The sequence below is a fragment of the Corythoichthys intestinalis genome, chromosome 19 (genome assembly GCF_030265065.1).
Source record: "Corythoichthys intestinalis isolate RoL2023-P3 chromosome 19, ASM3026506v1, whole genome shotgun sequence".
NCBI lineage: Eukaryota > Metazoa > Chordata > Actinopteri > Syngnathiformes > Syngnathidae > Corythoichthys > Corythoichthys intestinalis.
Genome location: NC_080413.1, coordinates 21,225,181 through 21,335,397, shown reverse-complemented (window position 1 = coordinate 21,335,397; position 110,217 = coordinate 21,225,181). Strand labels below are relative to the sequence as shown.

The window sequence follows — 110,217 nt, the reverse complement described above, 5'->3', positions numbered from 1 at the left end:
ATTTGTGGGATTAACAGCACCTGTTACATAGCTGTGGCACATAACAGGTAGTGGCAATAACTAAATCACATTTGCAGCGAGTTAAAATGGATTAAAGTTGACTCAACCTCTGTCCTTTGTCCTTGTGTGTACCACAATGAGCATGGAGAAAAGAAAGACGACCAAACAACTGTCTGAGGACTTGAGAAGCAAAGTTTTGAGGAAGCATGGGCAATCTCAAGGCTACAAGTCCATCTCCAAAGACCTGAATGTTCCTGTGTCTACCGTGCGCAGTGTCATCAATAAGTTTAAAGCCCATAGCACTGTGGCTAACCTCCCTAGATGTGGACGGAAAAGAAAAATTGACAAGAGATTTCAACGAATGATTGTGCGGATGGTGGATAAAGAACCTCGACTAACATCCAAACAAGTACAAGCTGTCCTACAGTCCAATGGTACAACAGTGTCAACCCTTACTATCCGTCGGCGTCTGAATGAAAAGGGACTCAATGGTAAGATACCCAGGAAGGCCTCACTTCTGACCCAGAGACTTTAAAAAAGCCAGGCTGGAGTTTGCCAATGGTAAGATACCCAGGAAGGCCTCACTTCTGACCCAGAGACTTAAAAAAAGCCAGGCTGGAGTTTGCCAAAACTTACCTGAGACACCCAAAAACATTTTGGAAGAATGTTCTCTTTTTGGTAAAACGCATCAACATAGTGTTTACTTTAAAAAATAATAATAATAATTAAAAAAAAAAAAAGAACGAGGCCTTCAAAGAAAATAACACGGTCCCCACAGTCAAACATGGTGGATGTTCCCTTATGTTTTGGGGTTGCTTTGCTACCTCTGGCACTGGACTGCTTGACTGTGTGCATGGCATCATGAAACCTGAAGACTACCAACAAATTTTGCAGCACAGTGTAAGGCCCAGTGTGAGAAAGCTGGGTCTCCCTCAGAGGTTATGGGTCTTCCAGCAGGACAATGACCCAAAACACACTTCATAGAAAGCACTGGAGACTTCTAAAGTGCCCAGCAATGAGTCCTGAACTGAATCCCATAGAACACCTGTGGAGAGATCTGAAAATGGCAGTTTTGAGAAGGCACCCTTCAAATCTCAGAGACCTGTAGCAGTTAGCCAAAGAAGAATGGTCTAAAATTCCAGCAGAGCATTGTAAGAATCTCATTGATGGACACCGGAAGCAGTTATTCACACTTATTTTGTCTAAAGGTTGTGCTACCAAGTATTCGGCTGAGGGTGCCAATACTTTTGTGCAGCCCATTTTTTGAGTTTTGTGTAAAATGATAACGATTTAATTTTTTTTTAATTCTCTTTTGCGTTTTTTTTTTTTTTATTTATTTATTTTTTTATTGCAAGCAAAATAAATGAAGATATTACTACCAAAGCATTTGTAATTGCAATCATGTTCAGGGAGAAATTGAGCCTTATCTGACAGGGGTGCCAATAATTTTGGCCAGCAGTGTAACTGCAAGTTCATTGATGACTGCAGTTTCTTGACGGCAATTAACGGCTTTTGGGGTTTGTCCAACAGTAAGATGCTGGGGTCCAAATAGTTGTAGTCACAAATCATTTATTTTCCAAAGGAGAGGACAAAATTCATTACCATCTTCCTGCAAAAAAACTGAGGCACAACTGGCAAAAATGTTCTATTTCCATTTTCTAATTGGCTAAATATGATGAATTATGACTCAATCTGCCTCGACTTCTTTTATTGTGTCATTAGTATGACTAATGTCCTGCAATGTGTGGGTCACTTGTTTTTATTGGTGTCCCACTGATTCACTTTCAATGAAGTTTTATTTAATCATATTGCAATCAAGGATTCTATTGCACATTTATGAATGACGCATCTTTGGGTACTCAAGCTTCCTCCCTTAATATTATGAAAACTGCCTTTGTAGAAAAGCAGGTGGTGCAGCGATAAGACTGGCAACTTGATTGTAAGAGAGCCAAGCAGTTCCCAATGGGCTTCGCGGAGACTGAAAGCGAAGAAAAATAGACTTATTGTATTGAAACACAGCTCTATGTGTGTGCCCATTTTATCTTCTTTGATTATGTTGGTGTACATGCCAGCTATAGTGTTTCACAGACTTGGAAGCTGCACAAACTAATAAACTAATTGCACCTCTGAGGGAAACTAAGTCTTTAGTCTGTCATGTGTTAAGATGCACTCTCAATTTAAATTACAGTAAGTACATACATAAGCAAGTTTGGAGAGTATGCATGTAATAAAATAATTTACTAATTACATTGGGAACTTTGCAAAATAAGTGAAGACGCATGATATGCTGTGTACAAGGTTGTCTAACATGGATTATACTGTCACACTAATAGGCAACAGAAGTGTCATTCTGACAGTAAACCATGTTTTTTTTTCCCCAACAGTGTGCAAAATTACCCGGGTAATGGCCAACATACGGCTTTGCAAACACATCATTATCCGACTACATGTAACACCTATTTTGAACCGCCGAGTGACTTCAACTGAAAGTACTGTATGTTTTTCAAGACAATTGGGTTGGAAAAACAGTGTAGTAGACCAAACATCAAACGAAAAGAGTCTACACCTCTCGGCAGTAGATATCAATCAAGGTGAGGAAATACATGTAATAGAACGAGGGGCCCATTAAGACTAAACACACGCTAGGGCAATGCAAAGCAACCTTCCTTTGTGGAGGTGGTGTGAACCAAAGTGATTGAGTTCAAAGGGGCCGCTTCTAAAACCAGAAACATTTGTGACTTGAATGAAATTGTTGAGCTAAAGTAAGCCAGCAGGAGAGTAGACTGTGACCCGGAGCTTGATTGGAATCTAAATGTGATGCTGCTCTATCACAGAATGAGCATGTAAGCTTGTGAGCATGTATGAAGAATTCCAATTCAGACGAGACTTGTATATTTTGGATTGTTTTATGTACAGTGGGGCAAATAAGTATTTAGTCAACCACTAATTGTGCAAGTTCTCCCACTTGATAATATTAGAGAGGCCTGTAATTGTCAACATGGGTAAACCTCAACCATGAGAGACAATGTGGGATAAAAAAAAAAAAAAAGAAAAAAGAAAATCACATTGTTTGATTTTTAAAGAATTTATTTGCAAATCATGGTGGAAAATAAGTATTCGGTCAATACCAAAAGTTCATCTCAATACTTTGTTATGTACCTTTTGTTGGGAATAACAGAGCCCAAACGTTTTCTGTAACTCTTCACAAGCTTTTCACACACTGTTGCTGGTATTTTGGCCCATTCCTCCATGCAGACCTCCTCTAGAGCAGTGATGTTTTGGGGCTGTCGTTGGGCAACACGGATTTTCAACTCCCTCCACAGATTTTCTATGGGGTTGAGATCTGGAGACTGGCTAGGCCACTCCAGGACCTTGAAATGCTTCTTACTAAGCCACTCGTTTATTGCCCTGACTGTGTGTTTGGGATCATTGTCATGCTGAAAGACCCAGTCACGTCTCATCTTGAATGCCCTTGCTGATGGAAGGAGATTTTCACTCAAAATCTCTTGATACATGGCCCCATTCATTCTTTCCTTTACACAGATCAGTCGTCCTGGTCCCTTTGCAGAAAAACAGCCCCAAAGCATGATGTTTCCACCCCCATGCTTCACAGTGGGTATGGTGTTCTTCGGACGCAATTCAGTATTCTTTCTCCTCCAACCACGAGAACCTGTGTTTCTACCAAAAAGTTCTATTTTAGTTTCATCTGATCATAAAACATTCTCCCAGTCCTGTTCTGGATCATCCAAATGCTCTCTAGCGAACCGTAGACGGGCCTGAACGTGTACTTGCTTCAGCAGGGGGACACGTCTGGCAGTGCAGACAAAACAAAAGATCCAATTTTGTCCCTGGTGTCCTTCGATAGCTCTTTGGTTTTGGCCATAGTGGAGTTTGGAGTGTGACTGACTGAGATGGTGGACAGGTGTCTTTTGTACCGACAGGTATAGACAGGTGCCATTAATACAGGTAACGAGTGGAGCCTCGTTAGACCTCGTTAGAAGTTAGAACTCTTTGATAGCCAGAAATCTTGCTTGTAGGTGACCAAATACTTATTTTCCACTCTATTTTGGAAATAAATTCTTTAAAAAAAAAAAATCAAACAATGTGATTTTCTGTTTTTTTTTTTCCACATTCTGTCTCTCATGGTTGAGGTTTACCCATGTTGACAATTACAGGCCTCTCTAATATTTTCAAGTTGGAGAACAATTGCACAATTGGTGGTTGACTAAATTCTTATTTGCCCCACTGTATCTCTCAAAGTACATCTCAAACAGAAAAAAAAAAAAAAAATCTAACAAGATACCACAGTATGGTGTCAAGTCAAAGTAATACTTTTCTAACTATTCACTATTCAAACTAAGAACTATTTCCTCCACTACAGGGCACTCATGCTCTCTGGACGAATAATGCTTCATTTCAGTTTTTCCTATGACTTTTTTTTTTTGTATTTCTTTAGCTTAATGCAGTTATGCAATGGGTTATTTTACCGTATAATCATAACAACAGTTCATATAGAGTTTGTGCTGAGAGAAAAAATATTTTAAATTATTTTATTATTTAAAAAAAAAAAAAAAAAAAAAGCAGTTACAATGTTACTCATTAGCTGTATTCTTTTCACTGGTACATTTTTTGGATGACCACTTTTACTTGAGTAATATTTTGAAATAACATTACCTGAGTAAAATTTTTGGCTACTATACCCACCTTTCTGCATGAGCACAAACAAAATTTGTCAGATGTTGGCAAATAATAATAAAGATAATTAAAAAATAATAATAATCAGTGCCCGACTAGGTGAATGAATTCTGAGATTTAATGCATATTTGATGGTAGCTTTGCATGTAATGCAAAAGCAACCATCTATGTTTTTTTAAATGGAGTTTCTTCGGCGCGACGCACAACCCAAACATTTTCCCCATCGACACTGTTCAAATATCGAAATGATCGGAATCCTCGTGCGACGCAGGGAATCTTTCAAATGACTGACCCCTCCCCCCAAATTACCGTTCGTGCCAAAACGCAGGTTTTTTTAAAAATACATTTCAAAATGTATCTAGTCCTACAAATTTTATCCAGTTCACAAAAAAATATACATCAAAAATCTGAGGAAGGGGCAAAAAAGTTGTATACAGAATTTGCCAAAAACCTATGGTTCCCCCAAAACTTGCTAGAAAAAAAAAAAAAACTTTCCAATTTGTTTCTAATGGGATACCATTGCCATGTACATTTCATTCATTTATAATGGCCAAAAATTCCCCTTCATTTTCAATGGGAGAAAATTTTTGGTCAAAAATCACAACCACCCATCGTTATAGGCTGTTGACATTCAACTGGTGCCCAAATTAGTCAAAGCCATTAAAGGTCCATGTACGTCCATGCCATTGACAGACATGTACGTCAATTCCATTGGTGCCAATTTACTTGGATTCCATTGACGCATATGCAAGTCGATGCCATTGACGGTCATGTACGTCAAAATATCGGCAGGAAGTGACCATATAATGTCCCCATATCAAAAGAAAGTGACCCTGAAATGACCTCAAATCAACAGGAGGTGACCTGAAATCAGGACGTGACCCCAAGGAGTTAAAAGCAAAGCTACCATCACAATTTTTTAATAATGGTATTCAAAATGTACGCGCAAGTACTTTTTCCATTCTGAAATGTGGACCTCTTTAACGGTCTTCAATTTCATCGTTTGTACAGGGTGGTGGACAGGATAATTGCACTTCCCAATATCTCATGAAAAAAAACATTTGAATTCGGCCTGTCACTGAACATGGTACTGATTACCAACAAACATGGTAAAACATTACCTGAGCAATTTAGTCAGACTGGCTATTTTCCGCCCATCAAACTTGATATGATAGCTGCAGCAATGTGCTTGGGAATCACTGCTCTTAATGACAGACCTAGACATACAAAATGGATACAACAGTATAAATTGGACAAGAACAAACTCATTTAGTTTGGTCATAAACATCCTTAATAGCTACGATAAAACACTAAAAATGCAGCAACATTAACAGTGATGATCACTTTGTCTGCGTAGTAGAGGATTACTTACACCTAATTTGTACTAAATAAACGTATATAGAAGCTATTTGGCTAATTGCACAATTTACTCAATTGCTTTAATGCAATGTCAGGATAAATAATTAAGCAAAAGGAGATGAACCATTGGTCGTCCCAAGATACTCAGATGTAGAAAATGGACAGCTACTTGTTCCTAAATACATTACACGTTAGCGGTCAACTGCCGACTTACTTCACTGGGGAAAGTTTTGTGCTCACTCGTAATTGTGAAACAGCCCAAGTTCCAAACTAATTGTAATTGAAGCGGGGCAGTTTCTTCCCCGCCCTTGCAGCCTCTCATGTGTCAGCATTATTGCTTCAAGCCGCCTTGGTGTACAGTACACAGCGTACAAGTTAATCAGCCATTGCGAGACAATGCATCGTTCTGCCAAAAACAGTAAGCACTGATTAAATCTTGGTGCACATCATTTCATGTTGAAATTAAGCATCTTAGAGATAACATAATACGATATTAAAAAAAAATTAATGGCTTGTATATAAATTCTGTAGTAAAGTCTGGTGTGTCTGCCCATCTATAAACCTTAAATTACATGCATTTTTAAAACTATAAGTGAGCTGTTCTAAATTAGCAAATTGTTACACACAATACTACCAAATATGATTTGGAGCACATTGGGGCTCACACAAAAAAAAAAAAAAAAATCCCTGTGACTTGTGACCAATCAAGCAATATTTATTGAGCGCTTAATATATTTGCAAATAAAGTACTGTAAAGGCATCTTAAAAACCCTTAAAGTTGGAAAATTAACTATGCTGATCTTTTTAATGAGTGTGAGCAATTAAAATAGCTGCAAGCTAATTTGCCAAAATAAGGTTAAGAGAGAAGTACTAATACTTTGCTGTTGTCAAGTTTTGGACATTTACAAGATTAGTGGTTAACCCTTAACTTACCATCTTCACGAATTTGGTCCCACCTCACCCAATCACATAGCCACTCTTAATAAATCACGTGATTTCAGTCGCAATTGGACTTTTTTTTGTTTTTGTTTTTTTTAAGCAGTGTTTTTGCATTTTTTTACTGTTGCAAACAGAAAAGGTTTTCGGTAAACCCAGTGATGTCACTAGGGGTGTTTTAGGGGGGCATTAGCCTCCCTAAAATATTAAGCCCGCTTATATAATTTTTAGGGCTGTCAAAATTATCGCGTTAACGGGTGTTAAGTTTTTTTAATGAATCACGTTAAAATATTTGACGCAATTAACGCAGATGTCCCGCTCAGACAGATTTAAATGACAGTACACTGAAACGCTCAATTGTTGTTATGGAGTTTTGCCGCCCTCTGCTGGTGCTTGGGTGAATGACCATCTCGCATATTGCCTCAGATTACAATGAGGCCGTTTATGGACATTAAGAGTGAAGAGAATGCCACCGGCCGCTTGGGGGCAGCGCCTTTCCATACTCATGTTATTTCTTCTAAACGTGGGAGAATTAGTAGTTGTGAGACGTTTATGCTGTATTCACAATGCAATGCAAATTGCTATTTGTGCTCCGCACATATTTCGGTAAGTTTTCTTTTAGTGGCAATCAGGTGTCTCTTGTTGTATTTTGGGTAAGATATGTACAGATACTGTAAGTATCGTTTAGTGAAAGCACAACAAAAATAATATTCCTATCTCTCCCAAAAAAAATCATGTTCACAAAAAGAAAAGCACTTCAGTCTATAGTAACGAGGCCCTATTCGACACACAGTTAAACAACAATGCAAAATGAACTGGCATTCCATATCAAAATAGCTATGCAAAATACACGTAAAACTTAAGACTTTGGTCACTATTTTTATTATTATTTTTATTCTTATTATTTAGCCCTACTTTTGATTGAAAATTTTACAAATTTTATTAAAACGAAAACATGAAGAGGGGTTTTAATATAAAATTACTATAACTTGTAACTATAACATTTATCGTTTAAGAACTACAAGTCTTTCTGTCCGTGGATAACTTTAACAGAAAGAATGTTAATGCCATTTGTGGATTTATTGTTACAATAAACAACTACAGTACATTGTATGTATATATCCGTCGTGTCTTATCTTTCCATTCCAACAATAATTTACAGAAAAATATGGCATATTTTAGAGATGGTTTGAATTGCGATTAATTGTGATTAATTACGATTAATTTTTAAGCTGTAATTAACTCGATTAAAAATTTTAATCGTTTGACAGCCCTAATAATTTTATATTAAAAAAAAAAAAATGCTGACATATTCACAATGAAGTTGCCAGAATATTAGTTTAAATCAATAATCATTTCTTTATTACCTTAAATTATAAAGAGAGCCCCTTCAGTGAGTCGCTATCTAATCCATTCCCACATCTCTGAAAATCCAGTCCGCATTTTCCCTGTGAGCTAGCTAGCAGTCAGTCCTACCTTTTTATTTTTCCACAGTCAATCTCTGAGCATTTTTCACCTTTGTCGTTACGCGGTCAAAACTTGCATCCCATCTCTAAAATAACACTGCTTTTTAGCTGCCACTCGCTAGTTTGTCTGAAATGCATTGTGAAGGTCCTATTAGAGTTAAGTGTGCTCTCTTGTTACCACTATCTTTGGGGTGACTTCCTTCTGGAGCATCAGCTGTTTCTCACTTTACGCAGATGAGTACAGGAGCAGAGCTTATTCATGTATGATCATCATCTGTGGATAGTCATAATACACTAATAATAATAATCACTCCATCCTCTTTATTGACCTGCAGCAGTCAGAGCAGAGGAGCAAAGAGGGGGACAGGGGAGAGACCTTTACTTAAAATGTGAGTAGGAGAGTAACGATTAGAGTGGAGAAAGCCAAGATAATGATTATATATTGCATACATACACCACCCCACACACACATATTATACAGTACAGGCCAAACGTTTGGACACACCTTCTCATTTGTGAGTTTTCTTTATTCTCACGGTTATTTACCTTGTAAATTCTCATTGAAGGTAATAAAACTATGAATGAACACGTGTGGGATTATGTACTTACCAAAAAAAAAAGGTAAAATGAATAAAAACAGTATGAGTATATTCAAAGTAGTCAACTTTTGCTTACGGATTACTTTTTTGCACACTCTTGCCATTCTCTTGAGCTTCAAGAAGGAGTCACCTAAAATGGTTTTAACTTCACAGGTTTTCCTTTTTAGGGTTAATTATTGGAATTTATTGCTTTATCTTTGGGGTTGGGACCTTCATTTGTGTTGCACTGAATGAGGTGTGTCCAAATGTTTGGCCTGTAGCTTAGTGTATGTATGTATGTGTTATCAGTAATTTTTTAATATGTATGTGTGCATGTGTAAGGCAAATTAACATGACCCAGATATTACTTAAAGTAATTAGCAGTGTTTTCCAGGGTTTGAAATTACAGCCATTTTTGTTACATATGTGCCCAAAATGTGTGTGATTTACAAATATTTGGGAAGAAACAATTACTGTGATGTGAAAGTCATAGCATTAGCCTCCATGATTAAATGTGTGTATATACAGTACTAGTATACTGTATATAGTATATATTAGTGCTGTCAAATTTATTGTGTTAACGGGCTGTAATTTTTTAAAATTACGTTAAAATTAGGGCTGTCAAAATTATCGCGTTAACGGGCGGTAATTAATTTAATTAATCACATTAAAATATTTGACGCAATTAACGCACATGCCCCACTCAGACAGATTTAAATGACAGTAGCGTGAAATGCCCACATGTTGTGTTTTATGGAGTTTTGCCGCCTTCTGCTGGCGCTTGGGTGCGACTGATTTTATAGGCTTCAGCACCCATGAGCGGGCTACAACAATGGCGGGCTACTAGTTTATTTTTTGATAGAAATTTTTACAAATTTTATTAAAACGAAAACATTAAGAGGGGTTTTAATATAACATTTCTATAACTTGTACTAACATTTATCTTTTAAGAACTACAAGTCTTTCTATTCATGGATCGCTTTAACAGAATGTTAATAATGTTAATGCCATCTTGTTGATTTATTGTCATAATAAACAAATACAGTCCCTATGTACCATATGTTGAATGTATATATCCATCTTGTGTCTTTTCTTTCCATTCCAACAATAATTTACAGAAAAATATGGCATATTTTATTGATGGTTTGAATTGTGATGAATTGCGATTAATTACAATTTATTTTTAAGCTGTAATTAACTCGATTGAAATTTTTAATCGTTTGACAGCCCTAGTTAAAATATTTGACGCAATTAATGCATGCACGGAATGACCGCGTTCATGCGTTGCCTCAAACAGTTTACAATGACGCCGTTTTAGCACATTTAGAGCGAAAAGGAAAAAAGGAGAAATGCGAGCGGACACAGGCGTTCTTTGGACCGCACCTTTTATTGGCTTAAGCTTTGGCAACTCTTTCACAACAATTATAAGTATTGTGGCGAACGATGTGGTGAAGATTGACAGGGGACAATCTTTTTCTTATCACGCTTAATTGAACACAATGCAGAACATACCGTGTACCATTTGCGGCCACTACTGAAAGTCATGGTTACCCAACTTCCCATCATGCATTTGGGCAGAACAGTTAAGTTGCTACAGTATCATTTAGTGAGAGCACAACAAAAATAATATTCCTATCTCTCAAAAAAATGTTCACAAAAAGAAAAGCACTCAATGCAAAGAGAACTGGCATTCCCAATCAAAATAGCGATGCAAAATACACTTAAAACTTAAACTTTGCCTTGGCTAGAGCTCTAATTAATTTAAAACTCGCCATTGACACCTTGTGGTGTATTTCAATCACTACTTTACGTAGTTAAAGACACTGTGGAAGACAAGTAGAAGAGCCCATGTGAAGTCCCGCTCGGCGACGTCAACAATGGCGAGCTATTAGTTTATTTTTTGATTGAAAATTTTACTAATTTTACTTTTACTATTTTATTAAAACGAAAACATTAAGAGGGGTTTTAATATAAAATTACTCTCACTTGTACTCAAATGTATCTTTTAAGAACTACAAGTCTTTCTATCCTTGGATCCCTTTAACAGAAAGAATGTTAATAATGTTAATGCCATCTTGTGGATTTATTGTTATAACAAATACAGTACTTATGTATAGTATGTTGAATGTTTATGTCCATCTTGTGTCATCTTTCCATTCCAATAATAATTTAGAGAAAATTGTCATATTTTAGAGATGGTTTAAATTGCGATTAATAATTTTTAAGCTGTGATTAACTTGATTAAAAATTTTAGTCCTTTGACAGCCCTAATACATACATACATACATACATACACATATATATATATTAGGGCTGTCTAAATTATTGCGTTAACGCGCGGTAATTCATTTTTTTAATTAATCACGTTAAAATATTTGACGCAATTAACGCACATGTCCCGCTCAGACAGTATTCTGCCTTTTGGTAAGTTTTACAGCAAGGTTTTTTGTGCTGTATAACAGCGAACTCTTGTGGTCGCTTTGCGACATGGTTTATTGCTTTCTTGCCAGTTCAATATGGCTGCACGTCATCTCGGGCTGACGCCTAAGTTGTAATGTGCTTATATGATCCTTGGACAAGATTTGTCCGTATGTATGGTTGTTGTAAAGAATGTACATATTATGTTAGTAAGCAAAATGTTATATTTTTTGTATGAGACGCTTTTTGTTTATGTTTAGTGAACCTGTATAGCGTGCTAAGCTAACGTTGTTGCTAATGCAATGCTTGGGTACTTTTTTTTTGTAGTTTCACCACGGTCTAAAGAGGACAGTGGTTTGAAGCCATTTTATTAGTAAATCAGATGAAAAAGGAAGAAGTCTGATTATTAAGGCGTCAGTCACTAGCTGTCTAGCTTTGGAAAAAGTAGACGCTTCGAATTGAGGACAGCATAGACTGATTTAAATGACAGTAGAGTGAAATGCCCACCACAGTCCTTATGTACCGTATGTTGAATGTATATATCCATCTTGTGTCTTATCTTTCCATTCCAACAAATTATTTTACAGTATATATATATAATTTACAGAAAAATATGGCATATTTTATAGATGGTTTGAATTGTGATTAACTGCGATTAATTTTTAAGCTGTAATTAACTCGATTAAAAAATGTTATCGTTTGACAGCCCTAATATATATACATACACACACATATATATGATATTGTGAAGTTCAGAGACACCAGACCCAACCAACACTGTGGATGAGCTTAAGGCCGCTATCGAAGCATACTGGGCCTCCATAACACCTCAGCAGTGCCACAGGCTGATTGCCTCCATGCCACGCCACATTGAAGCAGTCATTTCTGCAAAAGGATTCCCGACCAAGTATTGAGTGCATAGCTGATATAATTGAAGGTTGACTTTTTTTGTATTTAAAAAAAACGTCTTTTGTATTGGTCGGATGAAATATGCTAATTTTTTGAGATGGGGATTTTTGTTTTTTCATTACTTTTTTGCCAAAATCATCAATATTAAAATAAAAGGCTTTAACTACTTCAGTTGTGTGTAATGAATCTAAAATATATGAAAGTAAGGTTTATCGGTACATTACAGAAAATAATGAACTTTATCACAATATGCTATTTTTTATTTTTTTTAGAAGGACCAGTATATAAAAGATCAGTGTTAGCTGTTTGTGAAGTTTTGTGTTTGTACGCTACGTCCACTTACATCCTGTGTAACTCCTGGGGGCTAAGCTCCCCCCATTCTTAAACCTAGTGACGTCCCTAAGTAAACCCATAAAAATTGTCCCGGTTCAATCACAATAATTTGTCAATCTTATATGAAATGTGTGAAAATCTAGTTCTATTTTTCATTGCTGCACAGGAGATTTGTTGTCGATTCCAGCTCTGTGGGTGGGGGTAATTGGTCAAGTAAAAAAAAAATAAAAGTACTGACTTGAGCATTTTTCTGAGATATAACACAGGAAATGCTGCGAAGCGGAACCACCAACCCAGTTTGCTCAACATCCATCACTGTTCAGCTCAGCAAAAAGTACCAACAAGCACAGTCTCCCAAAACGAGAATAAAATGTCAAGGGGGAGATTAACAAGTTTTCCAAGTGGAATGACAGTGCTGTGTACATGAAGGGTCAGTGTGTGTACGTTTTCACAGGAGAGGTGCTGGCTGCTCGTTAGAGTGCTGTTCAGTGCCCTAGCCTCCTAACTGGAAGCTCATTAGGAGGCTGCACCTTGTATGGCATCCGTGGTAGCCCGCCGGAGAGCTGTCTCTTGCTTAAAGCATACACACATTCTCATTAATAAAAAATGTTTTTAACCTCACATTAAAAAAATAAACATCCAAATCACGGTTTAGCTCCCCCCCTTACTGTGTGACTTTCTAAACTCACTATAATGCAGTGTCAGTTTTAGTCATTGGGGTAAGGAAAGCTAAATATGCATCAACATTGCCACCTGGTGGTTATGGCGAAACCTACACGATGGCAGGAAATGGATTAGGGTTTAGGTTTTTATAACATTGTCATAGACTTGCATCAATGACGGTATTAGTATATCAACAATATCGTCAATGAAAACGAGAAATTAGAATTGATACATTTTTTAATAACAAATAAAAACTATTATGCCTTCAAAAACAACCTTTAAAGATACTAACCCCGTCGTTTTCATGTTATCCCCGGACGCATTCGCACATCTCAAATTGACAAGTCAATCACAATATATTCTTTAAGATTTTGAGTTGTATTTTATAATTTTTAAATATTGCATTTGACAAATACTAGATGAAATGAAGTATAAAAAATACTAAAACTAATCAAATTAAAATCCACTCACCTGACGCTTGGAATAAATTACCATCCGAATTTATTCTTCAAGCGCTTGTTACATTGAATAAGTTCTGGTTAAATCCTTAGTTTAAGTGGTCTGTGTGCAAGTGTTCTACATCAACAAGTTATTGTTGTTAATGTCATCTTTTGTTTTGCTGTTTTTATTATGACTGCTGCTAAAGTGCAGGCCAGGTCTCCCTTGTAAAAGGAGATATTTGATCACTAACATGGATAAATACATTAAAAAATGAATGCTTTTTGAGTGGTAAGGGAGCATTCTCCTCACCCAACAAGTAAAATTGGTAAGGTTTGGTCATCCTCTAGCATTTGCAATAGAAGAAAACACAAATGCATTGGATGAAAAAAAAAAATGCAGTTGGAATTTTTATCAATCCAAAGAAAGCTTTTGACACAATTGATCACCCAATTTTACTCAACAAACCACATCTGTATGGTAACTGGGGGGGCCGCTTTGGAGTGACTGAGAAGTTACCTAACAGGAAGGGTACAATATGTAAAAATGGGGAAATGGTCATCAGAATATCCTAGTCTCATGGAGTCCCTCAGGGGTCTGTTTTGGGACCAAAATTATTCAATATTTATATACTAGTATAATATGTATCTCAGTTTTTTAAACGTATACTTTTTGCTGATGACACAAGCATTCTATAGTAGTGAAAACTACTATACAGTATACTGTATCACCGAAATAAAAAACTGGCCCAGCAAAAATTTCCTCAAACTCAACAGCAGTAAAACCGAGGTGCTCCTCATCGGCTCCAAATCCACCATATCCAAATACCATAGCCGTCCCCTCACCATCGACAACTCCAGTTTCACCCTCCCCACAAGTTAAGAGCCTGGGTGTCATCCTGGACAGTGCACTCTTTTCATTCACACATCGATATTATTACCCGGATTGGCCACTTCCACCTACGTACCATCAACCGCCTCCGCCCCTCCCTCACCCCCCATTCTGCTGCCATCCTGGTTCATAGTCTCGTCACTTCCCGCCTGGATTACTGCAACTCCCTCCTCTTTGGCCTCCCTAAAAAACTCTCCACAAACTGCAAGTGTTCCAGAATTCAGCTGCTCATATTGTGACCCGTAATTCATTCATCCACCACATTACTCTAGTTCTCCGCCAGCCCCATTGGCTCCTGGTCCACTTCCGTATCCAGTTCAAAGTTCTCTTCACATTCAAGGCCATCCACAACCTTGCCCCTCCCTACCTGTCCAACCTCCTCCATACTACAACTGCCCTTAGGTTCTCAACCTCCATACGCTTGTCTGTCCCCCCCATTCGCCTCAGCACCACTTTGGAATTCACTACCACCCGACCTCAGGAACACAGACTCACTCCCCCTTTTTCATTCCAAACTCAAAACTCACCTGTTCAGACTCTCATATCCATAATAATCCCCAATTTCTTTGCGTTTTATTGTTCTGCTAATTATTTTCATGCATTAATATTTTTATTGTCTTGAACTTTCTATACTTATTTTTAGTCTTTATCTGTTTTTTTTAAATGATTGTACCGTGACCTCAAGTGCCAGAAAGGCACCTTCAAATAAATATTAAAACCAAAATGACCTGATAACTACTGTAAACAAGGAATTAAAGTGGATGGATATTAATACATTTTCACTTAAATAGGACAAAAGTAATTATGTTTAGTAACCTTAATTTCATTCATTCATTTTCCGCGCCGCTTATCCTCACGAGGGTAACCTTAAATATAACTCTGAATTACAGATAAAGATAGATGCGGTCCCAATCAGTATTGTGAATGCTTTTTTTTTTTTTTTTTTAAGGAGTTATTACATAGTAAATGATCATGGAAAGCCCACATCAGACGCATCAAAACCAAATTCTCCAAAAGACTAATAAAGCGAAATCATACCTTGATGGTAGTGCACGCTGCACTTTTTCTGTTCCCTGGTGCGCCAACATTTCACATATTGTATTAAAGTGTGGGGAAAACGGTGATAAATCTACCATCAATTCATTAGTCATATAGGAGAAACGAGCGGTAGGGATTAGGTGGAATTTCTTGATCACACCCATGACTCAAAACTCACTCAAAACTACTAAAAATCAAAGATCTTGTTAACTATCATACATCTCTAATGTTATTTAGAGCATATCAAATTACTACAATGTAATATACAAAACCTATTTAGGGTTTGTGAGCAGGGGCGTTACCGGGGGGGCGGGGCGGGCAGTGTCTACCCATGGACACGCTCTGCCCACCCAAAGAAAACTGGATGTAGTACTAACGGCAGTCTAGGCATCGCGAATAGTATCCTATTCATATAGTACTGATGTGTTCTAAGTTTTAACCCTTGCGCTGTTACCTCCTCTTTCACCGTAAAAAAAAAAAAGGAAATGTTGGTTTTGTTTCTAGAGGGCGCTACACACATTTATGCATATTTTATTTATGTATTTATTTATTTATTTATTTATTTTATCAAAGTTTTCACCAGTGTTCACCTGGCTGTTGAGTTTGGTGAGTTTTAAAGCATTCTGAGGGGGTCAAAGTAGGGCTCAAAGTGTTGGCGGGACAAAGAATGACTGCTAAGGGGCGCTACATAGTGTATTTGGAATTTGTCTTTACACGGTATCAAAGATTGCACCTGTCTTGACCTGTCTGCCAATTTTGGTGCATTTTGAAGCATTCTAAGAGGGTCAAATTGAGCTCAAAGGGGCTGCGGAACAAAGAATAACTATAATAATAATAAAACCGAGGAACCACAATAGGTTACCTAAAAAAAAAAAAACTTGTCACCTGCATGTCCATACTGTTCATTTATGGATGTGTTCTAATAAAATCAAATCAACTTTTGTTTGGACCAAATACAAACAACAGTTATCTCAGGGAGAAAACAAAACATGTTTTAAGGTTCAGTAGCCCTACGCTGGATTTCGACCTACTTGAGCATTGTAGGGCTGTTTTTTTGTTTTTTGCCCCCCCCAGGTAAGACTAATGCCCACCCACACCTGGCATCCTGGTAACACCACTGTTTGTGAGTATGCATAGTCTGTGAGGCTCTGGAAATTTTATGTTACGCAGATTTCGAACAACTCTCAAACCTTTATGTGTGTATGTGGAGTGAAACTCGAACAATTTAGACAATCACTTAAAGCTTTGTCAAAATATCCAAAAATTGTTGTATAAAAAATATGGTTTGGTCACAGTATAATGACATTTGCCGACAATGTGTGTTGCTGTTCTTGTAAATTGGTGCATGTAATAAAAATGTTAATGTTAATGTTAATGAGCCAACTAGTTGGTTGTCTATTAGATTAGTTGCTTTTGTTTTCTTTTTCTTTTCTTTCATTGTGTGGACAGGAGTATCCCACGAAATAAGGATGCTGGACAATGTGATCTGGGTGGGATTTAAAAAATAAATAAATCTTACCACTCCTTTTCGGGTGCAAATAATTATTTTTGAATTATACTGTATTTGTTTCTTTGTGCATGCTTGAAATTAAAACGCATCATCATCCTTGAATCAGGAAGGGACCTGATGACAAGCCTCTTTGGTGGAAAGTTCAATGTTAGCATAGTTGAGTATCATTATTCTGCAGTAACAACTCTCCCTGAAATAAGGACAGACTGAATAGTATAGTCCAAGTTGTTTTTCAGTTAAGATAGGGACAGATTCTTAATATAGAACTGACAAATGGTTTGGATTTCACTAGTGAAGCAAAAACTTGGGAAACAACTGTACAGGAACAATGTTGCCATTTTATTTATTTTTTTTTCTTCACATTATTGCTTTACAGTAAAATGCATTGGTTGGATATGTCCAGTATAGCAAGACAATACATTCATATAAGTTATACAGTATTTTTTTTTTTTTTACTTATTTTGTTGGTAACTAACTTTACATTAAATATTTTTTGTTAATCATTAGTTATTGGTGACAACAACTCCCACATCACATTGAGCTCACAGTGCATTAGGTCGCATTCAATTAAAGAAATACACAAGTCTGGCTGTGTTTTAACCAACTTTGCACGGCACGTGCTATAGTTTGGAACACAGGACTGCATCAAAAACGTTGTTACTTTTCCCTCTTCTTCCTCCAGAAAAATGAAAGACTTGCTAACAAATGCAAGCTTAACAAGGAGGACAAAACTCCAACCTGGCAACCAAGATAGGACTGCACAGAGCAGCCTTTAAGAACGAAAGAAAATGACACAAAAATGCACCTTTGGACTCAAAACGAGTACAGTGCTGCTTCCAGACAATAAGGTGTATCTACAGATGGGCCCTTTGTGGTCACCTCCATCCAGCATACAAATGGAGGAGCATCTAGGGGGGGTCCAACTTTGTTTGTCCCTAAGTGCTCTCATCCAGGTCCTCTTAAAGTGACATAGTCCAAACAAAAACAAAAAGATTCCTCACGTTGCGTCTGCCCCTTTGTTATAAAGGGGACCGTATTGTCCATCCTTTGGCTCAGTTCAACAGCAATCAGAACGAAAGAAACAAAAAACGCACACCTGTGAGCTCACACATTTAGTACTAGACAGACAACATCATAGCGACCTGGCAGGGGCCTCATGTCACGCACGCACGCACAAGTCATGACATTGAGATTGCATATACACGTGCCTGCCGCCATGTGTGGCACAGAAATATTACCCACCTCACCATTTGTCATAATTCTCTGTAGCTCGGCTCATAGCTCGCAATTTTGCAACAAATTGCTGTGTAGCTGCCGATTTGACTTTGTTCTCTTTTTTTTTGTGTAAAACTGGACCAGGCAGTTGCCATAGAGATGCCTGTACACGGGGGGAACTGCATTTAACATCCCAGCATGCACTGCAGACAAGAGGTGGGTGTGCTCATTGTATTCCATCGGCTCCAGTTTGTGGACCCAGAGTGAGGGCACACATGCACACCCGCATCACACATACGCCCCAAAGGAAGCACTAGTTGATTCAGAAAGAGACGATGGTTGTTAAAGTGCAGTATCTACATACAACTCACACATCAACGCGATAGCCCCCTCCAAAAGAGCTGTCCCTGATCACTGGTGGCTGTAATTGGCACCCCCTTATTGGCCAGGGGGGCGGTCAAGCAGATAGACGACAAGGAGCAATCCATCTGGTTCCTTTGTTCCAAATATTGACGGCAAAAAAAATAAAAATCCATCAGACAGATCCGGAGATGGTTCTTCTGAAGTTGTGCATCGAGGAGAGCAACGAGTTGTGGCTGATTGAACACGACGCCCTGCGGCGGCTGTTCAACATCTCCATCCTGCACAAGCAGCAGTCTCACATACAAAGTTGCTTAGGGTGAAAGATAGTTGCAACAAAGTCTTCCTCCATAATTCACAAAAGATTTTTGAAAACAAATAAATGCAAAAAGAAAATTGTGTATACAACAGTTCAACGTTGTGCAGTGCTGCATATGCATAACACCTCAAAAGTTTGCCAGTTTGGACTGACGCTTTCCAAACAGACCTGAAAAAAATGTTTTAAGTCGACTTAGGTGCGAAAAGTTTGCAGACGGTTTTTGAAGGACAGAGTTTTGAGTTCCTGGTGGAGGTTGGAGAAGGGGAGCTGCCAAGGACAAGGCCCTCCTCTAAGGAACGGCATTTGAAAAATTAAAAAAAAAAGTGTGCTTGTCTCTTTGGGTCCTGGAGTTCTTGGTAAACCTTGCATGGATTCTGTCAATAAAGTGACAACATGGCAATAATGGAGAAGGGACATTGGTACATTTTTTTTTATCCCCAGCCTAGGCATGCTAAAGGATGGACACAGTAAAAAGGTGGACAGCAGTGCTCCAAAAACGCATCAAGGACTGGCACTGAGTGAGCAGGGACAAGAGGCAGAACGACTCAAGTGTGCCATCTCGTGGACAGACTTGGGACTAAATAAAAGAAGGAGGTCCAACTCCAGTATTATGGAAGGAAGAGAAGTGGGGGATACTTTTGGGCTTGTTTTTTGGTGTCCTGCTGCTGCATGGCAAGTGTTAGTCCTCAAAGCACATGGGCAGGTTTACAAAGGTGAAGACATTGTATTCGATCATGACCGAAAAGCAGAGGAAAACTGCATACAGGACGAGAACATATATGCCCAGCTTCAGGTCCAGACGCCATTTGTTCAGGTGAATGCCCAGGACCTGTTTAGGATGCAAAACAGACATGACAGCAACAGCTCTATAGATCACATCTTAAAAAAATAAAAATAAATAAATAAAGAGCTCATGGAAAGATTTATACTATGCAATTATCGTTTGTTGTCTGAAGTGTCAAATATATTTCAATTACACTTTGTTAAAGTGACCGCGATGTAATAACGTGACTTTAAAATTATTTTGATGGCAAACTGGCTTTTGATGAGAATCATGCCTCTGTCATTGCCATGGTAACACCACTGCTTCATATGTACACCAGCCAGAACATCTATTGTACAGGGTGTCCATAAAGTCTCTTTACCATTTCAATTTTTTTTTTTTTTTTTTTTTTTTTTAAATGCAGTTGATTAGGGCGGAAAACACTCAGGTGACTTGAAGTTCCGCTCTGAGACCCTAAATTTGGCCAACTTTCAAAATTGTCCGAAATGCATGTGTGATACATCATTGGAAAGCTTAAAATCTCAATTTTCTGGGGGAGCAAAAATTTTGAACAGGAAGGCAATTTAAAAAAAAAAATTTTTTTTTAACCGCAAAACCCTAATTGGAGGTGAGAGCACGCGAGAGCAGAATTAAAGACACCATGATTTTAACAAGATATTATCGCGTACTTACCTTGTTTCGATCCAAAAACTCCATGTAGCATGTATCACCGAGTGTCAAGACACAGCTGTGAATGGCCACAGCCGGATTTTTTTTTTTTTCCATTTTATGGGTGAAACATGGTGAAATAACAAGGGTCGCGATGCAGAAATCGCAGACAACAAGGAGTGGTTGAGATTTTCTTTTTCATATAGTTACCATTTTAAATGTTGTTTTTCAATTTTTTTTTTGTTTGGATCGATTATTTATCATCTAACATATCGTGGAAAATGCGACAGTAACAAAAAAAATACAATTAAGCGATAGTTATGAGGTAGATATCCGTGACTTTTTTACAGACGCCACTTTTTTTCATTGTGACGTAATTCGTTTACAAGTTTAAAATATGCGAGTGAATAATTTTTCAAAGTGGCTTTTTTTAACTAAAATTTAGACATCAATGAATGATTCTAAGCTAAAAATGACAGACGTTTTTAATAATATAATTACTTTTTATGGCTGGGTTGAAACAAAAGCGGTTGCGCGACGTCTGTAAACGGGGGTTTTCAGGGTAAAACTGACAAATTAAAAATAGTTCGGAAGCTTAGTGCGCCATGAATCTGCTATGGCAGCATATAGACATATTCTATCAACAGTTTTTTTGGCTTAAAATACAGCAGTTTATTTTAAAGAGGGGTGCAAGAGCAGAAACTGCTTTTTCAGTCTTGACTGTGTTTTCCGCCTTAGATATTTTATTCAAATTTGTTCTATTGTATTCAGTGTTTATTAAAGTTTTTTATTACACTGCATTTCTGTGTTTTTCTTCATCGAGACATCCATTTCTGCAAATGTTTACCTTGACCTTTAACTGAATATGTGGACCACAACTGAATGACCTTCAACCAACCGTCATTTTACAGCACGATGGTGCACCACCACATTGGGGGCTGCATATTCGTGGGTTCCTCAATCAAACATTTCCAGACCGATGGATTGGAAGGGATGGGCCAATACCTTGGCTGCCACTTTCACCAGATACAGTATCACTCCCGTGGACTTCTTTCTATGGGGCTATGTTAAAGATACCGTGTATCCAACAAAGATAAGGGAGATTACTGACCTTAAGCGAAGGATTACTGATGCCATTGCCACAAATGATGAGGCTATGCTACAGCGAACATGGCAAGAACTCGTGTACCGTCTTGATGTGCTTCATGCAACTAATTGTGCCCAGGTAGAAGTGTATTAAAAGAGGTAGAAAATTAAAAAAAAAAAAAAAAAAAAACTTCAATAAACGCTGAATACAATAGAAAAAATCTGAATAAAATATCTAATCAATTGCATTTTTAACAAATTTTTGAAATGGTAAAGAGACTTTATGGACACCCTGTATATTTAATTAGCACTGAAACATATCAATGTAACCATTCAAGGTAGTATGCGATGTTTATGTTCTAATACTGGTACTATTCAAGAAATATTTACTAAACCAATAAAGTGTACTAAACGCACCAAAACACCAAAAGGTGAAGTTCAAGAGAAAATACTACTGGAGTGGGCATAATTTTTAAAAAGCCATTCTGTCAGTTGTATTTGAACGATGATTACCGTATTTTTCGGACTATAAGTCGCAGTTTGTTTGTTTTGTTCTTTTTTTTCTCCCCATAGTTTGGCCGGGGGTGCGACTTATACTCAGTAGCGACTTATGTGTGAAATTATTAACACATTATTACATCATTTCACGTGTTATTTTGATGTTTTGGAGTGACACTGATGTTTTGGTAAACTTGTTAGCATGGTTTTTATTTTATAGTTATCTGAAAACCTCTTAATAGCTATGTTACGTTAACATAGCTATTAAGACCGGCACGTTCGCATTTGTTGTTCATGCATCATGTAAAATTATCATACTGTACACTTATTCAGCATGTTGTTCTCTATTGTATTTTTATTTTAAATTACCTTTCAAGATGACATATCTTCTATGTATTGGATTTTATCAAATAAATTTACCCCAAAAATGCGACTTATACTCCGGTGTGACTTATGTTTTTTTTTCCACTTCATTGCACATTTTTGGACTGGTGCGACTCATACTCAAGTGCGATAAATACGGTAATTGTTCACCAATGAAGAGTCAGAATGATGTGCATTCTCTCATCCTTTTAAAAATAATTGTTTTCCAATATTTTCCATTGTTAATTCAATTTAGTTCTATGTTATTTGTATTTCACAGAGTGGAAAACAAAGGCAAAAAAACTGTTCCATACAGCAAAGACCACTTGATGAACTTTTAAAATAAATCAGCTACATTCCATGCATCCTTATTAGTCACCCCTGTGAACACATTCAACGTGCTATGGTGTTGGTTTAGAGTGAATTAAACTAAACTCACAGTAAGGGCCACAGATCCCAGCAAAAGTACCACTGAATACACAAGTCCTCGACTGTTAATCATCACCTGTAACATACATAACGATCAGGTCACTTGAGTGAAATCGTGTAAATGAATAATAACAGAAGTCACCTATGGGGTACTGAACAGAATAAATAAAAGTAAAAAGCAAGCATCACCTCTGATCCGTAGTCCACACACATGGTTTGGAGCGCCCAGGGGACGCCAAGTCCCACTAGAATGTCAAACACATTACTTCCAATAGTGTTGGACACAGCCATGTCTCCCAAACCTGAAATAAACACAGTGTGGACCAGAAGAGGTTAGCCATGCGATCAGAACCATCACAACAACTGGAAGTCAAAAAGCCTGTCTCAAACATATTCCCATCCACAGTATGTGTATGTATGCACAGTAAATACAGGGGTTGGACAAAATAATGGAAACATTTTGGCCACCCACCAAATTTGACACGAAAACGGCAATATTTCATCGATAAGTCGCACTTCAGTATAAGCCGGAGCTTTCCTCACTGTATAATGAGATATTTTCACTAAAACATTATCCGGTAACATTTTATTTGACAGCTGCATCGTAAGACTGTCATAAGACCAAATGAAACAGCATGAAACTTGGAACCAATTGGCTACAACTCTTCATTGGCTAAGAAGCTTCATTTGGCCATCACTGCACATGCCTCCCAGCATGCATTGCAGCGCTACAGATGTAAATAACAATCAAAAGTCATGTTCTGTCCCAATTATTTCTTCAGTTACTGTCCCAGTTGTTTCATTAATTGCTAGTTATGGTATTTGGAAACACTTTATTTGACATATGGTAATCATAATTATGACATGACACTGCCATAAGCCTTAATGAATGATTATGACAGATGTTATTTTGTGTCATCTGGCAAATTATCTCACTTTTGAATAGATACGAAAGATCCGAGCTTGACATAAATGGATTTAGTGACAACATTTTTCAAGTGACACTTTATTAACATTCATTAATGTCCATGACAGTGTCATGTCATAATTGTGGCGGTCGTAGGATGCCGCTGTCAAATAAAGACTTACTTATTAACCCAAATAAATTAACTAATAAGCCGCACTAGACTATACGACGGAGGATTCAAAATGAGGGGAAAAAGTAGCGGCTTATAGTACGAAAATTACGGTAATTGTTAAAGAATGGCATAACGAACATTCTAATGAAGCTGAGCATCTCGTATGGCCGGCAAATCCCCAGACCTCAACATTATTGCGCATTTATGGTCTAGTCAGTTTTAGAGATTCAATTAAGACGTTGATTCCCACCGCGATCGTCTGTAAAAGAGTGAAAGGGTATTCTGAGTGAAGAATACCAGCCTACCATGTATGTTTTTGGGATGTGGGAAAAACCAGAGTACCCGTGCCAGTATATATAGCTATGTGTGTATATATACACACATACAGTATATATATACATATATATATATATATCTTCAGGACCGTATTGCACTATTCCTTTGTTGCACATACAGTATTTCAGTCCAAGCAAGTTATAATTACTCACTTATAGCCCTAGAGTAGATTTTCCTATTTATTTTATATTAACTTAATACATATTTTTATACTGGAGTGCCAAATCAAATTTTGTTGTTGGCAATGTTCTTGCTGAAAATGACAAAGTTCTATTCTATTGTATTCTATTCCAATACAATTTTTTCATTGCAATGTTTGACTAATATTGTCCAAACAAGTAGAGGGACGGGATGACCTTGGCGAGCCACAATGAGACTAGCGATGCAGTCGGGGACGCTGGTGCCTGCTGCCAGGAAGGTGATACCCATGATGACGTCCGGGATTCCCAAAGTGTAGCCAATTATAGTCACCTGCAAGAGGTCAAGACTTTCAGAAGCTATTCTAGGAAGAAAATACACCAGTTACGTTAAAAAAAATTTTTTTTCAGGCTATGAAACATGCTTAATTATAGAAATCAATCAAGCATATACAAGAGCTGTAATTAAACAAAAAAAAAAACTTCTGGTGAGAGTTCTCAGAATAGTGCACTCTTAGAAATTTTTTTAATGATACTGCTAGCATTAAGTGAAATAAGGAAATATAGCGTGTACTTTTTTTGCATTAACATACAATTGACATAAAAAATTTAATGGCATAGACCATAGACTTAATAATGGAATTGACGGGTCAGATCGGTCAGGCACTGAGCCTCGCATTCATGTAGGGGGCCACTCACATCAAGAGGAGCCATTCACATACACGCACGCAGCGATCTAACGCCGGATTTCTGTTGAAAAATTACAAAAGCTGTACCGCATACAAACAGGAAGGATCGTCTCAGGAGTGATTTGTTTGAGGATTCAAGGCAACAATTACATTTTTCGTGCCATGCATACATTTTGAAATGTTTAAAAAAAAATATATATATATATCAATGGGAGAAATTAGCCGCTACTGCACTGACATCATTAGTTGTCAATATTTCCATAAAATAAATGCTACCTTCAAGGTTTTTTTGCTTTTAACCAAGAATCAAAACTTTATGTCCATACCTATAAAGAATTTGAGCATATATCCACAAGAATTTTCACCTTTTTTATGTCCATACCTATAAAGAATTTGAGCATATATCCACAAGAATTTTCACCGGAAAATCTCTGTTTACATAAGGCGGCCGCTGGCTACATTCACTAACAGACTAGCATTGTACTTCGACATATTTTCGTAAAATAAATGCTAACTGCACGTTTTCTTTGCTTTTAACCAAGAATCGAGACTGTTTTACGTCCATATCTTTAGAGAATTCAGGGATTTAAGCATTTATTCACACGAACTTTTACCGACTAGCATTGTACTTCGACATATGTAAAATAAAGGCTAACTACACTTTTTTTTGTTGTTGCTTTTAATCAATAATCAAGACTTTTACGTCAATATCTATAAAGAATTCAGGGATTTAAGCATTTATTCACAAAAAAATTCAACGAACAAAGCTCTTTGTGATCCCACTCTTTCAACTTTGACGGCCTCGCCCCATATTTATTGGTCCCGCGCCCCGTCAATATATTATGAATTCTATGCGTAGACGTAACGCAATTATAACCTTTGGCAAAGTAAAATAATATTCACTACAGTACAACAGCAGCCTCAAATATTTGACATTTACAAAGATAATGCTCAATGTATTATTGTTATTTCAAGTCATCAACTAATTGAGGTAAATAAAATACTAGAAACACCCAACTTCAGTTCCATACTGCTACAAACTACATCAGACATGTAAATTAATACCTCACTGACAGCACGCATCCAAACAGAAAATTAGCCTTGCAAAGCATTGGATTTAGTTGTTCAACTGTGACTCACATTGTGAAAGTAGTTGAATTTTTGTGGCTGGTGAGTAAAAATGTACAGTTTAAGCCACTACTTACCATCCAGACCATCAAGTAGGAGAAGACTGCAATCCAGACAGTTGAGAGGATAAAGGAGACCATGAAGCATCTCTCCCAGCGTGGTTTGCCACAATTTGGGACGGTGAGGAAAAGCAAGAGGAGTAGAGGCCATGAGATCAGCCACTTGATCTTGTTGCCACATCCCTCTATACAAAACAAATGTTTTTGTTGCATTAAGCTCTACACTCAAGAGAAAGATTATGCCTCGGTCATTGCAATCTCTAGTATACACATACTAGGAACACCAAACGGGGAGATGCCGCTTTCCTCGTCCTCCTCCCTGGCGGGTTTGTCCTCTGGCAAGTTCCCATTCTCAATGTCCGTCTTGCCATCAATCACTTGTGTCTCCACGCCATTTGCTGCCTGGACCAACTTCTGGCGCTTTCACAAAACAGACACTAAATCCCGTGCACACGCACGTACACAATCTGCCTCCTACATACACTAAAACTCCCATGTGTACCTCTGTGATGATGAGGCGGCTTGCCATGCGCAGGCGTGTCTTTGGTCCAAAGTGGCTGGTGACCATGACCCGCAGACCCGCTTCGGGAAAGCGAAACTTGGAAGGGCTGGCGTTCATGATCTCGTCCACCATCACCACGGAGCCACGGCTGTAAGCCTTGGTGGGCTTCACTGGAAATGTTTAGTGAAGATGGTAAAAAGAACTTGACTGAAGTGGTTATGTAGCGTATGCTGGACTCCCTACCATGCTTATGGCTAAACAAACATTTAGCGATAGAAAGACACTATAGTAATATACTACAAAAATACACTAGAGTAATATATATGGCGGAAAACTCAGGTGACTGGAAGGTCCGCTCTGAGACCCCCAATTTGGCCATATTTCAAAATTGTCCTATATGCATGTGTGACACATCAGTGGAAAGCTTAAAATCTCAATTTTCTGGGGGAAGAAAAAATTTGAACAGGAGGGTATTTAAAAAAAAAATAAAATTAAAAACAGCAGAACCCAACTGGAGGTGAGAGCAAACGAGTGCAGAATTAAAGACGATATCGATTTTAAAGAGATTATCGCGTACTTACCTCTTTTTGATCCAAAAACTCCATGTAGCATGTATCAACGAGTATCAAGACACAGCTGTGAATGGCCACAGCCAGATTTTATGGGTGAAACATGGTCGTATAACAAGGGTCGCGATGCAGAAATCGCAGACATCAAGGAGTGGTTGAGATGTTCTTTTTCATATATTTATCCTTTAAAATTTTTTTCCTTTGTTTGGATCGATTATCTAAAATATTGGGGAAAATGCGACCAACGCAAAAAATACAACTAAGCGATTGTTATGAGGTAGATAACCATGACTTTACAGACGCCAGTTTTTCATTGTGACAATTTGTTTAAAATATGCGAGTGAATAATTTTTTTCCAGTTTTTTTTATTTTTTATTTTAGACATCGATGAATGATTCAAAGCTAAAAAATGACAGACATTTCGAATAATAAACACGATTACTTACCTTTTTTTATGGCTAGGTTGAAAAATAAGCGGTTGTGCGACGTCTAAACGGGGGTTTCCAGGGTAAAACGGACAAATTAGAAATAAATTGGGGCTTAATGCGCCATGAATCTGCTAAGGCAGCATATACAGATTTTTCTATTAAACAACTGTTCTTTTGGCCTAAAACACAGCACAGCAGGGGTGCAAGAGCAGAAACTGCTTTTTCAGCCTTGTCTGTGTTTTCCGCCGTATATTAGAAAATCCCACCTTAAATATTTAGTTCTCTAATAGGTACGTATATAAGAGTAATAGCCTTGTCTATTCACAGTACATGTGATTTAAAATGTAATTAAATGAATCAATTGATGGCTGCCCTTAATTATATTATATAGTCTGTGTGGTATTGCATGCCATACTGAGCACATGACTTCAGAGAATTGAACTCTATAATAAATCCTGAATTTCCTCATGCAGCCTTGAGGTTTGCTTGCAGAAGGGAATCTTGACTACAATTGATTTGAAGGTTGATATTTGACATTAAGGTGTTACTGGCAAAGTGTCTCAAGACAACACTATGAATCTTCTGACAAGCATTTTTTGTTTTTTTTTAGGTTTGCCCTTCTTAAGCCCGAGTTATGCTTCTGCGATTGCGGTGACGGGGTAGCGACTACGGCATCAATAAGCATTCGATAGTTCTGCGGCAAGGGAACGCGTTGCTCTGTCTCAACTCACCGCCAAGCCACTATAGGGGTGTGGCATTGTGTTTGTACAGTTTTGGGGGACTCTTGTCGACTTTAGTTTTCTTCTGCTTACACAACAATGCCAACGGAGATGGAACTCCAATGTGGATTTTCAGCTCATCAATATTGAACAACAAATTTCGATCATATAAATGTTAAGGCAAAGGCGCAAGCGACACAGAAGACTGCTGCGGAGGTAGTCTGTCCGACTGTTGATGCCGCATAGAGACTGGCAGTCACATTACGAATTCTACCATCGGGGGGTGGAAGCCAGCAAGCTGCGTTGTCCAGCGTTTTGTCCGATTTCTTTGCAGTGTCCTACAACTAGCCAGTGGGAAGCCATAGCAGATTTCTGGCGGCTATGGAACTTCCCAAACTGCGTTGGAAGCCTTGATGGTAAACACGTTATAAAAGCACCGAGGCACTCTCAATCAGTGATGTTGTATATATAGTGTGTGAACTGTCTTGTTGAAAATTAGACATCAAAACACCAAACCTGTGCTTTATTCTTCATATACTTGAACTGTAAAATGTAAGTCAGACTCACAGCAGACATATGTACACAATAAATGATAAAGTGCACCAACCAAAAATACGACAAAGTGATAAAAAGCTGGCAGTGTCACCACTTCGTGTGGTCATTTGCCTCCGAACACACACATACTTGTCTTGGTGGTTCTTCCATTTTTTTATGCAATCGCTGACCTCCAGCCCCGTATTTTCAGTAATCTCCTTCCACGAATTTCTTGGCATTTGGCAATCTTTATAATGTCTTGACGAGACATTGTAGAGGTTGTCGTACTTGCGGACCTCTTCGATGATACCCTCTTCGGCTTGGTACATTTTATGCATGTAGCACAGCAATATTTAAAATTGGTGGTGATTTCATGCTGAACCGGAAACAACAGTGAGCGGACCAATCACAGTCCATTTGCATCCCGTCATCACGCGTTAAGGTGACGCCCTGCCAGGATTCTGTGGAGGTGCACGTCAGGCTACGGCGGAAGGTTGTAAATCGGGTCTGCCTTGACGGCATAGGTCTGCCGCAGAAGCATAACTTGGCCTCTAGACTAACTTTGTTGTATACATCCACAGTGGCGCACATATTATGCAAACATCTTATAGTCATTACCACTTCAGTAAGGAGCATACCAAGAGAGGAGCAGCAGAAAAGTAGAATGCAACACATACAGCAGCACAACACTGTTGACAACAAGCAAGAGCAAGTTTAGTAAGGCTAAACAGACAGGCTGTGGGTTAGATCAGTCAGTCAGCAATATCACATATTAGTGAAAAGGTAAGTGGCTAAAAAGAATGCCAAATGCTTTAGAGAACAGTTTTATTGTAGAAGATTGCTGGCAAAAACATAGCAGTCCTGTGACTCTGAACTATATTCCACCAAAGCTCGCATACAAATCAGAATCAAACCTGAACTCCAAACAATTAGCTTTTAAATTTTTAGATAAAAAATGTCCCATAGAAAATAGTGATTTTGAAAAAAATTGTTCGAGGGCTAAACTTGGAAAAACATATTGTATGACTCATAATTCACAGACATATTGAAAAGTTGTCATGAACTTTTAGTGGAGTTACAGAGACAAAGGTTTTTTTTGTTGTTTTTTTTTTTAACTTAAGGTGCATCCACTTCAAGTATTTTCATCTTTAACCGTTCTGCAAGTTTAATAAGTTTACCTGTGAATGCCAAAGTGCACTCACCATTAACCCATTCACTGACAAGGACATTTTGTCAACTGGAATCCGGCACAGAGGAATATATATTCTTCAAGTACGTACGGATGGGTGTGGAAGATGGTTGACATTGTGGCAATTGTGTGTACCTGGGATTCGAGTCACCCAACAAATACACACATGTCCAGAATGTCCAGTGCTCAGCACAATCTTGTAGTAAGCGGTCAGAATACCTCGTGAATTACATTTCTGCTTTAGATGTTAACTTCAAACTTTTCCCATTTTAGCTGGGCAATGAGCTTAATTCTTAGAATGTATACTAATGTGAGACTATGGCATAAGGTCATAGACTCCAGCATCAGTTGACAACTCCCACAGACTTTGCGCCACGTCTTCCCGTAGGGGGCTGACCCATAGAGCGTTGAGGTGGCTTTCAGTTCACTGTGAAAAAACACATACTGCAATCTAATGACAGATTTAGGTGGAAATAGTACGAAAGTTTTACTGCATAAAAGCAGACAGGAGTTTCTCAAGAGTGATTTGGTCGAGGATTCAAGGTATTATATTTTTGCACAATGAATGCACTTTGAAACGTTGTGAATACAATGAATAGATAAAATTAGCCTAACTTTAGCTTGAAATATTTATGTTAAATGAACGATAATTGCCCGTTGTTTGCTTTTAACCAAGAGTCTAGACTGTTTTACGTTCACATCTATTGAAATTCCGCGACAAGCATTCATTTGCAAGAATTTTCAAATTAAACTGTTCTTTATTTCATGATGGCTGCCATGTTGGATTAAACAATTCAGTAACTTTGGCTTGAAATATTTACGTAAAATGAACGATAACTGCCCGTTTTTTGCTTTTAACCAAGAATCTAGAGTGTTTTACGTTCATATCTATAGAAATTTCGCGATTTAGGCATTTATTTGCAAGAATTTTCAACTTAAAAAGCTCTTTGCTTTGTGACGGCCTCCATGTTGGATTTTGTAACGACATAATAGCAGAATTCAACCTAAATAAGTTGTAGTTGTAATTCTATTTATATCTAATTTGTATTTGTATTTTTAAAAAAATGCAAATTTTGCTTTTGTTGAGTAAAATTATGATGATTCTGCATGCTTTCCTCAAGCTGTTGAAAACTTACCAAAATAAATAAATAAATAAATGAAGTTGCTATGTTGAGCAAAAACTTATATGTTAAACATTGCTATGATTTTTGTGCATCTAGCTTATAATTTGAGATTTTTATAGCAATTTTAAGTTTTGTTATACTTGTATAAAAAAAAAAATTTAAATGGGGATTTTATTAGGGAAGACTCATATGCCTAAGAGAGGTGTCTGTCTTAGTTTTAGGTTACTAGAGGGTTTGGTTTTGAAAATATTTGAATTTTAAGTTTTTGAAAATAGGCCCCCAACAGATCGGCCCCGTGCCCAGTGTCCTGTCAACTGATAGTCAAGTCCATGATGTTTTCTCTTTATAGGGCCACAGGCAGGGTCATCCCTATTACTCGCAGCTCCTTACACAAGCCTTAACCTGTAATTGAATAAAAGCATAAGTTCTGAGAAAAATATGGATCAAGGGTCATCCATACACTGGATATTAAAAATGGTGAATGTAATACAGTTCAGTGAGATCACAGGACTGGAAGTTTGCCAATCTTTGGAAAGAATTAGGCTTTATTAAAATGAATCAAATGAAGCAAGTGTTAAGCAATTTGAGCAGAACAGAAGGAGAGCTTAAAAGGCATATGACCTCAAGTAAGGTTTTCCAAAAAAAAGTCACATTTTCTCAATGATTTAAAAGTCTTAGGGAAGACACGCCAATTCCGGTTTCCCCGGCCTGTCTGATTAACCTTACCTTTTCCGAGCAAGGGCACTGACGGGTCATCATCCCAATAATGAGATGCATTACCATCCTCCATTTCACTGCTGGTTGCCGCGTTACCATTGGCCACGTTCTTTTTGGAATTGCCCATGAAGAAAGCCTGCATGCTGGAATTGAATCTGGAGAGGAAACATCCAAGAATAGGTCAACGGACACTTTGCAGAGAACTCACACTCATTTGCATGGATGATTTAAACAGAGATGAAAGACTTCTTTGAAATACATTAATGAGCTAAAATGGCTTGTTTACTCTAACATCCATAGCATGCAGTGTCCTACTTTCCACAAAGCATGCATTACAATGCACACAAAGCATGAAATTGGTTTCTTTATTTGGTCGAAAGATGGACCTTTATCCCAATGTGACAATTACAAGGCAATGTGAGTGCCATTAGATGAGAAGTGTCTAAGAACATGAGAATACAAAAGCTACTTTGTTGTTAGTCCCTTTTGACTAAAAAGAGCACAACGGCCTGCAAATGGTCCATAATGCGATGTGGAACTACTTTGCTTTGGTTTCAGAACATTATGTCCTTTCGATTTCCCATCCTTTAAGGCTCATTCGAATTAGTTACTGGTGTTTTTAGATGTGGGGGGCTCTTAGCATTTTTTAGCTTCTTGGAATTAGTTAAAAAGAACGGCAACTTTGCCATTTTTTAAAGATGCTTGAATGTGTAGTGAGCATAATGTTGTAGGATTTTTTCCTCTCCAAGCAGAACTTTGAAGAAAACATGACTTTACCCAAAAAATTGTCCTTGTTTTTTCCTGTGGGATCCATTGTTAGTAAACTAGCTTAACAGCGCATTTTTGCGACCCATTGATATTGCTTTTAAACAGAAAAAAAAAGCAATATGAAGTGATGGTGCCCGCATTGTTTAGAAGTTTGTTACAACTAGGGTCACTAATCATCCCTTGAAAAACGGAATAGTCCGGTATTCAGTGACAAAAGTACTCATCCCGTATTAAACTTACAAGGGACGCGCTTTGTCCCGTATTATCATGAAAATAGTCTTTTATTTGTAGAACGAAAGAATACTGGTATGGTGCTTTTAAACAATACGTAGGGGAGCTGACAGAACAATGACAATCCCGCTCATCTAAATGGTCGAGAAGGTTCTGTCAAAAACACAAAAATAGGCTCTGGACCAGAGGTGGGTAGTATTACTTACATTTACTCTGTTACATTTGCTCAAGTAACTTTTTGAGAAAAATGTACTTCTTAAAGCAGTTTTCCCACGCAATATTTTTTACTTGAGTAAATTAGTTAAGAAGAAACACTAATGTTACTCCGCTACTTTGGGCTACACTAGAGTTGTTACATTTTTGCTCTTTATTCTCCATATTGAACTATTTTTGGCCAAAGATGCAGACAGTTGCGCTCTCAGTTGCACCAACAACAACATGACTCCATTATACAAATCAATGTTTTTACTCCACTAGAGGGCACTCATGTTCTTTGGACAGGTAATGGGTCATAGTGTTCTGGTCTGAATTTGATGATTTTTGTGTGTGTCCTTTTGGCCCAATATGGGCATGTAATAGGTTATAGTACAGTATAATAATAACAGTTCATATTGATGAAGTTGTGCTCAGAAAAAAAATGTACCGTTATCATTTTTTTTAAAATCCCACATTGTAAGCAGTTACTCACAATGTTACTCGATGCTTGGGTATTTGTTTTTTTTTTTTTTTTTTTTTTACGAATACTTTTTTACTGGTACTTGAGTGTTTTTTGTATCAATACTTTTACTTAAGTAATATTATTTAGAAGTAACGCTACTCTTACTTGAGTAAAGGTTTTGGCTAATCTACCTACCTCTTAGGACCTTAAGAGTTAAATATCACAATTTTAAATTTGGTATGACAGATGTGAATTTGATTCTAGTATTTTTTTGGATTAAAAATATATTGCTGATAATTATTGTTTTTCATGTGCTTATGTAACTCAAATATGTACCTAATTTCGCTCAAAACAATCAATTGTTATCGTCCAAAAAACATTTTCACATAGAACAAAATTATTAAAGGGTGACTTATCAGGCCAGCCGGCTCTCCCAATAGGGTGTCCCTCATTTTTTTCCCAGGGCGTTAGCAACCCTACTAGGGGGACAACGTCTTAATCAATGGCTTCACATTTCAAGGTACAACTGTACATCCTTTGTAACACCAGTACTGGATTTTTTTTTAAACACAAGTAGAAATCTAGTGTGAATTGGTCTGGTGGCAATGCACAAAGAATGGGTTCATGCAAGTAGGGGAAAAAATGACTACAAAGCCTATGAGAAATTTCACCATTAACAAATTAAAGTGCAAATGGTGTGCATTATTCATGTAATAAGTACACCCTTAGCACCATTGCGATATCTTAGATTTAAATTGATGAATAGCATTATAAATCAGCTTGTTTTTGTTTGTGTAAACAAATTAAAACAAAGCATTCCGTGTTTATTTAGAAAAGTGTGCCCCAAAACAGATTGGGGGAGGAGGACAAACCAACTTTCAAATGGAAAGTAAGTATCTCGAGGCAGAATACATTTTGACAGGAACAACCTAAAAATGGCCAATGGATATTTTAAAAGGGGTTGGGGGCACCATATGACAGCAGCAGCATCCCCTCAGTAAGTTACGTCTTGCCTGCAGAATGAGGAAGGAGAGAGGAGTGATCCGGTTAAGCCGGTGCTCTTTAGGACTGCACTGGGAGAAAGATTAAGCCTCGGGTGGCAGCGAGAGAGCAGGCTGCTGCTTCTGCTGCTGTTGCTGAGAGTGCAACACAGATTACCAGCTGCACCCAGACAGACGCACACACCATGACATCCTGCTTGACGGTCATGTGCGAGGACCACACATGTCACCCATGCAGTTTGGGGTTCATGGATAGTTTGTATTTTATCATGACGCTTACAGATGCACCAAAAAAAAGAGGAAAAAACATCAACCAAGTCAAAAAAAACAAAACAAAACATTTTTGATATAGTATAGTCTGATTAAATGGTGCCTTGAGGATCAAGAAAAACATTGCACTCATTATCAAAGGTTGTCTGCACTTCATTTTATTCCTGTTTATGATGACGACTTTTGTTCCTTTACAGAGAGCTCTGAGTAGCAGAGCAATCAATCATTTAAATGCTCTTTTTATTGGTCATTTAGAGAAGCATCGTTGGCACCATATGGAGACCAAATCAAAACGCACATGCGAAAATTTATAGTTGATGTTCAGCATATTGTTAGCAAAATGGATAAGGTTGTATCGCAATACATTTCAAATATGAGCTGTGGCATCAAATGTTTGAAACTCATTTCAGGGAAAAAAATAAACAATTCAACTCACTTCATGACCAAAATGTATCCTGCATACATGACCACCAGCACAAGACTCTCCCACCTAGAGGAAAAACAAAAATTAAGATAATTTAGGAATGGATTAAAGTATTATGTGTATGAGCTTTGATCCAAGTTTAAAATAATCAAGGCATTTGATAAACTAGCAGCAACCACTATGATAACCTCCAGTAAACTGCAGTGGTATGAAAAAGTATCAGAACCTTTTGGAATTTCTCACATATCTACTTAAAACCACCATCAAATGTGTTCTGATCTTTGTCAAAATCACACAGATGAAAAAACTGCTTTAACTAAAACCACCCAAACATTTATAGGTTTTCATATTTTAATGAGGATAGTATGCAAACAGTGACAGAATGGGGAAAAATAAGTGAGTGAACCATTACGTTTAATATTTTGTTGCCCCCCCCTTTGGCATCTATAACTGAAACCAGACGCTTCCTGTAGCTGCAGATCAGTCTGGCATATTGATCAGGACTAATCTTGGACCATTCTTCCCTCCAAAACTGCTGTAGTCCAGATTCCTCGGATGTCTGGTATGAATCGCTGTCTTTAGGTTATGCCACAGGATCTCAATGGGGTTCAAGCCTGGACTTTGACTTGGCCAATCCAGAATGTGTGTTTTGTTCTTCTGAAACCATTCTGAAGTTGATTTACTTCTGTGTTTTGGATTGCTGTCTTGTTGCACCATCCATCCTCTTTTTAGCTTCAACTGTCTGACAGACGGCCTCGGGGTTTCCTGCAAAACGTCCTGATAAACTTTTGAATTCATTCTTCCATTAACGATGGCAAGTTGTCCAGGCCTTGAGGCAGCAAAACAGCCCCAAATCATGATGCTCCCTCCACCATGCTTCATGGTGGGGATGAGGTGTTGATGTTGGTAGGCTGTTCAATTTTTCCACCACAAATGACGTTGCATGTTAATACCAAACTTTGGTTTCATCAGTCCACAAAATATTTTGGCGAGCCGTGATGCACATCAGACAATGCTCCTCATCAAGACAATTCTTACTTGGTTTGTGTTTAATAGTGGGCAGGGCAGCTTTAAACAACCCATAAAAATAAAATGTTTGGTAAAAAAAAAAATTGTTTCAATTGCTCTTTAAGTCCCCTTAGGCCGAGGGTTCACTTATTTTACCCCCTTCTGTCAATGTTTGCATGTTATCATTAAAATATGAAAAACCTATAAATGTTTGGGTGGTTTTAGTTGAAGCAGTTTTTTCATCAGTGTGATTTTGACAAAGATCAGATCACATTTTAAGGTGATTTTATGCAGAAATGTGAGAAATTACAAAAGGTTCAGATACTTTTTCATACCACTGTACTTTCAGGACCAAATATAAAACAGTCCAGAGTCAGGATAGAAATTTGGGAAAGGGAAAAATAATTTAAAATCAATGCATGTATTAAGGTAGCCTTTAAATATATTGACTGATCGTTTTGCACTATAATTACAGCAGTTGTGTTAGTCTGAAATCCCAGCAAGGGGATCCCGAAAAGAGGCAATTATTTGATTTTTATTTACTTATTTTTAAGAGTCTAAAGCCACTATTGTAATTAATTAAATGATTGTTGTCTTTATATATATATATATCAAATAGCGCTCTGATTTGGTGATAAGATATGCATAAAAAGACAAACTTAAAAATTGAAGGCTATGTAATGAATATTTAAAAGCATTTTTCCAACACTATTTGAGGCAGCGCAAGCTTTAAAAACTGCTGAGACTGTCTCTCAAAGAATCAGGCTGAAATAAGCAATTAAGAGATAATCAATCTGTAGACACTGTGCTAACCTTTAACCAATTATTCATCCTCAAATAACGCAACACCATTCCCCACTGGGATATGGGTTAGGTTGAAATGAGCAATTACTGGATAAAACCATCTTAAAATACAAAAATAAATAGAGAAATTGCTGGATGATTTGCATTTTGAATATGCTAAGTTCTAAAAAGTTACTTCACTCCATCAAAAAAACAGATGTAACATTAGACTCACCATACAATCTTCTCGTCATAGATGAACTAGAATGTGTAAAGAAGGGGGGGAATGTTAGAAGTTGTCATGTGAGTAATGATGCCATTACGATGCGAGCAACTTACTGCTATAAGAGCTATAACAGACAGGATGTAGTAGAAGGAATCTCGAAAAACTGCCCACCAAGTCAGCATTACCACCTACAGAATACAATAAAATAATTGCTCTACATATCATGTTTTTCAGCATATTAGTACAGGTCTTGTTCTGCTTAAATCTCAAGATGTTTTAATTCATAGAAAAAACATCAATAAGAAAATGATGTTAACAGTGAATGAACAGCTGCAGCAGAAGTCCCTAATGAACACTGGCGCAACCCTTCAAAGATACACACACACACACACACACCTGTCCAGCAAAGATACCGCACACTCCAATGATGCAAAGAATGTTGAAGACAGCTGAGCCAACAATGGTTCCCACCCCCACATCTCCATGGGTGATGAAGACACCTGCACACAAGGAGGCAGTCAATCAGATTCGGTCGTGACACAGACCATCTGCGTTTGTGTGTGTGCATGTACCAATGACTGAAGCAAAAAGCTCAGGCGCAGAGCTGCCAGCAGCCATAAAGGTGGCGCCGGCGACATCTTCACTAAGATGTAGTTTCTACACAAAAAGCGCATATGCTCACATGACAAACAAATTGCCACCATTAAAAAATAATAAGAAAATGCCCCCAAGTACCTCACATATTTTCTCCAGTGACGTCACAAAATACTCGTCGCACGTGATGGCGAGGGCCAGGAACATGTAGAGGGCCTGCGGTCACAGGAAGTAAAATTAAAAATGAAGGGCACTTTACAAATAAAAAAATTAAAATAATGCTTTCACTTATGCTACATTTAACTCATTCACTCCCAGCCATTTTCATCGGAGCAAGGCCCTTCGCTCCCGGCCGTTTTACTGGATTTTGACTGATTTTGCAAGGCCCACAGAAAATTCTGTTCTATTGCTATATAAACATGGAATCCACCAAAAGAAAGATTAGACTCTCTTCTTTCAGCAGAAAGTTCTCTCTTCTTTCAGCAGAAAGTTTATATCTTTTTCCATTCTTTAGAAATCAGCATTAGAAAATAACTTAGTTTGAGCAATTTTCCAATTTGATGAAAAAAACAGAAATTGAGCTTTTTGTGAAAGCATACATTTCAAACATAACTGACTTATACACAGCTATTTTTTGCTTTAGTTACATCCCAAATATCTGAATAATGTTTTCCTTTTACAAAATAAGATAAACAACGAGACAAATACAGCTTTTGATAGCAAAGTAACGATTTATTTACACATAACTGAAAGATGCCGCTGTTCTGGCCGTGACAGCCAGTTAAACTTTTCCTTCATCGCCGTCTGTCTCAAAGATGAATTTTTTTTTGTCTCTACGGGCTCTGCTCGCGAGCAGCACGGACTCAAAGGCATCGTCCGCTGCACTAGTGGTCCCGGTCGTTTTGCTCGGTCGTCCAACGCCTGGCATCCAGGGTGTCCTACTCGGTTGTTCGCCGCCTGGCAACCATTCAGTCGTCTTCTGCCAGCGCCCGGCCGTGCAGCTTGGCTGTTCATTGCTGTTGAATCGGGTTGCGGGTCTTACCAAATGCACGACTGCCCTCCAGTGGCCAGTTTTATTGCTTTAAAATGGATTTTCAGCTTTGTGCTTTGGAGCTAAATTGAATCAGAACCCAGAGATGTCTTTTTTGAAAAAAATGTTATAGACTTATAAATAGGTCTTTGGGACACTGAAACAATTAAAAATAGAACGTATTTATACGTTTTGGGGAGCAAATGAGTTACTGTCGTGCCAGGCGATATGGGCTAAAAGTCATATCCCAATATATTAGGACTGAATATACCGCTGTTCTAGTGATTGAGTCTGGCGACCGTCCCGCGGGTGAAATTCCCAGGGCGGAGCAAGACAGCGGAATGGACCAATTAGCGAAGGGCGGACGTGACGTTGGTAAAGTGACAAGAAACTCTCACAAGAGCGGAGAAGTTTATTCAACATGGCTAGTGCGACTGTTGTCAATGACTTGTGTCGATGTGTTTTTGGTCACTCAAAACTGATTTTACAGCGGATTGGCATATATTTCTCGGCTCTCCCTTTCGCCATCTGTGTTTTGGAGATGACTTCTGAAGCGCAAGAGTGACGTTGCTCGTTAATAACACGTCACGCAAATAATCGAATGTAATTGCACGGATGATTTCGTTCGGCTCGAGAGGCCATTAACTCATTCACTCCCAGCCATTTTCACCGGAGCAAGGCCCTTCGCTCCCGGCCATTTTACTGGATTTTGACTGATTTTGCACGGCCCACAAAAAATTCTGTTCTATTGCTATATAAACATGGAACCCACCAAAAGAAAGATTAGACTCTCTTCTTTCAGCAGAAAAAAAAAGTAAGTTCATACGTTATTTCATTCTTTAGAAATCAGCATTAGAAAATAGCTTAGTTTGAGCATTTTTCCAATTTCTGATGAAAAAAACGGAGAAAATGAGCTTTTTGTAAACGCAAAAATTTCAAACATAATTTTGACTTTAACACGGCTATTTTTTGCTTCAGTGTCATCCCAAACATCTGAATAATGTTTTCCTTTTACAAAATAACATGAACAACCAGCCAAATAGAGCTTTTCATAGCAAAGTAACAATTTATTCACACTTACCTAACTGAGAGATGACGTTTGGTGGCTGCGACAGCGGTTAAACTTTTCCCTCATTGCCGACTGTCTCGTAAAGATGGATTTTTTTTTAAGTCTTTTTTTGTGGTGACCACTGTCTCGTTCACCAGGGGAACTTATGTTCCTGGGGGGGAACTGGTTTGGCCGTGCGCGTTTCCGTGCAGGACCCTCGAGCGTGCGGTGGACATGAGCAGCAAGCTGCGGAGGGGCTCTGCTAGCTTCCCTAATAAAGTTGTACTGTTTGAATTGAGTTGTGGGCTCTTAACAAATGCGCTACTGCCCTCCAGTGGCCAGTTTTATTGCTTTAAAATGGGTTTTGAGGGTTGTTTTTTGTTTTGGCGATAGATCGAAAGCTCTAGATGCTTCTTGTACAAAAAAACGCAAAAGACGTATAAATACGTAATCGGGACACTGAAGCATTTGGAAATAGAACGTATTTATACGGTTCCGGGAGCAAATGAGTTAAGGAGCTGAGTCCCAGACTATTCTTACAGAGTTTGAAAACTACAGGGGGAACAGTCTGGCTGTACCAGGCAAGCGGAAAACACTCAGGTAACTTTAAGATCCGCTCTGAGACCCCCGATTTGGCCAAATTTCAAAACTGTCCTATATGCATGTTTGCTACATCATTGGGAAACTTAAAATCTCAATTTTCTGGGGGAAGAAAAAATTTGAACAGGAGGGCATTTAAAAAAATATATATATATATATGTTAAACCCCTAAACATAAACCCCTTAACCTTAAGTTGAGGTGAGAGCATGAGAGATCGTAATTAAGGACATTATTTTAACGAAAAATTATCACTTACTTACCTTATTTAGATCCAAAAACTCTGTGTAGCATGTATCACCGAGTGTCAAGACACTGCTGTGAAAGGCCACAGCTGGATTTTGTGGGGGATTTTATGGGTGAAACACGGTAATATAACAAAGCTTGCGATGCAGAATTGGCAGACATCAAGGAGTGGTCGAGATTTTCTTTTTCAAAAATATACCCTTTTAAACTTTTTTTCTTTGTTTGGATTGATTATCATCTGAAATGTCTGAGGAAAATGTGACTAACAAAAAAAAAAAAAAATACAATTAAGCAATAGTTATTAGGTAGATATTTTACCGATTTACAGACAATATTTTTTTCCCATTATGATGTAATTTGTTTAAAAGTTTAAAATATGCAAGTGAATACATTTTTTAAGTTTTTTTTTTTCAACTAAATATTAGACATCAATGATTCTAAGCTAAAAATAAAAGACTTCGAATAATATAATTACTTCCCTTTTAATGGCTGGGTTGAAACAAAAGCGGTTGCGCGGTGTCTGTAAACAGGGGTCTCCAGGGTAAAACTGACAAATTAAAAATAGTTCGGGGGCTTAATACGCCATGAAACTGCTATCACAGCATATAGACATATACTATCAAACACAACAGTTCTTATGGCTTAAAATACAGCAGTTTATTTTAAAGAGGGGTGCAAGAGCAGAAGCTGCTTTTTCAGCCTTGTCCGTGTTTTCCCCCATATATGTCATGATTCTAATATTTTCATTGGTATGAGAACAATTGTTCAGTCCAAGTCAAAACCAAATATAACTTTTATTGTATGTATTTCAGCGGAATCAAATGGTTTCCTCAACCGGCTCATGGGGGGGAAAAAAATGTTAAAATCAAATACTGTACAAAAACAAGCGTACCTTCTATGAAATTATACCCTGTAAGGGCCATATTTGAACTATATAGATGTAAACAATATCGTCAAATTCAATGTATGTATATAGCCCAGACCTAATTTAGTGACCACACTGTGAAGACGAGATACCGAACCATGACAGACCGTGAATGACATGGATGCCAAGGCAGATTTTCAAACCTTTTCGGCCAATTTTTCAATTTTTAGAAACATTAAAACCGACATACTGTAAAGGTACTGTTGTATGTATGTACAATGATGGACTTTTCCACCAGTGTCAATTTTCCAGTAAGGATTCACGATTTGCATCCAATTCAGAAAAGAGTATCGGCCCCCAAGGAGAAGTTTGCATGCTCACGCTCTCAAGGGAGTTGAAGGGGGTGCGCAGCAGCCTATTTTGGTGGCTGAGGTATAATTTATAAATTATAGATCAGGTGCAAGGACTCCAGCTTCTGCTGCTGTGCTCTATGCTATCCACAGGGGGCAGCGCAGGCACAGAAGAGTAAAGCTGAGCTGACAGTATGTCAAGGTAAAGTTATTTTAGTGTTGGCAAGTGGAAGTGTAACACACAGCTGCCTTAAATTCAGCTTGAACAGACCTGAGGAGCATAGTACAATGCTCGGAAATAAGAGGTTTTAGTTTTGCTCAAGATTTTGCCTTTTAATGAGAAAAATTTGCACCAAAGTTTAGTCATTACCCATTGAATGAACCGTGGCTACATTCAAATTTTGCTCACAGTTTTGCACGGCTATGTTTTCTTTTCTTTTAACTTCAGAGCCCATCTGTGTTTTCACTGTGTTAAGGGGACATTACTCCTCCGCTTCTCTGGTTAAGTGCTCAAGCATGCAGTAAGAGCGAGGTAGCACACATTACACCTCCACTGCCGTTTAAAATGTGCTCTTATTGCTGTCAAGGCCGAGCACATAATAGGTCAAATGACAGGATTGCCTACACAGTCATGCCATGTCCTATAGTACAGTAGTTCCAGTTTACTTTGCACACCAATTTAGAATTATACACAGTGTGCTTTGCGAGAACAGAACTAAATAGGAGCAAAAAAAAAAATTAAAAAATTGTCATTTATGATAATAATTCATCTTTGTTCAGAAATGTCAGCAATGTGTAGTGAAAAGCTGAACAAATCAATGCTCTTCTACTAGAAAGCACAAGGTAACCAGTGTATGGTTTCCTTACAGGCTTACACTACAATGGTCATCCACCTGTCACAATTTACTTTGATCCGATCTAAAGAAGCCCACATTATAGGTTAGGGGTGTGACAAAATATCGAAATGGTGATTTATCGTGATACTTTGTATCCCAAAAGGTTATCGATATCCTCCTGTCAAGAATCGAGATATCGTTTTTAAAAAGTTGTCAATGTTTTAAAAAAAATGAATAAATAAATAAAAAGAACCATCCAATTGCTACCAAAATCTTCCACCATAATAGTGTCTTAGTTAACTCTAAGGCTGCCATTGACGGTGCTCGACGCCCAATCCATTTAGACTGGGCCAGAGCATTCACAGTCATTCGGTCCGATTTTCGGGGCATTTACAGGTCACTTGCTGTTCATTTTAGGGCATTTACAGGTCGTTTCCTATTGAGTTTGAGTCACTGCCTATTTATTTGGGTGATTCCCAGGTCTCTCCCTGTTCTCCAACTCAAAATAAACAGGAAATGACCCATAAAATACCCCAAAATCAACAGGAAGTAACTGGAAATCAAGAGGTAAATGACCTTAAATGGCCTAAAATTACCTCATTGCTTGGCATTGGCTGCCACCGACGGCCATAGACGTTCAAATCCATTTGAAGTGGGAGGGATGGCAGCGAATGAACGAATGTGGGAGGGATTCGTTCATTCGCTGCCACCCTCCCAGTTCAAATGGATTGGACGTCTACTAGTGATAAACACACAGCCGAAGAATGAAAATGTTTTTCCTGTTTATAAGTTGCTTGTAGAATATCCTAGAATGATTTCCTGACCTATGTATTGATAATCGTTGTATCGCCAAATCATCAGATCATCGTTATCCTGAGCTTTGTATCGCAAATCGTATCGTGAGGTACCAAGAGGTTCCCACTCCTATTATAGGCTGTTCAAATAGACAAGATAATTATTTTAGTATACATAGATTTTGGACCATTATTTAAAATGCAGCTCTGCCAGATTTTTTACATAAAAGATTAGCTTAAAACTTAGTTTAAAATGTTGGTAAATTCAACAACTGCTAAAGATATTTCATAATTTGTCAAAATAATAAATAATACTGTCTAGGCAGTTCTAATTTACAGAAGACACCACATACCGCAATTTTCGGACTATAAGGCGCAACTGACTATAAGCCTGCACCCATAAAATTTGACACGAAAATGGCAGTTGTTCATAGATAAGCCGCACTGGACTATAAGCCGCAGCTTTCCTCACAGTAAGACGGGATATTTACACCAAAAGATATTAACCGGTAACAATTTGACAGTGGCATCATAAGACTGTCTTTGACCAAATGAACCACCATGAACATGAGCAGTGTGGCCAAATGAAGCTTATTGAAGCAATGAAGCTTTGCAGCTAATTAGCTAATTTGCAGCTAAGCATAATTTGCAGCTAAGCAAATTAGCTAATTTGCAGCTAAGCATAATTTGCAGCTAAGCAAATTAGCTAATTTGCAGCTAATTAGCTTCATTGCTTCAAGAAGCTTCATTTGGCCTCACTGCTCCCTTGGGGGAGACAGTCAACCTCTGCTGTCACCTGCTGTCAACAGTGTTGTCATCCAACATGCCTCCTAGGATGCATTGCAATGCTAAAGATGGAAATGACAATAAAAACTCATGTTCTGTACTAATTATTTCTTCAGTTACTGTTCCGATTGTTTCATTAATTGCTATCTATGGTATTTGGTAACACTTTGACAGTGACGCCATAAAGCGTCATAAGAACATCATACTTATGACATGAGTGTTATGAGAATTAATGAGTGCTTATAACATTATGTAATTTAGTGTTATCTGGAAAATTATCTCACTTTTGAATGGGTGCAAAATATCCAAGTTGGACATAGAGTTAGTGACATAATTTGCCGGATGATACTTAATGATATCGGTCATAAGCATTCATTAATGCTCATGGTAGTGTCATGTCATAATTATGACGGTCTTATGGCAGTCTTATGACACCACCATCAAATAAAGTGTTACCTATTAACCTAAATAAAACAAATAAGACGCCGGATTCAGAATGAGGGGAAAAAAAGTAGATCATATTTTGAAAATTATGGAAAATGACGAATGATCTAATTATTCTTATTGAATTTTGTTTTTTTATATAAAGAATATACACATGACTTAAAGCTATTGTGCATTTCTTACAAACTACAAAAATGTGTAAACTAACATGCATTTCATTCTTAAATCCACTAAAATAGAAAACTTAACAGTGCATGACGGTTTAGTGAACAAATTCCAACCATATTGTATTAAAATTGTAACTGTTCAAACTGTTCATAAAAAAATAAATAAATAAATTAAAAAAATTGGGTCCCGTTGTTCAAAATCCATATATAGAACATGACAGCAGTAATAACCCAAAACTGTCTCATCTTTATTTTCAAGTGTCTGAGCAAGATTATGATTCACACCAACGTTAAAAACACAACCACCATTTGAGAATTACTTTAAATACTTAATGAATATTTGGGATGACTTCATTTCCAACACTCCAGAATGCTGAATTAATATTTGATAGCTCTTGCTTGCACGCTGTACATTAGCAGTATATGCAATTTATGACCTGCATCATTGGATTTGAGTGAGTGCTTCAAAATGATTACAACACATTTTCAACCAACTGCTTGAACATATGCTGCCAAAAACATTGATCACTGTTTTCTACAAGCTTCATTTGTCAAACCTGCAATAACTGAAACTGGTTTTTCCTCAAGAACCCAAAAGGTTGATTTCGCTTCGAGTGATGCACGAAAAAAAAAACTACAAAGAGTTGGTCTCTTACCGCCGCAATGTGCAGCAGGATGGCACCGCTCTTTCGTTCGTTGTTGGTGAAAAGGTCATCGGGGAACTCGTGTATTGCTGGAGAGAGAGGAAATGTCACGGTCAACAAACGACATCGGCGGCGTGACAGCGGGGCACGTGTCCGCTGCCACCATCATCACCCTGCTACTTTATCCCTTCCACTACTGCACTTAAAACTTGCCACCTTCTTGATTTTTTCTTCAAGTTGGTAGCACTTGCAGAAAATATTTTGACACAAATGTAGATGTTAGTCAAACACATAAGTAAATAAAAAATGCAAGGTTTCTACAGTATGTGTGTTTATAAAGTAGGAAAAAATGTTTCCAAAAATCTAGGTCGTATTAGTGTCCATGCACACAGTATTATCTTTGCAAATACCTTCCATAAATCTTCAATAAGTGAAAAAGCAAGCCTGTTTGATTACTTCTTGGTTTACCAGAGGGTCAGGATTGATGCGTTGTGATTACAGAGTAAAAATAAAGGCACGTTTTGGGCCGTAGTCACATATGGACTCATGAAGTGGAACAGCACTCACCTGAGACTTCACATTGCATCTGTCCTAATCTCACTGTTGTGTGTTTACATAAACAGTATATTTCATACTCTGTGCACACATGAAGAGGCACAGTATTTGTAACACTGCATCAAACGTAACATGTCCTCATATCAGACTTGGTCATCTGTATGCTTCTTGAATGCCCCATTGCTTTTTATTTGACAACACTGCCACATTGCAACTTTCTGTATGGCACCAAATGGAAGAAAGCCCGGAAGGTAAATGAGTGATTATAATAATGTACTACAAATAAATCTGTCTGTTAATATTAAGTTGATTCTGCTCTTAAATGTCCATGGCGGAAAACACTCAGGTGACTTGAAGTTCCACTCTGAGACCCCCAATTTGGCCAAATTTCAAAATTGTCCGATATGCACGTGTGATACATCATTGGAAAGCTTCAAATCTCAATTTTCTGGGGGAACAAAAATTTTGAACTGGAGGGCATTTAAAAAAAAAACAATTTTGTAAACAGCAAAACCCTAACTGGAGGTGAGAGCAGAATTACAGACGCCATGACTTTAACGAGATATTATCGCGTACTTACCTGGTTTCGGTCCAAAAACTCCGTGTAGCAAGTATCACTGAGTGTCAAGACACAGCTGTGAATGGCCACAGCCGGATTTTTGGGGGGATTTTATGGGTGAAACATGGTAATATAACAAGGGTCGCGATGCAGAAATCGCAGACATCAAGGAGTGGTCCAGCTTTTCATTTTCATATTCTTACCCTTTCAAATATGGGGGGGGGGGGGGCCTGGGGGGGGGGGGGGGGGGACGTAACGAAAAAATACAATTAAGCGATAGTTATGAGTAGGGCTGCAGTTATCGAATATTTTAGTAATCGAGTAATCAACTGAAAATTCTATCGATTAATCGAGTAATCGGATAAAACTTTTTTTTTTTAGGTAAAGAGCAATTATAAATATACATGAGAAAGACATTTAATCCAATATCTAACCATTTTCAGTCAATCAATGTCTTTATTTTCGCTGTACATTGTTGAAAACAGCCAACAATTGCGTCTAAGATGGGACTAGAAAAAAAAAAAAATCACTGCTTTCACTCAAAAAACTTCTAGATCTTATAAAAAAAACAAAAACAAACATTTCTTACCTAAAAATGTAATTACGCTTGATAACACACATCACTTGAAAGCTACGTGTTTTTCCCCACGTGTTTCAATTTAATTTCCATTTGTGTCAAGCTATTTTTAGGTTCTAGTTAAGTTATAAATTAGTCTAAACTGTAAGTACTGATAGGATTTTAAGTTTTTGCAGTGTTCAAAATAAATGCATGATACCTGCTGTGTTGGAGCACATTAGGGACCAGTGCTACTTGGTGTTTTATTCAGCAATGACTACTGAGCTAAAAGTGACAGTTAGCTTTATTATGTTTTAATTTTACACCCTCACTACTCTACAGCGCTGTGTTTTTACCGATTAAATAAAGCCTGTATGTAAGACACGTTAGCCACGCATCGACAGTGGTCATAATCAATAGAAACCTAGCCCTCCGAAGGACTAACGTTACGTGAGTGAGTGACAGTAACGTTATATTTATTAGCGATGAGAAGTCTACTGCTTAAAGATGGCGGCTGTTTACTAACGCTGCCCAGACGCGGCTGAGTCTGTCATTTCGCATCTAGTCCTAAATGCATGTGATATCTATGAGACGCATCGGACACTACCCGCTACTAGCATCGTGCGGGCGTAGTTTTTAGCAACGTCGGCGTAGTTTGTAGCGGCTGTCGGCTGCGGTAAGTTTTTTTTGTTTTGTTTTTTTATTGCTTCTTCCTCTACGCACGTGACATCAGCGCGTTGTCCCACATTAAAAGTAGTGCACTTTGAGATTTGTTTTTCAAATGTAAAGTGCGTTATAAATCAAATGTATTATTATTATTATTAAAAATGATAGACATTTTAAATAATAAATATAATTACTTCCCTTCTTTTCATGGCTGGGTTGAAACAAAAGCGGTTGCGCGACGTCTGTAAATGGGGGTTTCGAGGGTAAAATGGACAAATTAAAAATAGTTTGGGGGCGTAATGCGCCATGAATCTGCTATGGAAGCATATAGACATATTGTTCTATCAAACACAAGTTTTTTTGGCTTAAAATACAGCAGTTTATTTTGAAGAGGGGTGCAGGAGCAGGAACTGCTTTTTCAGTCTTGTCTGTTTTCCGCCCCATGCTATATCGAGTCCAGTAGAACATTTCTTACACTCACTCGGCTCCAAGAGATACTGCTTGTGTTTTTGCATCATGGTAAACTGTGGCTTTGAACATTGAACACCTAAGTGCCTTTTAACAATCCTATCCTAGCAGAAGCATGCTTTTCGTCACGCCAAAGTTGAGTGTTTTAGTTTTCACAGGATTTAGAGAGTGTATTTCAGCCTTTAAAGAGAAGACGTAGTATAAATGACCTTCATGAGAAAGATGGTTGCTCAAAGAATTAGAACTATGAGAAAATAATGTTCACAGAAAATGATAGCACATTTCTGATACAAATGCGATGTCAGTCACGCTTCATGCATCCAGCCCATAAACACTGACACACTAAATAAGACTATTAGGCACACGGTTTTCATAGTTTCTGTCCAATATGTCGCCATCTTCCTCCTCTCTACATCTGAAACTCAAACTGCACTATAAGAACAAAGATTTCGGATGCCTATCCGCAAAAAAATAAAAATATTTTTCTTCCTCCAAGAGTTCAATTCTTACTATCTAATGTAGGTGCTGAATTAACGGAAATACCAACACAGTGATTACCGATACTTCAATAAAAGCTTAAACAAACTTACTCACGACACTATATACTGGAGTTATGCAGTAAAACACATTTTCCCACAAGCAAATACTCTGAATAGAGTCATCGGATCAATAATTCAAGCGAGAATTAAGTTCTATAGTTGCACGTCACACCGCCTCTCACAACAAATAGTTTAGTGAGTGGCTATTTACAGTGTGTGACTGCATAGGTGTTTTCAGGTCAGCTTTGGTCATCTCCAAGTCCACACTGACACCAAACCAGACAGCGTGCACCGGACAAACACGCAGCAGCTTTCCCCACTCAAGGACAGATGAGCACGAGAGGACGGGGATGACTTCAGCGACAAATCTCAAATGACGCCTTTAAATAGGCCCACACCGACAGTGTTTGGACAGTTAAAGTCACTTTGCCATGGAAAATAAGTGGTTGGCAGGATAAAAAAAAAAAATCACATTTCAAAGGGCAGATATCTTAATTGGAATATGTTAATTACACCCACACTTTTAAGTCAAAAACATGCATTCCTATGCCTGGATGTCAAAACAATTACAGAAAATATTCATAAAGCAACATTGTTAGGATAAAATATATGTACACCGATATGTATACATATATCAGTGTAATTTGAGGAAAAACTACATTTACACGAAGCTGAAACAACCACATAAATAAGCCACAAAATCGGAAATGAAAGTGATGACCAGCATAAGGCGAGAAGGCCAGAAAAAAATATATATAAAAGTCTTCTTGAGAAGCTAAGCTACAAATCTAAAAATAACCCTCAGATTCTCTGTTTGGACGTCTTTCTGGGCTGCTTATGCAAGAAATAACTTTTCTGTCTGCGCAATCCACTCCATCCCCCCATCGGCTCCCTTTATCAGCTCATTAGAAGACCACACAGACTGCTCACAAGAAGTTTGAGGATTTTATGAAACAGCTCTGCAGTACAACTATATTGGGAAGGGTATTGTACCTCCTATTGTCTTCTAAGTTCCTTGAAATACTTTGTCCCAGGCTAAAAGGGGTTTAAAAAGAGGTTTAAATCATATTTATCTAATAGGTACCAGTTTGTCAATATAAACCAGCAATCATCACCGTACTCTGGAGTCAGTTATGTTGTGCCACAAGGGTCAGTCCTCGGGCCCATCTTGTTTACGCTGAATATGCTTCCTTTATGTAATATCATCAGAAAACATAGCATTAACTTTCATTTTTACGCCGACGACACACAACTGTATTTATCAATTAAACCTGAGCAGATCAGGCAAGTGGATAAACTGAGCGCCTGCGTCCGAGATACAGTATAAATACCTAATTATCTTCTACTTAACACTGAAAAGACAGAAGTCCTTATAATAGGCCCAAAAAGTGTGAGAGACCCTTTAACTGCCCAGATAGTCACTCTGGACAATGTAAGTGTAGCCTCCAGCACCACAGTTAAAAACCTAGGAGTTCTATTTGACCCACACTTCTCATTTAAAGCTCATATTAAACAAACCTGCAGAACGGCCTTTTTTCACCTGCGCAACATAGCCAAAATTAGAAATATTTTGTTTAAAAACGATGCAGAAAAATTCTCGCATTCGTTACATCTAGATTGGATTACTGTAACTCCCTACTTGCAGCTTCTCCTATAAGTTCTCTAATAGGTCTTCAGCTAGTCCAGAACACAGCAGCAAGACCTTTAACTGGAACTAATAGAAGAGAGCATATCACCCCTGTGCTCCAGGCCCTTCACTGGCTTCCAGTCAAGTTTACAATTAAATTTAAAATCCTCCTTCTTATATTTAAGACCATTAACGGGTTGGGGCCATCTTATCTCACCGATGTTCTGGTTCCATACCGCCCCAACGTAACACTCCGTTCTCAGAATGCAGGTCTACTGGTAGTTCCCAGGGTTTCTAAAAGTAAGCTAGACCCTTTAGCCACCAAGCTCCTTTTTTATGGAATCAGCTTCCAGCTAGTATTAAAGAAGCCGAGACAGTCTGCACATTTAAGATTAGACTAAAAACGTTCCTGTTCGACAAAGCTTATGGTCAGGCTAGTTGAAATCGGACTAGACTCACAGTTCAGTCTAAGCTGGACTAGAAGCTATAATGCTGGGGGAGGTACAGCCACTGAGTCCTATCTCCTTTTTCTTTTTCTATTTTCTAATTTTAATATCTGGTCGACTGGTCTCTTCATCACTAGTCACCTGGTGTCTCCTTTCCCCCCTCCCCGGAGGGGAGTGGCTATTTTTCAGCTGCAGCCTCCTGACTATCCGGACCACTGGCTGGATGGACGTCCTCAACCCCCCCCCCCCCCCCTCATCTGGCTAGATGGACCTCTCCTTATTCCCTTACTCTATTGCATCTTTACAAACTTTAACTCCGTCTGCCAATTCCCATTAGCAGTCCTGGTGCATCCTGTCTATCCGTCCTGGGAGTGGTACTCCCCAAGGTTTCTCATTTCTCCCAAATAGTTTTGGTGTTTTTCCTTGCCGACATGGAGGGTCAAAGGATGGGGAATGCCCAGGACTTGACCTTTATTTATTTCATCTCTATTTCATCTGCTGTTTCTGACTGTGTATCATATTGCCTCTGCAAAGCCCTTTGAGACAACCTTGTTGTGATATAGGGCTATACAAATAAAACTGAATTGAATTAAAAGTAACAGTGTTGAAGGAGAATGTTGATAAAGCCTAATAAAGTCAAAGTAATTGGAAACCTAGGGTGAACGATTCCGACATTTTCCAAACGCAATCAAAATGTCATATCTACCCTTACAATTAAATAGGCACCGATACAGACACCAGTATTGGCCGATCCAGCACTAAAATGATGCTATTGGTATCGGCGAGTACCAACAAATAGGGCACCGATACCAGTTACCGGTCCAGTATTATAACACTTGACTGCAGCCTTCTTTCGCCTGATGCTCACTACGGTCCGCGTTGTGTGATCACGCGTGATCACTTTGAATGCCAAGCAGCTATCTATCACTATTGACCTGCTCCAGACCAATGAGAGCAGGCCAATAGCCACTCCAAACCAATGCCGGGGCAGCTTTTTCATATGGAGAACAAATACTAAGAGGAAAATGTCGGCGGTCTGGAAATATTTCAGCATAGAATTTCCGTCGAGTACAATGGCTGCATACAAGATTTCCGGCTTGAAAGTTTCGAGACGTGGCGTTAAATCGGCCGGTTTTGATACCTCGAACCTGATAAAACATTTGAAGACGAAACATGCGAACGAACACAAAGAGTTTGAGGCTGCAACAGCAGGACTACTATCCAGAGGAAGGGAGCTGGACCGGAGCAACAATGCCTGGTCAGTTCACTTTGTCTACTTTTATTGTCTTTTACTGAAAGAAATGCCACAGTAATTTCAGACTGGTTTCAATCAAAGTGCTGTAGAAGTAAGCAAAGTAAGCTAAGCGGCTAAGTGTGTGTTGCTGCTGGTGCACAAAGAGGGAGGCTAATAGAGAGACAGGATGCTGTGGTCAATTATTATTATTTAAAATTTCATAAAAGTTTCACTGTTTAGCCTTTGATAGCCAAAACTAAGGGTTTAAAAAATGTCATTGTATTTTTACTTTCTTACTGTTCGTCTAGTATTATACATGTTTTAATTTCCCGAATTTAGCATTTTTTGGCCTTTGAGAACCAAAGGTTGTTTTTTTTAACTATTGTCACCCATATCATGTATGCAATAAAATGTTCTACTGGATTCTCTTTTTCCTGTTTCACAACGGTAGGCAGCAGCCGGACAAAGCCACGATAGCAATGATTTCACATCCAAGTATGTAGCTCTATATTTATACTTTTCAAATGAAGCCAGGTATCGGGCGATACTGCACAGCCAGGTATCGGGGCCAAAAAAATGGTATCTGTGCAACACTACTTACAATGACTCAGCAATGGTTGGGATGCAAGAGTCAAATATTGTCTTTTTGCAAAGAAACCCAGTTTTGAATGAGTCTGGCAAAGAGGTATTACCGTATTTTTCTGACTATAAGTCACAGGTTTTTTTTGTCCCCCGACCTCTCTCTCTCTCTCTCTCTCCATAGTTTGGCAGGGGGTGCGACATACTCAGGAGAGACTGTGTGAAATTATTAACACATTATTATATCATTTCACATGATATTTTGATGTTTTGGAGTGACATTGATGTTTTGGTAAACTTGTTAGCATGTTTTTCATTCTATAGTTATCTGAATAACTTAATAGCTATGTTAAATTAACATACCGGCCACGTTCGTATTTCGTTGTTCATGCATTATGTAACATCATACCGTACACTTACTCAGCATGTTGTTCTCTATTGTATTTTCATTTTAAATTGCCTTTCAAGATGACATATCTGTTCTATGTGTTTGATTTTATCAAGTAAATTTACCCCAAAAATGCGACATATATAAGTCGCACCGGAGTATATTTTTTTTCCCTCTTCATTGCGCATTTTTGGGCTGGTGCGACGTATACTCAGGTGCGACTTATTGTCAAAAAAAATACGGTACATTTTTTAAAATTTATTTTCTGTCCTTTTCTGAACAATAGACCAAAGCTAAAAGGTTGCATGGAATAAAAATGTGGGATGTGACTGCAATAAAAACAAATCCTCCCAACCATCAACACTCATTTCTTCAGAATTTTGGAATATTGCAGACAATGGAGGCATTACATAATAGTTTGGCCTCTCGTGACGTTTGTTCCACCAGACTGTTCACACTGCAGTCAAATCTTACATACAGTTTGAGACAAACATAAAACTCATAATGTTTCTAACAACCTCTTCATCACAAAGCTAACTGATCTACAGGATGACACTGGACCTGTACACCAGAAAGTAGCAACTGAATGATTTCGATTCATTATTGGCCTATTAAAATAATTAGCTGCCTTAGCTGCTTTTGTCGAAATGCAATCTATGGCTGTCGACTACAAAGCATGCACGCATGCACACCATTTTCCTCTTCTCTTGGTGGGTCAATACATCCACATGCTTATGTCACATGTGGAACAATGCTCACATGTTCATTTAAGCACTAAAAGACATACCATTCCACACGAACACACATACGCGCATAGTTAAGCATGAAGTCCTACTAGGTGGCATTTGTGTATGATCGGTGAACATGTGTTTAAATTGTTGGACCAGAAGATTCATTGTTGTGAAATGACATGTTCTAATGTGTTGGAAAAACAATGTAGGCATGTGCAACAAAACAGTTTATTTATTTTTACAATTTTTCTGAAGTTCAATATTAACACAAATATAGCTTTAATGGACATGTCAAAGTGTGTGCTTCTCACTCATCTCTGTATTCCAACAATTTTTAAAATCCATTACATGCCACCTCTCCAGCTTTTCCATGGTGAAAACCCAGAACGCAGTTCTCCACATTTGCAGTGTTGCCAAATTGTTTTGTTTCACATAACATGTTCGTTTCATCACACCAAGGCGCTCTTTATCAAGTGCGCCACATGAAATTGGCTGCCCAAAGCTGATGCGATATGGCGATTCTTTACACCAGATGTTCCAAACCAGTTTTAACATTAGCCGAGATCTAAACAGCCTCTGAGGTTGCAACAAAATGCTACGCACGTGCCAGAACTGTCAGGAACGCAGTTCCGGTTCAAGATTCAGGGCCTGAAAGCTGTTCCGGTACACATTGCTTTGATTCCGAAAATATGGGGCAATTGTCAAAACGCTATGTTAAAAAAAAAAAAAAAAAAAAAAAAAAAAAAAAAAAAAAAATTGCTAAGCTCTCACACATGAATTTGATCTCCAAGAAGAAAACAATCTAGCAACATCAGATTTACATACACAAGTGTTAACAGCAAGCATAATAAAGTGCTTGTGTAGCTTGACATGTGATCAGCAAAGATAGTTAGCTGTGATTGGGGAAAAAAAAAGGTTGAATTAGTGAGGGGAAAAAAGGGCAATGCAACATATATGGATCAAATCTTTAAGAGCAACGAAAGAGTTGAGGAGGCTTATTTTTTCATATTAATTTCATTTGCTCTGATGGGGAGGTTCAGAACATCTTAGCTGTCGATGTGCACTTTGGACTTAGATTTGTTCATTTATGTTAGGCTATTTACCGGTATTCATTTCCTTATGATTTAAAAAAGTCAATGTTTGCGCGATCTTCAAAATATCTTCCATTTCACTCTGCATAATAGAAGTCATTTGTACTTATTTTTCTGAATGTATGTTACTTACAGGGTGACCCAAAAAAAAAGTTTACACTGCCATAATACAACTTAAATGCCATGTTTATTCATCTTAGAATTAGAATTTAATCACAAATTAGACATTATTGTAAAGAACATGTACAGTACACTCTATTTTTCAATGTGTCCTCCCTTAAGTGTCACAACAGCCTCCAGGCGCCTGCGGAACGCTTGACAGGTCTTCTTTATGTAGGATGCTGTCATCTTTTCCCAAGATCTAACAATGGACCTCTCCAAGGCTGCCACAGAAGTTTGTGGCTTCTTACAGGCACTGTCCTCCACAGTTGCCCATATGCTATAATCCAGGGGATTGAGATCTGGACTCTGGGGTGGCCACATATCACCTTGTCAATCAACTTTTTGGTCCGCACAGATCGGCACTTCCAGACCCAGATTTTCGTGAGGCTGTTCCAGTATCTTTCAGCTTCTTTTTAACTTTGTAGACTGCACATCTGGATATTCTCAGATTTGCTGCAATCTCAGTAGGTGTCAGACCGGCACGCAGCAATTCAGGTACAGCTAAAGTTTTCTTCATTTTCAGCAGAAGCACAGGAATTGTAGAGACGAGAGATTACCAGCTGCATTGAGTGACCTTAATGAATCACTTAAGCATGACAACCTATTTAGATATGTTTCAATGGCTTTTAAACAAGCAGTCAATTGAGTGTAAACTTTTTTTTTGGGTCATCCTGTATATTACCTTTATTATTAAAAAATAATAATAAATAAATGTTTACATTAATTTTAATATACATCCTATGTTCTTAAGTAGTTAAAATTGAGATTTGGCATTTAGTATGTGAGGAAATGAGGGAAAATAAAAATTAGGAGATGAAGGTTGGGGTTATTGCTGTTTTTGTTAATTTTTATTTCGCAATCATTGAAAAAATATAATTTTGAATGAAAATCAGTTTTTGTATGTATTATAGAAATAACTGTGCTAAAACAGTTCTTTGCATTTCAGTATTTCAAATGGTTTGACCCCCCCTTCTGTCCCCCCACACACAAAAAAAAAAAAGGAAAAAAAATGAAAGAAAATAAATAAATAAATACAATTTATGGCTCCTTTGCGACCTTCAGGTCGGGTAGTTCCGGCAAGAAATTCTAGCCACTTTCACCCCTGTTTAACACTGAAATTAACTTTGATTTTGTATGCATCACGTTTAGCAAACTGTTCTCAGCAACAAGGTTAACAGTGTGAACAGACAATTTTATTGAAATTTTAATGACTTGTAAAATAGGTCGTAACATAACTGTCCAAACTAGCACATCTTGAACGCTGAGGGAGCCACAATGTAAATGCAGGAAGCCAGTAATCACACAAAAATTGACTAGCCTTCACTGTAGAGCCTCACACTGTACTGAAGGTATTGCGTTCAAGAAGGAGCATCAATACAAAGGCACTTAAGATGAATGTCAAATCAGCAGCAGCACCTAGCGCAGTCTCTACCAATAAGGATAAGGAAAGGGAAGTCAAGTGTTATCTATGCAGCACAGTTAAAATGGAGCCTCAGTAGTTGCGCTCGCTCAGCACATAAACACGCCTACAGAGATCCCTCTCATCCCATCTAGCCTGCATCCATTTACACCTAGCGCTTCCCTCTCAAGGCGTAGCCCTCTTTGCCAGCCATGGTCCACTGTGGCGTCAACACAGGGGATTACATGTTTATTTGGCTTGCATTGGGATGCAGTGGATTTTTAGTGTTTGCCCACTGGACATCTACTCCGCAAAATATGTCAAGTGATTATAAACGGTACTTGTACTCTTAGTAAATGAAAATTCATACTCATTTTGGGCACTCTCATGAGATCGTCTACGCTACCACTAAGAAGTACATTTGCATTGCCCTAGTCACATAAGAGTCGCAATGGCTTCACAAGTAGGGATGTCCCGATCACATATTTTTGCACCAGAGTCAAAGTCACCTGATTTTGAGAATCTGCCGTTAAAAAGTCTAGAACTAATCCCGAAAAAAAAAGTTTTAAAAATATGAAACTGTAAATTTTAAGCTCGGAAACAATTTTACTATTTACTTATCAATTTTTACTGACGCACGGTCACCAGCAGATGTCAGTAATGCACAATTTCAGGTATGAGATTAGTTCAGTTTTGTGAGTACATAATGAGTTATTTTGGGAGAAACAGCTGTAGTTTTTAAACCCTACGTAGGTTCTAGTGCTGATTAATAGAAAACAGGAAAATATATGGCGGAAAACAAAGACAAGGCTGAAAATGCAGTTTCTGCTCTTGCACTCCTCTTTAAAAGAAACTGCTGTATTTTAAGCTAAAACAACTGTTGTGTTTGCTAGGACAATATGTTTATATGCCGCCATAGCAGATTCATGGCACATTAAGCCCCCGAAATATTTTTGTCTGTTTTACCCTGGAAACCCCCATTTACAGACGTCGCGCAACCGCTTTTGTTTAAACCCTGCCATAAAACGAAAGTAATTCAATTCATTATTCAAAATGTCATTTTTAGCTTAGAATCATTAATTGATAATAACATATTTTATATCTATCTGTATCTAATATTTCGTTAAAAAAAAAAAAAAAAAACGACTTTACAAAATAATTCACTCGCATATTTTAAAGTTTTAAACAAATTACGTCACAATGAAAAAAATGGTGTCTGTAAAAAAAAAGTCTCGGATATCTACCTCATAACTAAAGCTTAATTGTATTTTTTAATTTCTCCGATATTTTAGACGATAAATAATCGATCCAAACTAAAAAATTGAAACAAAAACGTTTAAAAGGGTAAATATATGAAAATGAAAATCTGGATCTCTCCTTGAAGTCTGCGATTTCTGCATCGCGATCCTTGTTATATTACCATGTTTCACCCATAAAATTCCCCCCAAAATCCAGCTGTGGCCTTTCAGAGCAGTGTCTTGACACTCGGTGATACATGGAGTTTTTGGATCAAAAAGAGGTAAGTACACGATAATATCTTGTTCAAATCATGGCCTCTTTAATTGTGCTCTCACCTCCAGTTAAGGTTTTGCCCTTTTTTTTTTTTTTTTAAAACGCCCTCCTGTTCAAAATTTTTCATCCCCCAGAAAATTTAGATTGTAACCTTTCCAATGATGTATCACACATGCATGTAGGAAAATTTTGAAATTTGGGGTCTCAGAGTGGAAGTCACCTGAGTATTTTCCGCCATAGATGTATATGTTTTTTTTTTAATTTGGTATACAGTAATTCATGTGTATCACAACTAACTGGTTCTCAAAGGGCCACAGTGGGTGTGGGTTTTTGTTCAAACCCATTAGGTGGACAGCCTTTCACCAATCTAATGTCTTACAATTGATTGCAGTCAGGTGCTGCTTGTTTTATCAGAAACCTCATTGGTTGACCTGTCCGCGCTGGATCTGTTTGAATAAGGACCAGGACCCACTGCAGCCCTTTGTGGAATCTGACATCCCTGATGTATATGATCCCACCATGCTGCCTTCATAATGAGAATTATTTTTAAACAAAAATAACGTAGAAAAATGCTTCTTTATTACATGGTTCATTGAGTGAGTCCACTCATATCTGCTCACGCTGCTGAGAACAGCCTCTCACTTACACAATGAGTTGCTACAGCACACTACCGCTAGTGTCTAACAAGCTAAACGATTTCATTTCATTTCATTCATTTGTTTATTTCAGGCCATTATTTTCCTTGTCAAGACAGCAAGTATATACAGCTCATATAAACATAACAAAAAGAGCAGCAAAACTACATGCCTGAAAAGGAGTGGGAAGAAAACTTTTTTAATCCCACCCCTATTCTCATTTAATTAGGAACAAAAAAAAAAAAAATCTTGCTACTTCCTTCCAAAAATGTAGGCAACCAAAAACGATGATTGACAGATTTGCACCTTTGGTCGTAGAGCTACCAAGCTTCTCTAGCAAGATCAAAGCGAACTTTAACTAGCAAACTCCAGTGCACAGCTGACCAAGAAAAGCAGCAGGCGGGAGTGTGAGATCTCTACTTACGAGCGTCTCTACAAATAGAATTTTCAGGTTAAGACACCTCAATGGGAAAATATTGCCTCTTCTTGCAGAAGAAATTTCAGGATACAAAGGGCAAAAATACAGTATGGCTGGTATTCACAGCTCCCAAAGATTACTGAACGTAATATACTTACGTATAGCTGCTCTGCCATTGGCTTTTGCCTAAGCATTCCTGGCAACCAATTGGGTAAGCGGGACCTCTACAATATGTGTATCCCAGCGTGCTCTTCATACGGCCATCGTTTCCGACAGCTTTACATAATTATTAACTTTTATCCTTTCTTTTACATTATGCACAACTCTGATTTTACGCTTATTGTGCAATAATCTAATTGTAACATGTATTTGCTACATACTTTGGTGCATTTTTATGCATTAGAAAAGATTTATGTCTGAATTTTAGGGTGCTTGGAATGGATTAGAGCATTTACATGGAAAACGCGTGTCTACTTACAGAATTAATGTTAGGAAACTTCCAGAACCAATTAATTTCGTAAGTAGAGGTACCACTGTATATATACATTTCTTAAATTAAAACCCCGATCCTTTTCACCAGATTCTGATCCTCTGAAGCAAAAAAAAAAAAAAAAAAGGGCGCGTTCGGCCAGATTTCTGATCACATGACATGACATCCCTTTTCAAAAGAATTCATGTTATCTTCTGAAATTTTTCAGTAGGACCATTAAAGTACTGTTTTAATCAGACTTGAGGGGGTGTTTATTTACACAATGCTTTAAAAGAACAAATACAAAAATGGATGTCGTTGTCAACTAGCTGATATGTAGGCTGCTCACAGAAATGGTCAACCACACTTATTAGTTGCTCAAGCTATTACAAAATATTAATAGTAAAACACTTTCCCCAGCAAAGCGGATTTTTACAGCCGCCAAGCAAATGGATCAGCAATCACACAACAATGAGTAGGCTATTCCGTTTAATGTGACAAGAAGGACTAGCATTTGATTGTGTAATTCATACACTACATAATTTTGCTGGCACATAAACAGTTACAAAGAAACCAGTTTACTCATTTTAACTTTGTACCCGTCATGTTTACATTACAAGAAGCGATCATTGAAAGCTAATTCATCAAATTTATTGGAAATTGTACATTTAAATTGAAACAAATAAAAATTTAAATCCCTATATATGTCAACTATGATCGTCTGGAATATGAACTGTGAAGATAAGCAACCAGGCAGATGGGAAACTTGTGGCCTACTGTGCATATTACAGTATTCATTGATACAGTGGTATAAAAAGAGTATCGGAACCTTTTGGAATTTCTCACATTTCTGCATAAAATCACCATCAAATGGTCAATGTGATCTTTGTCAAAATCACACAGATGAAAAAACTGCTTAAACTAAAACCACCCAAACATTTATAGGTTTTCATATTTTAATGAGGATAGTATGCAAACAATGACAGCAGGGGGAAAACTAAGTGAACAATCACATTTAATATCTTGTGGCCCTCCCTTTGGCAGCAATAACTTCAACCAGATGCTTCCTGTAGCTGCAGATCAGGCTGGCACATCGATCAGGACTAATTTTGGCCCATTCTTCTCTACAAGACTGCTGTAGTTCAGATTCCTGGGATGTCTGGCATGAATCACTGTCTTTAGGTCATGCCACAGCATCTCAATGGGGTTCGAGTCTGGACTTTGACTTGGCCACTCCAGAACGTCTATTTTGTTCTTCTGAAACCATTCTGAAGTTGATTTAACTTCTGTGTTTTGGATCATTGTCTTATTGCAGCATCCAACTGTCTGACAGACGGCTTTAGGTATTCCTGCAAAACATCCTGATAATGGAAGAATAAATTCAAAAGTTTAATGATTGCAAACTGTCCATGCCCTGAGGCAGCAAAGCAGCCCTAAATCATGTTGCTCTCAAACATTAAGCAACAATGTTTTTGTAGACAGCAGTGGCTTCCTCCGTGGAGTCCTCCCATGAACACCTATCTAGGCCATAGTTTTACATATAGTTGATGTTTGCCCAGAGATATTGGACTGTGTCAGTGATTTCCCCAAGTCTTTATAAGACACTGTAGGATTCTTTTTTCTGTAGGATTCTGCGATGAACTCTTTGTGTCATATTTGGCGGACAGCCACTCCTTGGAACAGAAGCAACAGTGCCAAACTCTCTCCATTTGTAGACAACTTCTCCGACCGTCGAATGATGAGCATCCAGACTTTTAGAGATGGTTTTGTACCCTTTCCCAACTTTATACAAATCGACAATCCTTGATCTCAGGTCTTCCGACAGCTCTTCTGACCAAGCCATGATGCACATCAGACAATGCTTCTCATCAAGAAAATTCTTACCAGGTGTGTGTTTTATAGTGGGCCAGGGCAGCTTTAAACCACTCATCAGTGATTGGGCACACACCTGGCTTAAAATGTTTGGTCAAAATTGGTTTCAATTGCTCCAAGTCTCCTTAGGCAGAAGGTTCGCTTATTTTTCCCTCTTCTGTCATTGTTTGCATGCTATCCTCATTAAAATATGAAAACCTATAAAAGTTTGGGTGGCTTTAGTTGAAGCAGACTCTGTATTTTCATCTGTGTGATTTTGGCAAAGATCAGATCACATTTAATGGTGATTATATGGAGAAATGTGAGAAATTCCAAAAGGTTCAGATACTTTTTCATACCACTATATTTTGCAGATCCAAGTTAGAAGTGCTCTAAGGGGGGGGATGGAACTCGCTAAATATACCAATAATTTACGTGAGGTTGCCATTTTATATAGAATAAATTGATTATCAACACTGCATGGTAGATAAGGAAAAAAAAAAAAAATTTAAAAGATATGAAGTTATGTGAGTTGTTGGAAATCTGTTGCCAGGAAAGAGAAATTGCAGGAACAATCAGATCGAATCATGTGCCCGACAATTGGTGACAACAAAGCAAATCGGTTTTCCAACAAAGCAATGCGTGTGTCCATGACGGGATTATTTCTGAGACGATACGAGTCATATGACTGACTCACTCTGACGAAGCAGAGCGGTGCGGAGGGTGGGGGGTCGAGTTTAAAATGCTTGCTAGTTAATGAGGGTATGTGAAAAGCGAAGTTCAGTCTGGTGCATGAGGGGACTTTTGGGAAAAACAGGGCAGTAGAAAAAGGTAATCTTTAAGGATTATGCTTCTGTGGAAGAAAACCTTCAGGATTTTAATCCATTCATTCACTCAGTTAGCCCCTGCTGTTACGGCGCAACAAAGACAAGTCAGGTGCTGAACAGTTTCATTTTAATGGTGAAAACTCTTTAGGCTGTGCTTAATAGTTGGTTACAACACTGCTGATTTTAATAATTCAAGAGGGACGGGGGCCTGTCGTGAAAAGAAATGAAGTAACCGTTCGGCCCCGCTGGGGATTCTGTGACACTTTAAATGACATCCAAATTGTCTGTGCCCTGCTGTCCTCCATACTGTATGATACACAGACAAAACAAGTCCTAAAATTGACTTGCACCACATTTAGTTAAATAATTGCTTGTTGTTGCTTGAAAAGACTCTTTAGATGATTAAGTCTGGAAGAATCACCACGGGCTGCAATGAATCACTGTGATTTATTCTAAAATAGAACATTTGCTGCCACACACAAAACGGTTGTAGGCCTACTACTTCATTACAACTGTCATTTGCATTTATAAACACAAAAGACAAAAGCTAATGATAAGGATAATTCAATCAATTACTCTACAACCTTTTGGTGCTTATTGAGTGTAAATGAAATCTTAAATTTTTGTTAACCGTTATAAAACTGTTAGAGTGACCGTAACAGCAAGTATTTGAACAAAAATAATCAAACTCCATATGTACGTTACTACAATCGTCACATAAGCAGTTCATTAATAGGAGCATTTCCAACAGAATGGACAATTTGTCATTTTTATGCACAGGCTAATATAATGTAGCGAAGACTAAAATATATCCATCAAGCCACGTTCTCTTTTCCAGACCATTTGTGGAGTTCCAAACAACTAAATGCTATTTCATCAGATGGCAGAAGGTAAAATAAACATGAATATTGTTGCAGTGTCTTGATGCACATGATTTTCTGTGTCCCACTAATGCAAATCATGTGTACTGTGTATTTACATATACAATGCTGGCCAAAAGTATTGGCACCCCGGCAATTCTGACAGATAATGCTCAATTTCTCCCAGAAAATGATTGCAATTACAAATATTTTGCTAGTAACATCTTCATTTCTTTTGCCTGAAATGAAAACACAAAAGAGAATGAAAAAAAATAAATAAATGAAATCATTATCATTTTACACAAAACTCAGAAAATGGGCAGGACAAAAGTATTGGCACCCTCAGCCTAATACTTGGTAGCACAACCTTTAGACAAAATAACAGTGAACAACCGCTTCCGGCATCCATCAATGAGTTTCTTACAATGCTCTGCTGGAATTTTAGACCATTCTTCTTTGGCCGACTGCTCCAGGTCTCCAAGATTTGAAGGGTGCCTTATCCAAACTGCCATTTTCTGATCTCTCATCAGGTGTTCTTTGGGATTCAGGTCTGGACTCATTGCTGGCCACTTTAGAAGTCTCCAGTGCTTTCTCTCAAACCTTTTTCTAGTGCTTTTTGAAGTGTGTTTTGGGTCATCGTCCTGCTGGAAGACCCATGACCTCTGAGGGAGACCCAGCTTTCTCACACTGGGCCCTACATTATGCTGCAAAATTTGTTGGTAGTCTTCAGATTTCATAATGCCATGCACACGGTCAAACAGTCCAGTGCCAGAAGCAGCAAATCAACTCTAAAACATCAGGGAACCGCCGCCATGTTTGATTATGGGGACCGTGTTCTTTTCTTTGAAGGCCTATTTTTCCCCCTGTAAACTCTATGTTGATGCCTTTTCCAAAAAAGCATTACTTTTGTCTCATCTGACCAGAGAACATTCTTCCAAAACGTTTTTGGGTTTCTCAGGTAAGTTTTGGCAAACTCCAGCCTGTTTTTTTTAGGGCTGTCAAAATTATCGCGTTAACGGGCGGTAATTAATTTTTTTAATCAATCACGTTAAAATATTTGACACAATTAACGCACATGTCCCGCTCAGACAGATTTAAATGACAGAGTGAAATGCCCACTTGTTAATTGTTTTATGGAGTTTTGCCGCCCTCTGTTGGCGCTTGGGTGCGACTGATTTTATAGGCTTCAGCACTCATGAGCATTGTGTAAGTAATTATTGACATCAACAATGGTGGGCTACTAGTTTATTTTTTGATTGAAAATTTTACAAATTTTATTAAAACGAAAACATTAAGAGGGGTTTTAATATAAAATTTCTATAACTTGTACTAACATTTATCTTTGAAGAACTACAAGTCTTTCTATCCATGGATCACTTTAACAGAATGTTAATAATGTTAATGCCATCTTGTTGATTTATTGTTATAATAAACAAATACAGTCCTTATGTACCGTATGTTGAATGTATGTATCCATCTTGTGTCTTATCTTTCCATTCCAACATTTTACAGAATATATATATATATAATTTTCAGAAAAATATGGCATATTTTATAGATGGTTTGAATTGTGATTAATTGCAATTAATTACGATTAATTAATTTTTAAGCTGTAATTAACTCGATTAAAAATTTTAATCGTTTGACAGCCCTAGTTTTTTTATGTCTCTGGGTCAGAAGTGGGGTCTTCCTAGGTATCCTACCATAGATTCCCTTTTCATTCAGACGCCGACGGATAGTACGGGTTGACACTGTTGTACCCTCGAACTGCAGGACAGTTTGAACTTGTTTGAATGTTAGTCGAGGTTCTTTATCCACCGTCTGCACAATCTTTCGTTGAAATCTCTCTTCAATTTTTCTTTTCCGTCCACATCTAGGGAGGTTAGCCACAGTGCCATGGGCTTATTGATGACACTGCGCAAGGTAGACACAGGAACATTCAGGTCTTTGGAGACGAACTTGTAGCCTTGAAATTGCCCATGCTTCCTCACAATTTTGCTTCTCAAGTCCTCAGACAGTTCTTTGATTTTCTTCATGCTCAATGCGGTCCACACAAGGACACAGGACAGAGGTTGAGTCAACTTTAATACATTTTAACTGGATGCCCGTGTGATTTAGACATTGCTACCACCTCTTATGTGCCACAGGTAAGTAACGGGTGCTGTTAATTACACAAATTAAATCATCACATGATTTTTCAAAGGGTGCCAATACTTGTGTTTTGTGTAAAATGATAACGATTAAAAAAAAAAAAAAAAAAAATCCATTCTCTTTTGTGTTTTTTCATCGCAAGCAAAATAAATGATATTATTACCAAAGCATTCGTAATTGAAATCATTATCTGGGGTAAATTGAGCATCATCTGACAGAATTGCAGGGGTGCCAATACTTTTAGCCAGCAGTGTATATATATATATATATATATATATATATATACACACACACACAGTATATATGATATTCCAAGCCTTTTTAGTTACCAATCTTTTTTATTTTATTTTTTTTTAAAATCCAGTAGTTGTTAAAGGTTTGTGCTAGTGCTTTTAAAACAAGGTATCAATTTGTTGTGAATTTGTAATATGAAGCATTCTATCTGAATATATTGATTTTCTTTGCATTAATAGAGTAACAATTAGTGATTGTCTTGTAGCCATTAAAGAACCTCTGCTATGGACACCATTAGTTTTCTGTGGAGGACTCATATGCCAGCTCAGACTAGGAGTGGAAAATGTGGCCAATACATGCAGTATTAAAACAGTGTTCGCCAGCATACCTGGTGATGAACAGTTCTTGGGCTCGGTTTCGTTTTCGGCATCTAATGCCATTAGCCGCCTCCCCCAGTGCTCCAGGTTGGTATGGTCCTCCATTATCATGCCGTGACCTGCAGAGTAAACATCAAAACGGATTCTTATTCAACATCGCTTACGAGGCAGCTTTAACACCAACAAGCCCTTTAGGCGTATTGCTCACAACATGCCTGAGGAAAGAGTTAACTAAGGACGGTTTGAGTTTTGGCAAACTTTACTTTGACATTGAACGCATCGTTGGTCATTAATGGAGAGTGGTTGTCATTTTTAATCCGCTAAATGTGTCCTGTGTGTATATCTAACACTTTCATTGCAAGAGTGCATCAAAAATGAAGCTGCTGCGCACTTTTTCTCCACTCATAAGCCTCTGTAACGAGGACAAGCATTGCGGTCCTAAATATCTTATGTAAAATCATACCAACCAGCCCAGATGTGTTTCGTATGAGATTTTTTTTTTTTTTTTTTGGTATCATTTGTTGCTACAAAAATGTTAAGACCTCAGGCAACATGAAAAAAGCGTTTGCAGTCTGCAAAATGATGAGTCGATCAGGGTGATGCAAGGGCCTCGTTATTGCTGTACAACAGCATGAAACACGGCAAACTAGTCACCATGACTTTTGCTTGTGAGGTCACACAGATTTTGGTTGCGGAATTCCTTGCACATGACACGGTCATAATTGCCTGTTTAACCATGTGAAGAAGGACTTCCTGATTTCTCAGCAGCTAAAGTTTCCTTGTCACCACAACCAATGAAATAATGCATAGACAAATAACTGTAAAGCACGTGGGTAACAGACTTCTTCTCGATTTGAGATAACATTTCTTTTAGATTGTACGAGCAGTTTATACTCAAAAAGGTCTTTAAAATGTTTACTATCCTGTGTTTGGAGTGCTTTGAAAGGGGGTATTAAATAAAGGCCAAAAAGAATTAGGATAAAGAGGCTCTCATGCTGATATTTGAGGTAGAAGCACCCCTACTGTGTGACACCGTATATATGTAAAGCAAAAAGCAGACTGGCCCAGCCAAATTATGGGATTATCATTAATAAAATTTCATATGCCCATGCAGCTATTTACCAATAATACAAACAAAAATGAGGGTATTTTCTCAAAGCACAACAACAAAAAGAATGTTAAAATTATGAGACCAGGTCAAGAGAGGCTAAATTTTTTAATTACTGTATATCGATCCTATGATCCCAAAAAAAAAAAAATAGTCATAACCGAATCACAAAGAAGAAAGTACCGTAATTTTCGCACTATAAAAGGTGCACCTGACTAAAAGCTGCCCCCACCGAATTTGGCACGACAACGGTATTTGTTTATAGATAAGCCGCACTGGACTATAAACTGCAGCTGTCCTCACTGTATTATGGGATATTTACACCAAAAGATATTCACCAGTAACACTTTAAATGAACCACCATTGCTTCAAGAAGTTTCATTTGGCCATCACTGATCCCTTGGCCGTGACAGTCAACCTCTGCTGCCACCTGCTGTTAACCCTGTTGCTGTCCAACCTCCTAGCATGCATTGCAGCACTAGAGATGAAAATAATCAAAATTCATTTTCAGTGGTAATTATTTCTTCAGTTGCTGTTCCAGTTGTTTCATTAATTGCTAGTTAGGGTATTTGGTAACACTATTTGACAGTGGCGCCATAAGACTGTCATTAGACAATCATAATTATGACATGACACTGCAATGAGCATTAATGAAGTCTTATAAGAGATGTCATTTAGTGTTATCCAGCAAATTATCTCAATTTTGAATGGATGTAAAAGATCCAAGCTAGACAGCTACACGTGACATAATTTGCTGGATGACACTTAATGACATCTGTCATAAGCATTCAGTAATGCCCATGATAGTTTCATGTAATAACTATGACGGTTTTATGACGCCGCTGTCAAAGTGTTACTTAATAAATCAACAAATAAGCCGCAATGGACTAAACAGCCACTGGATTCAAAATTAAGGAAAAAGTAGCATCTTATGATGCGAAAATTACGGTACGACAGGTTTTAAACTGTTCTGAGCTTAAGTTGTTAAAATTTTTAACATTAGTTATTCTTTTTTATTTAAATTGAAACATTAAAAATTTGAAAACGGATGTGCTATATGTATACAAACATGTAGAATGAAACACTTTCAATAAATACTGCTCCAGTGCATCTCATGCACTGCATATTTTAAACTTTAGCGTGACTAAAGCTAAGTGTAATTACTCTCAGTGGGGCAATAAAGGGCTGTTATTGTCTTCCTACCTCAATGGTGCACAACGTGTGAAGCAATTGAATGATAAGCTATCTTTAACACGCTGCCGTGATAAATTGTCTCTCTCCTATGTCAACTGATTTCATGGACGTCCAGTCTATTTTGCCATTTGTAAATTAGGTATGGATTTACATGCAAATGAGTCAACGCTCATCATCCAATATGTGGATGTGGCCATAAAGACTACCCTAGTCACTTATGCTGGACCATCTTTAGTTGATGAATTAAGTAGCTAAATGGTCAATGTACTTGGTGACCTGTACGTTCTTGACCAATTTGCAATTGATCATTTGAAATCACAGTATTAGAATTGCATTTTCTAGCCTTGTGACACTACTGGCAACGATTAATACATCATGACATGAAAACATTTTGAGTCCTTTCAAAACACTCCATTAAGCATGTTACGCGAAGAGGTATGCACAAAATGGACTTTCCTTAGCTGTCAAATGTATTTACTGTTCTGAAAACACTCACAGTTTTAACTTCTGATAAATAACCCTTTATAGAGCAAGTAATTTTTGGTAGTTAAAAAAATAAAAAACAAACGACAAAGACCTAGCATCCACGTATGTGAATATCACATTTTGGGTCATCAAGATGCAAGATTAACATTTGGTATACTACTTTAGCCTACATGACCCAAAATTTGATGTCCACATATATGGACACCAGTTCTCAATTCATTTAATTTTTCATACCGTTCCAAGAGTACATAAAATTAGAAACCTTAAAACGATTATAAATACTCCAATTACCTAGGATTAAAAATCCATTTGTTATTAAAACAAAAAAATATATATGTTGCGAAAAACACAGACAAGGCTGAAAAAGCAGTTTCTGATCTTGCACTCCTCTCCAAAATAAACTGCTGTATCTTAAGCAAAGAAGAACTGTTGTGTTTGAGAGAACAATATGTCTATATGCTGCCATAGCAGTTTCATGGCACTTTAAGCTGATAAACTTTTGAATTTGTCTGTTTTACCCTGGAGACCCCCTTTTTACAGACACCACACAACCGCTTTTGTTTCAACCCAGCTATAAAAAGGTAAGAAATTATATTTTACGAAATGTATCATTTTTAGCTTAGAATTAATTGATGTCCAATATTTAGTTTTTAAAAAAACGACAAAAACATTATTCACTCGCATATTTTATACCTTTAAAACAAATTACATCACAATGAAAAAAAATTGTGTCTGTAAATAGGTCACGGATACCTACCTCATAACTATCGCTTGATTGTATTTTTTTTTACTGTCATATCTTCTCCGATATTTTAGATAATCGAACCAAACATACAAAAATTGGAAATAAAAAAAAAATTCAAAGGGTAAATATTTAAATAAGAAAATCTCGACCACTCCTTGATGTCTGCGATTTCTTCATTGCGACCCTTGTTATATTACCGTGTTTCACCCATATAATCCCCAAAAAGTCTTGCTGTGGCCATTCACAGCTGTGTCTGGACACTCGGCGAGACATGCTACGTTTTTGGATCGAAACAAGGTAAGTACGTGATAATATCTCGTTAAAATCATGGTGTCTTTAATTATGCCCTCTCAGGCTCACCTCGATTTAGGGTTTAGGTGTTTGTTTTTTTTTTGTTTTTGTTTTTTTAAATGTCCTCCTATTTATTTTTTTTCTTCCACCAGACAATTGAGATTTTAAGCTTTCCAATGATGTATCACACATATATATAGGACAATTTTGAAATTTGGCCAAATTGGGGTCTCACAGCAGAACTTCAAGTCACCTGAGTGTTTTCCGCCATAAACATTTTAAATTAATGAATAATTGCAGTTTTATTAGTTACCAAAGAAGATTTTGAAACAATATTTGCCTATTTTCCCTTTTTTAATTTAAAAAAAAAAAATTTTTTTTTAATAGAATATTTACTATTAACTCACTGCTGGCTATTGACAATGACGACATCTAATTTATTTCTACTAGGAGGATTGGCTGTGAAGGCTCATGTTTAAGGTCCATTAACGGTGCTATAATCCATTTTGACAGGGAGGGCTAGCAGTGATCATTCGCAGCCAGCCTCTGGGTCAAAATGGATGGGATGTCGAGCACCATAAATGGCAGCCAATGAGTTAAATAAGTGCCCTATGACGGGTTAATCATGCAGAAACTCCTGTCTGGAACCGCCGGATTCCACAATTTCTACATTTGTGCCCATTCTGTAATTTAAAGGTTAATGGCATTCAAAATTAACATTCCAGGATGATACTCGTAACTGCCGCTAATATGGGCAGGCACTCAGGTAAAGGAGGCAGACCACCAAGGGCGTAGGTGGTGTCCTCTCACCTTTTTCTCTAATAATGGATGCGTCAATCCTCATTGTGCCTGTACAGCAACTCCAGCAAACTAACATGCTTGTGTGACTGTTGAATCAACAGCATGCCCCCAAGATCTAATTGCCTGGAGGGGGTTACTGGCAAAACAAAAACTCAATCTGTCTGACAGCATTTTCACCAAACATATTAGTGACAATCTTAATGACCACAGAGGAAGTACATCAAACTCTGAAAACTCAGAAAATCTGTTTCAGCATTAAAAAGTATAAAGATCCTCTATCCTAAATTAAAAAGCAGCCAAACGGGGCAGGTGGGGGGGGGGAGGTTAAGTGGATGCCTCTTTGGTCAAATTGTGAATGACAATCCATGAAAATGTCATTTCTCCTGCCTGTTATGCAAAGTGGCATTGAGAATAAGTAGGACATCTTCAATATTGCTTGACAAAGGAAACTTTGTTTCTTGCTGTAACAGCTGAAGCAGCATGCTAGTCTGTGAAAGCATGTGTGTAACTCGATATCTAAGTACCAGTCAATTAGTCAACTTTCCATCACCGTCTTGTGAAGAAAAACTGAGGATGAATTGGCAAAAGCTGTATTTGACTTTTCAGTACATTGCCGTAGCTGATGGGGATCAGGCCCTCACAGTAATGCTGCAGTCGTGCGCCAATGATTACTCCAGCTCACATTTGAACAACACGCCAAGGTATCACTATCATGGAAAAGATAAGACTTCACTTGTGTCAGAATGGTGAGTGATTATTTCTCTGCCCAAGCATTTGTCACAACCAAAACATTGATGGATCTAAAGCAGGATGATGTATAACAAATAATGACGTCATCGCCAGTGCATGCAGTAGCACAAACAGTTTCCCCGATGAAAATCTGCCGTTTTAATCATCCATGCTGCTTATGGGCATTAGAGGTAGATATTGCTGATATCTGGGGATTCCCATTATATACTTTTATGCATCAACAAGTATTGTACAACAGAACCTTTAAAGGATGTACACAAACTGGCGGATGCCAGTTGATTGCTGACGATTTCAGGCTTTAATTTCCAAATGTTTCAAGAATCAATTGCTTATCGTAAAAGCCGATTATTGAGAAAGTTTCAACAAGTGACAAAGACCACCAAAACTTAGTCAAAAAAAAAAAAAAAAAAAAACAGTTCACCTTTTACAAGAATACATCTGTGCACTGTAAGTGTCCGCACCAGCGTAAAGTAATGGTACTCTTATTTTTGCGTTTGTAGCCAAGCATTCAACAAAATACTTCATAATACTCCAGTGAGCCAATTCCATATTATATAATTTTATTGAATGACCAGCTTGACATTATTACATTTATATATTTATAAAACATTTGAGATTTAACAGTATTGTGGTATAGTGTTGTCTTTATGTACGTGGAAATTAGTGTATCAATTTGGTACCGATTCCTAAGCAACTGGTGCTAACCTTTCCAAAAAAAACATTTCTGTGCTTGAGGTCCCCCCCCCCCCACCCCCCCCACCCCCCCCAGTCTGCCTGGTTGTTACATAAATAAGAGTAAAATCAGTGGTGCTTTTCACGAGCTAGTCAGACAATTAAAAGGATCTATTAAAATGATTTTACTAGTATTTATAATTTTGAAAGATTTACTCAAAGTTGGCACAGTAATTTAAGGCATGGGGTATGGATTCAAGAACCGTTTAAGCACCGGATCCATTTTAAAAAGATACAGAGCAGTAACTGGATAAAACAAACAATACTCAACCCCAGAAGCAATAGTATATGTTGGTAAAATATTCGGCAGTCAGCCCAGCCAGTCATAATTTAAGTTAGCCACCACAATAAAGGTTTATAATAAAGTATAAAGTATGTATTATGGTAATGGGCAGCGATTTAACCTATAAAATACAAATAAATCTTAAGTCATTGAAGGACATCAATGAATTATTTGGCAGACTTTTTCAATGCTGCCATTCACAGCAGAATTGTTGTGTGGTGACTTCATCTTTTCAACTGGCTGGGCTGACTGCAGTAATTTAAAAGTAGCTACCAACTTGAATGATCCAAGAACAACCACTGCAACACCATTAGGCAGCTAGATAAGTGAATCCGACCTGTGAGTAGCTTGTTGCTGCAGCTTATCAGTGTTGTTATACTTTTAAAAAGTAATTAATTACAGTTAAAAATGTATTCTCCCAAAAAGTAATCGTATTAGTAACTGTTACCTGAATGTAAGAGTAATTAGTTACACGGCAAAGTAACTGTTTTTTTTTTTTTTTTTTTCCTCAATTCCCAAAAAAAAAAAAAAAAAAAAAAAAAAAAAAAAAAAAAACATGTCACACTATGTGAAGTTCAAAGGGTTTTTTGGACAATTGGCCCTAGCCCAACTGTTTACTCTAAAATTAACTAGACACAGGGGTATTGCGGATATTGCGATAACTAGATAGTAAACTTTACTATGTTTGGAAGTCATTTAATGTTGTGAATCAAGCGTTAAAGTTGTTAATATTGCTCCCGTTATTGCATTAGTTCCCTTCTGTCTACTTTCCACATGTGAAAGTTTTAAAACTGTTTCATCATTTAAAGATACATTCAAGTCAAGATTTTGCCGATTTAGGAGTATTTTGGATAAAAAGTTACATAGGTTCGCTAGGAAGGTTCTCTACAACAGAGCCTCCCTGAGAGGTCTACTGCTTTAAGATGGCGGTGAATATCATTTCGCATCTAGTTCTCTATTCATGTCCGAACGCCACCGAGTGTCATTTCGCATCTAGTTCGATATACAGGTGATATCTACCGTAGCATCATGTTGGCGTAGTATCGGCTAAAGTCAGGTATTATTGGGGCCACCTAGCATCGCGTTTGCAATGGTGTGAAAACTCCTTTCCCTCCTCACCACTCTCCCGCTCTGCTTTCGTGAGTCAGTGTCAGCTCTTCTCACGTTATTTAACCAACATAGTAACGCTAAGTAACACATGCCTTTACATCCTCAGTAATGGCGTTGCAAAGATGAGAAAATTAGATTACTCACAACTGAAAAAAAATAACGTCGTTAGTAACGCCGTTATACTCCAACGCTGCTGCCGATTTACCAAATACATTTGGATTTGTTGGCAAATAAGGTAGGTATGAAGGGCTGATCCATAATACATATGACCAGTGTTGTTAATAACGACGTTAGAATATAACAGCGTTACTAACGGCGTTATTTTCTTCAGTAGTGAGTAATCTAATTAATTACTTTTCTCATCTTGGCAACACCGTTACCGTTACTGAGGCGGGAAAGGCGTGTGTTACGATGTTGGTTGATTGACGCGAGAAAAGTCTGAAAAAGAAGGACTCACGGAGACGAGAGAGCAGAGCAGGAGTGGGGAGGAGGCAAGGGAGTGTGACGCCGTTGCAAACGTGATGCTACTATGCTAGGTGGCTCCAATAATACCCAACTGTAGCCGATAGCCTACAAACTACGCCCACATGATGCTTCAGTAGATATCACATATATACAGAACTAGATGCAAATGACAGACACGGCGGCATTAGCAACATGCATAATAAAGAATTAAATGAGTTCGTAAACAGCTGCCAAAAAAAATTTTTTTAAATGAAAATTTTCACCAGTTACTTTGCCAAGTAACTACTCTTACATTCAGGTGACTGAGTTACTAACGCAATTACTTTTTAGGAGAAGTAATTTGTAACCGTAATTACTTTTTTAAAGTAAGATTAACAACACTGCATATGACAAGACTACCTGAGCAAACGGACGCAGTCATAAATGTGGTTTGACTCGTTGTGTATATTTCAGTGAAACACATCAGATACGATATCGCATTTGAAACAAAGTTTTGACATCGTCAGTTGTTCCCTCGTAAGATATTTTATTGATGGGTTTATGGTAGTTCCTGCCTTATTTATGTAAATTATTGTGTTGTTTCTTCAGTCCCACATTTGTAAATGTTTAGTCCTGGCATTCGTTTTGACTAAATATCGCAACAACAACGATAATAGATAAAAAAATAAAAAAATTTAAGTCTCATAACTACATGCAACAAGGTTGCTATAAGTGGGACAAACAGGGCCCCAACATTTCAGTCGTGTTTTGAATGTTTGTTTGCATAGCCACAAATTCCTGGCAGCACCGAATGATCACATTACAGTGATTTGAAGTGCTGTACAAATTCAGGTGTGTATTAACACTAACATTGTCTGAATTCCCAACTATTCAACCTCTGGGGCATTTGACTAGATGTTCCACTCCACTCAAGCTTACAGAAAGTGTATTCATCATGTTCAAGGACCAGATCTGACTGTCCCCCATTAAGTCAAACTCTGCAGGAAAAAAAACCCTCCAACTAAAATAAAAAGACGAGGTGTCGAACAACTTTCTATCCATTTCCTAATAACAGTGTGATGCCCTTCTCACGTCAGTGAGCACACTCATCGTTGGCTTTGGGTCAAATTTCACCTTGCATGTCGTTCTTTTTTGACAGAGAAATGAACCGCAATAAGCTACAACGGCGGCGCCTACACATGAAACAACATTGACAGGCAGATCAGGCCGAGTGGGTGCTGGCAGGTTGGTGAGGACATCCTCCAGCTCTGTTCAATCAGCCCAGCAGTAGAATGGACCAAGGACAAACATCCGCCCATCAATCTCGCTGGGCTGTGAACGGTGAACACGCTCTGCTTCAACAGTCTTGACAACAACACACTAGGACACAAAAGCTTAAACTGTAGGGCCAATATTTGATCCCTAAAAAGTCATGACTATCAAAAACTTGTATAAATTTCACAGACATCCACCACAGCATCAGCATGCAAGGCTGCATGTCATGCCTCGGCCCACTTTATGGCAGTCTATGACCCAGGAGAGGCACATCAAATGTCATCCATCTGGACCATTTTCAAAACTAACACAACTGTAAATCAGATGGGTGCAAACAGGTTTTTCCTCTGATATGACACATTCTCGTTTACACCATCCTCTGAAAGATCTATTCAATTAGATAGATGTGATTATGGCAGGTCTCCTGGGTTCAGAAAGGGATTTCTGCTGTACTCACCACTGCAGACAAACAATTGACAAACCTTCTTTAAAACAATCCCCAGTGTAGCCGTGACTGCGTAGGTCAGGCATACTTGATTAAGGCAAGCCATTTTCTGTGCGTGTGTGTACATGTAGGGACAAACCCACTTTAGCAAGCAAAAAAAAAAAAAAAAGTCAGCCTTCGGAGATGAAAGCTTTGCACTCGCATGTATGATATCATTCCACAATAATCATTTAAGCCTCTTGTTTTAATGTAATTAATGAAACTCCCAGTGTATCCTGCTGGAGATCTACAGTACAGTGAGGCAAATTTACAGATGCTCTCTGTAGCCCCCATCGGAGCCTAAGTGGGTGCAGATGGACAGATCCCACGACAGGGTCAAAAAGAGCTTAATCTGAGAAGTACTCCGAGTGTGTGTGTGTGTGTGTGTGTGTGTGTGGACTACATTAGTGACACGCTGACAACAATTCGATATATTTGAGATGGGACTGCTGTCATATGACACCAGTATGTCACATTTGTGGAGGGCGGTTAGGATGTTCTGGGCCAAAAATAAAGTTGTACTGCTATACATTAGATTTTAAAAACCTATTAGATTATCCACAGTGTTTCTTGTGCTCAAACAATTTCACAGCCATGTACAAGTACATATTTGGCCATCATTTGTACCTCTGCTTTCTGAAGAAAATCACGTGGTGAAAACTAATGAATTTGCACGTATGCATTGAAATCAGCATAACTTTTAGTTGTGAGGATTTCACTTACTTACTGTAACACACTGTCCAGTGAAAACGGCTTTGTTAGTCATTTGCTCAACATTCCATTCATCATTCAAGGTTGTCAACAGTTTATTGAAACTCAGTAATGGAGTTGCCTTTTCTCTTGGGTGACATTTGAATGCTTTTAAGGCCCATACACACTAAGATTATAAGACTGATTTTGTCCTGACTTTGCCCCTTCCTAAGCCCAGTACAAGGAACACCAGACTATGTTTCAAGATGATCAAGAAGTCTGAAGTATGTTAAGCGTAATTTGGACTAATAATAGGGTACAAACACAGATTCTGTCAAAAAGATCCCCTCAATTAGAGTACAGCAAAAGGCAACGCTGGTACAAGATCAAAAATGTGCTTGTGTGGAGCTTGCTATTTTCACAGCAGTGTACAGGAGGTCATCGATTTACAATAGAGCTCTGATTTGTACACAGGTTTTAATGCACCATAGTCTTTCAATAGTCTACCCTAATACAGAAATTGTTTTATTTGTACTTGTTTGAAAACACTAAGGTTATAAAAACAGCCACAGTCACAATTTGAAGATGCCATCAATCGAATGGCACCAAGGCGTTTTCTGCAAATTGAGTCTTGTCCGAAATGCTTTTTTTGATCAATACATGTCACCAAGCATTGCCTTTCAAAGTCACTGACACTCAAAGCAGGAACAGCAGTTTGTAGTTCCTTCTGGCGGCAATGTTGAGGCTGAAGTAAATTGAGGAGCTTCATTTTCACTTACCATCATTATGTTACATCTACTCCACAGGCAATTGCAAAATGGTTTGCACATTTTCAAAGTTTGTGGACATATGATGATGATGATAATGATGGATAATGGGAAAAGTGTAGTCTGTATTCTTTCAAATTCCAAAACAGCAACATGCACCCCTGCACTTTAGGTGTATTTTATAAATGATCACTTTTATAACTTATGTAGTGTTTTATATGGGGGTTGCAGAGGTGATAATAGGTTTGCTTTTCAAACAGTTTATGCTCTCCAGAAAAAAGTTGCAACAACCTAACAAGTCAGTAACAGTTGACAAGGATGCAAAATCTTTCAGATTAAAGCTATGACACTTTTCGTAATTTTGGCCATCAAATCTTCAAATAAAAAGGGCAAATTAAGGAGTTTTGTTTTTTCCACCATCCCTAATGTGAACAAAACTACATTCTGACTCCTATTGGCCCGAATATATAAGTGTTTTTTTGCATTGAAATAAGACTGAAAAAGTGGGAGTCGTCTTATATTCGCGGTCTAGACGTTATACCCATTCACGATGCGAGATGGCGCCAGATATCATTGAAGCGATGTTCTGTCATGACAGATCTCAGCTACTCTCAAGTTTAACCACTTTGCATTATTTTATTGCTATGTTTGTCCTTATTCAGATTTGTTTCAACACTACAGTTAGACTTCACTTTGATGGTTAATGCAGTTATTGCAATTTTGTTTTTTTTAGCACAATAGCCTGGTTTGTTTACATTTCAAAAACCAGAAGCCATTCATTTACGAATGTGATTGCACTTTAGTTTACATATTTAAATGTTCAGATATTAAGGTTTGAATGAGGCAAAATAACATGCTTTTTCTCTCAATTATATTGTTATAATCATTTGTTTCAGATGTACTGTAATTATTTTCTGTATAAAAATTAATTTGGTGTTCAAAATGTCTTTTTTCCAACTTGAGTCTTGAAAAAGAGGGGGTCGTTTTATAATCAGTGCCATCTTATATAATACGGTAATAAGTTTGCTTTTCAAACAGTTTATGTTCTCCAGAAAAAAAGTTGCAGCAACCTCACAAGCTAATATGAGTTGACAAGGATGCAAAATCTCTCATATTAAAGCTATGGCACTTTTCAAAATTTTGGCCATCAAATCTTTAAACAAAAAGGGAAAATTAAGGTGTTTTGGTTTTTCCACCATCCCTAATGTGAACTACATTGTGACTCCGATGTATTTACTTTTTGCGCTTAACACATGAATAAGCTACATTGATGCTTTCTCTTTGCACATTTTCCGCAAGTTGACCTCAGATCACTCTTGTTTCTGTGGGATACTCAACAAAAATTCCAAGGTTGGTGGTTGGATTACATAACCGCGTGCGTTGGGATGCTCTGCATGTCAGTGTTTGCACAGGCCTAAAGGGAAGACTTTTGACATGAGGAGGAGGAGGTGGGTCATGTTTGGAGATGATGGATGCGTGGGACATTACACGCACATGACCTCTCATCTCAAATAATATTTGATTATATACTATATCGTAGTTTGGATGTATGTGTAATCGCATGCAGACAAAAAATATATATATATATAAAATAATAACCTTCCATCACTATGCATGCATGTGTGTAGGGGGGGTGGGGGGGGGGCGGTGCTGACCATGGTGCACAGCTACAGTGGATCGTGCAGCAAAAACCGACAAATTAAACAGATTCCCGTCCCGTTGTGTGTGCATGTGAAGCAGGGGGCGTGCGTGCGTGCGCCGTGATTACGCGCTTGTGCCTTCTCTCCAAATTAAAATGTGCAGCTGCCACGGCGCGCACACTGCGGCAATACAGAGCAACATCGGAAAAGGGTACCTCGGTGTATAGTTATAAAAATCATATGTATTTTACAGTTGGGTTCCTTTATTAGAAATACAATCGAGGTTATGAAGGCAAGGCGCCGATGTTGCATTCACGTGCACAGTGTCGCCGCTAGATCGGATTGTTGTGGTGCGTGATTATAATGCAGATATCGTGAGTGTCGTCCACGCACTCACCTGTTTTGGTCAAGAGCGCCGACATGGCCCACGCCACGAAGAGGGCACTGCAGATGAAGCACACCTGTACAAACAGCATCTCCCTCCTTTTGCGAACTTTAAACATCTTCGCCATGATGCTCTTCTTCTTCTTGGATGCCTTCACGGTGTCGTCCTGCTCCATGGCTTTTTTCTCCTCGCCGCTCGGCCACTTTTATTCTCCTAATTTATATATTTGTCTTGGCCGCCGTCCTTGAAATTAGCCGAAGGAAAAGGCGCCCTGATCGCCGTTTTTTTTTGTTTTTTTTTGTTTTTTTTTATTTATTTATTTACAAGGAACCCAGTCGAGATGCGGTCCTCATTTCAGTTGCACTACGATTCAATTCAGCGGGGGAATAAGACAAGCGAAATCCCACTCCGGCGTGCATGTTGTCCCGTGGAGAGGAGTGGAGGTTGGTGGCGGTGTGGTGGGGGGGCTAAAAACACACACGCTATCCTCTCTCCTCCTCGCCTTGCTGTAGTTTGGCGCTTTTGCCTCCAAAGGCGCCAGCGTCCCGTCATCAACGGAGGCTCGCTCAGCTGCGTGGGAGCGACTCCACGCACCTGCGCCTGATGTCCCGTGCGTGAGCGTGCGTGGAGGTTAATTGTCACATTCAGGCAGCGGTCGTGCAGCAGAGTATGACTCCTCCTTCCCAATGGATTCCTCCCCAGAGCACTGCCCTCCTTCTATCCGGCCGACCTTCATCCACTCCCCCCTCAATCTCAATGAGACAGTGGGCTCCTCCAGCGTCCACCTAGACAACACCAACTAGTCAATCAGCTGTCACGTGATTTTTCAACGCGTGATAAAAAGCATGAATTTCGAGCCCACATCATGCCACTAGTGCCTGACCAGCAAATCATCCAACGGGTTTTATGATACCAGAAGCAAATAAGTGAGTGTTGTGAGAGGAATTAAAGCTGTTGCCTGCAGAAATGACCCAATCTATGAGTCCCCCCCCCTCCCAGATAGGTGCCGTATCATTAATCCACTAGGCCCCTGTAATCTACAGGTGGTAAAGTCAAGGCCCAGGGGCCAGAGCTGACTCAACACAACATTTTCCCAATTTGTTTGTGTTCCACTCAAAGGAGGAGTATGACTTTTTTTTTTTTTTTTTTTTTTTTTTTTGGGGGGGGGGGGGGGGGGCACAGAGTGGCGCCTCCAGAAATTTTTCATAGGGGTGGCCAGATGGGGCCACTTAAAATCTTAGGGTGGCACACCAAAGTTAAAAGCCATAATTTCTAGAGATGATCACGTCATTTTCAAAGTATCTGAATCAGCAAAAAAATATCGGCCATGCCTTTTTATAATATATATATATATTTTAATTAAATCGTTTTCTAATTGTATTTAACGTTACAAACATAATATGTTACACTCATCCAGAGTCTTTAGTTTAGGCTTAACACTCAAAAAACTGATCCAAGCTCTTCTTTGATGTAACACATTAAATTTTTGTTTGATTTGCTAAAACAAATCTATTAAATACAAAATATATGTACATTTCATAGTGACAACGTAATAATTTCATTTTCACATTCAGAACTCAAAATGAATGAGTTTCATTGGAATTGGGACCGCCCGTTGCGCATGTGCAAAGTAACGCGCGCTCAGCCTCTGTTCATCCCCGTCTGGACTTGCTTTTTCACCGACAACTTCTTTCGTCACTGCGGTAGGGTTATACTTTACAGATACGCTCAAATGTGCTGTAATCCCACTCATTAGTGAGTACGCAATTATGTAATATTTTTAAAAGCTTGCTGTGAAAAGACCGTGAGACAAATTTCACCGTTAGTGAAGTCAGACATCGCGTGCTTGCTTGCTAGCTAGCTAGCTAAACTACACGAGGGAGAGTTTATATAACTTGTGGAATGCGACAAATGGCATCGGTACTCTTGCACCTTGCATAATCTATTCTATCGTGAGGCTAAATGTAACTGTGCATTTATATTTTGTATATGATTTTCTGTTTGTTGTTTAGCGTTTTACTTAAATTTGTTTTCTGTGTTCAGTCATCTGCTGCTGAGGATGCAGAAAGGGACATCGCCACCACAGTCATGGGGATTTACACAATCAGAAGAGATGGACAGGGCATAATGATAGGCTGACTGGACTCAAAGAAATTTAAATGTTATTCAGGCTCTGTTTTGTACTTCTACATGTGTATTGTACATATATATTTAATATGTGTTTGCAGGCGTTACATATTGGACTTTATGGTACGGTTTCGTGTTCAACTGGAGCTGGTTATACCATGCCTTAGCCTTTGCAAATATTGTACTTATTGTTGTACTAGTACTTGTGCTACTTTGTTTGAACCACTTTTGAAGTCAGCAGATTACTTTTCTAAATGTGATAGGTCATGTACTGTCTTCATCATAGAGGAAAAAACTTAAGAGAACGTTTTTCGTTATTTTGATGAGTTCCATGTTGACGATAGGTATACTGTAAATTGGGATGCGTTTTTATTTGTTTTAAATAAAAACTGACCAGATTTTGTGTTCTGTCTGATATGAGGGTCAAATGAAGTATGAAAAAAATATTTTAGACTATATTAATTTGAGTTAAACAAATGTAAATTAGTTGAGGCCAGTTAAAGTACTAATTTTATTTTGGCTGTATTTGATAAAATGAGTTTGACAAACTCAATTTTATCATATTACAAGGAGGTACTTAGTTTGAGTTGGGGCTACATAAATTTAATGGATGGAAATCCTGCCCAAAATTTATTTGTGTTCATCCAATGAGTTAATTTTTTTAGTGTAGGGTTATCAAATTTATCCTGATAACGGCGGTAATTTTTTAAAAAAATATATCACGTTAAAATATTTAACGGAATTAATGCATGCGTTGCACGACCCACTCACACATTGTCGCGCTCAAGCTGTAATGGCGCCATTTTACCTATATAGAGAGATAAAAGGCAGCGTTAAATGAGTGGAGTGAATTTGGCAGCCTTTGGAGCCTTTTTTTTAATTGGCTAAAGCCTTACAACCCCTCTCCCTACGATTAGAAATATCATGGGAAGCAATGTGGGGAAGCAAGGTTGCAATTGATCTTTTTCTTAACACCTTATATTATTCCCAAACACAGAGAAGATATATCAATTGGTAGCACTACGCACAGTCATGGTTCCACTTCCCATCATGCATTTGGGCATGGCTACAGTATCATTTACTGAAAGCTCAAAAAATACACTAGATGGCAATATTTAGTCACAATATACAAAGTCACAAGTCTTTCTATCCGTGGATCCCCCTCACAGAAAGAATGTTAATAATGTAAATGCCATCTTGAGGATTTATTGTCATAATAAACAAATACAGTACTTATGTACTGTATGTTGAATGTATATATTCGTCCGAGTTTTATTCATTTTTTTCTTAATGCATTGCCAAAATGTATATGATCGGGAAAAATTATCGGGAATGATTGGAATTGAATCGGGAGCAATCGGATCGGGAAATATCGGCAGATACTCAAACTAAAATGATCGGATCGGAAGCAAAAAAAAACATGATCGCAACAACCTTAATAATTTCGTTTTTCATTATTTTATTGCAGTAAAAAGGTCAGGGGAAAACTATCAGAAAGACTTAATGACACTGCTACTGATATACTTTGGTGTATTGTGTAATATTTGATGTTACTAATGATTTAATGTGCATAGTCCATAACTGTCCAGTCAACATTTTGAGTTCCACAACAATTCTGTTTTATTGTGGTATGTATATATCAGGCATAAGGTGTACATTTAACAAAACAAAATAATTACTGGGGAAAAGCAGGTGCTGGCAGATTTGCATATGGGATGAAATGCATAACTGATGCTACAACAATCTAACAATATACTGGCAAGCGGGGTGGCCAGTGGGGTGGCCAACAAATTTATAGGGGTGGCCATGGCCACCCCTTGCCACCCCCTGGGGGCGCCACTGGCCGGGCACAACATGTTGATGACCCCGAAACGCAGTGTCAACAATAAAATTAACTTACAAGAATATAAAAATAATAAAGACTAGAACAGCCGGCGGCGAGCAAGTGACAACTCGTCGTTCCCCTGCTGCGGGCAGGAGAGCTCGTTTGCCGGGGAAGCAGCTGGACAATGACCACCGAACAAACCTGCCGACGTCGGAGGAGCTCGTATAGCTGCCCAAGCCGAACCCTAGGATACTGGTCTATTGCCGGTGTTCTGCCAAATTTTTCACCCCTATAATATTTTGCTACCAAAGCTGTTGTGGCTGTAAATAAGCCCTCTTTTACATTCAGTTGGACTCTCAATGTTATCCACAGGCGCTAAAAAAAACAAGTAACATTGAAAGCATACATGTTCAACATGAATATGGCGTAAATTAAAGGTTAACGACACGCCGAAGACGTGAACAGTGAGAGCGCGGCGTGCAGCTAACATGTGTCTTAGGAGGACTTTTCTACATGTCCATCCATGATCAAATGTAAGTAAATTTTCCTTTATTTAAAGAAAGTTTGTAGTGTTTACTTTGTAATCGCTGTATTCGCGGCCATTTTTAACGCAATTTCTGATGGGGTGCAAACCTTGACAGAACACCGGGCACACAAAGAGGGAAATAAGTCGAGTATAGCGCTCTCCCAGTGGGCAAGCGAAGAAGATGAAGGGGGTGTGCGACAAACCGCCGGTCGTCGTACAAAACACGATGTTTACTCACGTCCTCGTAAGTCCAATGGTCCTACAGTTGTCGGACTTTTTTAGGCCAATCTGGGGGTGGGGGTTTCTGAAACAAAACACTGCAGCACATTTGGCTGGCGTGATGCGAAAAATAAATGAATTAATCTGCAAAATCAGCTCAATCCGCAGTCCATCTGCATGCTATAAAGCAGGGGTGCCCAAGTCCGGTCCACAAGAGCCCTTATCCAGCTTGTTTTCCATGTCTCCCTCCTTTAACACACCTGAATCAAATGATCAGCTCATCAGCAAGCTATGCAGGAGCCTGATAAGGATCCTGATTATTTGAGTCATCTGTGCTGGAGGAGGGAGAAATGGAAAACAAGCTGGATAAGGGCTCTCGAGGACCGGACTTGGGCACCCCTGCTATAAAGCAATGCTGTATTGTGAGATGCTGACCCGGTTCGCATTCCTCCTCAAAACATTATTCATTTTCATCGCGCGGGATTAAAAACATTGAATGAATAAAACGATCACTTGCACGCACATCCAAGCGCTCTATTTCATTCAGGATCATAAAATAATAAGGGTGTAACGGTACATGTATTTGTATTGAACCGTTTTGGTACGGGGTGCTCGGTTCGGAACGGAGGCGTACCAAACGAGTTTCTGACGTAATGTAACCCTTACTTTTCGAGGCTGTGAGTCGATCGGGTTACAGTTTCTTTGTGTAGATTATATTTACTCCGTCTTCTCTACTATAATGAGGACCAACACGGTAGGACAGTATATAACCCAGAAACATCAATGGCGCGACAACGTGGCCGCCGTGAGAGCGCAGTGAAACGCGGGCGTTTAAGTCAATCAGCCAATGCACACCAGTCGCAGTGCGGCCGCGTGTTAGACGCGTCCCAGAAGCGGCTGAACACGACGCACGCGAGAAAAACGGCAGAGTTTATTATTTGACGCGAGACGCGGCCCTCCTGCGTCAATACTACTAGCTAGGATTGGGCAGACCGGAAGTCACTTGTGTAAAAATACGGTGGATCTGGTCGATTTTCAAACTAATATGCAATCGTAACCCACTTTTTGAGTCCATCAGATCTCTTGAATAGTAGATCGGGGCACAGTTGACTTGTCTTTGTTGATTTACTGCTGTCTTCTCAGCTATAATAATAACCAACACGGCCCCGTGTTCAATACAAACCCTCCTACCACAACAAAACAAGTAGGAACTAATATTCATATAGGAACTAAAGTTATACAACATAAAATATACAATATAAATGAATACTACATCACATTTGTAAAATATAAACACATAATTAAATAAATAATAGCCCATTTTAATAAAATAAATTGAAATGAGCTAAAACACCTGTAATTAAATAATAAGAATAATACACAGATCCTTTTTACACTATTAAATTTATTAATTTCTGTGTGGCGCTTTAACTTGAGAAAATCCATCAATAAAGCCTTTGAAACCGTTCATAAGATGAAAAAAAAAGATTCATTGAGGCATTTCATTTGTAAAATACATGTTAAAATCTTTGTCATTGGGATTGCTTTTCTCTTTTGCACAGGACTTCTTTTTTCTTCTTTCATTCAGAAAGAAAGATGACCAATACTCAGGGTCTGAAAGGCAAATTGTTGTTGGATTATTATCTTTAAATACCCGCTACTTTTTGAGGAGAATTCTAGCTTTGTATAGGCTAATGTTCCTATTGTTGAAAGCACAAAAGTGTGTAATAAACAACTAGCACATTTATATTTTGCATTTTGTTTTCTTAGTGTACCGAAAATGAACCGAACCATGACCTCAAAACCGAGGTACGTACCGAACCGAGATTTTTGTGTACCTTTACACTAGAGCCTAGTTCGGGCCTAAAAAATCCAGCCCGACCCGACACGGCCCGCTGGTATTGAGGCCCGACCCGGCCCGAGCTCGATCACTTAACTAGATTTGCAGGCCCGAGCCCGAAAAACCCGATTTTTTTTTTTTTTTTTGAGTGATGCGGAAAAAACGCAGCAGCAGCAATTTATTTTCATTTCTTCGAGTTGGCAGAAAAAAACGCAAGTTTTCTTAATGTTTAAATAATCTACATATTTTTTTTAGAATTATCAAAGCATTCACACAACGAAATAACGCTGGGAAAGTTTGTTAAACATATTTCTGAGTGTGTGGGATATTGTTCTCACATGGACGCGCCTCTCTGACAAGGAGAGGGAACAGGAGAGGGCGGCGCCTCGGCCGTGCAGCGGGAGGACAAGAAGAAAAAGCGGCCGGCGCCACGGCGTTCGTGCACACGCACAAGCAGAAGCGCAATACAGAGAGCCTGCTCTCCATTTTTTTTATTTTTTTTTATTTTTTATTTTTTTGAGTGACGCGGAAAAAACGCAGCAGCAGCAATTTATTTTCATTTCTTCGAGTTGGCAGAAAAAAACGCAAGTTTTCTTAATGTTTAAATAATCTACATATTTTTTTGAGAATTATCAAAGCATTCACACAACGAAATAACGCTGGGAAAGTTTGTTAAACATATTTCTGAGTGTGTGGGATATTGTTCTCACATGGACGCGCCTCTCTGACAAGGAGAGGGAACAGGAGAGGGCGGCGCCTCGGCCGTGCAGCGGGAGGACAAGAAGAAAAAGCGGCCGGCGCCACGGCGTTCGTGCACACGCACAAGCAAAAGCGCAATACAGAGAGCATGCTCTCCATTTTTTTTTTTTTTTTTTTTTTTTTTTTTTTAAATAATTTATTAGACCGGCATGGCGGCCCGACCCGACCTGACCCGAACGTGAATGCTTAAATTGTGGGCCCGACCCGACCCGAATGTCGGGTCGGGTCGGGTCGGGTTCGGGTTCGGGTTCGGGCACAAAATCTAACCTCTACTTTACACCCCTATAAAATACCATGTGAAATATGAAATAAACATGCTTTTTTCTGTCATAGGCACTTTAAGACCAAATAAATTCAATGGAAATGAAAACTCGGGAGAAGGGGGTAAACGTTGGTTCACTACATTTCTTATAGTTTAATTTACATTAACAGTAGAAAACATACAGGAGGATATTTCTCTCAAAGCAGCTTCCTCCTAGAGTTCGAGAAATTCACATAGATTAAGTTCATGCTAACTCTGAGTCAGGTCTGACTTTCAGTAGCAAAATTAGTTGTGTGTTCCCTACCTCCACAACAATGACGTCTTTTTACATTACTTTCAGTGGCTGCTGCTGGCCGAAAAAAAGACCTTCTAATATCCGTCTTTGAAGGGGTGGAGGAGGCGGCATGTTGTATTTCTGTCGGGGCTGTGAAGGAGTGTGTGTGTGTGTGGGGGGGGTCATCAGCCAATCAAACATGCGTTTGAGAGAGAAACATTCAGCAAGTGAAAAGGGGTCGATGTAAGTCACATAATGAAAGTACTGTAATTCACTTAATAATGGTAGGGTAAATGCTATCCTTACAACATATGGGAAAACAATCTAAATTACCTACCGTATTTTTGGGACTATAAATCGCACTAGTCCAAAAATGCGCAGTGAAGAGGGAAATAAAACATAAGTCGCACTGCAGTATAAGTTGCATTTTTGGGGGAAATTTACTTGATAAGATCCAACACATAGAACAGATATGTCATATTGAAAGGCAATTTGGAATAAAAATACAATAGAGAACAACATGCTGAATAAGTGTACAGCACGATAATGTTATATGATGCATGAACAACGAAATGCGAACATGGCCGATATGTTAACGTAACATAGCTATTAAGAGTTATTCAGATAACTATAGCATAAAGAACATGCTAACAGGTTTACCAAACCATCAGTGTCACTCCAAAACACCTAAATAACATGTGAAATTATATAATAATGTGTTAATAATTTCACACATAAGTGGCTCCAGAGTATAAGTCGCACCCCCAGCCAAACTATGAAAAAAAAACTGCGATTTATAGTCTGAAAAATACTGTATACATCTGAAGTCATTATATAATGCAAATAAGGTTGCTTAAAAGTTGGTGGGGAAAATTTCAGCATCCTGAAAAGTTGCTAGTGTTATGTCCCTACCGTCCATATGCAAACCGACGCCCTTGCATTCAACACCCAATTTGTTTGTGTTCCACTTCATTTCATGTCTGTAATTGCAACTTCTGTGCTAGTCCCCCTTCCAGAAATCCCACCAATGAGACAAGGATATTGACAATGGAGCTCGGCGGGAAGAAGTGAATATTTTAATAGAAACGAGACAATCCTTCCTTGATGGCATCCTCCAATCATTTGATGACCACGATGAAGCTTTTCACAAACTGGTCACAAAACAATTGTCTGCATCGCAATATACAGTGGGGAGAATAAGTATTTGATACACTGCCAATGGGTTTTCCCATTGGCAGTATTACTATAACCCAGTAGTTCTTAACCTTACTGAAGGTACCGAACCCCACGAGTTTCACAGATGCATTCACTGAACCCTTTGGAATTTCATTATAAAACCTTTTTTTTTTTTTTACAAAATCAAAACCTAGCAAGCTAACATATACGTGAATTCCTATTGAAATTTCTTCCAGATTTTAAATTTACCACAAACAATGTTGCCTTTTGCTGAAGATTTTCACTTTGGTAAATGAAATGAAACATTTCATTTCACACTGTTCCTTTTTTCACAATGTTCTTTTTGTTTGTCTGTGATACTTCCTCATACCAAGTGCCAGGCAACCTTTCACTGAGCAAACCAATTTCTCCTACCATTAGATAGAGGGCTAGCAGTTGAAAGAAATGGAATAAAGCCTGTAAATTGAGGGCAAACCGGTCCAAAAACCTGATTTAAAAACGCCACTGCCTAGTTTTAGTCAGCGTACAAACTAGGGCTCTGCCTTTCTTAACCTTCACCGAACCCCAGTTAAGAACTACTGCTATAACCCAAAATGTTCAATAATTGAAAAAAAAATATTACAGTACAAAACCACAAAATATGGAGTTTATACTTTACAGTACAGTTGGTATGAAATTCAAGTCAAACATAAGGGATGCTGTAACCGTCACTATCGAGGAACTACAGTCTAGGCCAAAAGTTTGGACACATCATCTCATTCGTGGGTTTTCTTTATTTTCATTACTATTTACATTGTAAATTCTCACTGCAGGTTATACAACTATGAACGAACAAGTGTGGAATTATGTATTTAGAAAAAAAAAAATTGAAATAACTAAAAACATGTTTTTTATTCTAGTATCGTCAAAGTAGACAGCCTTTGCTTTGCTGTTCTCCCTGTATTTTTCAAACACTATGAGAATAGTCTGGGACCCAGCCCATTAACGGCCTCTCGAGCATGAACAAAATCAACCGTCAAATCAGATTTGTTTATTTGTGTGATGTGTTCTCAACAAGAAACGTCACTCTTCCGCGTCGGAAGTCGTCTCCACAACAACACAGATGGTGAACAGGAGAGCCGAGAATATGTTCCAATCCATGGTAAAATCAGTTTTAAATTACCAAAAACACATCGACACAAGTCATTGACAACAGTCTGTCTCGCGCTAGCCATGTCGAATAAACTCCGCTCTCCTCGTATGTTTACTTCCGCGCGCAAGTCCCTCGTCGCTTTACTAACGTCACGTCCGCCCGTCGCTGATTGGTCCACTCCACTGTCTGTTTGCTGTGGCTTGCTCAGCCCTGGAAATTTTTAGTCGCTGAATGGTGTACCAGACTAGCCTTGGCTCCGATTACATTTTTGCACACTCTTCGCATTCTCTCGATGAGCTTCAAGAGGTAGTCAACTGAAATGGTTTTCAATTCACAGGTATGCCTTATCAGGGTTAATTAGTCAAATTTCTTGCTTTTATCAATGGAACAGTGACCTTCATTTGTGTTGCATTGAAGGAAGTGTGTCCATACCTTTGGCCTGTACAGTACATATTGACTATGCTATCATTATCTGAGGATACATCAGATGTTTTCAAATTAAGATAGCCCGAGGAAGCTCCTCGATGCTCGCTCCTTGCTGAGCATTTAAGAGAGTTGAGACGCTCCTTAATATCGCAGCGTGAGAGCAACTTCCAGGTCACCTTCAATGTTTTGAGGAATGAGGAGAGAGGAATATCTCAAATTAGAGACTTGAGATGAACCCCATGTTTCCAGATGGAATGACAACATTGCAAATAGTTGATACTTTTATAAACGCTTGGATATAGCAAGAAGTTTATTTGTATGTGACCGCCTTTTAAAATAAATTAAATGATGAACAAAGGGTTTATACTGGCCTCTGATTTCAAAACCAATTCATTTAATTTGTTGTGTATCTGTAATAACTTGAAGCAAACAATTGACACAGTTCATAGTAATGCCTGCTCTACAAAGTTGAGAGTTTGACCTCCATGCTTTAAACTTTGAGCAAAATTTTGAGATACAAGCAGCTGTGGGCAGTCAAATCAGCTTGGAAAATTGTGGATAATTCTTCAAAAATTAGCCTTCAAGCTCTTTAGTCAAATACCAGTTGGAGTAAATTGTCAACTGAAGATAAAAGAGAATGATATGTTTGTTTTTACCACAATTGTTCCAGCTGCTTCATGCTAACACACAAATAAAAACGGCATCGATGGCTAAAGAATAGCATCGATATTTGGGTCTTTCACCATTAAGCCACACCCGAGAAACGCAGACTGGCCAATCACAGAACAGCACACTTGTCCAATTAGTAAAATGATAGCATGTAGACATTAGCTCTAATAGTAATATTACTTTGTTAATTTGAAAAATGGTTATTCTCCGGAGCATGACCATGCTTAGCCAGATAAGCTGATGAGGTTAGGTATTGTTGCATATGTGCAGCAACTTTTGTATTAGTCTTTCCCTTTTGTTCAAGTAAATAGCTGTCATATCTTTTGTAACTTGACAATATGTGTACATACAAGCAGGGATATATTTATAAAATGGGATTGTTAGCAGCGGGCCATGAATGCCTGATACAAATTTTTTTCAGGTCTGCGTAAATAAGATTTGTAATGGACTCTGGAACTACTCTCTCACCCTCCTGCCCCTAATTCAGTCGGCACTGCGCGTGAGTAACAAAATGTTCAATACTGGGTTATGAGACCAAAGCCAATAATTCCCAGGTCCTGAGTTCATCTACCAATAACTGATAAACAGCCTTCAAGTCACCTGCCATCCACATTTTTTATCTCAGGCTCAATAAGTGAGGTCAGAGAATCTCAGTCAACAACCAGAAGGTAATTTCTTCCTCCAGTGGCGTAGCACCAGTTTCACGCCCTGGGCAAGAAAAGTATTACGCCCCTTCTTCAGTCTCTGGATGACCATTCCAGAAGTCCCTTCCAATCGACACCCAAGGACATTTTGCAATCTTTCATGAAAATTACAGTGAAGAAAAAAAGCAAATTAAACAGTTTTGGTTGCTAGGTGCCATTTAAGAAGTGTTTTGTTGTGGTTGTTATTTTCCATTTTAGTTTTCAACACAGGCTGAGTTCCAAAAAGTGGGAATAAGCCACAGTGACAGACAACTGACAACGGAATGATTTTAAGATTTTCCTGGAAGTGGATGTGGACTTTGACTGGGATGGATGTGACTGTGGATCTTGGGTGATGTCATGGTTTTGTATTGGTGAAAATTTGTACGGGGAGCTCGCAAAACAACCTATATTTTAGGTTATTTTGAGTTGTGGAACTCAGGGATGCCATTGGTTGAAGAGCAGCGCTGCCATCAAGTCATAACTGTAACCACCAAATTCCATATAGTCTGTGTCCGCCAGTGTTGGGCACGTTACTTTAAAAAAGTGATTAGTTATAGTTACTCACTACTTCTTCCAAAAAGTAACTGAGTTAGTAACTGAATTACTTTATAGTAAAAGTAACTAGTTACCAGGGAAAGTAACTATTTCCGTTGCTTTAAAAAGAAGCTGTTGTATGTCAAAGAATTAGAAATTTTCTGAGCTGTACTCGAGTCAGTTGAATAGAGAAGAACAGACAGGTAGTTGTGTTATAGAACCTTGTAATATTTATTGAACCCCACCAGCAACAGATTTATCCTACACTTGAAGTGCAACAAAAATAAACAGATTTGAATTGCTTACCACAGATGTCGACAAAAGCTTTGCCCCGGGACATAAATTACACTTTACATGCACATTCTTTCCTTTAATTTCGACCAACTTGAAATAGTGTTTATATCTTCACCTCGTGAAGGACAAATTTTCCTCTGAATCCTCTGCCATCATATCCCTCTGCATCTGTTTTGCGTGTGTGTGTTTGCTGCACGCGCTGTTCCGGTTTGTGTGTGAAAACACCGTCTCTGAAGTACATGCGCTATTAGGCTCGAGCGTTTACGTCACAGAATGGGGGATTGCGTGAGATTTGACAACAACGCAGCCATATTGGAAGCAGGTCTGGCTCGCGGGACATTAAACTTTAACTTTCCAGTTCGATAAAGAGACAAACTCGTTACTAAGTCGAAGAACAGATATGTGATCAAACTTAAGGATGTGAACAATGTTGACCCTTACGAGCAAGCCGAAGACAAATGGAGTTAAGATGTCGACGGGCTTCCACAATCACGCGAAATGGACATTCTGCTGTATTTATTGTTTAGTGTATGTTACTAAACTCATCAGCGATTCCAAAATTACAAATCGCTACAAAGCTACGAACAGTTTTGCTGCGGATGGGTGTAGGACCTGCACATTATGACCGTATCAAACGGCAACTCCATCGTTCTTGCAAAGGTAGGCTATGTGTGTTTACTATTTTCATTGCCATGAACCTGAACGCCCCCCAAGTCTTGGATGACAAATAAACAGAGCAGAGTAGACTCGCTATGGCTGGTAGTTTCTTCAATTTATTCAAAGTAAGAAACGCACCACTTTTGACCGTCGGTAATGGTAACGGTGTTGTAACGGCGGAAAAAATAATTAGTTAGATTACCCCGTTACTGAAAAAAATTACGACGTTATTCCCAACCCTGGTGTCCACTCAGCGTCGCTCCTTTCTGAACGACGCAATGAACAGGTTTCTATCTTAATCAATACAAGGTGCTCCACATCATCCACTCAGCTCCAATCCGGATCCAATTGAGACCGTCCTCTCTGGCCTGTCAAACTAAAAATACAGACGAGGTCTCCTTTCTGGTCCGTCAACCTGTGGCCGGATCAAGTCCTGCAGTTTAGCACGGACCAAACAGGAAATAGAACGTGCTCTCCTCCGTTTTGTGCATGCGTCCGCGGGTGTACGGACTGGATGAGAGATGTATGCAGTGGGCATTGGTCAACACAGCCAGCATGCAGGTGGTCCACGACTGATCGGAGCTGAGCTGTGACGGACTCTGTTGGATTTCGGGGTTAGACATTTCATGCTCCAGTTAAATTTAAGGATGGGAGATATTCAAATTTTTAGCTCAGGCAGTCAGATGGTTAGTCAAGTTCTGACAGTCTCATTTAGGATAAAACTTAACACCATTAACTTACAGAGAGATTTAAGAAAAGGCATGTGTATATGCAGGGCCGGCCCAGGCCATTTGGAGGTCCTAAGCAAAATAATGCAAAGGGGCCCATATTTTTGGCCCACCATTTTGTCACAGTGTACTGTGAAACACATCCATGCAATCCAAGCCATACGTCCATATTTTGTATATCAATCAGATTTTGTTGCACTGCATACTTCAAACTTCTCACCCCAAATGATTGTCAGTACTTACAGTAGATAGCGCCAAACCTTTTTCTAAAAGAGGAAAGAAAGAAGTTAAGGAAGAACTTTTATTTTTTTTAGTTTGTAATAAGTATCAAAACTCACAAAAATCAAACAAAGCAAACTGTAGTAAACAAAATAGAACATAAATTAAACAATTGCCAGATTGGGGGCCCCCTAGTGGTCAGGGGCCCTAAGCAGCTGCATAGTCTGTGTATAAGCTGGGCCGGCCCTGTGTATATGTATAAAGCTGATACATTAGAGAGTATCAACATTTCCATAATTCTACACAGTAACAATAATTTAAAAACTGAAAAAGAGGAGGTGATGACTTGATTGTGGCTACCTTAACTTTGATAATGTTTTATGTGAGCTACTCTTTACATCCTTGTCGAGAGGCTACAAAAAATGGGGGCTTGTTGGTGTGTATGGATGTCACCTTAACTGCCAAGATAAAAAAACGGAAGATTTGCCTGGATGCTGTCTACACTGAAAGCTTGTCAAAGCTGTACCAACATGTCAACTCTGCCACCATCAATTCTGCCCACTTAAAACAGAGCAGCAGGAAAGGTAAAAGGCCTTTGCAGTGCAATCTCCTGCAGACGAAAGGGTTATGTAAGATCCAGACTGGTCCTGTCAGGATGGTATCTGGCAGACCACTTGAAAAAAAAATAAAAGCGCAAACCACGTCCAAGAAGAATGCGAGGCATTCTGTGAAGGCTGCATTTAAGCACAGCTTCACATCAGGGCTTTTTTTTAAATGTCTCAGCAAGTTTTGACTTCATCCTTCAGCCTCTGCATGACCATACTGTATACACACACATGCCCATCATGTGTGACTCCATCCATGCCAGAGGATTAAGTCCCTTCCGGGCCCTTGCCCACACAGCAGGCAGGCAATTGGGGACCATTGCCAGGGCCTGCTTACAGAGATTTAGCCCCGACTTTACACTCGGCGCTTGGGTCAAACATACACAAGAGACCTCCTTTGCCTCTATACAGCACCTTGTGAGTGGACAGTGATTTGTCGCTTTGATCTGGTGGGGGGTGTTTCTACGTGGGATGATGTAGCAAAGGAGTAGTAAGTCGGTGTAAATGTGTTGTTTGGTTTAAATGCCAAGCATGACTCAGATCTTCACGCTGCACGTCAACTAATGGCTTGATGTCAAGGGTGTTAGTGACAAACTGCGAGTTATGCACAACAATTGCCACTAGACGCTGAGATTCACATTTCAGAATCCAACTCCATTATCATGGAAATGATTCAGAGCTTGGAAGCTGTAATCAAGAGTCAGCCCTTGGGTGCAGCATTACAGGGTCATGGAACAACCATATACATATTTTCCAAATACATTTCTCCCTCAAACAAGTGAACTAAACATAGGTCCACAAGGTCTTCACCCTGATTGTTACTACAGGTAGTCCCCGGGTTAGGACGGAGCAGACTTACGCAATTTCGACTTTACGACGCCTGAGTCTCGTCATTATGTATTTTTTTTTAAATGTTGACTTTTGTTTTGTGACGCATGCTTTTATTTTGGTGCAGGAACCGTACAACAGGAAGCAAGCACATGTACAGACGCGCCCACCCCACACACGCACACAGAGACCAGCCGAGTGACAGAGGTGACAGCCTGCGCGCGCATTTTTTGCTTGTGAAACATCACGAGGCGACGGCTGTATATAACCCCTTTTGTACTGTTTGGTGGTTGAATACTTGGGGTGAGTTTATGTGATTGTGTGTGATGATGTATGGACGCTAACTGATACATGCTAGTCGTTTGTTATTGCTGTATCAGCAGCTACATGTAAACACAAATTTGAATTGCTGTTATAGAAGGTGAGACTGATTTAATTCCATTAAATTTTAGTTTCATTCTGCTGAATAAAGTCAGCAAACCACACGGACGTCTGACGTCATCATTTTGGAGCTTAGCTCACTGTCTAGCTAGGACTTGGCTCCAACATCTTGGCAAGGACAGTACAGTGACGTATAATACTATAGAATGTTTTTGGATAGTTTTTTTAGAGAGTGTTTTGAGGAATTTAAAGGGTTAATTCTGACTTACGCGGAAATCCATGTTACATCGCCATCGCAGGAAAGGAACTCTTGGACCGGGGACTACCTGTACTCAATGAATTAGGGCATTGATACTGACTCAACTGAACAGAACACCTCCAGCATAGCAATCAGCGGTATTGATGTTTTTTAAAACTAAAGCTCCTGCTACAAGTTTTGTTTTAGTTAGGCTGAGTCATTACGGTGTAACACGTACAGTGTATCACAAAAGTGAGTACACCCCTCGCATTTCTGCCGATATTTTAGTATATCTTTTCATGGGACAACACTGACAAAATGACACTTTGACACAATGAAAAGTAGTCTGTGTGCAGATTATATAATAGAGTTCATTTATTTCCCCCTCAAAATAGAGCCATTAATATCTAAACCCCTGGCAACAAAAGTGAGTAAACCCCTTAGAAACTACGTATATCCCTAAATGTCCAAATTTAGTACTGCTTGTCATTTTCTCTCCAAAATGTCATGTGACTCGCTACAGGAGTGCTGTCAGCATTGCTGCAGAGATTGAAGAGGTGAGGGGTCAGCCTGTTAGTGCTCAGACCATACGCCGCACTCTACAACATATTGGTGTGCATGGCTGTCACCCCAGGAGGAAGCCTGTTCTGAAGACGGTACACAAGAAAGCCCACAAACAGTTTAATGAAGACACATCAACAAAGCACATGGATTAATGGAACAATGTCCTGTGGTCTGATGAGACGGGCAGGCTTTCTTGTGACAAATGACACAATGACAAATGAGGGATGTACATAGTTTCTAAGGGGTGTACTCACTTTTGTTGCCAGGGGTTTAGATATTAATGGCTATATTTTGAGTTATTTTGAGGGGAAAATAAATGAACTCTTTTATATAAGCTGCACACAGACTACTTTTTATTGTGTCAAAGTGTCATTTTGTCAGTGTTGTCCCATGAAAAGATATACTTAAATATCTGCAGAAATGCGAGGGGTGTACTCACTTTTGTGATACACTGTATCCTTCCAAAAAACATTGAGTCACCATGGCACCAATGGAAGAAAAAACAAAATTATAGTGCTCATCAGTTTGTTGTCCTTGAACCACAAAGTAATTCATGGGCAAACACTCACAAAATACAAAACAGTTTACTTTGTTTTTATTATTATTTTTGTAAACATGTCGTCCTTGTCCTGGCCTGTGCACTACTGAATGACGTTTTTATTCATGGTCATTATAAAAAGATATAGATCTAATGGGTCATTTGACCTCTAAAGCAATGAAAGTAGGTACTGAATGTAGTCTACGTTATATGACACCAATACATTATATTCTTGATGTGACTTCAGAGTGTCATTGACTTAGTGTTTAGAATATGCAAGGGGAAAAAGGGCATATGAAACACAGTATGTCCTCCAACTGTGTTGCATGAGCATCCCATTATGCTTAGCTATCTAATGTATAAGATGATTCTGCTGGGGTGTGTTCCTGATATGGAAAGCTAACCAGATGACGCATGGCTATTTTTTATTTTCTTTAAAGAAAGTATAACAACTTCTATTATGCAGTGCTGGCATGGCATTGAAAACTTTACTAATGAATCGAGTAGACAGATGGAGTCACGGCGTTCCCTTTTTTTCCCCCACACAACCTGTCCACTTTTTATCAAGCCCCTCTCTGGCCAACGGCTGGTGCTGAAAGAACTGTACAAGCTTGCCACTCTCCAGAGAGCTGAGGATTTTACTCCTTGGAAAGATTTCTCTGTTAACTGTGTGAGTAAAAAAAAAAAAAAAATTCATTGTAAGCGTTGAGCATTCTGTGGCCGTCCTCTGGCTTTATTTGTATGCCTGCTCTGGTGTGACGAGTACACAGGGCAGAGAGGAGTGATCCATCTGACTATTCTAGAGGCTGGCAGTTGTCTTCTGGGCTGCTATGTGTTTTTCTACAACCTGAAAACAGCTTCACGGAGCTGTCCATCTATGCCATGGTAAGAAAGACAGACTCTACACAAAGTACGTATGAGCCTCGAATCTAAAGTTTTGTGGGGGAAACCAAGTAAGAACCAATGGTTGGATTTTAATCAGTATTATTTAGCCAAGGGCGTAGGTTTGGTCTCAACATTGGTAGGGACAATACCTTGCCGTCCAAATGAGGGACGGCTAGCTTTACTTCGTTGTTCCTTGTGGTAGCTGGCCTGACCGCAGTAGTTTTGCAGGTTAGCAAGTTCACACAGTTTAATGTTCAGCTAACTCTTGATGCAGGTTGGACTTTCAGTAGCAAAATTAGTGGTGTTTCCGCCACCTCCACAACAGTGACATCTTTATACATTACTTACTGTAATTTTCGGACTACAACCCGCTACTTTTTTCCCTCATTTTGGATCCTGCGGCGTGTGCAATGATGCGGCCAATTTGTGCATTTTTCTGACGGCCGCCAGGGGCGTTCGAGCGTGGAATGTGGGAGTGAGACATGCGGAATATAAGTGTTGAGGAAGACGCTAGTTTGCACTAAAACCGGTGGTTTAACTTTGTACGTTGCGCATGAATAGAGGTGGCGGACCCTCGTCTTTGTGTATGAGTAGAATTGTCAGACCTGCATCATGGAAAACGCTAAAAGAAATTAAATTAGCCATCCGAGTTGTATGGGAAGTTTTGATGACTCGCGGCGAGAGCTCGTTTGCCAAGAGCAAGAGCAGCTATTGCACAGGTATGCCAGGGGAGCCTGGCAGCGTGAAGCGGTGTGAAAGACGTCTGCCATCACCAACGGGTTTCGAGGGGCCAGTCTGCTGCGTGATAAGGAGGACGGCATGGGCTCAGGAGTGAATTTGCCTCATTATGGGAGACATTGAAGGCGACAGCGAAGGAGAGACTGAGTAGGTGCGTGGCAAAGTGTATATCTGAGCGTCTTCATATCCAACACTGAGAGTGAAGACTTCCATGGTTTGAGAGCACAGGAGAAGGATGAAGATTGCTAACAGAGACTTTTATGTTTTTAATAACCAGCCCAGTTAGTGCTGTACCGCCGTGCTGATGCTATGTGACTTCCGTGCCGCTGCTATATAACTGCCGTGTTTGCTGGCACTGTTTGGAACGAAAAGTAAAGGTGTGTTATTAAAATTTTGAAAACTCTGTGTATTTCTTTGTCAATATCTCATGTCACTAAGTGGGAACATGCAGCTTATAGGCAGAAGAGGCTTATGTATGTACAAAATGGTTTTTCCTTTAAAAATGTAGCGGGTGAGGCTTGTAATCAGGGGCGCCCAATAGTCCAGAAATTACGGTACTCCTGCTGGCTGAAAAAAAAACAAAAATGTCTAATATCCCTCCTCTTTGAAGGGGGCCAAGGAGGTGGCATGTTGTCGACATGAATCCGTTGGGGCTGTGTAAGTGTGCATGAGTGTCTCTGTCGCGAGGGGGGTCCAATCATCAGCCAATCAAACGTGTGTTTCGGGGGGGGGGGGGGGGGGGGTACTGGCACATTCTCCAAGTGAAAAGGGATAAATGTAAGTCTGAACATTATAATTAACTTAATAATAGTAGGGTCTATTCTATCAATACAACATATGGGAAGACAACGTACATAACTGAACTAATTATATAATGCAAATAAAGTTGATTAAAAGTTGCTGGGGACAATTTGAGCATCCTGAAAAGATGGTAGTGTTATGTCCCTGTTGTACCTATGCAAACCTACGACCTTGCATTTAGCAGCAATTGTTTTGTTTTTCCTCAGGAGCTTCAATTGACCAAAGTTCAAACTGAAATGTCCTGCTTACATGACGTATTTAAATAGGTAACTACAGTACTGTAAATGTAATTGTTGTTTGCTGTACTGCACATGTATTTATTATATCACAGTGCCCTGGAAGAATATATTAAATTTTGGTCTCAGTCCATTTAAAAATGTTCTCTTTTTAATCATTATCTTGGTTAGTGACATTCTCAATGAGTCAAAATGCAAATGACAGAATCCACACATTGAGTTGCAACGTCCAGCATCATTTTCTATTAACTAAAGAATAGCCTGCTGACAAATAGACTCACCAGCAAGCTCATATACAGCATTTTCCTTTTTTCCCCTACTGATGGCTTCGGCCGCCTCTTCCCCTCCCTTTCTGGGTTAAGAGTCCCTGACACTCAGAGTCACATGTAAATGGAAAGAGCAATGCAGCAGACCAACAATGTGCCTTGTCATGCCACCTCGATCTTTTTTTTTTCAGTTTACTTCAAGAACCAAGGTGGGCTTAAAGTATTAAAAAATGGCCCCCAAAAGTTTCGAGGTAGCCATGTTTTTGTCAAAGGAATTTACTTTTTATCGCCATATGAATCAAGTAAAAAAATGCTTGTCCCGTTGGTTCATTTGAACAAAGTATGCGCCACTTAATTTTTCATAAACCAGAAGGAATTGTATTAACTTAGCAATAAACCAATCAACAATATTTGTTTCCATACCTTGAAATTGTCCTTCAATTAATCAATATGAAAGTCTACTAAGTTTACATCGTAGAATTTTGGTCGAAAACATTGGCCTGATTCTGACAATAACAAAAGTGACAGTGCAAAAATGTAGGACTCCTCCTTTGTGATAGTGCCATCACGACCGCATGCAACTAGATCAAAGTTTGACTGATCTAAAAGGCAGCAGAGACTCCTTTTTGTAATGAGCCATACATAAATAACAGTATCATTTGTCTGACAGCAGGCCCGCAAAGGAATGACTGGCAAAGCCTAGCAAAGAAGACTCACAAAATCGGAATGACCACAGAAAGCATTACGAACACATTGTACATTAATTCTGGGAAGATAGAATCAGACGGGAGCATTAACACGGCCGGTAGACACGTGAAATAAAAGAGAAGTAAGGCGAAGTTATTGCATTCGATCAGAACCGGCAGGGAAGGGGCTGCAGTAAAGCCAATGAGCCAAAAGAATTCCCTGCTATGCCATTTGAGAGTGCACACCTCCATGCCTGAGTAGGAGTTGATAATGTCATAATGTTATTACTCATAAGCAAGCCATGAATGGGGCATTTTTTGTTTGTTTGGTTTTTTTTAAACAATTTCTAAAGGGCGTGGGTGATGTTTTTGAAGAGGTTCATGAATTCTCTCATAATTGGAAGCTTTTTGTTTGTTTGTTTGTTGGCTTGCTTGCTGCGAAGCACAACACAGGCAGCAGATTGTTCTTTCTTAATGTGATAGTTCTACAGGGAATACAGTTACATATTAAGGATGGACATTGAGCTACCAAAAGTTGTCCATAGAAGGTTAGTGCGATTGTGCTTGAGAATTGTTGATGATCTAGAATCAGGTCCAGAAATACATGAGGGGACATAGACACAATTTACATCTTTTTCAAACAACGGCCGAGTAAATCCCCGGACCAAAATCCAATTAAGCATGCAATTGAATTACTAAAGCTAAAACTAGTTGAAAAATGCATAAACAGGCAATAAAACAGAAGAATGTTGCAAGTAAATAATAGAATGTCTACTTTATGGTTTGTTCATTACATTTGGTAGTGGGGAGCACATATACAAACTTAAAATTCCTACTCCTGGCTTAAGCCAAATTTACATATCTAATGCTATGCCATTTTTCTTTCGGCAGAAAACTAATTGAGACTGATAAAAAGCATCTCTTGCAGCCACTTTGTTTCAATCGGATCATCTTAATCTATTCAATGTATTATTAGATTATGGCTATTCCTATTGATTCTCAGAATCAGTGTGCATATGTTTCCGAATGTATCCCAAGATAAGTTTTTCTTAGAATGCTGTGAATAAACACCATCGCAGAAAAGATGCAAGAGCATTGCAGTAGCAGTTATTCCAGTTGAATTGTATTTAATTCCTGTAATATACTGTATGTATGGTTCTAACAAACAGACTCACCTGCTTTAGAATACCCAGGGGTTAATTTGTGCCGGATCCTGCCAGAACAAGATCCGGCACCTCTTGATTTTTCCTCACTGTGTTCCGGAACTTATTTGGGAAGATCCTGCACCTCTCGTGTATGGAAAATAATAATAATATAAAGACGGTTTTTTAAAAATGTATTGTAATAGCACTGAATGGGGGGAAAGAAGGAGAGAAGTCGTTGAAGTCTTTCTCCACTGTACTGTGGCAACAATAGGAAAACAATAAACAAAATAATCGGACTGCTGCCACATTCAACCGCTAACTTTTGCTTCTCGCCCATCTCCCCCTCGCTTCCTACTACTTCACAGCTCTCCAGTCCCAGTGTCTCTTAAAGGGCATAGTTACGGACATTACAGTATAAATATAGAATGATATGCATAAATTCATTTACATAACAAATCCCAAGAATTGCATGTTGTTGAAGAAAATTTAACATAATTTGAAAGAGTAAGAGATTTGTTCATGCCCTGAAAATCTGGACAAACAAATCACGCACCTGACATTACAAAAAAAAAAAAAAAAAAAAAAGAAAAAAAGGAACAAACTATTTCAACATCCCAAAAAGACAGTTGCATTTAGTCTTTTTTCAAAAAGAAGGAAGATGGTTCAAAATGAGTCAGAAAAGCAACAACCGGCAATGAGGGCAGCTGCAGCGATCATGCTAACGGGGAGCACCGGGTGCAGCAGGAGGTTAGTGCCGCAGCAGCTAGCCAGGTTCACGGACAGCATGCAAAGCCGGGGCAGGAGGCTGCTACTGTGGCAGCAGCTGGTCAGGTTCAGCACCATCCAGAGTGGGGGGCAGCTACAGTGCCAACAGTCCGCCAGGTGGACCACCAACAGCTGGAGCAACAGCCCAGTACTCTTATGAGAAATTTGGGTTTGGGTTGCACAATTTGTAAAGTGGTGGAAACTTTGGGGCCAGAGAAGACGGGGGAGCTGAAACCCCCAAAAGAATGGGTTTGTGTTATTTGTTGTAATCCCTGATTTTTTTTTTTTTAATGTTTTACAGGTTAGACTGTACGTTAATGCAAGTCCCACCTGTGGTTTTGTGGGCAATTGCCCATACTGTAAATAATTGTAAATTGTTGTTATAACATTTATACCATGGATATCATCTGAAATTGAGGCTTGTAAATCCCACAGCATGGCAAGTGGGCATTTGCATGTTGTTTTCAGCACCATTTTCTGCGTATGTTCCGGGACCTGTGCCCGTCTCGTCATCCCTGTGCTGTCATATGTACTTTGCGTTCAGGCACCTTAAGCCATTAAGCACTGACAATACCCTTCTATATATTGATCCCAATCTATTTAAGAATGAGACCACATCTTCATTTAAACAGCATTTTTCTCAGCAGTCCACTGTGTTTCTCAAAACATCAAACTTGCAGGTTATTTTTATTACCGGGTCAGATTTTCTACTAAAAAAAGAAAATGTTTGTTGCCCAACATCAAATAAGCTCAATAGCCACATTATTAGGTACATCTTCAGAACTTTTTTTAATCCATTTTCAACACATGCACAACTGAATCAGGCCCACCGACAAGACCACGCATGCAGGCAAACGCTGACTAGCCGGTATGGATTAACACTCCTCTGTTTGGGCTCCTGTCATTCTCACACGGACATCATTCAGCAGCATGATTCAACCCTCCAACATGGCCTTGTGTCATGCACCAGTGGTCTGCGGGCGTAAACACACACACAAAACTAATCCTCGTTGTGCTCTCCGGCTTTGAATTAATCATCGGCAGGGTCTCATCGCATCTCTCAAGGTTGTGTCAGTCGTGTCACATCACATACGGTGGAGTCCGTGTGATGTGCTGAGCGCAAAGAGCGGGGGCTCTGGACAGGTTGTGTTCTGCTGACCGTCTGGAAGGGTGTGTATGTCTGCTAGAGGTGGGAGTAAGACGCAAGCAGTATCGGAAAGTGAGTTTTGACCTTCACAAACACAATAATTGAACCCAAACTGAATTATATTCAAAGCTCCCTGCATAATATTTGTTTCATACTAGTGGGTTGCCAGGTTCGTTTGTAATTGCACTTTACAAAATTATGTGTTTTTCTTCTTTCTCTCTATCTTCAAATCATGTAGTTAAAAGTTGATGTCAAGTCATGTCTCATTAAAACCAAATCAAAGGGTCAATGAAGCCTTTTACAATTTCAGCCAAGTTAATCCTAAATCAAAATTGTCTGGACTCCAGTCTACCACCACTGCTCTTTGCATAGAGAACTAGGCAAAGTGCTTCCTCATTGCCTCGAGTTTTGGGACATGCAGCCAATAACAAATTACTCATTTTTGGCTGCTTTAAGAGGGAGAAGAGTGTACTGAACCCAGGCAAAACAGTTTCACATGATCTTTTCTTGAAGAAGGAAAAAAAAAATCTCTGGCCACTCACACACCCGTGACCATGCATATGACCCTGCCCCCAGAACGGACCTGCCAGGATGTTCACATAAAACTGTGATAAATGAAAAACTGATAAGGCAGGCTTAGAAGGCGAGTACAGAAAGGTTTTTCTTTTTTTTTTTTAATGTCTTTCCTCCGGGCAGAAGTATTCTGCTCACTGGCAGACAGCTGGCACAATGGTAAATCAGTTGGTTTGAATTGGTTTGACGTTTTTAAAAATCCTGCTTGGCTCAATCAATGTGAGAAAACATTAAAATTATATAATGGAAAAATTCCTTCCTTCAGAATTATTTTTATGTACACCGGAGGTAGTATTCAGGGCCGGCCCAGCCTATACGCAGACTATGCAGCTGCTTAGGGCCCCTGACCACTAGGGGGCCCCCAATCTGGCAATTGTTTAATTCATACTCTATTTTGTTTACTACTGTTTGCTTTATTTGACTTTTGTGAGTTTTGATACTTGATTACAAGCTTTAAAAAAAACATAAAAGTTCTTCCTTAACTTCTTTCTTTCCTCTTTTAGAAAAAGGTTTGGCGCTATCTACTGTAAGTACTGACAATCATTTGGGGTGAGAAGTTTGAAGTATGCAGTGCAACAAAATCTGATTAATATACAAAATATGGACGTATGGGTTGGATTGCATGTATGGGTTTCACAGTACACTGTGGCGAAATGGTGGGCCAAAAATATGGGCCCCTTTGCATTATTTTGCTTAGGGCCCCCAAATGGCCTGGGCCGGCCCTGGTAATATTGAGCGTTTTACACTAATTGAAATTGAAAAGGCTTTCCCCCATTCTGTTCTCATAATGAATTATGTCTAATTACAGTAATTTAGTAGGCAAGCACTCCAAGGCTCTGGATTGAAAATTATTTTCTGAATTTGAGTGTAAATAATCATCTATGGCCTAGGTGCTATGTTATTGGCTAGCGACCAGTCTCGGGTGTGGCCCTGCCTCAATCAGCTGTGGCAGTTGCAAGCGGAATTTTAAAAATGGATATGGCGGAAAACACAGACAAGGCTGAAAAAGCAGTTTCTGCTCTTGCACCCCTTTAAAAAATAAACCACTGTATTTTTAGCCAAAAGAACTGTTGTGTTTGATAGAACAATATGTCTATATGCTGCCATAGCAGTTTCATGGCACATTAAGGACGCAAATTATTTATTATAAATTGTCCGTTTTACCCTTGAGACCTCCGTTTACAGACACCGCGCAACCGTTTTTGTTTCAACCCAGCCATAGAAAGAAGGTAAGTAATTATATTATTTGAAATGTCTATCATTTTTAGCTTAGAATCATTAATTGATATCTAATATTTAGTTAAAAAAAAAAAAAAAAAAAAACTTTAAAAAAATTATTCACTCGCATATTTTAAACTTTTAAACAAATTACGTCAGAATGAAAAAAATAGTGTCTGTAAATAGGCCATGGATATCTACCTCATAACTATCGCTTATTGTATTTTTTTTTTTCAGTGTCGCATTTCCCCCAATATTTTAGATGATGAATAATCAATCCAAACAAAGAAAAATAAAAAATAATTAAAAAAATTTTTTTTAAAAGGGTAAATATTTGAAAAAGAAAATCTTGACCACTCCTTGATGTCTGCGATTTCTGCATCGCGACCCTTGTTATATTACCGTGTTTCACCCATAAAATCCCCAAAAAGTCCGATTGTGGACATTCACAGATGTGTTTTGACACTTGGTGATAAATGTTACAAGGAGTTTTTGGATCGAAATAAAGTAATTAATTACACGATAATATCTCGTTAAAATCATGGTGTCTTTAATCATGCTCTCTCATGCTGTCACCTCGAGTTAGGGTTTAGTTTTTGTTTTTTTTTTTCAAATGCCCACCTGTTCAAAATTTGTCTTCCCCCAGAAAATGGAGATTTTAAGCTTCCCAATGATGTATGTCACATGCATATCGGACAATTTTAAAATTTGGCCAAATTGGGGGTCTCAGAGAGGAACTTTTCCGCCATATATATATATATATATATATATATATATATATATATATATATATATATATATATATATTAGGGCTGTCAAACGATTACAATTTTTAATCGAGTTAATTACAGCTTAAAAATTAATTAATCGTAATTAATCGCAATTAATCGCAATTTAAACCATCTCTAAAATATGCCATATTTTTCTGTAAATTATTGTTGGAATGGAAAGATAAGACACACGACGGATCTATACATACAACATACTGTACATAAGTACTGTATTTGTTTATTGTAACAATAAATCCACAAATGCCATTATTAACATTCTTTCTGTTAAAGTGATCCACGGATAGAAAGAGTTGTAGTTCTTAAAAGATAATTGTTATAGTTACAAGTTATAGTAATTCTATATTAAAACCCCTCTTCATGTTTTTGTTTTAATAAAATTTGTAAAATTTTCAATCAAAAGTTGAGTTAATATAATAATAATAATAAGAACAAAAATGACAATAATAAAAATAGAGTGACCAAATTCTAAGTTTTACATGTATTTTGCATAGCTATTTTGATATGGAATGCCAGTTCATTTTGGATTGTTGTTTAACTGTGTGTCAGAATAGGTCCTCATTACTATTGACTGAAGTGCTTTTCTTTTTGTGAACATTAATTTTTTTTTGGAGGGATAGGAATATTATTTTTGTTGTGCTTTCACTAAACGATACTTATGTTTGTTGTGAAGGAGAGGCTTATGCCAATAAACGGCGCGGTCCAAAGAACGCCTGTGTCCACTCGCCTTTACTGTATAACATACTGTATATCTGTACATATCTTACCCAAAATACAACAAGAGACACATAATTGCCACTAAAAGAAAGAAAACTTACCGAAATATGTGTGGAGCGCAAATAGCAATTTGCATTGCATTGTGAATACAGCATAAACGTCTCACAACTACTAATTCTCCCACGTTTAGAAGAAATAACATGAGTATGGAATGGCGCTGCCCCCAAGCGGCCGGTGGCATTCTCTTCACTCTTAATGTCCATAAACGGCCTCATTGTAATCTGTTTGAGGCAATGTGCGAGTGGGTGATTTAGTGCATGCGTTAATTGCGTCAAATATTTTAACGTGATTAATTTAAAAAATTAATTAACGCCTGTTAACATGATAATTTTGATAGCCCTAATAAATCATATATACACATATATATAAGAACAGTGATAAAGGAAAAACTGTTAAGGCAGGCTTAGAAGGCTAGTACGGAGGGGGCTTTTTTTTTTTTTTTTTTTTTTTTTTTTTACTCCTCCCGGCAGAAGTATACTGCTAACTGGCAAACATTAGGCACAATGGTAAATCAGTTTGTTTCAGTTGGTTTGAAGATTAAAAATTTCCTCCTTGGCTCAATGAATGTTAGAAAACAATCAAATTTCTCATAATGAATTATCTCTAATGACAGTAATTTAGTAGGCAAGCGCAGTCCAAGGCTCTGGATTGAAAAATATTTTCTGAATTTGAGTGTAAAATAATTATCTACGGCCTAGGTGGCGTGTTATTGGCTAGTGAACAGTCTCGGGTGTGGCCCTGCTCAGTTAGCTGTGGCAATTACAAGCGGAATTTTTTAAAAAATGGATATTTAAATTGGGGATCCTTCTTAATTTGTGCGCTAACAACAAATTAGAACATCTTTAAACGTGTACGTTGTGACTACAATGTCATCATTTGAGATAAAGTCAATTATATCACGTTGTGAGGCTAAAGTATATCATCTTTTGGGGGAGGGGATTAGGTTGCTGAAGCATAAAAGAGGAATAACCAAACATGAGAACTTTCCACACGATTAACATTTGGGCAGATTTACGAGCTGCGCTCCTATTATTAGAGCAGGATTTTTGTGCCTTATGTTATGTTTGAATGTTTTGTGACTTCATAGAAACGCATCCACTTTCACATGATTATGTCAGCGCCATAAAGTGGTCTGCTTAGTGAGGAGAAAAGGGATTATATTCCATCTCCCCTACACACACACAGTCACAATGTGGTTAGTTGCCATTGTTTAACTGTATTTAAGACTAGTATTGCAGCCAGGTGACAACTAGTGTGGATGCGACTTTATAGATGTGTGCTTTCTCTGACAGGTTGTATAGTTTAAACCGGTCTCTAGGGGGCAGAATGAGCCCTAGGGCCACTGTGGCCTGCTTGCCGGTTTAGCTGCTCGTTACATTAAAACAGGGGACTTCTGTGACAGAGTCAGCATTATGAAAGCTAAGAGGATTAGCTGATGGACATTTCTGGCGTGGCTGGTCAATTATCGAAATGAAAAGCAGTGAGAGCACTGGCAGAGGGCTGGCATGCTCTGCGACAACCAAGAGATGCTTTTCCCTCCATTCCAACTCTGGCCTCTTCGTATTGCTCAGTCCCTCACAGTGGCTAGGCTGAATAAAAAACTGAAAGGCATAATTGGTGTGTTTCTGCGTGACTTTTTTGTGTGTGTGCGCCTATGTGAGCCACGGATTAAAACAGGGCATTTAAATTTTAATGTGTCTAAAGTGCAAAACTGTATGTTATGCAACGGAGTAAAAACACGCTTGCACGACAGGCAGTCATCCGTGCTCGAGTCTAACTCCTCCAACCATGTGCATGATCACACACTCGCTCCCTCCCTAACACTGCTCACTTCCCTTGTCCAGATAGTGTGTCTCCCCCGTTGTCACACTCCAGGCACGTGCAAGGTTGGTGAAAATTGGCAGTGTGGGGTAGGGAGAGCAGAAAGTGGGCATGAGATGATTGAGGCGAGTCCTTGTTACGTCATGGTAATTGTGAAAATGTTAAAACAGAAAATGACACCATGTTTTTGTACACGATCATAACAGAATTCTGACATCCAGAATTTACTAATCAAAATGTGTTAAGCACAAATTTTCCCTGATCTTGCAGAGTGGGAATGTCTACTCTACTGAGATCGCAATACGTTACACTAAGATTTCTTGGTATTTGGGAGGAGGTCACCCTGTATCAAGTCAAGGTATAATAAGAGCCCATTTTAATGCAGGAGGACGCGCCAGAAAAATGATTGCTGATCTTTGTACCTCTTCACTTAGGTCTGTAACAATAAATATTCTTAAAAACATGTTTCTGAATCAGGTATTTTAGTTCTTAATTTGATATTAACAAAATAAATTGTTTTCAGCTAATTTAGCCTCATGAAAACGGTTGCTAAAGAGTTTTTAGGTAAAGAGCTGAGCTAAAGACTCTTAACCTTAAAGTGCCTGTGACAGCATAAAAAAGAAATCTTAAATAGCATTTTTATGTGACATACAAATTTTAGACGATTCGATTATATGCAACAATTTGGCGAAGCACAGATGACGAGGAATTTGTCTTTTAATCTACCGTTTAGCCCTGCCTGTCATTATAGTGCTCTAGCGTCCCCAGCTGGGGAATGACGTCGGCAGGGTCACGATTTCATCTGATTTAGAATTCAGCCCATTGAGGGGGAAGATTCAGAACCAGGAACACACGACAAAGAGAGCAGCAAAATGTAATTGTTTCAATCTCTCTAGTCCAATATTTTTACAGGAAATGTTTTATCCTAGTATTTTTCCCCAATTGCTAAATAAATGGTATGGTCAAGACAAATGACAGTCTTGTGCTAAATGGAATATGAAATATTAAAAATGCATTTAATTAGTACGACAGGGATAAAAAATTATTGCATGATGGTCAAAACTGTCGACTCCTTGTGCCTCCCGAACAATAGACCCTACCCAAGTGACGTCACAACTCCTTCCTCCTGACTGGTGCCGCCCATTTGTCCGTCAACACATCATGTTTACCTGTTATGGCTACATACATTCCTCCTATTTACGACGTGTTTTTCTGCTCGTTAACATTAATAATCAAAATGGTGAAGGCGTGTGTGGCGGTCGGTTGCAATAACAGAGAAGATAGACGGAGAAGACGGAGAGACTTGAAGTTCTACCGGATTCCGAGAGGCCCGGAGAGAAGAGAGCGAGATGGGCTGCTGCAATTCGATGAGAAAACTGGGCTCCAAACGATTACCACAGATTATGTAGTAGTCATTTTATATCTGAT

The 110,217-nt window shown here is 38.6% G+C and overlaps 1 protein-coding gene across 3 annotated transcripts; it reads right to left on the bottom strand.

Moving 5' to 3' along the window:
• Positions 1-16,874: 16,874 nt before the first annotated feature.
• On the bottom strand, positions 16,875-80,215 carry slc24a4b (solute carrier family 24 member 4b). 3 transcript variants are annotated; one of them, XM_057822805.1, is made up of 17 exons: positions 79,449-80,215; positions 66,263-66,370; positions 45,930-46,006; positions 38,251-38,325; positions 38,088-38,172; positions 37,912-38,015; positions 37,629-37,703; positions 37,525-37,550; positions 35,511-35,564; positions 32,156-32,301; positions 26,867-27,036; positions 26,640-26,778; positions 26,383-26,549; positions 24,708-24,822; positions 23,126-23,238; positions 22,947-23,012; positions 16,875-19,957 (listed from the first exon to the last, which is right to left on the bottom strand). In XM_057822805.1, exons 1-17 carry the CDS (start codon positions 79,609-79,611, stop codon positions 19,808-19,810), a joined length of 1,833 nt encoding a protein of 610 aa, XP_057678788.1. In that variant the 5' UTR covers positions 79,612-80,215; the 3' UTR covers positions 16,875-19,807. The 3 variants fall into 3 exon arrangements, with proteins under 3 accessions (XP_057678788.1, XP_057678787.1, XP_057678789.1); XM_057822804.1 differs by having other exon boundaries at positions 16,876-19,957; positions 26,640-26,784; positions 79,449-80,212; XM_057822806.1 differs by having other exon boundaries at positions 16,880-19,957; positions 26,640-26,784; positions 32,210-32,301; positions 79,449-80,209.
• Positions 80,216-110,217: the final 30,002 nt, after the last annotated feature.

What these genes read in the sequence shown, in the direction of transcription:
- slc24a4b (XM_057822804.1), bottom strand. Translation starts at nt 79,611, where the DNA reads ATGGAGCAGGACGACACCGTGAAGGCATCCAAGAAGAAGAAGAGCATC. An exon ending in TCCTGCTGCACATTGCGGCG is followed by an intron (nt 38,326 to 45,929) that starts GTAAGAGACCAA and finishes CTGTGACCGCAG; the next exon opens with GCCCTCTACATGTTCCTGGC. An exon ending in GCTTTTTGCTTCAGTCATTG is followed by an intron (nt 38,016 to 38,087) that starts GTACATGCACAC and finishes CCTTGTGTGCAG; the next exon opens with GTGTCTTCATCACCCATGGA.